We start from the raw sequence: 144,179 nt of genomic DNA on the forward strand, positions 1-144,179 counted from the left end.
CACAGTTTCCTGTCTGTTCCGCCACACTCTCACTTCCATGACAGATTGAAACCTTGGAGGCTATGAACTACAATAAATGTTTCTATCATACATTTGGTCACAGTAACACAAAGGTACCTCAAGGAAACATTAAAAATACTTTATGAGGTCAAATATGAGAAAATTCAAAAAATCAGATATTCTCATTTTACATAGCACATTGGTTTTATTGAGTGAAAAGGGAAATTATAGTAGATATTTATATGAGGGAGTTTAGGCTTATGAACATTTGAGAAAATATTAAAATAATTATGTTTCAATAAGCAAAATAAGCAAATATGTAGAAGACCCACAGTGTTGGTGAAAAGTGACAGAAAACTAAGAAATCCTTACATTTGTGTAGTTCTAAATAAAATGCAGGGGAAAATCCAGCTCTCAACCCATCCTGGGAGAGTATGATTTCCAGGTGATGTAAGGATGAGACCCCAGTATGGGCAGGAGTGAGAAAGGGGATTATTTTATGGATTTGTTGACTTTTATTCTGCTTTCTCAATTCCATATCCCAAAAAGGTAGCAATGAGACCTCAAACCTTTACTAATGGAATCATTAATGTTCCCTTTACCTTCTCGGTCCTGTACAAAAATAAGACATCTCAGAGAAAAAAATAAATGAAGAGACAAACATCCAAACAACAAAAAAGCAGTTAGTCCTTCAATATTTAACAAATTAAAGAAATTTCATTGACCCCCCCCACACAAAACAAAATAAATAAACAAACAAAACCAAGACATCCAAAACACAACCAAAATATGAAAAGCTCAAACATAAATAATAACTGCAAAATGAAAGTGAGAAAAAGGATGAATCTGGGTTTTGGAGGAAAATGGTGATTCATGGAAAAGGAAAAATGGAAAGTGGGGAAACAATGGAGGGAGGGAGAACAGGTACAGAACTAAAGACTCAGCTTCAAAGAAAGTCAGGAACATTTTAAAGGACATTACAACAGAGACATTGAGAAGAGAGCATTAAAAATAAAGAATGAATGTGAAGTTTTAAAATTCTGCCCAAACCAAACTGAGAAAAACCCAAATAAATAAATAAGAGAACTGAAAAGCTCAGCAGAACAACAATAACAACAAAAAGACAGAAAAAAAATAGGAGCCAACAATGACCAAGAACAGAATCACTGCCAGAAGCTTCAGAATGAGTCACAGTCCAGAAAGAGAAGCAGAGATAACAGAGGAAGGTGGTCACAAATGTAGCTTAGGGGGAACATTAATCAAGTACTGGACATTTAAATAAAAACATGCATATCAAACACCAAGACATTCATGGGTACAAGCACGTTCATCTGTGCATGTCTAATTTGCCTTTCTTCATTTTGACTCTCCTAACAAAGTCATAATTAATTTCATAGCCACTAATTATAGACAATATATTAGAGACCATGGTCTTCTCTGCATCAATACAATAGGTAAGGTGTTGAATATAACATAAATAACTTTGCACCAAAATAAATCAAGAGCTGGTGGTGGCATCTCTATGATTTCCTCATCTGAAAAGTTGATTCTGAGTTTACTTCTCCTGGGTGCCACTTGTCACACTGAGGGATTAGGCAAGTATCATTAGCCAGATTATGTCAAAGTATTCAAAACAAAGGAAGAAAGAGAGCATGAAGAACAACAACAATGTTCTTCTGACTTATTTAATGATCTCTTGAGATTAAATAGGCATAGCTCAAGCACATTTCCATTTCGGAAAGTGTGTCTATGCAACTCCATTAATCTTACTCCTACCCAGTCAAATCATATAGCCAAGAATGAAAGAATTCCAGGATTTTATATTTTAAATCATTAATCATTTGATGATGAATTTGTTGATACTAATTTTTTACACATGTGTGTGTAATACTGTTACTCATAATCTTCCCCCACACAAAACAAAACAAACAGCAAACAAAAATGAGAGAGAAAAATAAAGCTTAGTGGGAAAGAAGAAAGTGAAGAAAAGAGAGAGTAAGATGAAGTATTTTGGAAAATAATAAAGGAAATAAAAATATAGGATTCTGTTATGGATGGGACTTGAGGCTAATATCCTTTACAGATGTGGAGGTTGAGGTTCAAGGGTCATTTGCACTGGTAGGGATAATGGAGAATCCACCACACACAGACCAGATGCAGGAAATCCTGTTGGTCAGCTCCCAGCCTCTGAATTCATAGCGACAAAATGATCTGTTTCTGTATCTGGCTTTATTTTTCTGAACACAATTTAATTTCTCTGTACCCACACAGTTTTTAATTCTCAATTGTTTTAAAAATTGATATGAATTCATCAGTATTTGTAAGGGACTGACACTACTTTTTTGCAAGAACCATATTCTGACTAAAATTGGGCAAACAATATTGTGGGAGCCCACAAACTGTGGTTTGACTCAAGGTCAAAGAGTCAGAGTTTATGTTGCTTTCCAAGGCTGCATAGTAGGGTGCAAAGGTAACACATCTTATACTTCAAGGCCTAATTACAAGATGCTTTGGCATGGGGCATGGCTATCAGGTGTTTTGAAGGGTCTACACTTGGTTGTACATTGTGCTTTGATCTTCAAAGGGGGAGGTCTTTTGCCTCTCCCCTTGCTAGTATATAAAATGCCCATTAGAAATAACCTTGAGGCTGCTGGAAGTCGACCCAGGTCCCTCCTGAAGCTATCCTCTGTTTCTGTCTTTTTCTACACCTATATATTTCTATCTTTCACTTCTCAGTTCTTCACTCCTCCCTTCGAGGGACCCTTCGACAATGTTGCTGAACCCCAACATCGAGCCTGACACAATATATCATTGTAGTCTGTATAAAGTTTCCTATGATATTTTCCATCAAAAGTGTGCTTGATCACCATCAGAGAATGTTGAAAGCTTTCGCTGAAAAGGCTTGAGATGACAGATGTGCTAATCATACAAATTGAATCATTCTATGGGTATAACCAAGCAGAGCACTCTACCCCATAAGTAATAGGTTTTCTGTAATACAATAATAGGTTTCTCTGCTGATACAGTAGGCCAGATCAAGCCAAATTAAAGAATAAAAATAAACAGGTTTATTTGAGCAAAGCAACTCCTGGTTAAATCCTCCAGACCCACAGATTGGGCCAGAGAAGTCACAAGGCTGAACTAAAGCAGGGAGCTTATATACCCTCTAGATGAGGGGTGATGACATGTCTTCCACAAGCTGGGTTTGTGTCCAAGTATTGTCAAAAACTAATTACTTTACGGGGAACTTGGGCTGCTGGCAACTTCAGGGGAAGAGCTGCTGCTGTCTCCAAGAATTTGAAACTGGCTTTTTGATGCCTTGTCTTTGATGGAGATTCTCTGAGAGGGTAAGGTTTGGAGAAAGAGGAATGGGGCTTTCCAGATTAAGCAGGAGTGAGCTGGAGTTTCAAACCGAACAATAAGAAGTACAATTATTATATGTTAAATAAAAAATAAGAAAGTTAGTTGAGGTAGCACAAGTCTATCATTCTAGGACTGACAGCTAAGGTAAGAGATTCATGAGCTCCACCCCAGCCTGGGCTTCATGGTAAAACCACATTAAAACAATGAAATGATATACATTAAAATTTCAAAAAGGATTATCAATAACAGTATAAGTATTTTAAATCTGTTCCATTTTGGAATTCTCTAGTTACAAACCTCTTACTTTTACATATAGATTAAAAATGGATTTCATTTTATTTTGAAGAAATAATGGACCATCCCTAAAAGAAAACACGTTCTCTATCCCTCTCTTCCTGTCCTGATCACAATTTCTGATCATGTTTCTAATTGGAGAAATCCTATATGGGGAAACCCACAACACTAATTCCCTAAACTCAAACTGACATTGTTTCCCAATGGAAATTGTTTGGAACATAGGAAAGATAATTCAACTAAGAAATGGTCTGTTCAAACTTACTGTCCCTCAAGTCATAATGAACTCATATTTTAAATGTAAACTGGGTAGTGAAGGGTGGTGTTTGCCCTTGTTACCTATGCATTTACTGCTGGGTCTCCCCACTCAAAAGGAAAGAACGACAATAGTGGTTAAGACCACAAACTGATACAAGTTCAAATGGCATGTACAGCATTACACTTCTGTTTCACTCAGCTTGGATGTGGTCACTGGTCCTTAAGTCAGAGCTGCTGTGGTCATCCTACTGAAATCCTAAGGATACACATCCTTTTGTGGAGGGAAAAGTAAGGCTTGAAGGTGGTCGCAAACCATCCTGCGATCACCAGGCATCCCTTCTTTTCCTTGCAAGGTTATATAAGCAGGAAACAGTGAACCTAGGACTCTTGCAGAGTGTAGTTGCCCACTATTGCATGCCCATAGAACTCTGGTGCTGCTGCGTTCTTTCAGTCATGCCCATGTCAATAAACCCAATTAAGTCATCATCACTTCTCCAAAGCTCAGAGGGAGTCCTTTAAGGGATGTGTCAGTGGCATGCGATATGGAGTGAGTAGACATTTCTGCTTACTTCTCCTATCACACAGTGTCATCTTATATGGGTAAAAAAGTGATAAGTAACTTCATTACATTTTAAATTCATAGTACATAAGATATATGACACTTAAACATTCCTCATTTTCAAAATATTGTTTGTCATTTTCTTTCTCACATTTTATACTTACTAGTAAGGAAGCAGTTTAGGCAGTCTATAGAATACATACTAATAGAAAGAATGAGAAATTTTAAGAATCTAAAAAATGAAAAACCTCTATTCTACACTCTAACATATATTAACATTAATCATTTAAAATCTAGTTTTTCTTCTTTATTCTCTGTCATTCAATGTAAGAACCATATAGATAAGATGAAGGTGATTGGTAGTTTTATTAGAGCCTCTGGAAGGGATAAATCCAAATAATAGTCTCACAATGGTTATGTCTTCTCCATTATTTATCTGTCTAACTACATGAATTTCATGTAGTGCCTGTTAGGTCTCAAAACCTGGAGCAAAGGCTAACTGAGCTGCCTATTTAACATATCAAATCAGATCCAGCTGCCAGGTTCTCCCTGCACCCCTCAGTACCTACCTGTTACAAAGTATGGATAGCATACCCTATGGCATATCCCCTACCATAAACTTCTCCAACTCAGGGGCTGGGCTGCCCTTCCCCCAGCTGCCCTTTCTTATATAAGCCACCATTTTGGCTTTTCATTCCATATGGTCTACCCTTTACCCTCCTGGCCTCTTGGTCTCCTGTTCTCCTGGCTTTCCCCTCCCTTTTCCCTCACCCCTAAGATGGCCCAGTTCAGCATGTCAACTCTGGACTCTCCCAGATATCTCTGCCTCTACCTATACTCTTCCTTTTATCTACAAGAAACTTTCTCCTACACCATACTTGAGAAATCATGTCCTATCTTTTTTATTTATTATTATTCAGTGCCTAGTGTTAAGTCCAAATACAGCCGGCTGTGCCATATCACATCCTGCAGCCTGCGACAATCATAGAACCCTATATTCTAAAGCTGATTTATTCTAAAGTCAGGGAATATGAGAACACTTGGAAAATTCAGGAGACATAGGGGAAGGAGCATGAGTCCCTTTAAGTTACTGAGGCCTGAATGGTATTTTTAATAGAGTCAATTCTGAGTTCCAAAGCACCATGCATGCCCATCTCTGTAAGGCTCTTTGTACATGTTAGTGTCTGCTGAAGTGGCATCACACTCAAGAGACGTGTAGTTGTTGTTGAGTCAGAAGAAGAGCATTACATGACAAGTCTTCCTTCCTTGCTATAACATCCCTTGCAGGTACTAAGAAATGAATGTTTGAAAGTAAATTAGCAGCCGGGCGGTGGTGGTACATGCCTTTAATCCCAGCACTCGGGAGGTAGAGCCAGGCAGATCTCTGTGACTTCGAGGCCAGCCTGGTCTACAGAGTGAGTTCCAGGACAGACACCAAAACTACACAGAGAAACCCTGTCTCAAAAAACCAAAGGAAGGAAGGAAGGAAGGAAGGAAGGAAGGAAGGAAGGAAGGAAGGAAGGAAGGAAGGAAGGAAGGAAGGAAGGAAGAAAATTAGCAAATACAGAGTGTATCCCATGTGTTGGTCTTTGATAACTAATTTAAACAAGCCATTTACTACCTAGGAAAGAAAGCTTGGGTATTGTTCCCTTCATTGGTTCTGCAATGACTCCACTTATTCATAATCCATCTGAGGCTTGAATGTCAACTCAAGGAGGTTCTTCAGACTTGGCTTCCACTAACTTTCATGCTGTTATGCTTCTCTTTTGATATTCGTATGCATGTGTGCTTAAGTATACAGCTGATGTTTTAATTTATCAAGGGTTTTGCAGTCCTTAGAAAGGACTGACCGTTTTCAGACTGACAGTGACTAGCCACTTCACTGTTAAAGGCATAAATAAGAATGGCTCTCGAGGTCACTCATAATTGGATGGAGTTGACACTTATGATTCATGCATGCTGAAGTCTTCAGGATCCAGTACTCTCACTTTTGAACTTCATTGCAGGGAAAAACCACTCAAACTAACCATATGGTGTCCTTAACTCAAGCACGTTCCCTCAGTGTCTGTCCTAATTTAACAGACACTTCAAAGATACATGCCTCTCATTTTATCTATAGGAAAACCCAATGGAATTGCTTCAGAAGTGTGCTCAGACACACCAAAGACTGTGATTATGTCTTAGTTTTAATCAAAGATATTCAACTATGCACGTTTAAATTCTAATGATATCACATCATGTAAAACAAAAACTACAGACTCTGACCCATTATTGTTCACAACTCCATGATTCTCTAATGTATGTACAATCTGAGTGAAGGAAATGCTGAAAAATAAAAGTTGTGAAATTATAAAAATGTGACTCTGATATCAGATATGTTGAGATGTCAGGATGTTTAGATGAAAGACTTTTTTTTTTTACACCAAGTACAATATAATCATTTAAGGTGAAAACACAAGTAGAGGGAAGAATGTGCTCAATGCCTTATAATGTTATTGATGAAATATTGATTTTATAATGGTAGGTTAAAGACAATAATAGCTGACAGTTACAGAAAGTAAATTACAGTACTCTAGTGCTCTAGTTATTTCACATTTTAAGGTTCTGCTTCATTATGATATTCAATTTTCACTTTCAATAAAAAATAAGGTAATTTTATCTATTTTATATGTAATGTTAAAGACAAATAATTATTAATTTTACAGACTATGAATACATTTTGAAATCCATTTTCACTGCAAAGTAAACAGCGAACCTCATATCATGGCCTGGTTCAGTGAAGCTGCTTAGGAGTCCTATCTCAGGAAGCAAGGGCAGTATCCTGTGTTCAAGAGATGCACTGGAATACTGAAGACATCTAAATGATTGTGTGCTGGCTGCTGCACTAGTGAGAGCTTAGGCTTTTTACGGGCAACAACAGAAGTTCAGACCCCACAGTAGGACTTCAATGAGCTGGAGTTCCTGCCTCTCTCCTTCTTCAGCTCATACATGCTCACAGGGTTTATCAGATTTGGCAGGTGGATTTTAAAGGGAGCATAGAAAATATATTGCTCTGTAGGTAGTAAGTAGAATCCTTTCTTTTCCTGGGTTTTCTTAAACTAATCTTCAGCATGTCAGTAAATTGATTCTTATTCTCTTCAAATGTATAATATACCCATGATATAGCAATGAGGCTTGGGAATAAATTAGTATTCTTCATTCCTTATCTTCTTCATAATATGTTGAATTAAGGTTTTTAAATTCCTATCAATGAAATGATAACCTACTGGTTTTCATTAGGAACTCTTTATACTAATGCTGCTGAAAGATTTTGAAACTTAATTTACTCAAAGTCATATACTAAGGCACACAATACAGATAATACAGTTATATTTTTTATTTTTTATTTTTTATATTTTTATTTTTTTGGTTTTTCGAGACAGGGTTTCTCTGCATAGCTTTGCACTTTTCCTGGAGCTCACTTGGTAGCCCAGGCTGGCCTCAAACTCACAGAGATCCGCCTGGCTCTGCCTCCCGAGTGCTGGGATTAAAGGCGTGTACCACCACCGCCCGGCGATAATACAGTTTTTTAAAAGCAAAACCTCCATTTATGTTAAATACTATTTGATTTCAGTTTATTACATAATAAACTCTTGAGGGTTGAAGAGTTCTTTCAACAGTTAAGAACACTTGTGGTCCTGGGAGGGTGCAGGAGTTCTGATCCACACACTCAGTTGGGTCAGCCACAACACCTGTGACTCCAGTGTCAGGGGAGGCAATGCTCTCTTCTGGCCTCTATGAGCACTGTTTGTATAAAGATTGGGGTGGGGGGAAATCTTTATAGTATTGTAAACAGTAACAATCATTATATCTACATGTTGGTTATATTTTCACAAAAGTTCTTATAAGACTTGGCAAATTTAAATTATGCTATAATATTTTCACAGATTTTTTTTCTTCAAAATAACTTGGAAATTATTTCTTGAGTTTGAAAAGACAAACTTTCAAAAGACAATAAAAGGAAAACAAAATGTCTGATTATATCAACCTTATATATCTCACACTGTTGAATCCCCCTAGATTATTTAAATGTGTTCAATAATAGAAAATGCTCAGTTAATCTTGTTTCTTTTAATATAGCTTTATGCTTCATTAAAATGCCTAATTTATTTCCACTTTTTCTTCTCATTGCTGAAAGAATGACTTGACCCATCACCTACTCTTGGCACCTACTGTGACTCATTAATTGAAAGCCACTCAACTCATATCATCAGGGTTGTCTGCAGGATGCTGGAATGATCAAAGTCCAGAGCTCATCAGAGGTGACTTGGAGTTTCCAAGTCACAAAATCATTATCTAGTCTGTCCAGACACTCAGGGATAAGACAGCTGTGCTGAGCACAGAGATGAGTGGGTCTTCAGTGACCATTGTCCTAATGCACATTCACTGCATGCCATCTGCTAGGATTTTTAAGCTACTTTTCATTTGTCTAGTGCCAAATCCCACATTTGTTTTTCAGTACTAGACAGAACCAAAGAGGATTTCTTGCAGGAATTTACAGAGAGAAAATTGGAAAAGAGAAATGAAGAAAGACCCTTTTGAATTAACCTATGGTCTGATCCCATGCTTCCCTTCACCAATCTTTGGAGGGAGGATTGGGAATGAGATTAGATAGGAAACCTGCACAAAGAAAAAAGAAAAGTTGGATTGTCTTTCTGGAGATGAAAAAAAATTATAAAGGAAAAGGAAGACTATCAGGGACAAGACATACAATCACAGCCATACATTAAGAGGTTCAACAGAATTAATTAAGAACAACAGCATGTGAGGCATGGAAGACTGTCAGTTCAGTATTGGCTCATTTACTCCTGAGCTCACCACCTCAGCCAAAGACTGAATTATCACTTGTTATTCATAGCACATGAGTTAACATCATCCTTAGGAAAACGTTAAGTTTAAAGTTTGTATTTAACTCTTCTTTGATTGTTTTTTTTTAAATACAGACACACTCTTTCCTTGTCTCTCTGTATCTGTCTCTCTTTCTCTGTCTCCCTCTCAACAAATCACACTTTTCAGAGATAATATTTTTAAAGCTAAAATACAACAATATTAAATATCATTTGTTTGTGCCTTAAATCTCTTAGTGTTGTGCTTATAACTTCAACTTTTGCTAAGTTGCATTGTGAGTAATAACATTCCCTAATACTCTCAGATTCAACAATTTTGTCAGCACATTTTTTACCTTGTTTGACATATTTATTTATCCATATATTTTTTTCTGTCATGTGCCATATTTTTCAAATTAATGTTGAGATATTCATTCACATTTGTTTGGCATTGAGTTCATACATCACCATTAAGGTTACTGTATAGCTCTGTTTCCCTTACTGAAACATTTCCTCCAAAAGGAAGGAGTGTTACAAGTTATGAGGACTCCCAAAGAATTTATATGAACCAGGAGCTGCTTCTGGGGATTATTATATTAGCAATAAACAGTTGCTATGGATGAGGAAACTCTTCAGTACAGCCACCTGCAAATTGCTCAGAGGGTTCCCAGAATACAGCTTATGTGAATTGTCACTGCTGAGGGTGATTCTGTTACTTAGTCCTCACTCATGTTAACAGAATTAACCCCCTTCTAGTTCATCAATCTGGGACTGACTGAAACTGATTCTTTTATGTGTTGTCAGCACCATAGTTGGAATGAAAAGATCCTCATATACCCAAGCAAAAATGTCACACAATGCAACACTAAATTCACATTTATAAGAGAAATATTCATAATAGCCTAATAACATTTTCTCTGTAAGCTTAACAAACATACAAAACTATTGACCTATGCCAGGGATTCAAATTTTCATCCACATCTACTTATGACAGTCAACTTAATATCAAGAGGCATTTCAAGACATTCTGAAACAAGAAAATGAAAAGATGTAGTGCTGAACTTAAATTCCTAAGCATTTTGTCCCCAAATTGATAGATCATCTTAATTACTTGATAACACTAGATCACTCCTACCTATCCAACTGTAAAAGGATCAATAACAGTCACACTCTGCATCCCAGAAACTTGAAAAATGTAATGTGGTGTTAATGTGTAACGTGGCTGAGTGTGACTTACCATCTGCATTCGATTTTTATCTCCAAAATAAACAACTTAAGTCAGAAAATTGTCATTATTTTTCCTTTGTGTTTGCAATAGACCATGAGAAGTTTATGAGACACTCAGAAAAGTAGATATTGGAGTGGTAAGAAGAGAAGGCTTGTTAATGATGGCTATAAGTCGACTGGCAAAGAGACCCTGTAAAAGAAATATCTAAAAAGCATCTATTTAGTATTGGAAAGGAAAAATAAAGCACAAACTAGTTAAGGACCACAACAATACATGCATATAAAGCCAAACAAATAAAAAAGTGAAAATCCCCACAGTGAAATAGCTCACATGAAATCAGACCAGATATGGAAGAATTATGACAACAGAGAAAAGACAGGCACCTGTTATTGCATGAGACTGATGATTGGGAGTAATACCACAAATAAAGGCATCTTAACAGAGACAGGAGTTAAGGAAAGCCCCTCTTTGACACCATCTTCACAGGGTGATGGAGATGCTACCTGCCTAAAGGCAGCACTTCCTAGAGCAATGCCATCAGAGGCAGTGCCATATTTGTAGCACTGTGACTGTGATGAATAGATGCCAGCAAAATACTCCAGTGCAGTAAATTTTGTAAAATAGTGAGCAGAAAATAAAAAAATCAGCAACAAAGAAGGGTTATACTTGTCCAGAGTTGTTACAACACACATGGAAAACATCCAATATAACAGTCACAGGACAACAGGAGGAGAAATGCGGGGGCCCAGAGAGGTTTCCTAGTAAAATCTTGCTTTACCCAGCAGGGTTGCATTAGGGGATAGCTTGACCACATGCATGGTTACCAGGTGTTTGGAAGGGTCTGCACTTGGCTTTGCTGTGGGGAGGTCTTTTGCCTACCTTTTGGCATTCCTATAAAAAGCCCTTTTGGAGAGACCAGCCCCCAGCTTCCATCCTGCCCCCAGAATTCCCTCCTGTACCAGAGGTGAGTGTCCAGGCTCAGTCTAGAACCCATCCCTGGGCACCAGCCACTCACCTGCCAACTTGGCCCCAGGTTCTGGCCACTGGACAGGTTCCCTTCTAGCCCTACCGATAAGGCTCCCCTTCTCCAAGACCCCTGGCAGACCCTGCAATCTCCACGCCCTGCCCCCACACCCATCTGCCTGAGACCTCAGCCACTTCCTGAGACTTAGACTGAGACATCAGCCACTTCCTGAGACTTAGACACTGGCCTCCAGTTCCCATCCTGCCCGGAATTCCCTTCTGGACCAGAGCTCCCATCCTGCCCCCGAGTTCCCATTTGGACAAGAGAGCTCCCATCTGGACAAGAGAGAGAGACTTCCTGAATCTGTTAGCTCTGTCTGAACCAAGTGCACTGATAAGACCAAGAATGAACCACAAGGAGATGGGCAGATGTCAAGGCAGAAGTACATACAACAAAATGAAGAGCAATACAGCATCACCAGAACCTAGCCCTTCTCTAACATCTAGACTTGAACATCAAAAATTAGAAGAAGCAGAAGAAAACAGCCTTATGAATAACATCATGAAGAATGTAGAGGCTTATAGAGAGGAAAAGACAAAAAAATGGGAAGAATGCTATAAAAAACTATAGGAAAGGACAAATAAAGTAGAAGAAAACAATAAAGTCCTGGAAGAAAACAATAAAGCACTGAAAGAAAATCATGAAAAAGCAATGAAACAAATGAAGGAAACAGTCCGAGACCTGAAAAGGGAAATAGAAAAAATGTAGAAGACACAAACAGAGGGAATGCTGGAAATAGAAAATCTGACTAAACGATTGGGAACTTCAGATGCAAGTATAATCAACAGAATGTAAGAGATGGAAGAGAGAATCTGTGGCGTTGAAGATACTGTAGAAGAAATAGATTCATCAGTCAATGAAAACACTAAAGCCAACAAAGTCATGAACCAAAATGTCCAAGAAATTTGGGACACTATTAAAAGACCAAACCTATGAATAATAGGGATAGAAGAAGGAGAAGAATACCAGCTCAAAGGCATAGAAAATATATTCAACAAGATCATAGAAGAAAACTTTCCCAACTTAAGGAAGGAAATGCCTATGAAGATGCAAGAAGCCTATAGAACACCAAACAGACTAGACCCCCCAAAAAGTCCCCTTGCCACATAATAATTAAACAACTAAACATACAGAATAAAAAAAGAATATTAAGAGCAGCTAAGGAAAAAGGCCAAGTGACTTATAAAGGCAAACCCATCAGAATAACACCCGATTTCTCAATGGAGAATTTGAAAGCCAGAAGGATCTGGACAGATGTAATGCGGACACTAAGAGACCATGGATGCCAGCCTAGACTAATATACCCAGCAAAACTTTCAATCATCATAGATGGAGTGAACAAGACATTCCAAGAAAAAGCCAGATTTAAACAATACTTATCCACATACCCAGCCCTACAGAAAGCACTAGAAGGAAAATTCCAACCTAAGGAAGTCAGATACACCCTCAAAAACACAGGCAATAGATAAAACCACAACAGTAAACCCCAAAGAAGAGAAGTACACACACACTACCACCAAAAAATAACAGGAATGAACAATCACTGGTCATTAATATCCCTTAATATCAATGGACTTAATTCACCTATAAAAAGACATAGGCTTACAGAATGGATATGAAAGCAGGACCCAATTTCCTGATGCATACAAGAAACACATCTCAAATTCAAATTCAAAGATAGACACTACCTAAGAATAAAAGGCTGGAAAAAGACATTCCAATCAAACAGTCTTAAGAAACAAGCGGGTGTAGCCATCCTGATATCCAGCAAAATAGATTTTAAACTAAAATCTATCAAAAGAGAAAAGAAAGGCATTACATCCTCATCACAGGAAAGATCCACCAAGATGAAGTTTCAATTCTGAACATGTATGCCCCAAACACAAGTGCACCCACATATGTAAAAGAAACATTACTAAAACTTAAACCACATATAAAAACCCACACATTAATGGTGGGAGACTTCAACACCCCACTTTTACCACTGGACAGATCTCCCAAATTGAAACTTAACAGAGAAGTAAAGGACTTGACTGATGTCATGACTCAGATATCTACAGAACATTCCATCCTAACAAAAAAGAATATACCTTCTTCTCAGCACCCCATGGAACCTTCTCTAAAATCGATCACATACTTGGCCACAAAGCAAATCTCAGCAGATACCAAACAATTGGAATAACCTCCTGTGTTCTATAAGACCACCATGGTTTAAAGTTAGATTTCAACAACAACAAAAACTACAGAAAACCTACAATCTCATGGAAACTGAATAATGCTCAACTGAATCACCAATGGGTTAAGGAAGAAATAAAGAAAGAAATTACAGACTTCCTAGAGATCAATGAAAATGAAGATACCACATACCCAAACTTATGGGACACTATGAAAACAGTGCTAAGAGGGAAATTCATAGCACTAAATGCCCACATAAAGAAATTGGAGAAATCTCACACTAGTGACTTAATAGCACACCTGAAAGCTCTAGAACAAAAAGAAGCAAAGTCTCCAAGGAAGACTAGACGCCAGGAAATTATCAAAGTGAGAGCTGAAATCAATAAAATAGAAACAAAGAGAACAATACAAAAAATTAATGAAACCAAGATTTGGTTCTTTGAGAAAATCAACAAGATAGACAAGCCCTTATCCAAACTAACCAAAAGACAGACAGAGAGCATCCAAATCAACAAAATCAGAAATGAAAATTGGGACATAACAACAGACATTGAGGAAATTCAGAGAATCATCAGGTCATATTTCAAAAACCTCTACTCCACAAAACTGGAAAACCTAAAAGAAATGGATAATTTTCTGGATAGCTACCACTTACATAAGTTAAATCAAGACAAGATAAACTATTTAAATAGTCCAATAACCCCTAAGGAAATAGAAACAGTCATTAAAAGTCTCCCCCAAGATCCAGCTATACCACTCTTGGACATATAACCCAAGGAATGCTCAATCATACCACAACAGCACTTGCTCAGCTATGTTCATATCAGCATTGTTTGTAATAGCCAGAACCTGGAAGGCCTTCAACTGAAGAATGGATAAATAAAATGTGGTACATATACACAATTGAGTACTACTCAGCAGAGAAAAACAATGACATCATGAGGTTTGCAGGCAAATGGATGGATCTAGAAAAAAACATCCTGAGTGAAGTAACCCAGACTCAGAAAGACAAACATGGTATGTACTCACTCATAGGAGGATACTAGATGTGGAACAAGGATGACTGAACTGCTACTCACATCATCAGGAAGGCTACCTGGAAAACAGAACCCCAAGAAAGACACAGGGATAGCCCAATGACAGAGAAATGGATGAAATCTACATGAACAGTCTGGACGTGAGTGGGGGTAATGAAGGGCGAGGGTCGAGGGCAAGAGAGCTTGGAGGAGCAGGAGATCCCAGCTGGATCAAGAACAGAGAGGGAGAACAAGGAATAGGAGACCATGGTAAGTGAAGACCACATGAGAATAGGAAGAAGCAAAGTGCTGGAGAGGCCTACAGAAATCCACAAAGATACCCCCACAATAGACAGCTGGCAATGGTCAAGAGACAGCCAGAACTGACCTACTCTGGTGATGGGATGGCCAAACACCCTAATTGTCGTGCTAGAAACCCCATCCAATGACTGAGGGAACTGGATGCAGAGATCCACGGCTAGGCCCTGGGTGGAGCTCTGGGAGTCCAATTAGCGAGAAAGAGGAGGGTTTATATGAGCAAGAATTGTTGAGACTAAGGTTGGATAAAGCACAGGGACAAAGAGCCAAACAAATGGAAACACATGGGGGCTGAGGGGCCCCCAACTGGATCAGGCCCTCTGAATAGATGAGACAGTTGATTGGCTTGATCTGTTTGGGAGGCATCTAGGCAGTGGCACCAGGTCCTGGGCTCATTTCATGAGTTGGCTGTTTGAAACTTGGGGCTTATGCAGGGACGCTTGGCTCAGTCTGGGAAGAGGGGACTGGACCTGCCTGGACTGAGTCTATCAGGTTGATCTCAGTCCTAGGGGAGGCATTGCCCTGGAGGAGGTGGGAATGTGGGGTGGGCTGGGGGGAAGGGGGCGCTGGAGGGGGGAGAACAAGGGAATCTGTGGCTGATATATAGAACTGAATTGTATTGTAAAATAAAATTAAATTAAATTTTAAAAAAAGCCCTTTTGAAGAGACAGAAGGGGCTGGTGGATATTGATCTAGGTCCTCCCAAAGCTATCCTGAGTTTCTGTCTGCCATCTCTCCCTTCTATCTTTCTGTCTAAATATTTCTTATCCCTTGCTCCATAAGAGTACCCTGGGAAAAAGTGGCAGCCAGCCTCCCATGGAGAAACTAGTGTCATGAGGATCAGGTGTGAAGCATGTTGTTAGGACAGAAAGTCCCAGCTAGGCACTATCAGCTTCTCTGTTACATTACTGAGGGCATTGCAGAATCACTGGGATTTGACTCCTCTGAAGTCCTTGATCTGCTACTCTGTGTTAATATATAACAACAACAATTTTACATGATAACAAAAGCAAAATGCAAACCATGCAGCCATTCTGGATACAGCCTTCTCTATCATACACATGTATGTATGATATATATATGTGTGTGTGTGTGTGTGTGTGTGTGTGTGTATTATATACATATATGTATATATGATATATATGATAGCTACAAAGATTATATATTATACTATACAAACATATATATGTGTGTTGTATATTATATACATATATGTATATATGATATATATGATAGATACAAAGACTATATATTATACTATACAAACATTTATTTGTATAAATGCTGAATAGAATTTAAATCTCATCTCTACTCACTGTCACTAGATTTAGAACTATACTCTTTACCTCATTAAATTTCTGTGTCTAAATGCTATTTTCAAAATGATGCATATATAGCTTGTCAGTTTATAAGCTCATTTTTCATCTACAGCACCATCATCGAGCCCATTATGATATTTGATGTTTACTTGTGCTTGTTGTATTTTCTAAATGCATGTTATTGTCATTATTTGATTATTTTCTTCTCACACTGTTTCTTTTACCCAACAGTCCTGATTAATGGCATTGTGTGCACAGGTACTGAGAATAAGCCTGCATCCATGACAAGTGCTTTTAGTGAGCTTCTTAGTGTTGGCATAATCTCACTGTAGCCATTATGGTCTGCAAGGTCAAACTAGAGGACAGTTCTGTCTTGCTCGAAAGGGAAAGTGGAGTTCAGAGAGTTAGGAAACTTGCTAGAATTCAAACGCCAATCACAACAGAAGTAAAACTCATGTCCAAAGTTGACTTTATGCCTGTTTTATGCATAAAAGGAAGAAGCACCAGGTGACAGAGGGTCCTTCCAAGGGAAGACTGTCCTGTTTGTGGACTGTGGTGGGCCCTTGACTTCTGTTTATTCTAGATGTCACAGGCGCCCTCATGGTTTTGCATGAGCTTCAGGTAAGTAAGGAAACTCAAGTTAATAGCAAGCTCAACTTCAGCTTTTTCTTTGTAAGCTAAGTTATATAAAATTGTTTATAAAATGGAGTTTCTTGTCCAAAAAATGCATTCCCAATCAAATAATTCTAAAAGAATAAAAACTAAATAACTGAATACTGTCATTGCTGAAAAAAATAAAAATACAGCGTCATAGTGCCAAAGTATGTTACTTCATCTTGATATCTCTGTTATGTACTCATCGTATATCTATCACCCATTTTTCTGTTAATCTATTTATCTATCATTCATCAATCTACTATCTACTTAGCTATCAGTATTTTCATCATCTTTATCATCTATCTATCAACCTATCTATATCTATCATTTACCTCTATGAATTTATTATCTTTCAGTTGTCATCTATCTAGGTATTTGTCTATATATCATGCATTTATCATCTTTCTATCTATCATTTATCTCTATGTATCATCTAACTGTATATATATTGCATATATTTCAATCTGTCATCTATCATCTATCTGTATCTATATCTATTTATCTATCATCTATCTATCCATCCACCTATCAATCATGTATCTAGTCATAACCTATCTACCTATACCATATATTCTCTATTTAGCCCCTCTATTTATCATCTATCTAGCTATAAGCTATTAATCTGTTATCTATAACTTATCTATCTATCTATCTGTCTGTCTGTCTGTCTATCTATCTGTCTGTCTATCTATCTATCTATCTATCTATCTATCTATCTATCTATCTATCTATGTATCATCTGCCATCTATGTATATATTCACTAACACATACCACCACACAGTATATTATATTTAAGGTCATTTTGTCAGGGAGAAAGGTACAGCAAAGTAGGCTGTTCCTTGCTACAGAATCACACACAAGTGCTACACATCATATCCTGTGGATTTACCACTAAACAAATAGAACAAGAAAGCAGTGAAGTGAAATCTATTTTATAGATTCATTTATCACTCAAAGGACCGGTTTGTAAGCTTGTACATCAATTACATAGTTCCACCCTAAGTTCTAAGTGTCTCATAGAGGAAGACCAAAATTTACATGTGGAGCTAAGATGACAGCAGATTTTTTTTTCTGTAAGTTGGTCATTTTCTTCTTAGAAGATATACAATGAAGGAGACAGGCAGGGGAGGGGACATTTTAGCTTATCATATCAGTTTCAACATGTGGGTCAGGACTGCTTTGGGATAGAGTGACTTTCACAGTGGTCACCTAAGATCAGGGAAAAAAACAGATATTTACACTATGATTCATAACAGTAACAAAATTACAGTTATAAAGTAGCAACAAATATAATTTTATGGTTGGGGGCCACCACAACCTGAGACACTGCATTAAGGGTTTGCAGCATTAGGAAGGTTGAGAACCACTGGTTTAGTGGCTTCTACAGAAATACAGACTCCTACTCTTCCCTTTATCAAAACAAAAAAGGTATAAAACATTATCCAATTAAATGATTCTATCATATTACCCAAAGACACTATTAGAAATTAGAATGTTTTCAAATACTGAAAATTGGAAGAGTGATTTTTACTGTTTCCAATTAATTTTACCAAAGACAATTTAATTAATGATGGAAAACAAATCTCTAAATTAATATTTTAGCCTAGAACAAAGGCACATAAAAGATATTTTCATAATTTTCTCATTAGGAATTTATGATTTTTATTTCTCAGCACTAAGTACAAACTAAAATGCCCACATGTATAAATACATGTAATGGATAACTCACTGAGTATAGGCTAGATTTATCTAGTTCAAAGTTTCAAATGAACCTAGATCAAAGTGGATTTTTTTTTAAGTTGCAATTTTTTTTATTTCCTCTTCATCAGCTGCTTGTCATGGGACAGAAAGATATTTGGATGCCATTGAATGAACACAAGACACTGTGACTTTGATTAAGCCAGTAGGCCATTTAGACTACATGAAATTGTACTTCACACAAATGTGATCTGATTAAAAAACAAATGTATACACAAAAGGGTGTATCAAGAATAAGGACAAAGAAATACAGTGTCTGTTAGAGGTAGAGTAATTAAAAAGAAAGAAAGCCCTTTTTTCTGTTGTTTCTTGTGTTTTATTAACTATAGAAAGGAAGTAGAATAACCCTAGTCCTCTACCAACAGATAAATGGATAATGTGTATAGATAAAAACAGATGCACTTGTGGGTACAGCATAACATGCAAAAAAAAGAATAGAAAAAGCTAAATGTAAGGGGATGAGTAATAACTGAATGCACATATCTGGCATGAGATATGAAAAAGGATATAAACCTAATTGTTTCTCTAGTTCTAATTTTGTTAGATTTTGTTTTGTTTTTTGGGTGGTGGTGCTGGTGTTGTCAAATAAGTACCTAAATATATTCAGCACTAAATGAAAAAAAATATATAATATGAAGCTTTACAGATTTCATTTTGAATGCCCATTCTTAGTGTTTATTAAGTTGTATAGACTTTGGGTATGGTTAATTTTAGTATGTGGTGTTTTTATTTATTTTTTAAGTTTTTGTAATAATAAAGTTTAATTTACAAAAAGAAAATCAGATTGTAAAGATGCAGGAAAATCTTGGAATCATGGTGTGAAGCTCCATAGTGCTGACCACATAACTGACAATAGAGAAGGGTCTGCCATGTAAAAACAATTCTTACAGACTTGAGAAGCAGGAGGCTCCAACACAAGTGCCCCCGAGAGCTGGCAACTCTTATTTACAAAGGAAGAATGAGAAGGGTTCCATGGAGGTTGCCATAGCCATGATGAACAACTGGGAAGGAGCATCTAAGACTTAAGAGGACTATGACAAAGCATCTACTTATTTCAATTATAAACACTAAGTCCCAATTTCACAGTAGCACTTGATAAAGAGAGCAGCCACAGAGCCAGGATCATCAGAAATCACCTGTTATAAGTCAACAAGTTGAGGAAATGATTGAAGAAGGCTAGCTGGTTGTGAAGTGCAGGATGGAATCCCCATGTTTCTAATAGCAGTCCTAAAGGTAGATGCCCAGGGCAGAACAGAAGAAAGATCACCAACTCTGAGGATGGCCGAGATGTGTACATAAGATAATTTGAGATTTAATTTGTAGGATAAAGGCTTTAGGGCTTGCTGGTGTGATGATGAGGCATCAAACCTTAGAGGCACTTGAGTCACTTGAGATTGAATACCTATAGGATCTCCAGAGCTTCACAAGAGATGGTGCTTGCACATTGACTGGAAGCATGAAGTGACTATGTTAACTTATTAAAGGTAACACAGTTTTCTAGAAAAGAAAAGGAAACAATTCCTTTAAGAAGAACTTCATTAGGAGAGTTTTAGTATCATGTTCACAGGCAGCCATGATGGGATCCTGAGGAGGCAGTGAATAGCTCAGTTCTGTTTGGTCCCCAGGAAAGAGAAGGAGTTAGTTGTTCTCATAGGTTGCAGGGAACAGTGAGATGGTTTTCTTGCTGGTGACCTAGCTTAAGTGCTAGAATCTAGGAAGACACTGATAAGGGCTATCTATATCTCAGGGCCACTTTGGATCTGGGCAGTAGGAAGATGGGCAATACTGCATCCACAAGGGTTGGAGGGATTCAACTCATTTTTAAAGCCTTTCAAAGTCACAAGATACATGGTTTATCAGCTCTCTAAGGAGAGCTGCAGAAAGTCATCCTCTGACTTCTGGAAAAAGAACAGACAGCAAGAGAGTTGTTACCTAATGGTATTCCAACAGAAAGGACATGTGAACTAGAGGTTTCAAGCAAAGAAGAAGAGGGAATAGGATTGAGGTCAGAACAATGTAGGTCAATTTGCAATGTCTCAGAAAGTGCAAAATCCATCCACTTTTCTGTTACTACAGTATACATGTCCATGAAGCCGTCAAAAGTTTTTTTTTTCAATTAATATCATTTATTTTACATCCCAACTGCAGTTCCCCCTACCCTCTCTTCTCCTGTCCCCTCTTCCTGACTCCAATCCACTCCTCCTCTGTGATGTTCAGAAGTGGGCAGGTGTCCCATGGGTATCAACAAAGCATTGCAAATCAAGTCAGGGTAGGACTAAGCTCCTCACTTTGTATTAAGGCTGGGTGAGGCAGCCCAGTATGAGGAATAGGTTCCCAAAAGCCAGCTCAAGCATTGGGTACAGCCCCTGATCCCACTGCTAGGAGTCTTACAAATAAACCAGGCTACACAACTGTCTACAATAGCTACACAACTGTCACACATATATAGGGGGCCTAGGTTTGTCCCATGTAGGCTTCCTAGCTGTTGGTCCAGAGTCTGTGAGCACCTATGAGCCCAGGTTAGTTATTTCTGTGGGTTCCCTTGTGATGACCTTAACACTCCATCCCACCCCCTGCACCTCATACAATTCTTTCTTCCCTTCAGCGGGGCTCCAGGAGGTCAGCCCTGTGTTTGGCAGTGGATCTCTGCATCTGCTTCCAACATTTCCTGGATGAAACACTCTCTGATAACAATTAGGGTAGTCACCAATCTGATTTCAGGAGATACTCAGTTCAGGCACTTTCTCCACTGTTGCTAGGAGTCTTAGATGGGGCCATCTTTGTAGATTTCTGGGAGTTTACCTGGCACTGGGTTTCCTCGTGACCCTCTGAAATGGACACCCCATCAAACATCTCTTTTATTATTCTTGCCCTCCCTCCCACCTCCAAACTGCCCAACATGACCCCTCATGTTCCCATCTCCTCTGCCCCTAGTTTTGAAGTTTAAAAATCCTCGTGACATGAGAGAGCTGCCTGTGGGCTGCACCACCACCACCACCACTGCCAGCCACTGGAGAAAATAAATTTCTTCTATTTTCTCTTCCCAGGAAGATTCATATGTCCCTCTTTGAGCCCTCCTTCTTACCTTGTCTCTCTGGGGTTGTAGATTGCAGTATGGGTATACTTTACAGCTAATTTCTACTTATGAGTGAATAAATACAAAGTTTGTCTCTCTGAGTCTGTGTTACCTTACTCAAGATTATTTTTTCTAGTTCCACACATTTGCCTGAAAATTTTATGATGTCATTTTTTATTTAGCTGTGTAATAAGTCCATTATGTAAATGTACCACATTTTCTTTATCCATTCTTTGTTTGAGAGGCATATTGGTTGTTTCCAGGTTCTAGCTATTACAAATAATGCTGCTATGAAGAGAGTTGAGCAAGTATCCTTGTGGTATGATTGGGCATCCTTTGGTTATATGATCAAGATTGATATAGCTGAGTCTTGAAGTAGATTGATTCCCAATTTTCTGAGAAACTGCCATATTGATTTCCAAAGTAGCTATACAAGTTTGCACTCCCACCGGGAGTGGAGGAGTGTTCCCCCTACTCCACATCCTCTCCAACATAAGCTGTCACTTGTGTTTTTGATTTTAACCATTCTAACAGGAGTAAGATGGTATATCAGAGACATTTACATTTTTATTTCCCTGGTGGCTAAGGATCTTGAACAATTAAGTGTATCTTAGTCATTTGAAATTCTGTTGAGAATTCTGTTTATATCAATACCCCATTTTTTTAAAATTGGATTATTTGGTATTTTGATGCCTAATTTCTTGAGATCTTTATATACTTTGGAGCTCAGCCCTCTGTCAGATGTGGGGTTAGTGAAGATCTTTTCCCATTCTGTAGGCTGCCATTTTGTCCTATTGACAGTGTCCTTTGCCTTACAGAATCTTGTCATTTTCATGAAGTCCTATTTATTAGTTGTCAGTCTCAGTGTCTGTACTACTGATGTTATATGCAGGAAGTTGTCTCCTCTGCCACTGCACTCAGCAAAGATACTTCCCACTTTCTCTTCTATCAGGTTCAGTGTAACTGAATTTATGCTGAGGTCTTTGATTCACTTGGACTAGAACTTTTTTAAAAAAGATTTATTTATTTATTATGTATACAACATATATGACCAGAAGAGGGCACCAGGTCAAATTACAGATGGTTGTGAGCCATCATGTGGTTGCTGGGAATTGAACTCAAGACCTCTGGAAGAACAATCAGTGTTCTTAACCTCTGAGCCATCTCTCCAGCTCTGGACTAGAACTTTTGTGCAATGTGACAGATAAGTTCTATTTACATTCTTCCACATGATGGCATTTAGTTATGCCAGAATCATTTGTTGAAGACACTTTCTATTTTCCATTGTATAATTTTGGCTTCTTTCTCAAAAATCAGGTGTTCACAGGTGTGTGGATTTATGTTAGGGTCTTTAATTTGATTCCATTGATCCACCTGTCTGTATTTGTGTCAACATCATGTTTTTTTAAATATGATAGTTCTATAGGAGAGCTTGAAATAAAGGATGGTTATACCTCCAAAAGCTCCTTTATTGTTTTACTTATCCTAGGTTTTTGTTTCTCTATGTGAATTTGAGTATTGTTCCTTCATGTTCTGTGAAGATTTCTGTTTGAATTTTGACAGGGATTGCATTGAACCTTCAGACTACTTTTGATAAGATGGCCACTTTTACTATGTTAATCTTAGTGATTCATGAGCCTGGGAGATCTTTCTATTTTTTGATATCATCTCCAACTTCTTTCTTCAAAAACTTATAGTTTTTATCATACATGTCTTTCATTTGTTAGTTAGGTTTACCCCAAGTTATTTTTTTATTGCATGTGGATATTATAAAGGGTATTTTTCCCATGATTTCTTTCTCAGCCCATTTATCAGATGTATATAGGAGGGATACTGTTTTTTTTAATTAATCTTGTACTCAGTCATATTTTTGACTGGTAGTATTTTTTATGATTAGCTTTATTAACAGGATAATATGTTCATGAACACACACCTTTTTACAATAGATTCACTATTTCCAATGTTTGATTTGAAACAACAAATAGTTGAACACGAGAGAAGAAATGAGATTTTCTTTCTATGTAACTGGCTAAATTATTTTGAAGAGTAAAAGTTAATATTGGTATTTAAAAACCTAAATTTTCAAGGTTTCTGTCAATTCAACCATAAATCTCTTCCTCAGACCACAGGACTGCCCATTAGTCTTTCCTGTCGGAGAGCAATTAATCTCTTGAACCACTTTTCTTCAGCTTCAGCTTTTTCAATAAATAAATTTGGATGATCCAGAGAATTGTCATCTTGGTACTTGATGGCCGTGGGGATGCTGTCAGGGTCTATTTCCTTTTTGATGCTGGGTGGGTCAGAGGCTATTGATGCTGGTCCTGATGCTGGAGTCACATGCTTCACTTCACTTGGTTCTACTGACTTTTTGACTTCTTTACTTGATCTGAATGTCTGCTGAACAAAAGAATCGCTTTCAATGGCTTCAATTTCTTTAACTCTTTTTACTTGTTCCACCAAGGTGGCTTGGTCTTCCTCTTTTCTTCTCTTTGCTTCTTCTTCATTTCTTTCTTTGGCTTTTAGTGCTTCATCAGCTTTTGCAGCAGCTTCAAGAACCAATTGTAGTCTGGCTTTGGCCTGCTCACTGGTAGTATTTTAGGGGTCACTTATATGTACTATCATATCATCTGCAAATAGCAAAATATTGACTTCTTCCTATCTAATTTATATCCACTTTATCTGCTTTTCTTGTATTACTGCTCTAGATAAAACTTCGAGTACTATATTGAATAGATGTGAAGAGAGTGGACAGCCTTGTCTTTTTCCTGATTTTAGTGGAATTAGGCAGCTCAGCTGGCAGGCCAATGACTCACCTGTTCTTTTCACTGGTGTGGATTAATGGAGTCTTCTAGAGTTGAGGGGAAGGGCTGGCCACAGAGAGTATGATGAAGTGGGTAGGGGTGAGTGGTGGAGTGGGTCTTTGGGATAGAACCCAGTGGGTGGCTGTGGTGGTGGTGGTGGTGCAGCCCACAGGCAGCTCTCTCATGTCACAAGGATTTTTAAACTTCAAAACTGTCATTTGGCTGTATGGTCAATATATCTGTTCATAAATATTAAAATGAGAATAACTAATATTTTGTTTGTTTGGATAAGAACTTCTGTATTTCAGAGTGACAAAGTGAGCAATACAGGATGATACAGAATTTATATTCTGTTTGCCTTCACATCTGCATGCTGAGATTACAAGCATGAACCACTGAACAGGATTTATGCATTGTTGCAAATGGAGGCCAGGACTTTTTTTGTGCATGTTAACCTAGTTATCTACCAACAAAGCTACAGTACCAATTCTTCTTATATTTAAATAAGAACATGTTTTGAAAGCATGTGTCATAATAGAACTGAGAAAATTGCAACACCATGGACAGAAAGTTATGCTGAGTCTTCTAGTAAGGAACTGTGCTCATAAATTAAAAAAAAAAGAAAGAAAGAGCCAAAGAGATGAAGACACCAAGAAGGAAGAAGTAGATGGAATTTCTTCTCATGCACCTACTGGGTCTAGGCTTATGTGGTGATTAATGTATTATCTGATACAGTCAAGCAGAGTGTGACATTACAGATCCATTAATCTCTTATAAGAAAATCATGACCTCAAACAGATGTTCTTTAACCTTCCAGGACCTAAAATTCAGGGAAGGTGATAAATATCCTACCTCTAAAGTGAAGTGAGGAATTGTGGTTAATGTTGCATACTGATTGCCTTGGGCTGAGAATGTGTGAACACATTCTCAGATACTATAATATGGCTTTACAATTGAAAAGAATCATCTTCTTTAACAATGAAAAATGAATGCATTACCAAGAAGCCTTTCAAGTTTCAGGTTGAACAACCCCTTCAATGACCTGAGGCCTCTATTCACACTGTGAGCTATTTTCCTGAGCACTGTAATATGATAAGAGACCAGAGGCTGAAGCACTGGGCCAGGCAGCTTTGCTTTGCAGTGTTGCATGATATTTTGGTTGTGTTCTGACAAATAAAGCTTGCTTGGAGTTAGAGAGGACAGGGCCAGCCACTGGCTGACCAAGATTAATCATAGAGGTTTGAAAGACTGTAGAGAGAAGAGAGTCATAAGGAGGGGCAGAGAGGGATCTTGGCCCTTATGGATGGAGGAACCAGAGATGTAGGAAGTGACTTTGACTACTCTGCTGTTTCTCTGATCTTTCAGGTCTGTACACCAATATCTGATTCCTGACTTTTTTTGATAAGATTAACTAAATTAATGCTTCACCTGAAGTCCAACTTAGGGCATGAATTCACTAGGTAGCTCCTTCCCCATGGCTTTGCAGCCACCAACACCAGCTGGAGTTGCACATGGGAACTGTACCCAGTGAACGCATTGTGCTTCTGGGTGGCTTTTCCTTTTCTTCCTCAAGCGCTCTGAGTGAGTCTGGAATTTTCCTGTTGTAGCCTCTCTACAGCAAACTCCACAAGCCCCAAACTCCACAGGTACCTGGGCTCCAAACTCTGCTAAAGTTAGTCCCTCACCACTCGCCACCTCTGCCTTCAGGCAGGTCTGTGCTTTCACTTCCTTCCTACACATGCTGTTTTTCCACATTTCCTGTGTCTGCCTTTCAGATGACTAGCTCTTTGGCTCCTTTTCCCCTATGGGTTGTGGGCTTCCCCTGAACACCCTCATTGGGCCTCTAACATGCTATCAGTGGCAGCTGTCCTCAGCCAGGCTGTGCACTGCCTGTGTTCTCTGCCCAGATGTGCTATACAGGGACAGAAAGCCTCACACTTCACTGTCATTGTCAGCAGAGTTGGTGAAACAACTGGGACTTCTTAAGGGGGGGATTATATTTAAGAAAGGAGAGAGAAGAGGTTGAAGAGGTTAAAAATGGGAATCATTATGATGGACTGAGTTAGGGCTCTTTATAGTTCTTCAATGGATGGTTTGAAAATGCAACAATTAGATGAAGGGATAACCAGCCTAGACAGGATTGACACAATGCCAATTATCAATTTGGTAATTCTTATTTTATCCCTAAAAATTGTTTGATATCAATGTCAAATATGAAAAATTGACAGATAAGATAAAATCCTCAGAAAGACAGACTAGTGGAACTAAGAAAAATATTCACATGCAGACAGAGATGTTTATAGCAGAAGTTATCACACCAGGGCATTATGAAACTGAAGGGGTGAAGCCCAAGGTTATTAGAAAACCAACTTTAATTTATCCAGTTATCATTCAAGAATGACAACTAGATGACAGGTATCCCCAAGGCTATTGCTATTCATGAGTCAAATGGGAACCTATAGAAATGTTAGATTTGAAGAGATTTAAGGAAGCAATAGTCTCATATGGCATGCATTCACCTTTTGTGAAGCAGATGTTAGATTTATGGTCCACTTGGAACACAATTATAGCACAAGACTGAAAAGATTTAGTTATAGCAATATTGAAATATGGTCCTCAGCTACAGTGGAACACTTGGTGGGGAGATAAAGCTAGGGTCATTGAACAACAAGGTAGGGTAAGAGGTTATAAGATTTTCTAAGATCAAATCCTTGGTGAGGGCCGTTAGGCTGATGTGGAAAGACAGGTTACATTTGATGATCACACATTGTTCCTATGCCACACATCAGCTTTGAATGCTTGGGACAAAATTCAAAAATCATGAAAGATATCTGAGCCATTTACTAAGAGGCCCAAAAGAAGCCTTCATTGATTTTTTGCAAAGATTGACTTCAGCTGTAAATAGAATGATACCAGATCCAGATGTTAGATGAAGATTAATTGAATTTTTGGCTTTGGTCTTTTGAAAATGATAATCCACAATGCAAAAGGGTAATTGGGCCTTTAAAGGTAAGATCAGCACCCATGAAGTATTGGATCAAACATACAGTAAATATTGTCTCCCATAACCATGTTTATGCTTAGAACGGAGAGGCTTGAAGAAAAATCAAAATGTCACATTTCAATAATGGTAAACAAGGTCATTTAAAAAGGGATTGTAGGCAGGGCATTCCTAGAAACAATATTTTTTTTCTAGAGATAACCTAAATCGAAAGCTCCAGCCTTCTGGAATATGCAGAAGGTTTGGCAAAGGCTGACATTGGACCAATGAATGCAGATCAACAAGGGGCACAAAAGGTAACCCTTTACCATTGGGAAACAGCTTTGGAGTCTCTCACAGGCTCCCATGTGAAATTTTGTTCAATCATTCCCTATCACAATGGGGAAAACCCCTCCTCATAGCAATTAAAAGGCTTAATGCCTATTGTAAAAAAATACATACTTCTCTGGATGGTAGAAAAGCATTAGAAGAGAAAATAAAAATATCAGGAGAAACCATAAAGTGAATATGTTGGAACACTTTCATAAATTATCAAAGACAAAAGCTCAAGGTCCAAATAAATGACATTGTAATTGAAGGTTTTTTTAAACATAGGAACAGATATAACAGTAATTGCACACAAATCCTGGCATCAAAATTGGCCTCTTCAAAAGGTAAATATTCAGCTTTTAAGGATTAGAACTTTATCTCAGGCGAAACAAAGATGAATGGGTTGAATGTATAGGCCCAGAAGGACAGAGAGGAAAATTAAAGCCATATCTGGCTAATATAGCAATGAACTAATCAGGGCATGATTTGTTACAGCAATGGAATACCCAGATTAACATTCCTCCAGTCTCAGAAACAAACCATAAACTAATGTATATTTCTGGGAAAAACTATTAAAAGGTATTATAAAGAGCAGCCACTGACCACTTTGGTTGTACAAAAACAAGGCACAAGAGCTGCTGATTTTTCAAACGTACCAACAGCCCTCCATACCTTTAAAATGATTGACTGACAAACCTGTGTGGTTGAGATGATGGCCTTTGATATCAAAAAATTTACAGACCTTAGAAAAATTGGTATAGGGGCAGCTAAATGCTCAACTTATTGAGGAATCAAATAGTCATTAAAATTCTCCTGTATTTGTTATTAAAAAGAAATCTGGAAAATGGAGAATGTTGACAGATCTAAGAGCTACTATTAAGATGATACAACCAATGGGCTTTTGCAGCCTGGAATTCTCGTGCCTTCTCTATTACCTAACCAATGGTTTATTATATTTATTTATTTAAAAGACTGTTTCTTCACTATACTTTTACAAGAAAAGATTAGGGAAAAATTGACTTCACAGGGACTACATATAATTCTCAGCCTGTGAAGAAATATCAATGGAAGTTTCTCCCACAAGGAATGTTAAACAGACTCATCCTGTGCCAGTATTTTGGAGGACAGCCATGGGAAATGATTCATGAAGTTTGCTCAAACTAAAATTTACCATTATATGGACAATATCTTACTAGCTGATTCAAATGTAGATACTTTAGAGAAAATTTTGAAGCAATAAAGAAAAATATTGCCTTGCTCCTAAAAGCATACAAGGGGAGATTCTATTAATTACATAGGATATAAAATAGTTTTATAAAAAATTTGACACCAAAAGGTATAAATCAGGAGAGACCAATTTCAGACTCCTAATGACTTTCCAAAAATTGCTGGGAGACATTAACTGGCTATGGCCCACAATTAGATTAACAACTCAAGATCTGAGTAATTTGTTTCTAAACTTAGAAGGTGACAAGGACGTGAAGAGTCCAAAAAAAATTATCAGCTGAGGCTAAGAAAGTATTGGCTTTGGTAGAAAAAAAATTAAGGAATGTACATGTAGATCATTTAGTTCCAGACCTTGATTGATTCTGCTTATCTTGCCTTCTACATGTACTCCTATTGGAATTCTAATGCAGAGAGAAGATAATATTTTAGAATGGATATTTTTGCCACACAGAGTAAAAAATTAAAGATTTATACAAGAAATATTTCTCAGTTTATTCTAAAAGGAAAGTTGGGACCTCATCAATTAGCAGGAAAAGACACAGAAGAAATTGTAGTACCTTTTACTAATGTTGAAATTTCCTCTGTATGAGCAGAAAATTAACATTGGCAAAGAGCTTGGAGTAATTTTTTGAGAGACTAGCAATAAGTGAACAACCATTTCTGGAGCCCCAACATTCTATACTGATAGAAACAAATCAGGAAAGTCAGGTTATAAGTCAGGAAATTTAAGTAAAGTGACTCAAAGTCCTTATGATTCTGTTCAAAAGTTAGAATTACATGCTATCCTGATGAAATTACTAGATTTTCCAGAACCTCTTAAGATACCTACTGACTCTCAATATGCAGAAAGAGTTTATTGAAACTGTTGAACTTATTCCAGATGATTCAGAATTGACACTGTTATTTGTGCAATTACAAGAAATAATCAGAAATAGAAATCATCCCTTATATAAAACATATCAGATCCCATATGGGTCTACCAGGCCCTCTAGCACAAGGTAATAATGAAATTGATCAACTTATTGGTAGAAAATATGCTAGAAGCCTCAGAATTTCATTAGAAACATCATGTCAGTAGCAAGGGTTTGAAAAAAGATTTTTCTATCTATTGACAAGAAGTCAAGGAAATTGTTAGGAAATGCCCTACTTATTCTTTGAATAACCAAACTTCACTACCTGCAGGAAGTAACCCAAATGGTACTCAAAAAAAATGAAATTTGGCAAATGGGTATGTTTTATTTTGCAGTTGGAAAATGTGTACACCACACCATAGATACATATTCAGGTTTTCAAAGGGCAACTGCTTTGAGTTCTGAAAAGGCCGATTCTGTACAGACACATCTATTAGAAGTTATGGCCATCATGGGAATATTTGTACAAATTAAGACGGACAAAGATCTAGTATATGTCTCCAGTAAAATGAAACATTTTTTGTGTATTACATTGTAAAAGGTATTAGAAGTATATTACACAATTCTGTAGGGCAAGCAGTTATAAAAAGTTCTAAAAGGTATGCTTAATAAACAGAAAGGGATAATAAAGACTCCCAGAAATGGATTGTACAATGCTTTATTAACTTTAAATTTTCTAAATGCTAATGGGAAAAGAACAAGAGCTGCAGAGAGACATTGGATAATAGAAAACAACTGGTGAATTAAATCAACCTGTATACTTTAAAGATATGTTGACCTCAGAATGAAAACCAGGACATGTGTTATGTTTGGGAAGAGGTTTTGCTTTTGTTTCCATGGGAGAAAAAAAAGGCCATGGATGCCCTCAAAATTGATAAAGATTAGATTAGAACAAGAGAGACCTCTTGATTAGAAAGGGTGATAATTCATCAGTGTGACCATTTGATCTAAACTAACTTATAAGACTTACAAATGCTTTTCATTTGATCAAATATAACTTGTCAAAAGGGAATATCCCCAAATTTAGGGAGGGGGCAGGGTTTTGCTTTTGTCTTTTCAGGAGAATGAAGACATCTAACTAAGGAAAGTAAAGACCACTGGACAAATGAGACATCTAAAGAAAAAGAACAAATCATCCAGAAAATGTCCCAAGAGGGAGTAAATTATCCTATTGGTATATCAAAAATTTCATAAATCTTCCCAAATGTTTGTTTCTGCTCTTCTCTACAGATGTATATTTGAAATGTTCTTTTTGTAATCCCAGTTCAATTAGAAATTAAAAGCAGCATTGAACTGGAGTGTGGCTCTCTTCTTCTTTAAACCCAAGCATGCTTGTTAAAAGAAAATCTAAAATCTCTATCTCACATCAGAAGATCAAGCTGATATGGAACAGAAGAAATACCAATATTAAGGGACTATTCTATTGCCAGTAATCTCATAATTGTTTAGTTTTATTTTGATTCTTTAAAACATTTCTTAAGGTATAAATACTATTTCAAAATTTATAAGATTAACATATATAGTTAAACTTTTTGTCATGATATTAATAATATGTCATATATAATAATCATAATCATTACTAATTCTAGTAAAAGGCTTCATTTAGCATCTTGTACATGATTTCAGGTTTGAGTCTGTATCAGGTAACTAGAAATTAAGTTTTTATACTGTAGAAGCACATAACAAATTATGGTCCTTTAACCTCTTTGAGATTTGCTGCATATGACATCTAAAATGTTTAGGTTTTCTTCAGGGAACCATAACAATCCCTAATAGCAACCTATGAAGTCTCTAAAAGGAGGATGGGGCCCTATAACAACATTTCCACCTAGATTGTAGTAATGCCATGAAGCTGAAAAACACTACTCAAATATTGGCTTTGGACTATGAACTGCTCAGGACAATTTCAAGATGGATAACTGAGATGATCCAGCCTCACAGACTACTCTAGCCAGGACTTGAGACAAGCCCTGCACTTTCTCATTACACAGAGACAGGACAATAAATGATACTGATAGTTCTCAACTTGGGATTTTAAAGTTTCCTAAGTAGATGACTGTAGATGTAACCAATCGTATTATTAAAATAAGAAACACAGAGCCAAGGTAAAAGAGAAAAGCCGAGAGGTCAGAGCTCAGAGATAAAATCTTACCTCCTGCAGTGCTCCTAGCTTCCCCGAGAGAGGGAGGTACTTCCTGTGTCCCTGTTTAAATAATCTTTCTGTTCTGCCTTCTCATTGGTTGTAAACCCAACCACATGACTGCCTCATCACTGCCTGTAAGTACCGCCCTCCAGGTCTTAAAGGCGTATGTCTCCAATACTGGCTGTATCCCTGAACACACAGAAATCTACCTAGCTCTTCTAACCACCACGCTCTTACTATGGCTCTAATAGCTCTGACCCCAGGGCAACTTTATTTATTAACATAAAATTAAAATAACATTTCAGTACAAATAAAATATCACCACATTTCCCCTTTTCTATTTTAATAAAAAGAAAAAAGGCAAAAGGTTATAACTAACAAAAGAAAAACTATATACAAAAGTACAATAACTATATACAATATATACAAGTAACAAATACCTAAACGATGTCTAGTCCATTTGTATTTGACAAATCAGAGAAAATAATTCCCTTATCTATCCTATTTTAGTAAGTCCAAAATGTATCTAATTCACTTTCTATCCTAATTAATCTTCAACTATAACTAACTAATCTTCAACTCCCTCAGAGACCCAAGAAGGAAATAATATTAGCTAACAAAAATAAAAACAGGAAGTGCACAAAAGCAACTTCCAAAAATTTTGTGAGTTGACAGAAACAGCCAGCTGCCTGGACAGTCACCTGAGGTTTCTCTGCAGTGTTGGGGCATCATCTTCAGCCTATAGGCTTATGGTATCTGACAGACTCATTTGTGAAGTAGGTTGTACACAAGGTCAACAGTTCAACCTCCATTTGGGTGAGAGCAGTCCATGTACCAGAAACACCTGAATTCCACTAGTGTCATGTCATGATTCAGGATTTTAAATTCTGGAAATTGTTGATGGTTTTTGAATTCAGCTGTCCATTCTTCTTGGCTGTGTATATATGGCTTCATCTAAGCATGCCCTTCTCCACATCCCTCTATTAAATGCCAGTCTACTATTGAGAGGCGTGAGCTTTCAGTTGCTGTTCCATTGCACAACAGAAGCCATCGGCCCACTGCCTGTTCAGCTGCCTTCAAAGAAAAGGGCACTGTACCTTTTCCAGATTGTGAAGGCCACTTCAGGGATGGTGCCATATTGTCCTGGCCTCAGAAGATGCCGTCTGATAAAGCCATAACCACACTTGTTTTGGCAGGAATTGGTAGTCCTTTGTTTCGTGTTCTATCTGTCCATTTTTTTCTGTTGATTTGAGGATACTTTGTTGTCCAGTGGCTAACTTTTGCCACAATGAAAATTAACTCCATATGCAGTTTCTTCAATGCCCATATTTTCTCTGAAGTAGATTGGTACTGCCAGGAGCCGACATGTCTCAAAAAAGAAAAATTTCTAAGTTATTAAAACATTTTAAATGCCATATTCTGTAGATCTCTGAAGGGTTTGAAGATGACCTGTCTAAAATACATCTGCTCAATTTTTAAAACATATCTAATATGACTACAATTTCTATTGTAATGTCTAACTACTAACTTTCATTTCTTTATATCCTAATAGTTGGTAATAATGTAAAGTATTTAAAACTAGTAATTGTCTTTTTCTTTTCTTTCTTTTTTTTTGTTGTTTTTTTTTTTAAACAAAAACCTTAAATCTAATCTCCTTTGCTTAGCCTTTTTCCTAACCCTTGACAACTTGTAACCTACCCCCCTAAATAATGAAAATTATCCCAGACCCAAAACCCATTAAAAGAACCAAAAAACCACCCGCCCCACACCACTTCTTTGGCAATGTGGGTGTCATATTCTTAAAATTGCTTCCTGCTGGGTATGGGCGAAGTTATCTTTATCCTGAAAGAAAATTTTTTTAGGTTAATTGTCAAATTCTAGGAAAGATAACTATATCCTTCCTTATTATCCAGTCTATGTATAAAGCCAAAGTTCAGGGTTTATCTCAAGTCCTTATTCAAGTAGTCTTTGAGACTGGATCATCTCAGCTAGTCATCTCAAAATTGCTCTGAGCACCTTGTAGTTCAAAGCTGATCTGTAGATGATGTTTGTCAGTTTAGTGATATTATTATTGTCCACGTGGAATTGTTGTTGTTGTTGTTGTTGTGGGGCCCCATCTTCTTTCCGGAGACTTCAGTTGATGTTAGGCCTGGCCGTGATTTCCTGCAGAAAACTGATAAGAGACTCGAACACAAAGACATATATATGCAGCTAATTGAAGCCTTTTTTCTAGAATTAGATAGTACTCTATATGACCATTCATATCTTAACAAAGTTTAAAATGTATATATATATTAATCTTGTAAATTTTGATATAAAATTTATACTTTAAGAAAAGTTTAAAGAATCAGAATAGAATCAAAGAGTTGAGATTAGTAATAGAATAGTCCCTTAATTAATTTGGCTTTTGTCCTGTCCCATAGCAGAAAATGGCTCTTTTATTCTGTCATGATACAGGGAGTTTGTATTTTCATTTTAACAACATGCTTGAGTTTAAAGAAGGAGAGAGCCATTCTCCAACTCCAAAGTCAGCTTTAAATTTTAATTGAACTGGGACTATTAGAAAACCAATAGTGTTAAATCTTTAGAGAAAAGCAAAACAAACATTTAAGAAGACATAAAATTTTTTAGATAATATATACCCATATGCCATATACTCCCATATACTCTGTTTCCTGGGATAGATGATTTGTCCCTTTTCTTCAGTTGTCTCATTTGTCTTGTGTCCTTCAGATTCCTTAACCTTCATTCTCCTAAAAGACAAAAACAAAAACCTTCCCCCAAGACTAATTTTGGGGATGTTCCTTTTTGGCAAGTTATTATCTGATTAAATGAAAAGACATGTGCTATAGGTACAAGTTAGTTTAAATTGGATGTTCATGCTGGTTGATGAACTATCACCTCCTCTAATTAAGAGGTTTCTCTTGTTCAAATCGAACCTTTATCAATTTTGATGGTATCCAAAGCTTATCTTCTCCTGTAGAAACAAAAGCAAAACCTCGTCCCCAACGTAATACATACCCTGGTTTCCATTCTGAGGTCAGCACATCCTTAAAGTATATAGGCTGATTTAATTCTGTAGTTTTTTCTATTACCCAATGTCTCTCTGCAGCTGTTGTTCCTTTCTCATTGGCATTCAGAAAATTCAAAGTTAATAGAGCATTATGCAGTCTATTTCTGGGGGTTTTTGTTACTCCTTTCTGTTTATTTAGCATATCCTTTAGAGTTCTGTTTGACCTTTCTATAACTGCTTGACCTGTAGGATTATGTGGTATACCTGTAATATGCTTTATATTGTAATAAGCAAAAAACTGTTTCATTTTAACAGAGACATATGATGGAGCATTGTCAGTTTTGATTTGTGCAGGTATACCCATAATGGCCATAACTTCTAGCAAATGAGTGATTACAGAATCAGCTTTTTCAGAACTCAGAGCAGTTGCCCATTGAAATCCTGAATAAGTATCGATAGTGTGGTGTACATATTTCAGTTTTCCAAATTCTGCAAAGTGAAACACATCCATCTGCCAGATTTCATTTCTCTGAGTACCCTTTGGGTTACATCCTGCTGGTAATGGCGTTTGATTATAGAAGGAACAAGTAGGACATTTCTTTACTATTTCTTTGGCTTGTTGCCAGGTTATGGAAAAATCCTTTTTTAAACCTTTACTATTGACATGATGTTTTTTATGAAATTCTGAGGCCTCCAGCACATTTCCTATCAATAATTTATCAATCTCATCATTGCCTTGTGCTAGAGGGCCTGGCAGACCAGTATGAGATCGGATGTGAGTTATATATAAAGGATGACTCCTTTTCCTGATTGTATCTTGTAATTGAATAAATAGTGAAGTTAATTCTGAAGCATCAGGGATAAATTCTGCAGTCTCAATATGTAATACCACTCTTTCAGCATACTGAGAGTCAGTTACTATGTTGAGAGGTTCTGAAAAATCCATTAATACCAACAGAATAGCATACAATTCTGATTTTTGCACTGAATTATAAGGACTTTGTACCACTTTACTTAAATTTTCTGATTTATAACCTGCCTTTCCTTGTTTGTTGGCATCTGTATAAAATGTACGAACTCCAGATATGGGTTTTTGCCGTACAATTCGAGGCAAGATCCAATCAGCTCTCTTTATAAAATCAATTCTGTTGCTTTTGGGATATTTGTTGTTAATTTCTCCCAAAAAATTACTGCAAGCTCTTTGCCAAGGTTCACTTTCTGTCCATAATTTTTCAATGTCCTCCTTAGTTAAAGGTACGACAATTTCTGCTGGGTCTATTCCTGCTAATTGACGAAGTCTCAATTTTCCTTTCCAAATCAAGTCAGAGATTTTTTCCCCATAAGTTTTTAATTTTTTATTTGGTTTATTTGGTAAAAATATCCATTCCAATATAATATCTTCCCTCTGCATTAATATTCCAGTAGGGGAATGCCTAGAAGGTAAAATAACCAAAATGCAATCCAGCTTTGGATCAATAAGATCCACGTGCCCTTCATGTACTTTCTTTTCTACCAAGGCCAATTCTTTCTCAGCTTCAGGTGATAATTCTCTTGGACTATTTAAGTCCTTGTCACCTTCTAAGGTTTTGAACAAATTAGTCAGTTCATCATTTTTTACCCCAACAATAGTTCGTAGATGAGAAATATCTCCAAATAATCTTTGAAAGTCATTAAGAGTCTGTAGTCTATCTCTCCTAATTTGCACCTTTTGGGGTCTAATTTTTTGTAGCTCTATTTTATATCCTAAATAATTAATAGAATCTCCTCTTTGTATTTTTTCAGGAGCAATTTGTAATCCCCAGCAAGGCAAAATTTTCTTTACTTCTTCAAACATTCTTTCTAAAGTATCTGCATTTGAGTCAGCTAGTAAAATATCATCCATATAATGATAAATTATAGATTTAGGAAATTTTTTACGTATCACTTCCAATGGCTGTTGTACAAAATATTGGCACAGAGTTGGGCTATTTAACATTCCCTGTGGGAGGACCCTCCATTGAAATCTTTTAACCGGTTGAGAATTATTATAAGTAGGCACTGTGAAAGCAAATCTTTCTCTGTCTTTTTCTTGTAAGGGTATTGAAAAGAAACAGTCTTTTAAATCAATAACTATGAGAGGCCATCCTTTTGGTAACAGAGTAGGCAAAGGAATTCCAGATTGTAGAGAGCCCATCGGCTGAATTACTTTGTTAATTGCTCTAAGGTCTGTTACCATTCTCCATTTACCAGATTTCTTTTTAATAACAAATACAGGAGAATTCCAAGGGCTGGTTGACTGTTCAATATGCTGAGCATTTAACTGTTCTTCTACCAGCTCTTCTAAAGCCTGGAGTTTCTCTGTTGTTAAAGGCCATTGCTGAACCCATACAGGCTTGTCTGTTAACCATTTTAAAGGTAGAGCTGTTGGTATTTTTGGAAGATTATCAGTTGTTGTGCCCTGTTCTTGTATAATATGGATGGCTGGTGACCACTCAAAATAATGCCTTCTAATATTTCTCTCAGAAACATGTGCTAGTTTATGATTTGTTTCTGAGATTGGAGGGATTTTAATCTGAGTATTCCATTGTTGCAACAAGTCTCGACCCCACAGGTTCATAGCTATGTTAGCGACATATGGTTTTAATTTTCCTCTCTGTCCTTCTGGACCTATACATTCCAGCCATCTTGCACTCTGTTTCACTCCAGATAATGTCCCAATTCCTAACAGTTGAACGTTTACCTCCTGAAGAGGCCAAGCTGGATGCCAAAATTCTGGTGCAATTATGGTAATGTCCGCACCTGTGTCTACCAGACCAGACAACAAAACACCATTTATTTTTATCGTTAATTTTGGTCTCTGTTCATTAATAGAAGTTTGCCAAAAAATTTTCTTTATGTTTTCTCCTGAATTTTCTATTCTCTCTGTTTCATCATCCTGACCAGCATGATTTATTCCAATAGTCATTTGGTTATTTAATCGCTCAGAGCAGGGATTTCCTCTACAGCTGCAGGAAAGGTTTGAACTGGTTTTGCTATGGGGGCCTGCATGAGGCCCCTCCGGGAGTTTCCCGAAAACTGAGGCAAAGGATTACCCTGTCTGTCCTTTGTTGATCTACATTCGTTGGTCCAGTGTTTTCCCTTACCACACCTTCTGCATACTCCAGAAGGAAGGGGCATTCTGTTGCCATTGTTCCTTGAAGAAACATTGCTTCTAGGAATGACTTGTTTACAGTCCCTTTTAAAATGTCCTTGCTTTCCACACCCAAAACATCTAACACTCCTCAAACCTTTTGAAATTACTTCTCCTACCCACGTATCATGCTCATCAACCTCAACATTAATTGTTTCTCTAATCCAATCTTCCAAAGGTGCAGATCTTGCCCTTAACGGCCTGATTATTCTTTTGCATGCTGCATTCGCATTCTCAAATGCCAAAGCTTCAATTATTGCCTTACTAGCTTCTGATCCTGAGACCATTCTGTTTACTGCTGAAGCCAGTCTTTCTAAAAAATCTGTGAAAGATTCTTTTGGGCCTTGCATAACCTTTGTGAATGACTCAGGTTTTTTTCCTGGTTCATCAACTCTGTCCCATGCATTCAAGGCTGCCATTCGACATAAAATTACGGTTTGAACATCATATAAACATTGTGTTTGTATTGAAGCATATTGGCCTTCTCCAATAAGCTGATCCTGACAAACTTGTATTCCTTTATCCCTCCATTGTGTTTCTACGTTTCTAGCTTCCTCCTTAAACCACGTTAGAAACTGAAGTCTCTGGCTGGGTTCTAGAACAGCTTGTGCAAGGTCCCGCCAGTCCTGTGGTATAATCCTATTATATGTTGACCAAGAGTTTAACATTTGCTTTACATATGGGGAATGCATGCCATAAGATACTATTGCCTCCTTAAACCTTTTAAAATCCATCAGTTCAATTGGAGCCCAGATATTTTGTGTAGCCATTTGATCAGGCATCTGCTGTACGGTTACAGGATAAATTAAGGATGACTGTGTGAAAACAGGCTTTCTTTCTGTAACCTTATGATCCAAACATGAACCAACTTCACTGTTAAAATTAACAGGTTTTTCTAAAGCTGTTATCCTGGCACTTAAATCGACTATCTTTTTAAATAGTAAAATGAGAATAAGCATGGTGATTAACTGCATAATTCCCATAATACTAATCTTTTCATATAGTTGTTCCATTGTCAGACTGCCTAAAATTTCAAACAAAACCCAATTTTCTTCCAATGTACACAGGAAACCCATTTTTTTTTTAAATGTGGAAAAAATTTGTCTTTTAAATAGTTTCCTTTATGACTTACCAAATCTGCGTAGAACAGTAGAAATCCGAGCGAATTTCAAAACAGCCACCTAGAGTCCTAGGTGTAAATCCAGAGAGAGAGAGAGAGAGAGAGAGAGAGAGAGAGAGAGAGAGAGAGAGAAACAGAGAGACAGAGAGAAAGCAAGAGAGAAAGCAAAAGCAAAAGCGAAAGCGAAAGTGAAAGTGAAAGTGAAAGTGAAGGGGTAGCCAGCTAAAGCTTAAAGCCAGCCACTTGTTCCCTCTTGAGCCGAGTCAAGGCTTGGCTTTACAGCCAGGGGCCCTGTGTAGCAGGGCAGGCCTGAGCTGTTTGTAGCACTGGCTTTAAGCAAGCAGCTCACAGTCCAGCCTGAGCCCAGACCTGGGCCGGGAGCCGGCTGCTCCGGCTAGGGAGCCAGCCCCAAGCAGTTTTTAATGGATTCTTGTCACGTTGGGCGCCAGATGTAGATGTAACCAATCGTATTATTAAAATAAGAAACACAGAGCCAAGGTAAAAGAGAAAAGCCGAGAGGTCAGAGCTCAGAGATAAAATCTTACCTCCTGCAGTGCTCCTAGCTTCCCCGAGAGAGGGAGGTACTTCCTGTGTCCCTGTTTAAATAATCTTTCTGTTCTGCCTTCTCATTGGTTGTAAACCCAACCACATGACTGCCTCATCACTGCCTGTAAGTACCGCCCTCCAGGTCTTAAAGGCGTATGTCTCCAATACTGGCTGTATCCCTGAACACACAGAAATCTACCTAGCTCTTCTAACCACCACGCTCTTACTATGGCTCTAATAGCTCTGACCCCAGGGCAACTTTATTTATTAACATAAAATTAAAATAACATTTCAGTACAAATAAAATATCACCACAGATGACAATAAACTGCCTTCTAATATTTCATTAAACTATTTATTTTCAGCTATGCTTATCAGTTTTTGTTGTCTTAGCTCTATATATCTTTCTTCCCTGTGATTCACAAAGATGTGGTGTCATCTACTCACTAACACACATGCAAATATGTGTTAATATATTATACATTCTCAGTTATTGGAAAGGTTTAAAATGGCAAGTTTCTGTAGCTATGAAGCAATTCTTTTGATGGTTTAAGACAGTGTCTCTTAAAGCCCAAGACTGTTCCAAATTTACTATCTAGATGATGGCCTTGAACTTCTCATCCTGCTTCCTCTCCCTCCCAAGTTCTGGGCTTGTATTAGGTACTACTACACCTAATTCTTTCTGCAAAAAGTGACCTTTACAGCTGAAAGAATGAGTGACATTTGGAAATTAAAATTATCAGAATTATAGGTACAGACTCTAGGAGGGAGTTAGTGTACATATGTAAGCCCTAACTTACAGGACTCCTTTGAAAAACACTGTTAACATAGGAAGAGTCTATGCTGATGAATCTGTATAAAGGTCCCCAGCTTCCCTGGAAACTTTTACCATATACTTCCCTTCATTCCCAGGCATCTTCACTTCTGTTAGAAGTCCTTGGTATCAGAATAATTCCAAATATGGAATGCCAACTTGCTGCCAACTTACAAAACTCTTATAAGACAGGGCCTCTTTCTTCTGCCCCAGTGATTCTAATCCTGCAGTATTATACCTACTCCAGACCCCAATTTCTTTGACATTGTCTCATCTACTGTGGGTGTTATTCTTTTACCCACCAGGCTTAATCTACTGTTTTGGTTTCTTTTTAAATAAAACAAAAGAGAAATTTTGAAATTTTAGTGAAAAAGGAGGAATGAGTGAAGGAAAGAACATTTTTAGGCTCAGTATGAATGTTCAGCTAGTCAGCACAAAACCATGTAGAAAGAAGTAAATTAAGGTAAAAGGGTGGTGTGTATCTATTTAGAATGGATATTATTGTTTGTCTCTGGTAATCATGAGACTTGCCTGAGAAAAAACAGTTCCACCATTTGAGCCAAATTAGAAGCAAGCTGTAATTAAATACTGACCAAATAGACTTTGGTAGGACCGCTCTCTGGAATTCCCAGCTGTATGGCCTCCAGGCATGTTTTGCAGGAGCTTATAAGGACAAACCAATACTGCTACTGTATTTTCTCATGAGGCATTGTTATTTTCCAAGAACTACATTTCTCAGCATTCCAGGAAGTTACCTGATCCTTAGATGGGTGGGTCTTACAGATTAACTTTGGGTCTTACACCTCCCCTAGCACATAAGTGCATAAGCAAAGTACTGTTTCACTTTTTAGTACAAGCATTTTTAGTTACTCACTGATGAATTCATCAGATGCACATTTTCCATGTCACAGAAAAAGTAGTCTTCTGTGGGATAATGCTTTTGTACACTTGTTTAAAAAAACACTGATTGGCCAGTAGCCAGGCAGGAAGTATAGGTGGGATAAGCAGACAAAGAGAATTCTGGGAAGAGAAAGGCTGAGTCAGGAGACACCAGCCAGCTGTCCAGGGAGCAGCATGTAATGGCACACAGGCAAAGCCATGGAACATGTGACAACATATAGATTAACAGAAATGGGCTGAGTTTAAGTGTAAGAGCTAGTCAGTCGTAAGCCTGAGCTAATGGCCAAGCAGTTTTAATTAATATAAGCCTCTGTGTGTTTACTTGGGTCTGAGTGGCTGCAGATCAGGTGGGACACAAGAAAACGTTTAGCTACAGTAGTCTATTTGATTTGGCATGATGAGTTCAATTAGCTTACTTTTCAGTTTAGTTTATATCTCAACAATTGATGAGAACATTAGAAACATGTATTACTTGTACCTGCCTCATCCTCCCACCATTATACAATCATTTATCATGCCATGGGAATAATTTCAGGCTGGCCATGGGAAAAAAATACTGTTTTCTTCATATGCTGGTTATTTCAATATAAGTTGTCATAATGCAATGTAATACACTTTTGCTGTTTGGATATAAAGGGCTATTTTTATCTACTTAGTTTTGGTTGTTGAAGGTATGTTTTTCAAATTCATTTTGAATCCTCAATCTTTTTTGCTGTAGCTGCCCAAGTGTTGGGATTACAGGTGTAAACCATCATGCCCATCTAGGAGGCCCTATTAAAAATAGAGTAACAAATTACTGAGATGCTTAGCACCTTTACTACAACTGTTGATTCTCTTTCTGTTTTCAGAACACAGGAGCAGTCCTGTAGTTTTGAGGCACAAGGACATTGAGGAGATGGCTGTGATGGCAATCTGTATGACTGCCATCATGTGGAAGCTTGATTGTAGCTGTAGAATCCAATCTTACTACTATGCTTCTTGGCAGGGTTTTATATCTTATTGGCTTATAGCTGCATTCTTCAGTGACCTGAATACAGACATTCAGATTATCATGGCTTTTCCAATTACACTTTTCTGTTTCTACAGGGAAGGAAGACTGAGGCACAATGTGTTTCATAACCTGACATCACTTTTCCATATGCTATTAGATACACAGAACTTTAGTACAGCGTAGGAGGGGACTACATAACAAATACTAGACATTCTGGCAACTGGTTCCACCTTGTGCACTCTGGTCTATGATGACAGATATCCCTATCACATGCAGTATAATTTCATTCCATGCAAGTGCCTAAGTGTGACTTAGATCATGGAGGGAGGGTTTGATTTGTTTTGTTTTTCCTTATAGTTGGAGTAGATACAGTCCATCTTGGTGTGGGAGATGTTGAGAGAGTTAGCCACATTGTATCTGATCTTGAAGCAGAGAGAGATGAATGCTGATTTCAGCTCACTTTCTCTTTCTTATTCTGTCCAAGACACCACAGCCCTTCATATGATGCCATCTAAATTCAGAATGGGTTTTCTGTACTCAGTTAATCTTTTTCAGAATGGGTTTTCTGTACTCAGTTAATCTTTTCTGGAAACATACTGGGAGAAATACCTAAAGGTATGTTTCCATGGTGATTTTAAATCTAGTAAAGTTGACAATTGACATTAATCATTATAGAAGATGCTGAGTGGTTAAAAAAAAAGAAGAGAAGAAATCTAGTATGGTGGGTCCTGACTTTTATTCCAATACTCAGAAGCCTGAAGCAGGTAGGACCATAGTCTTGAGACTATTCTGGCAGGATAGGGAGACTGTGTCTCAAAAGAAATGCTAGTAATGCCAAAAGGGGGATTAAAAGGAGAAAGCAGTGTTTTGTTGTTAAAGGTATGTGTCTGTTGAAAGGTCTTGATGATTTAGATGCTGGTTTCAGATGTTGAATTCCTTTGAAGATGGACCAGCATGTGTTTATGGAAATGGAATATCATATGAAAGTGATACTGAATGGCTTCCTCAACTTCTCCCAGTCAGGGCCTATTGACTTCATCTTCAGACACCTTTTTCCATCTTCAGGTTTAGCTTCATGTGCAGCCATGATTGGTTGTTTCTCTTTCATATATTTTTCTATTTCTTATTTTATTCTCTCAGTCAATATCCAACTATTTCCCTATGTTAAAAACAAAACATCGAACTCTTTAAAAGACTCCTATCCTGCCACCATCACATGACTTTGAACTTTGTACCATCACTGGTCTGGGATTTGGCCTTGGATCCCAGTAGGAAGTACATTCCTCAACACTCCTTCACAAATCAGTTCAATAGTACTATGAGGCCAGCTGCTCTTTCTAATCACAAACGCACATGATGACTTCATTGTGTGTTGACATTTCCATCATCTGAACTGTGTGTCTCTACTTATAGCATTACCCCCTGAGTTCCACATCAGCCTGCAGCTGTATGCTTTCCAGAAACAGCCTGTTCTGCACAGCTGCTCTGAAAATTAATCTGTCTGTGGCAATGGCAAACATGACTTGCTCAGGGCAATGTCAGCATAGGCTTTTGTTTTTTAATTTTTGTCCAAGCTGAATGAAAGAATAGAGAGTTTCAGTGACAGATTCTTCAAACAAGTAGTTATACATGCACTTTAAGATCCAAGTGCATTGTAATTTTCATTTTTACCCTTTATGAAGGACCAATGAAGTTATTAATTGAATTTCTGATATATTGCCTAAATATGTTAGGGAAATCATTGTTGGTTAATGATGATGAAGGACAGAGTTACTTTTCTCATCGCTATGAAAATGTGCATGGCAAAAGCAACATGGGAGGGAGGGTTACTTTGGGCTCATAGTTTGAGTGTATAAATGTAGTATGGAGAAGAGAGAGGTCACCATGGAAGAAGCTTGAAGCAGCTGGTCACTTGCACCCACAGTCACCACAGACAAATCTGAAGCCCCTGGTCACATCCATCCACAGTCTGGAAGCAGACAGAGATGAATTCTGGTGCTCAACTTTCTTTCACCTTTTTATTTAGTCTTCATCACATGAAATAAGACCATACACATTTAGAGTAGATCACCTCACCTCAATTAAACTAATCTAGCTTTATGTACTTTCCCAGTGGCTTGTCTCTTACCTTATTCTAAATCCTTTCAAGTAGAAAATCAATATTAATTATCAGAAATACTGACCAGAATACAATTTTCAGATGCTGCATTACAAAATGCAATGAATTTATTGGTCATTTCAAAGTAAACCTAAGAAGCTAAAAAGATTTTAAGTTTTGTTGTCTTTGTACAGAAAAAAGCCTTAAACTTGGGTGTTCAGGAAAAAAAAGTGGTGCTTTTTTAAAGTATGCAAATCTGTTCTCCATGCAGATACTATGATGATGGCCACACATTTTTAGTCTGTGAGCAGAAGAAGGAGGTGTTTGACAATGACAGACCATTTCTCCTGCACTGACTTAAATAAAGACAGAAGTTCTCCTAATGAACTGTTATAATTCCTCTGCCTTTACACAGAATGTATCCAACTGTCTACTCTCCCTCATTCTGTTCTTGCACTTTTCATTTTGGTCATGTATTTTAATGGCTCCATATGGCTTATTAAATCATAACATGAACTCTGATACATCAAAACAAATTCCCTCTGCACTCTGGAGCACAGATTTGGATTCCACGCTGTTATTTCACATGGTGGGGCCATGCATCACCAAACTCTATCAAGCAGATGATTGATGGAGGTTTTGGGCCTTCATGGAGTCACAAGTCTCTGAAAAAGCAGATAGGAAATGAATGTGGAGGACATGAGCTCCATCTTCCTGGAAGGGAAACTCCAGAGAAGAAGCAGCTGGAGGACTTACTTCAGTGCAGCAAGCAGAAGACAGAACTTCTGACTGTGTTGTTTATACAAGAGTGGAACTTATTCTTTCACAAAAAGTTTAGCATTTGCATTGGAATTGTAATGACATTTCTAAAACACAGGGAAATAAATCTACTATCTCAAAGGAAAGATGTTATATAAACTGTTACTTATTGTATAGTTACGTATTTTGTTGTTGAAAAACATATGACAAAGGAATTCTGTCCCCATAAAGTTCTCAGCTTGGTGTATTATTGGAACTAGTGACCCCCTTTTAAGCTCACATTTCCTGCTTCTCTCAAACAGCCACTGGTACTGAGTGCATCTGATCTCTCAGTAGAAGTACAGTGCCAGTCTCTTGTCTCTTTTGACACTGGTCTGAAAAATTTCCATTCCACTACTTACAAATTCTCAAGCCTGTGAGGGATTTACCACAACTGGAGAAGAATGAGTGTCAGTGTTCAATGTAGCTGTGGCTAGCATTTCCATCTCCACCAGCCCTTCACTATAACAAACACATCAAATGTGGTGATATAGTGTCTACCCTAATAAAGCTTGCCTGAGGATTGGAGAAAAGAGCCAGCCACTAGATCAGACATAGAGGCCAGACAGTGGTGGCATACATCCTTAATCTTGTCACTTGGGAGGCAGAGATCCCTCTAGATCTCTGTGAGTTCAAGGCCACACTAGAAATGGAGCCAGGCAGTGGTGGCAAATACCTTTAATTCCAGTCCTGAGAAGCACACACATCTTTAATCCCAGGAAGTAGTGGCAAGGTGGAGAAAGGAATATAAGGCATGAGGAAACAGGAACTAAAGCAGTTTAGTGGAGACCCTTTCAGGTGAGGACTCAGAGGCTTTCAGTCTGAGGATTCATGGCAACAGGATAGGCTGAGGATTGGCGAGGTGAGGTTGGTGTGGCTTGCTCTGCTTCTCTGATCTTTCTGCTTTCTCCCCAATATTTGTTGTTTGTTTGTTTGTTTGTTTGTTTTATTAAAAAACCATCTAGATTTGAACAACAGTCAAAGAAAGAAATAACACCAGATAATCTATGGCTGTAATGACGAGAAAAGAACATCAGAAGAGGTGAGTGCAAAAGCAATGATGTTTTTATTATATATTAAGATGCTATGTAATGTCTGGAGAGATGGCCCAAAAGTTAATAGCTTTTCTTTTCATTTCTTTTCTTTGTTTTTATTTTCCAACTGCTGTTTCCCCTCCCTCTTCTCCGCCCAGTTCCATCCCCCTCATGTCCTCTCTACCCCTACCCACTCCTCCTCCATTTCTATTGAGAAAAGGGCAAACCTTTTCTCATGGATATCAACAAAACTCGCATATCAAATTGAGTGAGTCTAGGCACCTCCCCTTGTATTAAAGCTAGACAAGGTAATCCAATATGAGGAAAAGAGTCCCAAAAGTAGGCAAAGGGGTCATAAGCAGACCCTGCTCCCACTGTTAGGAATGCCACAAGAAGACTAAGCTACACACTGTAACATATATGCAGAAAGTCGAGGGCAGTCTTATGCAGGTAGGCTCACTGGTTGTTGGTTCAGTCTCTGTGAGCCTCATCTGAGCCCAGGATTGTTGATTTTTTTTTATTGTGTCCTTGACCCCACTGGCTCCTACCATTCTTCCTCCCCCTCTTCTGCAGGATTCACTGGGCTCTGCCTAATGTTTGGTTGTGGGTATTTGCATCTGTTTCCATCAGTTGTTGAATGAAGCCTCTCTGATTACAACTGAGCCAGGCACCAATCTATGAATATACCAGAATATCATTAAGAATCATTTCACTGACTTTTTTTTTTGCCAGTCATGATTGGTTCTATCCTAGGCCTCTGGGCTATCCAGCTTCTGAGTCCTGGCACTCCAGACTCCCTCTAATAGTAAGGCTCCCCAGCAGGACTAATCATTGGTTGGCCACTCCTATAATTTTGAACCACCTTTAAGCCAGCACATTTTATAGGTAGGATAAATTGTAGGTAGAAGATATTGTGGCTGGGTAGGTGTCCAAATGCTTCCTAAAATCATGCAAAAACTAGAATAGAAAGAAGTAAAAGCAAGTAGATAGTGGAATTTATACCTCCTATCATGAAAATTAGTAGCACCTTCTGTAGACGCAAAGACATAATAAGCAAGAGGTAAGAAAATTACCCAAACTCACCAATTTAATAAATGCTTGAATTGAGATGTTATGTGTCAATCAATTTAAATCCACAAATCATGTTCTTAACTGCATGAAACATGATCTTCTTTATTTTATTTCCCAGATTACACCAATTACCTTCTGGGGCACTAGGAAGTGACAGTTCTCAAGATCTTCATTAGAAGCCTATAGATGGTCATTGTGCTGAGCTAGAAAAGCAGGATAACCAGAATCATCTCCAAAGGTCTTCTCAGAAGCCGAGATAGCTTAGAGGTTAAGAGGGCTTTCTGCTCTTGCAGAGGATCTAAGGTCAGTTCCCAGCACTCACATCAGGGGGCTCACTACTGAGCCATCTCTCCAGTCCAGGACTGGACATAGCTTAAGAGCAGGGTTAACTTCATAATTAAAAAGGTCATTGAAGGAAAACGTGAAGCAATATCTAGAAGGAGAGGGGGTTAGGGAGGGAAGGATAAACAAAGAGAAAGAGATAGATAGATGGTAAATAGATAGATAGCTGATAAATAAATGATAGGTTTATTCATAGATGCATAGATAGATAGTTATGGAGGGAGCACTTTTAGGATCTGAAAGGTCTGTCAATGGGCAATGGTCCAGCAGTCACTTCACAACCATTAAAATCAGATCATTTTACAGAATGAACCCATGACCTATGCTGTGGACAAAGGTGGATATAAAGTATTTTGCTCCTTTTGTAACATTTACTTTCACAATGTCTCTTGACAACATTGTTTTATAAAGTGGGATTTTCCACATGTAAGACAGTTACCCCAAGCTGTCTTTGAAAGCTAAGATATACTGTTCACATTTGTGGAAGTGCTTACTAGCTAGATTAAAGCCAAACTAGAAAATCAAGCTGTTTTAGATTCAAGAAAGGTAAAATGAATACCATTTCTATAGCTATACTCTAAATTTATATTTAAATTTTTGAAAAGTGAAATCAGGACTATGGATGGATTAGCTAGAAGTCAAGGAAACAATCCACGCACTGTTGCTGAGATGGGGAGATTGCTCTCAGCAGGAGAGCCTGGTGTGCAAGATCTCTTCCACAGAGCCACCTTTCCAGTTAGAAACCTCAAGAATGAATTTAGTTATTTCAATCTTGGATTTGTCCCCCCAGGGAACATTTGATCAGATAGCAATTATTCCTGAGTTGGGGAATTTTCTTAGGCAACAACTCCACTCATGAATTTGACTCTGAGATTCCCTATATTCTGTTCACTTCTGGAATCCTTTTCCAGGTACCTCAGAAGCTTTCCTGCTTTCAAAAACAGCATTAAGACCAGTTCCAAGGGCTGGAGTGAAGATCAGTAGCAGAGCAGCTGTCTAGTATGGATGAAGGCTCAACCTCAGTGATGCAAAAACAAACAATAAATAATGTAGAAAAACATTCTGGAGACATTTGAGTTCAAATGAGGTCAGTTAGGTAATTAATTATTTCTTCACTGTTAATTGATTCTACGTTTTTTAATTTTATCTTTAAAAGCATTGTAAAATATACATATTTCATACACTCAATTTAACAAAACTATGAAATTCAATGAATTTCTATACGATTAGAGGAGCCATTAGGAATAGAAGCTATGGTGCTTGATGCTGGATTTTACATTTCCACTATTAAATATATTTTCCTGCACTTATTAGCCTCCATAAGTGAAAAGTCCATGACAGAGTTAAGACTAGAAAAATAACTTGTCTTTACATCCTCTTTCATAACCCATGTCCATTACCTGCATTCAGTCCTTCCTTGTCATCTGAAATTTACATCTTTTTCTTTTTTCTTTTCTTTTCTTTTCCTTTCTTTTTTCTTTTCTTTTCTTTTCTTTTCTTTTCTTTTCTTTTCCTTTCTTTCTTTCTTTCTTTCTTTCTTTCTTTCTTTCTTTCTTTCTTTCTTCCCTTCTTTCTTTCTCCCTTTCTTTTTGTTGAGACAGGTTTTCTTTGTGTAGCTTTGGAGCCTGTCCTGAACTCATTCTGTAGACTAAGCGGGCCTTGAACTCACAGAGATTCACCTACTTCTGCCTCTGGAGTGCTGGGATTAGAGGCATGCACTACCACACCCCAGCTAAAATTTATACTTTCTTATTCTCTGTCTGCATGTTATACTTACCTCATGTACATTTATTCACATATGTCTTAGCTAGCTTTTCTATTCCTGTGAAGAGATACCATGGCCATGGTAACTCATAATACAAATACAAAAAAAAAAAAAAAACATTTAATTATGGTGGCTCACTTACAGTTTCAGAGGTTCAGCCCATTATCATCATGCTGAGCTACATGGCGGCATGCAGGTAGATGTGGTGCTGGAGCTGAGAGTGCTACATCTTGCAGACAACAGGGAGTTAACTGACACACTCAGTGGTATCTTGAGCATAAGAAACCTCAAGGTCCACCCCCACAGTGACACACTTCCTCCATTAAGGCCATACAAGTTCCAGCAGAGCCACACCCCCTAATAGTGCCACTCCCTATGAGATTATAGGGGCCAATTACATTCAAACTACCATAACATTTATGCATATATTATTGACCAGGTTCTGAATATGAGGGAGACCATGTGTTTTGTTTTCCTTTCCTTCTGAGATTGTATGATCTCAATATTTTATATTCTCAGTCCATTTTCCCACAAATGTTGGATTACATTTTATTTTAGAGATGTATAATGTTCCAACAAACATAGGCATTTTTCTGTTAGAGGGGAGAAGCGTGGTTGGAATGTATTGTATTTTCTTCACTTTTTCTGTTTTCCGTTTACAGTATTGATAATGTTGCTTTTTGCCTGTGAACTTTGTTGTCTTCAATCGTATATAGAATTATGGACTTTTATAGGCCTCCTGTATCGTGGAAATCATCACAGGTGCAACTGGCTGCTAAAGGTCCTAATCTCATAGTTTGGGTTGTGAACACAGAAGTAGGTCCCAGAGAGGCTGATAAACTATTCATGGTGGTTCAGTTGTGTGTGAAACTTGCAGACCATTTTGGTGCTGGCTAAGGAGCCTAGAGAGCTCCTCAAACTTTGGACACCAATCCTTACCTGATATATAGTTTGCAAGTACTTTCTTCTATTGATTTTCTCAAAATATATTTCAGATGTTGCAATTTATAGGTAAGAAATACAGGGCTTTAGTGATGTCTGCATTTAAGCATCCTAGGAAGAAGGTAACTTCCTAGGGAATGGACTTTCAAGCATTGGGCTTGGAAAGTGAAAGTATTGACTTTTACTAAATTAAGATCATGTTTGGATCTGTTTTGTGCCAGATAATATAATATAATATAGTATAATTTTTTTTCTGTTGTAAAGGGTTATTAAGTTTAGTCAGTAATATAATCTAAACAGTATCTGTTATCTGGTGGTATATTATTGGGTTATGAAATTAAGTCTCTCAGTTTCTAAAATGCTCATTATTTCCACATTATGAAAAAGCACAGATTGAGTACAACTTAAATTCATGATAACATCATGGTATTAAATGATACTTGAAAAATGTCAAAGCTAATTATTTTAAAAACTGTCTAACCGAGAGGTCCAATTATGGTAGCCTAAAATTAAAAGTTTGCTTTCAGATATTACTTCTTTGATTATCATAAATTGTGGGGTTTACTCTGTGTGTGTGTCCTGCAGTTTATAAACACATATATATTAGATATTAAACATGGATTTGAGCTGTGACGCTAAAAGCATTTTCATGATAAGAATTGTTGGAGTGGAATATTTATCCCTTCTGGCTAAAGTGCTTCCAAGTTTAGCTGTCTAGCACGTGACCTCTAACTCATGGGTTTCTGTTCACATCAATATTCTGGAAGGCTTGACACTGGGCAGTGCGAGGTCAGGCATTGCTAAGAGCTGAATCATACAGTAAACAGGCTTCATCATTTACCTCCAGCATCAGAAACCTCAATGGTACTCTTAACTTTAGTTAAGAGAGTTTCAACCAGTTATACAAACAAAACCACATAGAAATCATTATTCTGATATTGCCCCAAACTGTCCATCTCTATCATGTTTACTTAGAATAAATTAATAATGAATAATTAGTTTGACACAGTCTCTTATTTTGAAGAAAAAAATTAAAATAGTACCTGTATTAAAAGGCTACCTTTATGGCTCAGTAGTTATGTGTGCAATGTCAAGACAACTAAGCATATACAGTGTCAAAAGATTAGGCAATTGTAAATGTAGGAGGTGGTAATGTGTAGTTACCATGGTCATTAGAGAACAGTTGTCTCCATATAGTTGGGACACAAGCAACCTGTTTTTATTTCCATACCCTTAAATCTGCTGAAATACCCTATACCACTTTAACCTCTAATAGATCACTCATACAGCAAATTCTGTTAATGTCTGAGAAAGTCATATGCAAATGAGTCTTCAGTGATGACTTCTTGTAATTTTAATACAATTTCTACCATTATCACTGTCATTGTTGACCCATTGTTTTAGATGGAGTTTAATAGAAAGTGTCTTCCCCAGGAGGCTATATTTTTTCTTTTCAACTCTTCACTTGGGTTGTATAGAGCAATGCTGGTTGTTCAAGTGCTGGTGTTTCAGGTTTGAATTTGCGTGTTTTTTTTTTCAATGCTGAGTATTAAATACAAATAGGGCTTTGTGAATGCTAAGCAATCCCTCAAGCAAAGCATCTACATACATTCAATCATTCAATTGGTGTGTATGCAACACACACACACACACACACACACACACACACACACACAGAGAGAGAGAGAGAGAGAGAGAGAGAGAGAGAGAGAGATACACACACACAAGCAAGAAAAGGATTTTAGTTAAACTTTTTTAAAAAGTAGTATATAGTACTTAAAAAAAAGACGTGAGTAAGTTAAACTGATAACAGTATTGTGTTACAGTGTAAGATTGTTCTTGTCTGGTATATTAGTGCACACCTGTAATCCCAACACTTGGACTACAGAGGCAGGGGCATCTTAATTTCTAGGACGTGCTTATCTACAAGGGAAATGGAGGTCAGACTGGAGACATGAGATCCTGTTTCCAAAAAGTTGAAAGACACAAAAACTGCCCCCAAAAACAAAAAGAAGGGGATCAAGTAGGATTGTTCTTAAGATGAAGAGTATCAAACTGAGCCCAGAGAACACATTGTACTATGAAATTTTCAATGACAAAAGCCTGGTATGTTGACATCCTGGAATTTTCCTATGAGAAACCACTTTTAAAATCAGAACTTACTTTATAGATGCTGCAAGCCACAGGAAAATATAATGAAATTCACCTACTATCACAAAGGGTGCCACTTGGAAAAGTCAAGGACTTTTCTGAAGGTTAAGCCATGGCTTAAGAAGTCTTGGTGATATTTTAGCTTTTGTGTATATATTAGCCAATTCCTGCAATGATTTCCATGTATGCTAGGTATGCTTCCAAGAGCTCATAACAGTGTATTTTATCTGAAATACCTATCAAGCTTTCAAGGTCAAATGATCTCCTGATTAAGGCAAATTAAGCTCAGACCCTCCTTTCTCATAGAGCCTTAGGAGTATTTATGCTAACATTATAGACTCATAACATTTTACCTAACTACTTCCAGTAATGTACATTGAGCACATAAATTCCATTTTTGATATATTATCTGATCTTAGCTCCCAGCTGACCTCCTCCTTTACCACTCCCTTTTCGGTTTGTTATAGAAAGCCTGATGGTCACTGCCTGAGGAAAATTCTTTTCTGCCTTTATGACCCTGTAATAATTCAAGCCTGGTGACCTTGCTTTGGCTAGAGCACTACTATTGCATGGGTGTCTAATTATAAACCTGATAGACTTGGATAGGATTTTTGAGGATTTGGACTAGAGAAAATTTTGACTGGGGAACTAGATGGAGAACTAGAAAAAAGAGATGGAAGATGAGGAAGAGCCAGATGGGGAAGAACAAGGTGCATAAAAATGAGATGAGAAAGACCAAGATGGGGCAGAACTAAGATGAGAGAATTAAGATAGAATTTAGAGGGAACAGCAGATAAATGTAGAGAGAAATTAGGCAAGAAAGAAGCTAGGCATTAAAACAGAATTGAAGCTGTGTAGATAGAATTTTATCTCAGCGGAATAAAGTATATGAATTAAGAGCTCAGTATACTTAGATTCTTTTCCCCAAAATAATTCTCGCTATTTGTAGCTTCTCTTCTGGGGCCCTGGAAAGAAACATAAAGAAAAATGGGCTACAAATTCCTTCTTATAATTTTTTCTGTAAGGGTCATAAAATTATCATGAGGACACAGGTCCCTAACCTTTAATATCAATATGTGTAGTTGGAGTTTTCCTGTGCCCCACCTGGTCCCACAGCTTCTCAGACCCAAGTAAACACACAGAGGCTTGTATTAATGATGAACTCTATAGCTATAAGCTCCAGCTTATTACTGACTAGCTTTTACACTTAAATTAGTCCATAATTTACCACGTGGCTTGGTACCTTTCCTCAGTTCTGCCTTGACATCTTGCTTCCTCTGCGTCTGGCTGCTGACTCCTTACTCAGCCCTTCCTATTCTCAGAATTGTCCTGGTCTGCTTGCCCCACCTATACTTCCTGTCTGGCTACTGGCCAATCAGCATTTTATTAAATGCCACACCAACTCCAGTGTCGTCCGTGTGACATGAACAATTATGTCAATAATAGTGGACGGGAGATACGTGTCCCACGGGACTAAGCTCCCTGGAGGTCCCTGGCAGAGTGCCCGTGTTATGCCTCCTTCTCGAAGGAGACGTGCTTCACAGATCATGAGCTCTCTGGGCTATGGGTTCTGTATAACTGCTTTTCTGATAATGTTCTAATTAATCTGTAAAACACAGCCAAAATTAATGAATGCTTGTGTTGTGAACTATGGAGGAAAGGGGAAGCTGGACATGGACCTTATTTAGATATAGCAGAATGAACAATGCTTAAAGACCTCAAGCCTCAAGCCGCTAGATAATAGAAAGTATAATAGTTCAGGCACTTCTAGAGAATGAACACTTACCCACTAGGAATCCTTTAGGAATCCCAACTAAAGTGATTTATGGCAGAAAACATTATCTCATAGGAGGCAGATGGTGGGACCCTCTACTGAGGAAGTTCAGCATGGAAAACTTAAGGACTACAGCAGAATCCCTTCCCCTTACAGGTGTAAAAGTACAAGAGTCCATATTCCAGCAGGTTAAAAGGTTTTATATTAGAAGAGATATATGGTAAAGAACTGAAGAAAGACTTAGGGAGGATCTGCAGCATCCAAATTGGCTAAATGGGTCATGAGAACCAGAAAAGTAAAAATGAATAATAAACTAGCGAACGGCTGAGATAAAGATGAAGGACACAGATGCAAGAAGCCTACACAAGTCTAGGAACTGTACTAAGTTAAAAAAACACAGACTGCTCTTTGGGTCATAAAGTTCTTGTGAGTGAAGGGATATGTCTAGTGCTGATTAATAATTATATGCTTACTGTTTTTAAAGATGATGTAATTGAATTATTGCCAAGCTCTTGTTGTTCCTTATATGATTTGATAGTTTTCTTTTCTGTATATAAACTACTGATTTGCAGAAGTAAAATTGCAGCAGATTCAAACCACTTCTGAGTGTACTGTCTGTCTGTCAGTCGCCGAATCCTTGCCTTCCTGACTACCCAAGCTCTGGTCCCCCTATGGTCGTGGTAGCCCCGATAGGCCAGTCCGTGGCAATTAAACAAGTGGACAAAAGCATTATTACACAGCATTTCCCCTTTTCTGTCTAATCAAAGAGGAAGGTTTTAACTTGAACATAGTAAAATTACATATAACAAACAGTTATCAAGCAAGAATTATAGTTGTAATATATAGTCTATTTGCATTTGGCAAAATTAAAGAAAATATCTTATCATCTATCCTATATTTGTGAGTCTAAAGTTTCATATGTAATTCATCTTTTATCATAATCAAGAAAAAGTTACAACTATCTAGTCTTCAACTACATCAAAGACCCCAGGATATAATATTACCTAAGTAAACAAGAAGTTCATTGTAAGCAACTTCCAAAAATCTAGAATGACAGAGACAGCTGGCTACTTGGACAGTTACCCAAAGTTCAGAGACAGCTGGCTACTTGGACAGTTACCCAAAGTTCCTATGCAATGTTGGGACATCCTTCTTCAGCCTATAGGCCTAGAGTCTCTCAGTTGCTTCTCTCTGTGTCCTGTAGAATGTCTGGCAGTCTCTTCTGTGAAGTATGAACCCGACCATTTCCTCTTGCAAAGTTCAGTGGTCACCTTCCTATGGGTCCTGCATGTGCAGTTGACACAACATTTTGTCAAGCAGTCCAGGCAAGAACAGTTTCTTGCCCAAATGGCTATTTTTGCCAAGAAGAAGATAAACTCCATATGGAGTGTCTTTTGTGCTCATCATCTTCCTTGAAATAATTGGTGCTGCCAGGGGCAGATGTGTTTCATTGTCCAGAAAAGTCTAAGTTTTTAAAACATTTTAAATGCCATATTCTGTAGTCTTTAAAGTGTTTAAAGATTAGCTACCTAATTGAATTATTTCTATGTACACCTAGAAAACTTAACTAACATGACTACAAGTTTGACTATCATTGAAGACTAATTATTAATCTGTATTTCTTAATTATCCATTACAACTTAAATAAGGTATATAAACATAATACCTTAAATGAGAGTAGAAGTATATATACAGTATGACAAAATTAACTTTAAATTTGTATCAATAAACTAAAATCCATAGCAATTTAAAACACTTCAAACAAGTTGTTACTCTTTAAAAGTCGATTCAATAATCTACCCTTTCATCCTATCATATCTATATCATATCCCCCTTTCTTCTTTTAGAAAGAGAATGACTATCAATAACAATTTATAACCAACAACCTAAATGGACTAGACATTGTTGATGTATTTATTTCTTGTATATATTGTATAGTTATTGTGCTTATTCTATATAGTTTTTCTGATATTAGTTATAACTTTTTTAAATTAAAAAATTTGTTAGTCAAAAAATGAGAAATGTGGTGATATTTTATTTGTACTTTAATAAATAAAGCATGCCTGGAGATCAGAGAAAAAAAGGCCAGCCATTATAAGTAAACAAAGAATTCAGGTATTGGTAGCACACGCCCTTAATACTATCACTTAGCAGGCAGGATTTCTGTGTGTTCAAAGCCACACTGGAAACAGAGCCAGGTGTGGTGGCACATCCCTTAATTCCAACACTAGTTAACCATGGAAGTCTGGAGGTCTGTACAGACAGACAGGAAGTGACAGAGTTGTGTAGGAAGAAGAAGTGAAGTAGCTGAACAGAGAACAAATCAGATGGCAGAACAGCAAGGTATATAGACCTGGGTAGACAGGAAGTAAATAGCATTTGGAAGCTGCCAAGTTGGTGAGGTTAGGTTGGCTGGTGGCTTTCCCTGTTTCCCTAATCTCTCTAAGGCTTTCACACTTACATTTGGCTCCATGTTTTTTATTTAATAAGACCATTTAGAAATTCATCTACAAATACGGAATTATTACATGTGTGACATTTGGAGTAAATGTGAGTAGGAAATGGGTCTCACATTTGAAGATGCCTTGGTCACTTGTTTTTAAAGTGTTTGTTCTTTATGTTCCTTAGAATTTTTATATTTAAAATTTTCATAAATGATGTTATATGAAGTTATCCTTCTGGGTGATATGTTAATATAAAAACAAATTCTTCACTGTTGTCAGCCTCTGTGGCTGACTGCTGACTATAATCAGGGATCATAATGTATTGCAATTGTTAATACTGTCAACTATTCAGGAAATAGAAACACCCAAGAGACATGCCTGGAAAGGATTGTCTAGATTAGGATGATTGAGGTGAAAATACATTCCAGGCAAAGTGGGTACCACCATCCCATGGGGCCAGGGTCCTGAATGGAATAAAAGGAGAAAGTGAGATGAGCACCAGCATTCCTTGCTCTTTTCTTACTGACTTTGGATGCGATATCAGCTCCTTGAGCACATGCTGCCAGGAATTCCCTGCCATAATAAATCACAGTACCTCCAACAGTGAGCCCAAACAAACTCGTCTCCATGAAGCTGTTGTGTCAGTGTATTTTATCACAGCCACTGGAAAGTAACTAAGTTAGAGGCTGAAAAGGAACAGTTTAGGAAACACTGGCTGTCCTGGTAGCCAGTGTCAAACTGAAGGGATTTAATGCCTTGGCAAGTCTGTTCTAGTGAGTCAGGCCAGGATCTTAGTTTCCTCCTATTCACTGTTCATTCACTTAACTCATGAAAGAAAGGGGATGGATACAACATACCTTTACAGTGTCTGTTCATTCCAGAAGCTCTTGGAAAGCATCACTTCTTCCTGTTATCTAAGACTCCAACACAGTGCCCTATTTCTCCAAATTTCTCAATAAGATGAAAAGCACTTTATTTAATGAGCCAAAAAATCATCTATTTTCACTAGTTTGGTGATTTAACACTCAGAAACACATGACTGGGTTTTAGACATATATATCCATTTCTTATTAAACTCATTAAACCTCACAGCCGGTGAGAACCTGGGCTGTAGAGACAGAACATTTCAGTTGTAGGATGAGTTTTATCATTCCCTACCTATGGTTATTTGGTAAACTTAGATAAAAGATTTACTAAAATCCAACATTGATTTCTGACTTTAAAAACATCACCACCTTGAGAACAAATAGAATTCCTTCAAATTGGCATTTTCAAAACTGCCTAATGAATACACATTAGAAAAAGACTATCATTGCCTCCAAATCATATTTGAGGAATATGATCTCCAAATGACAGTTGAGGAAGGTGGTCCACTCTAACAACATATCCTGAATATTATCATAATGTAGGCCTGTATGTAAGAGTAAATCTACAAAATTATAGAAAAGTCATTATAGAATATTGCTAGAATTCTGTAGTGCACATGCATTCCACATAGAGAAAGGAAAAGCTCTAAGATAATTTGTTTTAAGAAATGGAAAATGAATTGGAGGGAGGAAAGGGAAGAGGGAGATGAAAGTAGATTATAATTACATAAAATATTACTAAAAAATTAATGCATTTATTTTCATAAAGGTGTACCTCTAAGGAAACAAATCGCTAAGGCAGAAATGGGAGAAATCTTCACATATGCATTCAAAATTTTGTCTGCTTTCTTCTAATAAATAATAATAATAATAAATACAATAATAATTAAAATCTGTCTTGAACTAACACTGGAGATGGAATCTATGTGAGTGGCCAGTAACCACAATGATTTCATAATCATCAGAAGAAAACAAAGCATCTGTTCACATGGCTCAATTGGAGAAAAGAAGAGTTGACTTCAAAATTTAGAAGTGAGTAGGGAAGAGGTGATGCAACCAAACATGCTGGCTAAGTTTTCCTGCTGTCTATTTTCCTTATAAGAAGTTTTAAGGGGATAGAGACTCCTGTGCATGTATAAATCATCCAAGGCTATTTGCACGGCCCAGTAGGAGAATGATGTCATTTCTAGAGAGTCTGTAAAATACTGACTGGGGAATTATCTATGCTGTAACTCAGCCACATTCTGGGTGACCTATTCAAGGAAAATAGAACTTTATATTCATAGTACATACTGTATACAGATGTTGATACTTTACACATAATAGCTCCCCAATAACCCAGGCATCCCTCAGTAGGAGATTGGTTGAATGACAGTTTCTAAATGTTTGTAAAATGAGTAGCAAACACTCATCAGAAAAAATGATAAACTGGTGTATTTCAGGCAATTTCAAATGCAAGACTACTATTGTATTAAATAATATATTTATAGAGTTTGATAGACTATAAATAAAAATATATAACAAATATTGCAAAGTGTTAAAGTGAGTATAAATCAAACAAGGGTTAGGAGGAAACACATTAATAAATCTTAGTGTATCATTACATATTGAAAATTTAAAACCAATGCACAATTTTTCAAATGTAAGAGATCAAGAGGGACAGTTCATTTACAGCTAAGTAGTCAATGAGAACCCAGAGCCAATGCATATAGACAGGGTGTATGGTCATCAAAACAGAGGACAACAGGCTGGGCGGCAGTGGCACATGCCTTTCATCCCAGCATTCAAGTGGTTGTACCATCTCTTAATATTTTACAGACTGACTTCTAGGCTTTCCTTGTTTCCAAGGTTCTACAGGAAACATTTTAGGTCTTAACCACAATAGGGTTGTGAAACAGTAAGCCTGATGACATCTCATGGTATGGTTTTCCTCTTTCCTTGTGGGTTCCTCATACACTCTCATGCTGTTGACATCAGCATTAGCTATTGCATATTCCACCACATCAAAAAGACCCCATAGCCAGGAATGATGGTGAATGCCATTAATCCCAGTACACAGGAGGCAGAGCCAAGTGAATCTCTGAGTTCATGGCCAGGACAGGCATCAAAACTACACAGAGAAACCCTGTCTCAAAAAAAAAAAAAAAAAACAAAACCAACAACAACAACAACAACAAAAAGACTCCATAGACTCAAGTGAAACTGGTCCATACCTTTACACCTTCTGAGCTGTGATACATATAATTTAAAGACACAGCCCCAATATCAGCTTTTTCCCCAAACTGCATCAGGCTGTTCATGTGCCTTTTCCTCAGAGAAGCCTGCATAAAGCTCTCTTGTTCTGTGTAATATTTACTCAGTTCATCTTCTTGTTTCATTCATTCATGTATTTTATGGTCTGTCTTTTTTGAAGACAATAGGTTTTTCATGAGTAAATATTTCAATTTGTCTTTTGATTTTGTGTCCCCAGAACCTAGGTTCATCCCTCACATAGATGCAATAATCAGCAACCATTTGTTATTTGAGAATATTGTGCTTAGCTCAGGTGGTGGGTGTTGTCATTTTGATTGCTACAAATTCAGTCTTGTTTGGACATCCCTTTCTAATGCAGCTTAACCAAGATATCCATTTTCTGGGAAGAATGCAGTCAGGGGGAAAGCATGCTGCTCCAGATATGATGAAGGGGAGAAACCAAAGTGTCTGAAGCAGAAGAAAGAGAAAGAGATTTCATGACAAACCCAGATGTTCAGAGTGTTACAGGAAGCATGAGACAGAGACATTATCCAGGTGTTGAGAACATACAGTGAGGGGACAAGTGTACCCTGTATTTCATCATTCACAGATTTTAATCCTAGGCTTTACTATTGGGTTTACAGATACAGAAGTTAAAAAATATGTGCACATTATATTTGGCTGACTTTGATATCAGGTTTTATATCCTTCTTAGCAACTCTGGGATGTGTTTGATATGGGATATTGTGTCCCCCAATATATTGTGCACCCTAATAAACTTATCTGGGGTCAGAGAACAAAACAGCCACTAGATATAGAGGTCAGAAAATGGTGGCACACACACTTTTAATCTTGTCCCTTGGGATGCAGAGATCGATCCGGATTTCTGTGAGTTCAAGGCCACACTGGAAACAGCCAGGCATGGTGACTCACACTTTTAATTCCAGGAAGTGATGGCAGGAAGCATAAAGGTATATAAGGCATGAGGACCAGGAACTAGAGGCTTTTAAGCTTTTAGGCTTTTAGTAGCAGTTCAGCTGAGATCCATTTGGATGAGGACTCAGAAGCTTTCAGTCTGAGGATTTGTGGAAACAGGATCAGATGAAGAGTTGTCAAGGTGAAGTTTGCTTATATATTGTTCTGCTTCTCTGATCTTTCCGAATTCACTCCAATAGTTGGTGTGGGGCATTTACCCATCAACCCCACAGCTCCCCAGAGTGTTATTGAGTGTGAGAAGCAGGAAATATTAGATAGAAGGATTTATTGTGGAGAATCTTGTGGAGATAAACAGATAGAAAATAAAGGATAGCCTCGAGAGGGCCTGGAACCTATTCCAATGGGTCCCGACTGTCTCTGCCCCAGGGTTTTTATAGAGACACCCAGGGGTGGAGCAAAAGACACCCCCCGCCCCCACACAGCCAAGTGCAGACCATCTCAGACACCTGCACTCAGGCCCGTGGTTCTGATCATCCTCTATATGAACCTGCTGGGTAAAGCCACGAGGAACCCGAGAATGGGCTCCCATAAGCTGGCACTGAGTTTTTTTTTTGTTGTTGTTGTTTTGTTTTTTATTAGTAAGACCCTTTAAGATTCACATTACAGTTTGAGTTTGTACTTAGGGAAGAGCAACAAGAAGGCTATGTAGTGAGAAGAAATCGGGCTGTTTTAACCACGGTAAAGGTGATAAGTGACAGAGTTTCAAATAACTTTATCAGAACAGAAACAGATGCCAGGAGACCAACTACAACAGGCAAAATTAGGACAGTGATGAGCTTCTATGCTTTTAGGGGTAAAATGAATTTATAGTTGATTTGCTTGAGATACCCAATAGAGATGGAATACGACATGTTAGTTTTGGCTGCATCTATTATTTCAACTCTCAAAAATAATGCTGTTTTAAACTCGTGAGCTGTTTTCACTCATCAAAACAGGGGCTTCTGTCATGAATTGCGCCAGAGACTCCAACACAATATAATATTTTCAGACGTAATACTCAGGAAAACATCCAGTGGCATTTCCTAAAAAAACAATGACACCAGGTGGTTTTATAGAATATGAAATACAGTGGAAATCTGAGGGAAATATCCTTGATTGATTTATTTTATAAGGAAACTTACTGACTTGGGATTATACAGAATCATAAACCCCTGAAGCTTCATTATGTGTCTCTGCCTAGCTCCTGGAATGTTCTCCTTCCACATAGTTACAGTTTGTGGTTTAATCATACAGCACCTAGTACCTGCCATCATCAGTATCCATTTAAATACATTTTATTAATTTATCCTTAATAGACGTAAGTAAAAATCAACATCTTTGCTTTCCTATTACTTTCTTCTGCCTCTCCAAGTTTATCATGTGACCTTTTTTCCTTTCCTAATGTAGATCCTCAGTGGGAGTATTCAGATGTGAATTTATGAGCTCTGGTGCATCACAGATTTACAGAGAATTGATACAGAGGATACACATAAATTCTATATGTCATCTTTTAAAGTTGTGTGATATCAGATGCTCCTCCCTTCTTCTGACTCTCTAAATTATTTTGAAATATATAGAACATCTCCTTAGATTAATTTAATTTTTGACCCTGTCATAATTTTTAGAGATTTACCTATAGCAGCTTATTCAGAATTATTTAGATGCATCTAAAAGGCAGTACTGAAGGATCGGGAACTGGCCTTGATACTAATGGATACAGACCCAAGATAGATATAAGTAAAATAGATAAAATTACAGATGGTATCTCAGCAGGGATAAAACAATAAAAGACTCTTAAATTGCTAAAAGAAAATACAATGCATTTTCATTGTGATACATAATAACAGTGTTTGCAGTTGATGCAAACTTGGTAGATAGCCTTTGGTGTAGTTCACAAGATTGACATGAAAGATACAGATGGTGGCACATGCCTTTAATCCCAGCACCCAGGAGGCAGAGCCAGGCAGGTCTCTGTGAGTTTGAGGCCAGCCTGGTCTACAGAGCGGGATCCAGGACAGGCAACAAAACTACACAGAGAAACCCTGTCTCAAAGAGAAAAAATAATCAAACACAAGGAAGCCATCAAACTTCAACAAAGACTAAAATTAGAGGAAAGCAACCACTCCAGGTTCCAATATTAGAATCTCATTTGGTCTCCCCTATTTAAGAGAAGAAACTTGAGCCTAATTACATTAATTATAAAGTGGTGATTGACAGGCTCCAAGGAGCTGACTACACACAGATTACCTGTTTGCACTCATCTCACTCCACTGAACCCCTGGGTTTGGTGTCTGATTTTCACAACTGATCTGGTGATATTTTATTTGTACTAAAATGTGATTTTATTTGTATGTTAATAAATGAAGTTGCCTGGGGGTCAGAGCTAAGAACAAACCATAGCAGAGCCGGGTGTTGGTGGTGCAAGCCTTTAATCCCAGCTCTTAGGAGGCAGAGCTAAGCGGATCTCTGTGTGGTCAAGAATACAGCCAGCATGGAGACACACACCTTTAATCTCAATACTAACCATTGAAGACCTGGAGGTCTGTACAGACAGGCAGTGACAAGGAGGTCATTTGGTTGGGTTTACAACCAATGAGAAGGCAGAACAGAAAGTCTATATAAAGACAAACACACAGGAAGTAGGTCTCTTGGCTGGAGAGGATAGCTGAAGCAGGAAGGGTAAGGCTCTTAGCTCTGACCTCTTGGACTTTCATCTTTACATTGGCTCTTTGTTTCTTATTTAATAAGATGGTTACTTCTACACTGATCTCTCTGTGAGAGGTGTTCAGTTAGTAGACACCAGGCACATGAACACCCTGAGACACAAGAGAACACATAGAACATCTACATGTGTGCCATCTCTTCGCCATCACAACCCCCTTCTCGACAGAATGTGAGACCATGATTCGATGTTTCTTTAGCTGGCACCCTCTCATTCCTTCTGTGTTTCCTATCTGCCTCCAGCTTCACCAACCCAGGAGGCCATCTTGAGCTTTGCTACTGATCTTGCTGAATTTGGTTGGCCTTTCCCTAAACCTATTGAGACCTTCTCCATGCTTCTCTGACAAAATAAATGACAACAACAACTTGAGTGAAGGGTTTACTTGTTCACAGTTTAAGAAAAGACTGAGTCCTTATGGCATGGAAGGCATTTCAGGAGTGTGAGGTGGCTAGTCCTGCCAGGCGTGTACATAAAAGTCCTGTCAGGCCTGTTGTGGAATATTAACTATATAAATATTTGCTACATGTGTTTATGCTACATTGGCTTAAAGATATAAAGATGTGTTGCTTTGCCTGCCTAAGCCACTTGATGAAAGCCCAATAGCTAGGCAGTAGGCAGATAGGCACAGCTGGAGGGCAGACAGAATAAGTAGTAGGAGGAATCTAGGCTAGAAAGAGAATGGGAGAAAAAGAAAGAAAATAAGGGGGGAAAAGAGGGAGAAGCTTGGGGGCAGACAGACATGGAGGGAAGCAGGACAGACAGAGTGAAATAAAAGTAAAAAGCCTGAGGCAAAATGTAGATGAAAAGAATCAGGTTAATTTTTTTTTAAGTAAAAAAAAAAAAATGCTTGCAAGAAATGAGCCGAAGCTAAGGCTGAGCATTCTTAAATCTCCATGTCATGATTTGGGGGCTTGTGGTCCTAGAAAGACTGCTATACAGGCCTCTGCCTGAGAAGAGAGCCAGTAAGTGCAGACTCACAATTTTTGGCTGAAACAGTAGTCAGTTCAGGTACAGCCAGTGGCAGTAGAAAAACAAGAGAGTGTGTTAGGGTAAATGTTACTAATAAGAGGAGATGGCAAGTCATGCCCTCATCATAGACATGGATCAATGGCATTAATAAAAGCTGCTGCGTTGATTCAAAAATAAGGAGGATAAGTAAATCTTTAAAAGTTAGAAGAATAAAAACATATTTTTTACAAGTAAAGAGAATAGAAGATAGTTTTAATCCTGAAAATGCCCTAGAGCCAAGTCAGCCTCATACTGCCTGGCTGGCTCATTTGGCTATGGCATTCTATCTCAGAGATCTGGAAGCCCAGTGACAAACAAGGAACACAGGTTCCACTGGTGCTGGAACAAAGGCTTTCAGGTCGCTATGTGTGCATTTGGCCGTGTGAGCAACCCTTCTTGTTGCAGCCATGGCCCACATTCAGCCTCCCCACCTCCATTACACTATATGCCTCTGATGACATTATCAGCAAGCAAGAAAAACAGCACAGAGTCTCCTTCCCTTTCCAGGAAGAGGTCATGAGAGAAAGTTTGGTGTTTATTTGTCTGAACACCTGTTTAACAGCTTTTTGGGCATCAGTAAACAGATGAATCACTTTGCCTACTTGGCCAGCAGCAGTGTGTTTGGAAGTCAATGTCTGTGGCCCTTCTAAGAACCCAATTCTGTTTGTTGTAAAGTGGCTAAATTAAAACTCCTCATTTTGACACCATGTCACATATAGTGGCATGTGCCATATTTAATGTCACAGATGAAAGCCTTGGAATCCATGGGATAAAACTTATTATTTACAAGGTCTGTAGAGGCCTCACATTGAGATATGTTTTTACAAAATATTTAATTCCATATTTTTTGGAAAGTTACAATAATTCCCATTATTTCAGCTCTGTGCAATAATCCCCATTATTTCAGCTCTGTGCATTGAAGGCTATATTCACATCTTTTCCCTGGCTGTAATGTTTTTCATCAGCATGCTAATACTTAGCATGCAAACATTAGAAATACTTGGGGAACTGAGACAGACTCTTCCATTTCAGTGGAGAGATGGCAACTGAGAGTTGCAAAGGGATGGAACGAATTCCACCAAAGTTCATCAGGAATATGAATAATAAGCACAAACCAGGGGGTGAGACTTACAGCAACCAGTGGACTTTTCTATGGAATTACAAGAAAGTAAGTCTTGCTGAGGGAGGGAGTTTTTCACTTTGGATAGTGAATGTGTGATGGGAGGTAAAGATGGAAGCCACATACTAACCAGAGAAGAAAACCAAGACAGAGATGGGGAGAACACAGGTCTTGATGGGAAATTTGGGGATTATGAGTTGGGTCTGTTACAAAAGAAATTTTCCTAACAAAAAGTGCTAAGTGAAAAGCTAACAAAGTGATGGGCTCTTTGTCTGCCAACCTAAGGGTCTGGGAAGTGTGATCCTCATGGAACGGAGTGACAGGGCACTTTGTGGACCAACCTAAGGACCTGGACATAGTAATAAAAACAAATTTTTGGAGATCACATAGGAGATGTTTTTTACTTTGTTTACCCAGTGTCTGCTCTCCATTCTGTCTTTGTTCTACTTAATGATGTAACCCTCCAGAGACACAAAACTTTCTGCATTTTATTCAACATGGTTCAGGTTGAAGGGATGTATTTTACTTAGTGTCTTATCCCAGTGTGTTTATGAAGTAAGATATATGCAGTGATACAACCTGATTCAGCAGAGACCGAATGAGGTGAGACATTTGTCAATGACTCAAGTCTTTCCACTGAGATTCTGCAGAAAGTATCCCAGCACAGAGCACACAATAGGGCTATGGAGTAATGACTGGATTTGCCATGCTGAGATTCAGAAATGTGCCCTAACTTCCATTTTGTGTTGGGTGTGCATGATGTCAGCCTTCACAAGCCACTACAACCACATCTGCCTTTGTATAATTACATGTGTCTTGTATAGAATCTTCATCACCTATATGGAAGGGGAGCAGATGAATGGAAGAAAGAGAGGTGCAAAAGCAATTGCAAGCACATTGCTAAGAATTTGTGAACAGGGCCCAAATGAAATCTGTTCTGAGATTGGAGGAGGGAAATCTTACATGTGATTTTTTTCCTCTAGAGTTATTGGAAAGGCACAAAAAATATGACAATGAGGTTGTCATGTGTTTCTAGAAAGGAATGTTGAACAGATAGGACAGACAGCTTTTAAAATCAGATAATAGAATTACCTCAGAAAACAAAAATATAGAATGGAGATTTGTGTAATAAAAAGCACTATTTATAGTAATAACCATGGTGGTTCTAGAGGCAGCTTATTATTTTATCTTTTCATATATAACATAATTTGATTAAAATTTTGAAAGTATGCTTACTAAGATCCTCACTGATACTTTCCCCAATTTTTAAATTATGTACCAATTTTTCATATGACTCATTTTTTCCGAGATCATAAATAAATTATCATTTTAATAAAGGGATTAACTTAAAATTTTTAAGTAAGATATTTGCTTAGTTAATCTATTTATATCTTTAAGATATATCAGAATCAGTCTCCTCATTCCTGTAAAATAGTCTTCCCTAATATCTTACCCTTCCCTCTACTGATGGAATTATGGAGCTACTTTTCATACAAAAATTATTGAATGACTATCCATTATCTTTATTGCAACATTTGTGAGAGCAGAAATATTTGTACCTTTTATTCACTGAGCCACAGTAACTACAAGGACCATCAAGGGGCACAGTAAACACTCAGTATTCATAGAATTAGTGGATCAGCTGGGTGTCCTTTATTTACTGAATTGTTGGTCTCATGCACTAACACTGCCTGTCTGCACAGCCCAGCTGGATCCCTCTATACTGACTTCAATGCAAGAGCTGAGCAAGCCTGGGTGCTCAATGGCTCCTCTGGCCAGCTGATAAAGAATAGAAACTTGTGCTTTTGTTGACTTCTGTTACATTGTGATATCTTACTACAGTGTGTGAAATTCACTTTTCAAGTGAATGAATGAATGATTGAACAAAACCTTTTGTTAAAATGGTTAAAATTCATAACTCATGTTAGTAACTTCAGTGCTTTAACCCTGGGACAAAGGCCATTAGTAAAGACACAAGAAAAGTCAAATAAAAGCTGACCAGTTTAAAGTGGAATTTATGATTCTGTTGACAGTGTAAAACCAGGCATTTAAGCTACAATTTATCATTCTTTGTAGACATAACCAACTGTAGAAGTCACAGGAGAAGGGTAGAAGGGTGGAAAAGACACTTTATAATATGCCTTTACTGGACAGAAGTGAGGCACTCAAGAGAAACTTTCCCCAGCTAAGGCTGCCAGAAACACAGTGATGTGTGCAGTAACCACACTCCAGCTCCTTGATGTACTCTACACTGTGCAAAGGAAGTGGTATATGACACTGACAGCTGCCTCAGTTTCCACACCAACAGTTAAGAATCAGCGTCTTCAGGTGGGAGGTTCTCTATGATAATGCAAAGCTTCAGTGGAAAGCATATAGGATGTGACACAGTACAGGGTGCATGTGTGCCACACAGGACTACAGACACACCTTTACTGGCATCCACATGGATAAAAGGAGTTCAGAAAGAGGTAGACTTTTAGGATTATATTCACACTTAATCTCTTTTTGGTTTGTTTGTTAGTTTTTGTTTTGTCTTTTATATATGGTCTTACTCTGTAGCCCTGACATGTCTGGTACTTTTTCTAATGACCACAGTGGCCTTTTGCTCACAAAAAACCATCCTGTTTGGGCTTCCTGAGTACTGGAGTTGCAGGAGTGAGTCACTAGGCCTAGTGTGTTCACAGTTACTCTTGAGAAGATTATATACTCACAAACAGCTTGATTCAGTAAAAAGAAAAAATAACATCACTCTACATTTCTGGTTTTGAAATGAATGAGATGCTGGAAAAGAAAATAGTCTAGATGCTGAACCAGAGCCAAGTTAACTCCTGTGGTGATTTAAGTGAGAATGGCCGCTATAGGCTCATAGGTTAGAATACTCCATCCTCGGTTGGTGGAACTGTTTGTGAAGGATCAGGAGGTGTGGCCTTATTGCAGGAGGTGTCTCATTGGGGGCTAACTTCGAGGTTTGAAAATACTCTAGATATTCCCAGTTTCTTCTCCAACTCTGCAGTCTGCTTGAGGACCAAGATATAATCTCTCAGACGTTTCTGTTGCCATGCTTCTGCTCTGCCATCATTGACTATAAACTTCTGAAACCATAAGCTCTACTGAATGCTTCCTTTTATAAATTTCCTTGTTCATGGTGTTTGTTACAGGAACTGAAAAGAAACTAACACAGACACTCAGAACTCTAAGACTTCTGAGAGCAAAACCTAGTATAAAGTAGGCATTTGTTGATTTAAACTTCCCAGTTAGTGGTGATTTGTTACAGGAGCCTTTTTAAGTAAAAAAATTCCCATGATAATGATAGGAAGCCTCAGACGGTGGCCACTGCCCCAGGAAACTTTACATTTCTATTTCAGGGGAAAACATTGTATACTGGCATTAGTAAAATAAAGTACCACAGACAGGGTAGTGCACAAAATCCTTGATCCTGAAGTCCCCAAGACCAAGATAACAGCTGATATCCTCTCTGGTAAAGGCCAATCTCTCTTTCTGAGGTGGGTCCTGGAACACTTGCATTCCTAAAGGAGAGTAATGAGAGAAAAGAAAAGCCACTCCCACGACCCCAGCTTATATTTGGACCATGATCTGTGGATTCCCAATTGGAAGCAACACTGTTACACTGGTTATTAAGTTTTAATTTGTGGACTTATGAGGGAGAATAACATTTAAACATAACAAAGAAAGAGGAACTATATTAGAAATATAGTAAATGTGTAAATTAAATTGTTTATTTGAAAAAAATATAAGATAAGGAACTTTTGCATGGGGCAGGGCAGACAGATGACATGGTGGAAAGGCTCATTTCTATCCTCTGAAAGAGAAGCTGCCATGTCAACACTGGGCATTGGGAAACAAACAAAAAGACTGTAAGATGGAGAAAAGAAGCATACATTTGGGAATGGGATACTGCTATTTGGAAACTTTGATAAAGCTCTTCTGTTTCTTCAGTGAAACATGGCAAGCCAGTTTAGGAAGACAGGCTGCCTGGCTATCATCCCAGCTATTGCAGTGAACCATGGAGAAGTAGTGGTTTGACACATCGCAGCAGTGGAAACTGTGAATCCTGGCCTTTCAGATCTTCCTATGTAAGGGCACCTGGCTTCCAGCCCATCTACAAGGCCAACAGGGGAATCCTGGCCCTCATTGCTCCTGGTCATCGTCCACAACTTGCCCTGTGTTGGCCCTGTAGGACATGAGCATTTCTGCCACACCTGAGCAGGCATTTCTCCCTCAGCCAAGGAGATCAGGAAAGCTAGGTTCCCATTATCACTTCATAGCAGCAAACAATGCCCCAGACACCAGCTGTGGATAAGAGGGAGCCAATGAATTTCCCTGGCAGTAAGAGGACCCCCAGCTCTGTGCGGATGGTGTCAGGGAAGACAGAGGTATGAATAATAGAGGCAATCTTGTCTCATGATATTCAAAATGTTCAGGTTTCAGCTGACATTTATTGTTAAAGTAGAAAATTGAAAACCAAGAGAAAAAGTGGCAGATGCCAATACTAAGATGGAGGAGTGAGGGATGAGTTCACAAATGAGTTTACCTTTAACACAGATCCTTTTTGATATTCTCTCCATGCAGTTTTCTGTGCACACTGCTGGGCAATGTTAGGTACCAGGGTAAATGAGGAAAAGAAAGGTGTCTGACATAAGAAACACAGAAAAAATTATTCTGGGAGATAGACATGAACAGATGATAACACTAATGATGGTAACACATTGTATCAAATCCTCTATAACACCAGATTTTATAGGGTGACAGATTTATACTGTAGGAACAAAAAAAAACATATTCATAAAGCACACAAACATTTTGCAAATGTCCTGGGGTGACATAGAACAGTTATGCATGTGATGGGGACAATCAGCACAAGGCATTTGAGACACAGTAAGAAGTACACTATAGATGATACCAAATATCCACAGATGGTTTAAGAGACCAAGATTCAAGTCAAGGTTATATCCTAAGGTCCTCACCTAGATCCCTCCACATTTTAGTATTCACTCCACAGGTTGATATTTCTCCCAAGCCAATCATAGTGTAATCACTCTCTGAAAACTATTGTATATTTTGTGTATTTTAAAGAAATTGCACAAGGCACAAGAGAGGGTGCGGGGCGTTTACCCACCAACCCCACAGTTCCCCAGAATTTTCTTGAGTGTGAGCAGCAGGAAATATTACTAGAAGAATTTAGATTGTGGAGATAAACAGATAGAAAATACAGGATAGCCTCAAGAGAGCCTGGAACCCATACCAAAGAGCCCTGAGTCTCTCTGCCCTGGGGTATTTATAGAGACGCCAAGGCATGGAGCAAAAGACCTCCCCCCAGCACAGCCAAGTGCAGACCCTCTCAGACACCTGCACTGAGGCCTGTGGTCCTAATCATCCTCTCTACGTGGACCTGCTGGGTAAAGCCACAAGGACACAAGAGGGTTTTAATTTGAGTAAGATGAATACATCGTTTTACAATAATATGAGGAACTAACAGAAATGAAAAGCCAGGGGATACAAAAAAGGCAAATATAAAACTGTCAGACTAGAGGATGTGGGTGAGGCCAAGATGTTCTGTATAAATGAGGAAACTCACCAATCACACTATGAAGAACCCTTGATTCTCTGCTGGACTCTATCCTGGATCAAGGGAAGGTTTTACATGTTCACTTACATTATTGAAGAAGGTCAGAAAAAGAGATGAAGAAAGAAGTATAAAATGCCAGCAGATTTGCAAATGCCCAGAATTGAGAAAATACACCTAATATTGAGACCCATCTGCTTCTAATATATATTCCTGTGCAGAAGCTTCTTTTTTCAAATTCAATGCATAAATTTAGGAATAATTCTCCATTAAAAATTAAAGCAATAAAGAAGAATGTGCCTTTGAACTACTTTTGAAATGCCCCCATCTGTCTGTCTGTCTGTCTTTCCTGTGATAGGCTCTTCTTTATACACAGCCATGACTTTCCTGGAACTCACTATATAAACCAGACTGGCCTCCAACTCAAGCCTGGCTTTGAACTTAATCTTTTTTTTCTTTGTCCTACCCACCCTAGCAATAAATATTTAAACATGTTATCAGGATTTCTTCAAGTCATTTCTTAACATAATGTTATTTGATAAAAGTAGTCTTAGAGAGTTTATATCACTTTTTTTTTGGTCTTTAAAATTATTTTTCTGATATTACATTTTAAAGATGGCACTTCACTTACTTTTACAATGCTCTCTATACTTGTTCTTATAAATTAACAAGTATGTGCATTCAACTTAATGTCTGTAATAATAATAATATATTGTGTTTATAAAGAGCAGTGTAGGGAATTTGCCTAGTATTGTTGGACATAAAAAATTTTAAATTATTTTTAGTGTGTGTTTTCTCTCTCTGTGTGTGTGTCTTCATTTATATCCACACAAGTAAAGGTGTCCTCACAGGTCAGAAGGAGATACTGGGTGTCCTAGATCTTGAGTTACAGGTGTTTGGGAGCTGCCTGATGTGGCTTCTGAGAACCAAACTCTGCCTTCTACAAGAACAACAAAAATTCTTGACTGAATTTTATTTAAATGTTCCTCTTTTTTATCACAATGCAATGATGCTTGCAAATATGTCTTTTATGCAAATGTATTTTGAGGAGCCTATTTTGGAGATTAAAGTACATATTGAGGGCATAGGCATTATATTTCACTTTGTGTCTGTGCTAAGAAATATGAGCCTCTTCTTTTGGGCTTCCATGGGTTTACCATGTAATGTCTGATATAATCTGAAAATCTTTAAATGTTTTAATTTCAGTAATTTGAGATACCTATTCAACAAATGCTTTCTCTTATCCTGCAGTTTTCCTCCTCTTCTTTCCTCTGTATCACTTATTATGTGGGTATTTTACAATTCCATTACCAACCTCCTTTTCATTTTCTTAAGATCTTTGATACAGAGAGAAGTTGGGAATAAATCGTCCCCAGCTATACCACTCTTGGGCATATACCCAAGTAATGGTCAATCATACCATAAGAACACATGCTCAGCTATGTACACCTGAAAGTTTTTCTATGTCCCACACAGTCCGCAGCTACTTAGACCCAAGTATACACACAGAGGCTTATATTAATTAAAACTGCTTGGCCATTAGCTCAGGCCTACCGCTGATTAGCCTTTACATTTAAACTCAACCCATTTCTGTGAATCTATATGTTGCCACATGTTCCGTGGCTTTACCTGTGTGCCATTACATGCTGCTCCCTGGACAGCTGGCTGGTGTCTCCTGAGTCAGCCTTTCTCTTCCCAGAATTCTCTTTGTCTGCTTATCCCGCCTATACCTCCTGCCTGGCCACTGGCCAATCAGCCTTTCATTTATCAACCAATCAGAGCAATGCATTCACAGCATTTAGAACATCCCACTGGAGCTATGTTCATAGCAGCATTATTAGTAATAGCCAGAACCTGGAAATAACCTAGATACCCTTCAACTGAAGAATTAATTAAGAAAATGTGGTACATATACACAATGGAGTATTACTCAGCAGAGAAAAACAATGACATCATGAAATTTGCAGACAAATGGATGGAACTATAAAATGTCATCCTCAGTGAGATAATCCAGACTCAGAAGGACAAACATGGTATGTACTCACTCATAAGTGGATACTAGATGTAAAGCAAAGGATAACCAGACTACAACCCACAGCTTCAGAGAAGCTAGCAAACCCAAAGAGAGAAGCATGGATTGTCCTAGGAAGGGGAAATAGATGAGATCTACAAGAGCAAGCTGGGGATGGGGAGCAATAGAGGATAGAGGGTGGGAGATGAGAACATAAGGGAACAAAATGGTCAAGCTGGAACAGGGATCGAGTGGGAGAGCAATGAAAGAGATACCATGATAGAGGGAGACATCATGGGGATAGAGAGAAAATGGGTGCTAGGGAAGTTCCCAGGAATTCCCAAGGATGACCCCAACTTGGACTACTAGAAATAGTGGAGAGGGTGTCTGAATTGAGCTGGCTTTCCCCAGAGATCAGACCAGTGAATACCCTAGCTGTCATCATAGAGCCTTTCTCCAGTAACAGATGGAAGCATATACAGAGATCCACAGCCAAACACCAAGCCAAGATCCAAGAGTCCATTCAAAGAGAGAGAAGAGGGATGCTATGAGCAAGGACATCAAGATCATGATGGGGAAATCTGCAGAGATGACCAAACCAAACTAGTGGGAAGTCATGAAATTTGGATCAACAGCTGAGAAGCCTGTGTGGGGTTGAACTAGGCCTTCTGCATAGCAAGACAGTTGTGTAGCTGAATCTGCACTTATTATCATTAATAATAGTTATTATTACTGGAGGGAGGCACTGACTCAGTTTGGTTTTTATTTGATTTTTGTAAATATTAATGATGTTGAATTTTTCACATGCCCTTTGTCCGCCATATATTCTCTTTTTCCCTTGTACTGTTATATATTAATCATACAAATAGAGTTTATTATTAAATTTTACACATATGCCTTACATATATTGGCACATTCATTCACTCTTTCTTATTCTCCATATCTTTGGAGAAATATCAGTTGAGGTTAATTTTCAACTTAAAACAGATTACTTATGTTTCTACTGTGTACCTACTAAAATTATTTGTATAATCTGGATATTAGTCCCTTGTCAGATGCATAGTTGGAAAATACTTTTTCCCATTCTGTAGGTTGTCTTATCACTCTGCTGAGTCTTTCTTTTGCTACACGGATTTTAGTTCAACTTAATCCTAGTTTGAAAATAAAGTCAGCTTTTGTTGCCTGTGCTAAGTGTTTGGGGCTTAAGTGGAATGTCCCTCAGAATGGCATACAAGTCTTCTCCCAGAAGTTCCCTATTTCATGTATTATGTTTAAGTATTTACAAAGTGTTTTATAAGCTGTGGTGATTTTTTTATTTTATTTCTTAAATAAATTTATTTTTTTATTTGTTTGATACAGGGTCCCTCTATAGAGCGCTGGTTGTCCTGAACTCTCTGTGTAGACCAAGTTGGTCTCAAACTCAGAGTTCCACTTGTCTCTGCCCCATGAGTGCTGCAATTAAAGAAGTCTGCCACCATGCCTATTTTCTTTTCATAAGTGGTAAGAAGTAGGACTCAAAGTAGTTTGTAATTCTGCATGTGGATATACAATTTTCCAACACTGTTCTAAAAAACAGGCATTCTAAAGTGTATGCTCTTTGTAACTTTGTCAAAACTAAGTTGGACGTTTTTGCAAGGATTCACTCCCAAACTCTATTCTGTTTTACTGGTCTGTCTTCATTTGTGCCTGTTTTTCTCTTTTAATGTCAATACTATGCTGTTTGATTAATTTCTTGTAATATTAAGAAAAGTTATAGTGCAAGTTTTAATCAGCGCACTGTGCAACAGTGACTTTGTGATATTTATGCAATAAGATGTAATGGATAATCCTTTAAGAAAGGGAATATGCAGAAAAATTAATAAAACCCAGGGCTTTAAAGTGCCTGTACACATCAAAAGTGGTGAATTGTTTATTTTACTGTGGTTGAGTAAACAGGTAAGAAAAACTGCTCTATACAACAGTTTCAAGTATGTTCTGGACAAACAGTCAAAAGGGCTTCACTTTAAACAATGGGCTCCAATACAGTGTACAGAATAATTGTCAGCAATTAGCATAGCCAAGTGCTCATTTCATTTTTGTTTTTGCAGTTGAGACCAGGGTAAGGCCCTGTCACAGTAAGAGTAGTGTAGAGTATAGTCCAAGAAAAGACAGGAGGGATCTGTATGCATTCCAGAAGATGTTTGCTCTGTGACTAGTGACATCAGTGTCTCAGATGCCCAACATATATGATGACAGCACATATTTCTCTAGCTGTAGTAAACATCAATTGAGATAACAGATGGATGCACTTAAAGAACAATTAATAGAATGTCTGAAGACAATGGTCTCAGCAATAAGGTTGCTAGCTTTCTTTGGTCCTGTCTTATATCTAACAACAGCACAGAACTCATATTTCTTATTGTTCTGCTGAGAATCATTGCTTTGTAACAATCAACCCTGATTCAGAAAGTACAGACTGTAAGTAACAGATTCTCTATTGACAAATTGAGAAGACAGACAGATTAGATCTCAGCACTATATCTGCTCTTTAGAATCTGCATTAATTTGGTCTTGTAAACTTAGTTTTTCAAATCAGTTTTATCTATAAAATCTATACAGTTGATCCCTGAATCTCAAACAGTAAGAATGTGACTAAAAACAAAAATTCGACAAGCATTCCATTAACGCTGGCATCTCCCCTTACTTTTGATATCTTTGATATATTGTAGAGACTACATATATAAATATATGTTTGTAAACCTCTACAAGCATACATGTAGGATTACAACTTTCTAAATATATTACAAACTAGAACTTCTCTGCAGTTATTTAACATCTTACCAGTCAGAGCCCCTAAACTAAAGTGTGTAAAGAAGATGGAGATAAATTCAAAGCATGTGACGAATTCAAATGCAAAACTGCCACATGGAATACCTATGTGCAATTTTCATAGACTGACCAACACAATATGCCAGCACTAGAGAAGGTTGTGAAGTACAGAAAGGAACTTCCTTGACGTCTGAGAAACCTGGAAGACCCACAGAAGGTAGAGAGGTTAGATTTCCAGAAGCCAAATGTTTATGCTGCTCACAGCAATATTTGTAATGAGATGATTGCAGCTTCCCTGTGGTGTCCAAATCAGAGGCAGGAAATGTTCCTTCATGTGTGTCTAATATATTCAAGCTTCATAAAAGTAAATGACTTAAAGCTCTCCTGTTTTAATTACTTCTATTCATCCTGGGTCACTTGTGATCCATGCTCTAAGTGGGTACTTAAAGGACAGAATAAAGTCAATGAGTTCTTGTTCTTCATGAATAATCTCTTTAATCCCAGGTCAGTCCTTTAATAAAAGTGGACTCGTATCTGCTCCAAAATTGATTGAAGGCAAGTTGCTGTTGAATTCTTCAGGATGGAAGTTATGCATGAGCAGAGCTGTGGGCTACACATGTCTGCAATAAAAGCATGCATAGTAAATCACTCAAGATATAATATGATCCTATGATCCAAGTGATATGAAGATTGGGATCTGAGCGTGATGTCTGAAGTCAATGAAAAAATATGCAGTTCTAGGCACATTTCAGACCAATAATGTACTGGGAAAAAGTATTATATGGTGATTAAATAAAAAATGGATAGTACAAAAAAACCAGCTTTCTCACCTTCTAACCTAGAAACTTGACTTAACCCTGCTAAGGCTTAGTACACTAATCTATAAATTATTGTGACCTTTAATAATAATAGCATTCACAAACGCTACTGAAGTTGTATGATGAGATGATGTTTCAGTTGTATTGGGTAAACATAGTATACTATGAATCAGGAAGTATGTCTAAAGATGAAGCTACACAAAGTAATTGTGTTCCCTAAACTTATAATTCTAATAGTTAATACAGAAATTCATTAACAGATTATTCCAAATTGATATGGAAAATTTAATTTTGATAAGTACCATTATGTTACACACAACTAACTCATTTTAATGCATGCTCTTTACTGGAGACTTCTTTTACCTGGAACAAAACAAGTAACAGCAAACCAGACAATGGTGTCTTTGATTGAGTAATTGACTATAACTCAGTGTTAAATCATATATCTGGATATGGAAGTTACTTAAAATCACTGAGCACAGTGCCAAATTGTCGGTTATAATGCAAGAGTATTTAAAGTTCTGAGAGTTTATTTAATAAGAATCTATGGAATATTAATTAGAAATCATTATATAACAATGAAATTAGAAATAAAATTTTAAAACACACTTTAACTCATTTGTGGTAGTCTGTGAAGTTAACACACTTGAATAATAATTGTGACAGTAATTTACTATATTATCATAGGAAAATTGTCTAATGTCTCAAGGGTATTAATTTAAAAGCAATATTTAAACAAATTAAATGGCTTGTCTAGAATCCTTAAGTATGTGTTTCTGTAATGTCTTAGGTAGCAAAACAATTTGAAATATTTTGCAAAGCTTTCATTTTTCTAATTAGAATCAACAATTTAATCTGATCAAAGTGGATGAGATATGGATCAAACCTCCAAAAAGTCATCAAGCCTTCAGGTTCTTCACTTACTCAGGTTTGCTATTGTCCTAACAGAATAAGAAAACTTCTATCCCAATATTCTTGTAAATGAAGAGTTGATTAACTGGCAATTCTTACAATTCCCCTGAGAGTAAACACTGCAATGTCTCAAACTGTCCTTCTGATGATACATGGGTTGCACAACTCCTGCTTGCTTTGTTTCTTCGTTAAAATATCAAAATGAGCTCATCCTTGGCAGGGGAACTTCATGTCCACCGCTATCAACAAAGAATCTGAGATTCAAATTCATCATGAACTTGATCCTGGAACTTGAAGTAAAGAAACTCAGTTCCTCATATAAATAGATAAATACCCAATTAGCTCATTTCAATCACTCTAAAAGGATCATAGCAAACAATTCCAGGATGATATTGAAATGTGCCTTAAATGTGTTCTTAAAGCTGTAATTTAAGCAACAAAATCATAATCGTGTATAATTGTGTTACAAAATTCTCTATTCTGTTCTTAAAATTCCAAATGTCCTATGTCCTAATAACAATCAACCAAGTTCCCAGTAAAATGTGAAAAGAAAGAAATTGTGTCTTTAGCCTTCTAATGTTGTTAGGATTATAATATGGGAAATGATAACATAGCAGGGTTGAGTAGCAAATATCTCTTACAAGATTGGAAATATAATATTCAGAGAAAGATAACATTTAGGATAAAGAACATAATTGGCAGAGTACACAATAGGGCTTCAAAAATTAAAGCTTTCTTTTGATAAGTGGCCCATCAGTGCTGAATATCCTAAATGCCCTACTTGATGTGAGACTATATGCCCTGTCTTATGGTATCTTGTATCTTGTAGGCCATGTTCAGTGGTTATTCCTTGGAGACCTGCTCTTTTTTCCCAGGGAAATGGAGGAATAACTGATATGGAGGAGAGGAGAGGTTTGGGGAGGAACTGGAGGAGTAAAGTGACCATGAAATTGACCTTAATTCAAGTTGGATAATTAATGTAAAATAAACCAAATGTCCCTGACATGAAATGAACAATAACAGAGGAAGAGATATCCATGGCATCATGGATTCCCTGAGCTGGATCTCCATACTCTCTTTCCAAACTTTGCTTTCCCAATTCCTCTATGACCCAGACTTACATTGCACACCTTTAACTCATTTTAAATGTATGTCACAGCTTGAGTTTGATGTCTTCATTTGTAGACCTGGAAAGTCTGATGTGGAGAGTTTTTTCATTCCTCATTTTGATCTAATTTCCTAATGTTCTCAACAGTTCTAGAGTTCTAGCAGTGCATGGTTATCTCTTGGCTTAAGACAACTCCCCTTAAACCCATTTGTGAGCTTAATTGTGGTCTGAACTCTCTTCTTGGTCACTTTGTCAATCCCAGCAAGCTGCATTCTTGACTCTATAAACCAGAGCCCTCATAAGTCACTGTGATGTACTGCCACTCACCAGCCTGAGCTTCGAACAGCACCAGAAGAGCTGATAAATAAATGTCTTGAAAGAGGGATGACTTAACTTGAGTTTGGTGAGAGCTACTGGCAAGCTAGAACCAGCAAATCTTTAGTCACAAAAAGCGGTACATTTTTTAATTGTCTCACAAACTGATTTAAGAAAAGGAGGCAGTCATCCAAAAAAGCAGAATCAATGTAAAAATCAACAATAAGAGCCATTGAAAGGTCACTTAAGCATCAAAATAAGATCTGTCTTTAATCTGTGATGATCATAATGGTAAATTACACAGTACTTCAACTTCCTTTTTTTAAAAAAAAAGAAAAGAAAAACAACATTTTGAATGATGCATAATTGCAGGACATGTACATACAGCCTATCAGCTACAATGTTATTTGTTGCAAATGATATGAACATCAAATCTAAAACAGTTAAACAATAGAGGGATTTGTAACTTCCTGAGGCAGTCACCAACTTTGCAATCCCAATCCACACAAACCAGGATATTCCAATTTTTCACTAGATTAGGAGGCAACAGACAAGTTAAGTTCTGATGGCAGTGAACTATTGATTATGTACTAAAAGTCACGGGCAGGTTTATGTTTACCCAGATATTTTGGTTAAGTAGAGCAAGTTTCTTGGATTTCAGCATAGAATCAGTTCCTATATTGTCTCATGTGCAAACAAACACAAGCTCTGAGTACAATGAGTCATTTCTGAAACATCATCCAGGCTTGGGGACTTTGTTGGAACCCTTAAACCTGTGCTGTTTGTTAGCTTTGTAGATGGTATAGGGGCCCCTGTCAACTGGGGTGTGAGGAAAGGATAATCTCATAGAAAGCCAAGTCCTCAGCCCGAGAGGCCTTTGTCATTGTGTGATCAGGTTCATGAACTGAACTTCACCACACTGTGTAGGATCCACTTGGAGCATCTCTAAAACATTTGACCAAGTAATATTAAGATGAAAATTACTTTTATATGTTTTCCTTGTATAGTTTTGAAAACATACTGAAAGTGATAGAATCCAATAATCTAAAAAAATTTTTAGATGAAAATATAAAAATTTCACTAACTTTTTAGAAACCCATTAAACCCCAAGTGGAGAATTTTATCACTAGAATCTGAACTTCTTGTGGTTTGTAGATTCTTGGGAGTTGATATTGAGACATTTAGGAATAGGGAAAGCCAGGTGCAAGTCACCCCAGGGCTGGAATTTTCTGAGGTGAAAGGAAATGCCACAGAAAACAAATGAAACCAATGTTGTAACTCAGGGAGCTATTTTTTCCTCCCCCCTTACTTTATCTTTTTTTTTTGTCATGTCTCTCACACACTTGTTCTATCTTTCTCTATTCTCTCCTTTCTCTTCCTCCTCTTTTCCTGCCCTTCCTCCTTCCCCCTCCTTTTTCTTCACCTTCCATAAGCCAATTTGCTAGCCTACTGAAATTTATGCTCCTTGAGATATATTTTTATTTTATACCTCCAGATTGCTAAGAAACACAAGGAGGTGTTCTTCATTGGGTGAGGTGAATAACTTGAAAATTGGGATAGCTGATGCTTGTTGCTTCTAGAAAACAAACTCCCATGGGTACAATTTATCATTTCCTTTGTAGATGCCCCTTAGTGCACACATCCTTAGCAATTCTGAACTGTAAGCACAGCTCAGTAGTGCAACAGTTTCAAAGTATGCAGTAGGCCATGAGTCTGACCCTTAGAACTGCAAAAAGGGTACAACTTGATCATAAAAAACAGTGGCATAAATAAATTTATCCTGTAAACTATTTGTGAAAGTGTCCAGTTGCATTTTCCTAACCTGTGTTCATTCAATCACCTACACTGTTCATTTAATCTACACTAAAATCTGTCCAAGCCTATAGTCTGCACTATATTACATTTCTCAGAGACACTACTTTTTAAACCAAATAAATGCTATTCAACATTGCATGCTTATTAAAATGTGCTACACAACTCAAGTTTATTTTCTGTTAATATTCTTTGATTAAAAGCAGTAATATCAAGTAAATTTGTGGGTATATTAATGTTTATAACTGCACCAAACTCTGAATTCTGAAATTCATTTATTAGGTTTATGTGAAGTTGTTAAATTAGAAAATTAAACATCATCCAAATAGAAGTGAATACTCTTCAAGAACAACCATTAATTGGATGTTATTGAACAGGCATAACAGGATTTAATTCTGAAGTTGCTTGGTTTCTCTGAAAGGAACCCCCCAAATGGCGTCATCACTGGTCCAAATGGCACTCAGGACAAATTGCATTTTCCCCCTCATATCCTGCCTCAGTTTCCTTTTCTATGATTTCTACATTCTTGAATCTATAACCTGAATTGAAATACTCACAAATAAACTCTGGTTATGGTCAGGTATGTGAGAATCCAGCAGGAAATCTGCACTTAATGGGATCAGGAGAGTAAGTACAGATGTTATTCTTTGATTTGTTAGCTAAGTAAACTGTTTTCTTATGGCCAACTTCCTAAATAAATGTTTAAGGATTTTATTCTTTTGAAACAAAAAAGAACTATAAGAAAAGATGTCATAATTATAGTATTTAAAACTAGTAAGGGGCTAAACCAATAGCTCAGTGTTTGATTGCATACCACTCTTACTGAGTGCTTGAGTACCCACACAGGTAATACAGCTCACAACAGTCTATGACTCCAAGTCCAGGGAATCCAATTCCTTCTTCTGCTCTCCCTGACACTGAGTTCATATGTACACAGCATTCATAGACAAACACAGACACACAAATTCATGACTGGTCCAGCCTGAGTCCCATGCCATGAAATTGAGCCTACCCTGACAATGCATGGAACACCAGGACCCGGAGGCTGGATGGCACAGAAGCCTAGGATAGAACCAAACATGACTGGAAAAATGTCAATATAATGATGCTTAATGATATTCTGCTATACTCATAGATTGGTGCCTAGTGCAATAGTCAATAGAGAGGTTTCATCTAGCAACTGTTAGAAACAGATGTAGAGATCCACAGTCAAACATTAGGCCAAGCTCAAGGAATCCTGATGGAGAGAGTTTAGAAGGATTATAGGAGACAGAGGAGTCAAGGACATCACAAGAAAACCCACAGACTCGGCTCACCTGGGTTCATCAGAGCTTACAGAGACTGGACAGACAACCAGGGAGCCTGCATGGGACTGACCTAGGCACTCTGCATGTATGTTACAGTTGTACAACTTGGTCTTCTTGTGGGGCTCCTAAAAGTGGGAGCAGAGGCTGTCTCTGATTCTTTTGCTGGCTTTGGAAACCATGTTCCTCATCCTGGTCCTGGATTGCTTTGCTCAGCCTTAATACTAGGAGAGGTGCTTAGTCTTAGGACAACTTGATATGCCATGTTTTGTTGATGTCCATGGGAGGCCTGCTCTTTTCAGAATGGAAACAAAGGAGGAGTGAAGGTGCAGGGAGGCGGAGGGGAGGGGGGGGAGGGACTGGGAGGAGAGTAGGGAGGGGAACTGTGGTCAAGATGTAAATTAAAATAATTAGTTAATTAATCAAAAGTAATCCTAAAAGTGGAAATATAAATAAACAACTGAGCATTGTCTATATGTTTGTGTTACTGCCAGAAAGTTTAATGTGGAGAGAGAGATGGAGAGAGATATAGATAGAGGGTGTGTGTGTGTGTGTGTGTGTGTGTGTGTGTGTGTGTGTGTGTGTAAAACAACAAATACCAAGCCGGGCGGTGGTGGCGCACGCCTTTAATCCCAGCACTCGGGAGGCAGAGGCAGGCAGATCTCTGTGAGTTCGAGGCCAGCCTGGGCTACTAAGTGAGTTCCAGGAAAGGCGCAAAGCTACACAGAGAAACCCCATCTCGAAAAAACCAAAAAAAAAAAAAAAAAAAAAAGAAAAAGAAAAAAATACTGGAGATAATACTTCTAAAACCAAAGTAAAGTAGCATTTGTGGTCCAGGTGTGGGGTGAATCCAAAATTGAGGAAGAGAGAAAAGCATTCTCTGGGAGATCTTTAGGGACCCAGTTGTTATCCAAGCTTGATTGACGGTTTCTCCTGAAAAATAAGTGATCTCACACAGTTCATAGTCATCAGAAAATGCCACCATGAGAACAGTTAAGACAAATTCACCCTCTTGAACCCAGCAGCTCCAAGTCAGAGAACACACTGAACCAATTGCAACTGTGCTATTTATGATTTCCTGCTTCTTTTCTGGTGAAATACTGGCAGAATGCTACCTTTGTTCCAGTACTTTTAGAAAACCCTGAGCACAGATTGTCAGTCAAGTTGGTGATCTCAGATGGAGGCTTTATTCAGGGCTGCAACTGCAATGAGAACCTCTTCTAATTCTCTAGTTTCCATCAGTGTGTGCCTGCATGACTCTGTGTGTGTGTGTGTGTGTGTGTGTGTGTGTGTGTATCTGTATATGTCCCCTTGTGTGTGCATTCATTTTTGTGTTTGTGTATGTCTATCTGTGTGTGTCTGAGATTATGTTTATCTGTATGTATTGTGTTCATGTCTTTGTGCATATCTGAGAGTATGTGTGTGTGTGTACATTCATTGCTGCGTTTGTACATGTCTGTGTGTGTGTCCATGAGTGTGTCTATTTGTATGTGTGTGTGCATATCTGTGAGTATCTGTCTTTGTGTGTGTGCATGCATTTTTGTATTTGTGTGTGAGTGTTTACCTCTATGTATGTGTGTGTGCATATGTGTCTCTGTATCTATTTGTGTATGTATGTTAGTTTCAGTGTCTTGTGTGAGTGTGAGTGTCCTTGTGTGCATATGTGTGAGTTTGTGTACATATGTCTGTGTGAGCATGTGAGTGTTTGTGTGTGTGTGTGAGTGTACATATATGTGTGTGTCTGTGTATGCACATGTATGTGAGTATATGTTAATGTGTATGTTTCTGTCAATATGTGTGCATCTGTGAGTGTGTGAAGGTGATCATAATTTAAGAACATCATAAAATTTACTTTCTCAGAAATGAAATTATAACATTTAAAGTGTTATTATAATTCAGAAGTATTATTTTGACTGGTTAGATGAGTTTCACCTGTGATACTAAGTACTAGAGCAGAGTTCTCAAATACTGTCCCTAATCTCAGCAAGGGGTGGTTAATATGGTAAGAACCTAACTTCTTTATCTTCAGGAATAGGTGAGTAATCCTCTTTGTTGCAAATTTCCATTGGCTGTGCTGGACTAGGTGCTATGGTAAATGATGCGGTTGGGGAGCAGATGCTGATTTATGCAGGCCTGTAATGTCACAAGAAATAAAAGCACAGCTACACTTCAGAAGGAATTGAAAGTGTCACTCTACAACTCTGTGCTCTCAGGTATTCACCAACACTCCTTTTCCATAAATAATAGGCTTTCACTACTGGGGAGGTAAACTGTTTTCTCAAAAACAGTAAAACAGGTTTATATGTGTTCATTTATGTACAGCTAAGCCAGACTCTCTGGGAGATGAGATTACTACACACATTCAATGAGCATCTCAGTTAGCAGAGGGAGACAGAGAAATCAATGATTAATTCCTTTTTGAGTCAGTTAAATACTCCAAATCATGGCAACAGATTTAAGTGTTGGAGCCCGCCTGTGCATGGGATGCTGGAGGATGACAAGGTGTAAGATGTGCTGCTGAAAGCACTTGCTCTAGTATGCCCTCCTTGATTTTAAGTCTTGGTTTCTCAATTTGTGCAAATGGGTAAGCTATGTTCTTTAATGGATCAAATATTCTAGTTAGGAATTAGACAAAAAATACACAATGAAGAAAAATAATGAAGCTTTTTCAAAAGAGGACTAATAAAAAGCATGAGCAATGTCAAAGCTGGGAGGCAGCATTGATCAGAAGGGCAGATCCAGCACCTGAAGGTGTTTGTGGGAAATGTGACAGTGGATCACTGGGGTAAGCATGCATCTGGAGGGAGCAGAGAGTGCTGCAACAGCTACTGTGGAGTGATCTTCACTTTTCTGAAACAATTTAAAAATATTTTCTTTTATTCTGTGTTACTTTTATCTGTAGTTACTCTTTTAAAAGGCATAAAATACTGACTTTTCTTATAGTCCATGGTATATCCGTATGTTTCTTCTAATTACTATTTTTAATTAATTAGTTATTTAGTTAATTTTTGAGACACACTCTCATAGTTGAGACTGTATGCTGGGAGCCATCCCCAGCAGTGGATGGGTCCTGCAGAGGGTGTAAGGAGTCGGCAAGAGAAGGAAGTGAGCCAGGCCACGGTGGTCGGGAGAATCTTGTAGCCTGACTGACTAGCAGCCAGAGTGTTTATTTATACAGAATTTAGATAGCAGGGATACATTCATAATGTTCCAAAACATAGATCATATCATTTTTGTTTTTGGACATGTGTTTCACTTCCTTTTGCTCATCTTTTAGTCATCATTAATAAACTATGACAAAATAGAGTTATCATTTCCAAACATTTTCCCCCAAGTTTTGACATCATTAATAAACAGGGTTATCATTCTTACTCATAAACCCCATAACCCAGTTTTTGAGAATCTAGAGGCATATGACAACCTGTGTTCAGACTGGTTGTTTTGGTTGCTTTAAGGACACTAGGCCAAAACAAAGCCTTCAACCACCCTGGGCATTTTGCCATGTCTCAAGCAATGTATTACTAACTCTTAGTGGTCAGAGTGCCCAGGAAAAATTCTCAGGCTAAAGCTGCGGCAGTTATTATTCAAATTCTGGCACAATATAATCAATGTTCACATTTATATTTTATGGAATTGGTTTATATGTCTAATCCTGGCATTCTGTTGTTCCTTGGTCATGTAACATTATAGTGGCTCTACATGAGCTAACTTCTAAGAGAGGGAGGTCCTAACACCTCATACTTTCATTGTCTTTCCACTCCATACTTTACTTATCAGTATGTCTCTATGTAGGGCAGAGTTGTATGCCACATAACTGTCTGAGTGTACAGTGGGAAGAGGCTTGTAATCTGAAATGTAGACAATTCCTTTAGCCCACAGAATCTTGTTGACCTTTTTGAATTTGCTTTGTTTTGGATATCTTATTCCAGTGTAAGTACAAGGACAAATGTTTCAAGAATGTCTCATAGCCTCATAAAGAGACCTCTGGCTTCTTCTTTATGTGTCACAACCTCCAAGGTGTAAGGAAGACCTTCAAGTAGATTAGGATATCTCCCTCAAAGTGTGTGTGTGTGTGGGGGGGATAGTATGTTCAGGACTTTCCTAAGTAAGCTTAGAAGCAGCATTCCTGGAGAAGGGAGAAGGCATAAGTGATTCATAAGGAATATTTCATCAACCCAATATCCTCAAATTATAAAAATATTAAAAGTGCCCCAAGTATGTAACAGGTATAGATGAAAACCAAAGGTGGCATGGCAGCCATCATGTGTCAAACAGCTATGCTGGCTTTGTAACTTCTGCCATTGCATTCATATATGGCTGTGCCATCTGCATAGAACCCTACAGTGGCCCATAGTGACCTTGAACTCCTGATGGTCTTGCCTCCCACTTCTACAGTGTTTGGATTGTAGGCATGCAGACATGCCTTGTTTATGGGAACCCAGTGTGTTCAGCATGCCAGGAAAGCACTCGACTACCTAAGCTAAATCCACCTCACTCAAGTACTGTCATTTTTGAAACTTTAAAATTTTAATGTATTTTATCTAGGTATATTTTTCTTATATGTATATTTAATTCTCAGAGTCTTATGAATGTGAAATATTAAGTCTTCCCCTTTATTTCTTTGATTTTCTTAGTAAAATAGTCTTCAAATATTTTGCCTTTTTCTTCCTATTTGAGATGAAATATTTGAAATTAGACAATGACTTTTTAGAAATGCTCCATTAGATAAACTTGGCTTATTTATCCTTCATTCTTCTTGATGCTAACATTAGTCCCAAGTGATAAATATTTAAAGACATTTTCTTCCTCTTTAATATCCCTTTCTCCTAAGTGTCATATCCTTCAGGAAGGCTGAGGGAAACTTTAGCCTTAGTACAGTTAATGCTTCTCATAGGCAGGGGTAACAGCAAATGCATCTTTAAGAGATCCCTCCTAAAACTTGGGAAACCTGGCTCAGCTTAGACTGTGATCAACCTCAGTCTCGTTCATAAAGGGAAAGGATTGAGAGATGGATATTGGGTGACCTGCTACCTTGATCTATCTTTCCTGAAACTCTGGAAGACTAAAAGCAGTGATGAAGTAGGAAGTTTTTCTCATGCATGAATTCAGCAATACTCTGTGTCCTCATAAGTAAAAGGATTCTGAACTAGGAGTTGAAGTGTGTGAATAACACATTCTTTCTACTATTGAATTAAATTGACCTGGGTCATTCAACCAGACTTACCCACAAAATAAGCAGTACATTTTGCTTTTGGATTTCAGTGATTTAAATTTACCACTCCACTCATCTACAGATAAAATTTGTGCAGGTTTGGCCTACTTTAGATGATAGAATTTTGTAGTTGAAATTTTCCTGTGGCCCTCCTGGCCCATGTTCAGGACAAATCTCTCTCACCTGCTAGTCCTGCAGCCGCCTGGACCCAAGTAAACACACAGAGATTTATACTAATTAACACTGCTCAGCCATTAGCTCAGGGCAACCACTGACTAGCTCTTACATTTAAAGTAACCCATAATTCTTATTTATGTTTACCATGTGGCTTGGTACCTTTTCTCAGTTCTACCTTTACATCTTGCTTCCTCTGTGTCTGGCTTGAGACTACTGACTCTTCCCAGAATTCTATTCTCTGCTTGTCCTGCCTATACTTCCTGCCTGTCTACTGGCTAATCAGCATTTTATTTATTAGCCAATCAGAGCAACACATTCACAGCATACAGAGTGATATCCACAGCAACTTCCCCTTTTCTTTCTTTTTTTTTTTATCAAAAAGGAAGGTTTTAACTTTAACATAGTAAAATTACATATAACAAAACAATTATCAAGCAAGAATTATAATATCCAGTCTATTTGTATTTGGCAAAATTAAAGAAGATATCCTATCTATCCTATATTTGTGAGTCTAAAGTTTTAGATATAACTTATCTTTTATCATAACTAAGAAAATTATAACTATCTAGCCTTCAACTACATCAAAGACCTCAGAAGGATATAATATTACCTAAGTAAATAGGAAGTGCACTATAAGCAACTTCCAAAAATCTCGAATGACAGAGACAACTGGCTGCCTGGACAGTCATCCAAAGTTCCTCTGTAATGTTGGGGCATCCATCTTCAGCCATAGAGGCCTGGAGTCTCTCAATCTCTTTTTTCTGTGTCCTGTGGAATGTCTGGCAGTTTCCTCTGTGAAACAGGAACCTGAAGGACCATTTTGCCAAGCAAAGTTTAGTGGTCACTTTCCTATGGGTCCTGCATGTCCAGTTGATACATCATTTTGTCAAGCAGTCCAGGAAAGAACAGTTTCTTGCCCAAATGGTTATTTTTGTTAAGAAGAAGATAAATTCCTTCTGGAGTGTCTTTGATGCCCATCTTTTTCTTTGAAGTAAATTGGCGCTGCCAGGAGCAGACATGTCTCACTGTACAGAAAGTCTAAATTTTTAAAACATTTTAAATGCCATATTCTGTAGGTCTTTGAAGTGATTGAAGATTACCTACCTAATTGAATTATATCTATGTATACCTAGAAAATTTAACATGACTATAACTTTGGCTATCATAGAAGACTAATTATTAATTTGTATTTTTTAATTATCCATTACAATCTAAATGTTACATAAATAATAATACCTCAAACAAGAGTAGAAATATATTTATAAATAAATATATAAATATGTGTATTTATATATATACAGTATAACAAAATTAAGTTTAAACTTATATCAATCAACTAAAATCCATAGCAATGTAAAACATTTTTAAACAAGTTGTTACTCTTTAAAAGTAGGTTCATTAATCTACCCTTTCATCCTATCATATCTATACTATCCCCTTTTCTTCTTTAGAAAGAGATTGCATTGATAATCAAACAGCTTTAAATAAAAATATTGCTTTTCCTCTGTCCCACACCAGAGGGCTCTTCTGATATGGGACAGAACAATCTCTCAACCTTTTAGCAATATATTTGGGTTTAGAGGAATGAGCCAATTCCATCTTCAAAGCCAGCTTGGTATATTTGGGAATTTGGGCATAACTTCTCATACTACTTCCTAATGGATGAGGGTGCTGTATTCTTATTGGGACACAAAGAAAATTTTATGATTATGGAGTAGTACATGAGGCTGTATTTCTCTGAGTCAGTTGCCTTGAAACTGTTCTAGATGTTGGGTATCTGGGCCATGGTGTCATCAGAAACCTTTCAGGGGGTCTTGGCTGGTCTAACCTGATGTATCTTAATCTGGAACAAACCCATAGCCTCTTGCTTCCTGTGGAAACAAAAGCAGAGCCTTCTTTCCAAAGCAACATATCCTTAGATCCAAATTTTGAAGACAAGATACCTTTAAAATATATATATTGGTTTAACTCATCTGCCTTTACAATCAAATGTCTTTATGCAGTTAAAAATCCCAAGACAATGTAATCCAGACTCTCTGTGTAATATCCATCTTTATGTGGCTTATGTTTTATATTACCTTTACTGTTTCTTTAAAGACTTTATTTTTTAAAATATTTTTATATAACTGTATATATTTCTTTTTGTCTCTCTTTTAAGCCTACATACATTTTTACACACATTGTAAACTATTCTATCTGAATCTGTCTTATTTTGTGTAACCATTGCTTTAAACTGCAGTATTACTAGGACTGAAATGGCAGCTGTGGCTGCTGGCTCCACCCACCTCAGCTTTCCAACATGGCCAAACAAAGTTTACAGCCAGCTTTGGGGGAACCATGCACACCATGCGACTCTAGGAAGTAGTGAGCCTATGTGTTGCTGGAGGGCTTCTCTCCAGGTTCCACCAAGCCCCGCAGTCCCACAATCCACATATAAAATAATCACTCAGACGCTTATATTACTTATAAACTGTATGGCCATGGCAGGCTTTTTGTTAACTGTTTTTTATATTAAATTAACCCATTTCTATAAATCTATACCTTGCCACATGGCTGGTGGCTTACCGGCGTCTTTACATGTTGCTTGTCCTGGTGGTGGCTGCAGTGTCTCTCCCCGCTTCTTCCTGTTTCCCCAATTCTCTTTTCTCCTTGTCCCGCCTATACTTTCTGCCTGGTCACTGGCCATTAGTGTTTTATTTATATAGAGTGATATCCACAGCACCTATGCCTCTATCAAAGCAGCATGTAGCCCAGAAACTTTTTTCTGTACTAACTAAAGTTATATCCACCACACAGCATACTACATGACTTGGAATCTGCCATGCTGCAGATCAAGCCCACATGTTACAGTATCTCGCCTCCCACAGAAGACATGAAGCAGGAAACTGGTTTTGGCTCCATTTAGAATTGTTTATGTATTCTCAGGTTTCAAGTGGAAATTTGAGCCATTGGGTGCCATTTGTAGTTGAAGTATTCCTGGTCCCACCCAGCTCCCAAGGTCCACACCAAGTAAACACACAGAGGCTTATATTAATTAAAACTGGTCATTTGCTCAGGCTTATTATTGACTAGCTCTTACACTTAAACTAACCCATCATTCTTATTTATGCTTAGCCATGTGGCTTGGTACCTTTGCTCAGTTCTGCCTTTACATCTTGCTTCCTCTGTGTTTGGCTTGAGACTTCTGACTCTTCCCAGAATTCCATTCTCTGCTTGTCCTGCCTATACTTCCTGCTTGGCTACTGGCCAATCAGCATTTTATTTATTAACCATTCAGAGCAACACATTCACAACATACAGAGCGATATCCACAGCAGAATTTAGTTTTGGATATACTGAGTGCTACAAATTCAAATTTGATGTTCAATACTGTATTCATGATATTCAAATAAGCATTTCATACTACTGTGTGTATTTCTTGATTTATAATACTATTAATAAAATATAAAATTAATTATGAACATGGATTTTATAGGATGAATTCAACACACTTGTTTATTCTTAAAAGCAAACTGGAAAGCTGGGATTTTTGCTTATGTGGAACATTGTTCCTCTGTCCAGCTTGTTTTACTCTAATTGTGACTTAGCCTTATACTTTACCTCAGTTGTCTCCTCATCAAGGCCGGGCTGCCATGTCAGAGTCAACATGCCGTACCCAATTCCATGTGGCCCCCATGCCATAGTATGGAGTATTGAAATCCCCTACAATCAAAATTCCTAAAGTCTAAAACCAACATTTCTTTTAGATAGACCCGCAGTATGTATCTAGTGCTATCCTCAAACTTCCTAAAGAGCTCAAGTAGGCTATACCTCCTAATCTCTCCACCTCAGACTCAACATGTTGAATTTTAACTCTTAGAAGGAGTTTTTAAATTTATTTTAAAAGAGTATATAGTAGACAAGCCTAAAAGTCATGACAACATTGGGAATCACATTCATATAGTCAAGTAAGGAACATACATGCACATTTTGTAAGCATGAACGATTGTATTAATGACATATTAATGACAACCCATCACACAAGTATGACAACTACCAACAGGCAAACCATATCCATGATGAAATTAGGTGAGAGAGAGAGAGAGAGAGAAAAGAGAGAGAGAGAGAGAGAGAGAGAGAGAGAGAGAGAGAGAGAGAGAGAGAGAGAGAGTAATCTTCGGCTTGTGGTTGCATTGAACTCTTTTTATGTTTTTAAGATTGATTTTATTTTATTGTTGATTAGGTATATAAGGGTGTTGTTCTCTGTGTGGGTTTGGGCATGTCAATGAAAGTGCACAAGACCAGAGATACTGGATTCTTTGGAGCTAGAGTCACAGAGAGTTGTGATTATCTCAAAGTAGGTTCTGGGAATCTGGGTCCTCTGCAAGAGAAGTACCCATTCCTAACTTCTGAGTCATCTCTCTCTAGCCTTGTAACTGATCTTCTGGATGACTGTGATAGACAGTCTAAGTGCTGGGAAAGGATCTCTCAGGAATTGCTGTGGGTTACTTTGACTACATAGCATTCAGAAAACAAATATCTCAGCAAAATAGACTGTTCACAAATGACAGTGCACAGAAGGCTGTCCCCTCCTTTCTTAAGAGGATTTTGGTGTTTCCTTTTGTATAGAAAACCTTTGTAGCCAAGTGGCAGTGGCGCAGGCCTTTAATCCCAGCATTTGGGAGGTAGAGCCAGGCAGATCTCTGTGAGTGTGAGGCTAGCCTGGTCTACAGAGTGAGATCAAGGATAGGCACCAAAACTACACAGAGAAACCCTGTCTCAAAAAAAAAAAAAAAAAAAAAAAAAAAAAAAAAAAAAAAAACAAACCAAAGGATTCTGGCAATGCATTTAAGAAGTCAGGATTTAAATGTGTGTGTGTGTGTGTGTGTGTGTGTGTGTGTGTGTGTGTGTGTGTGTGTGTGTGTGTGAAGTTATTCATAATCTGATGTACAGAAATCCTGCCAGTAGACCATGAGAAAAGAGAACCCAGTGTAAGTTAAGTGCTCCAGAAGTTAACAGTAATATAAGAAAATAAAGGGAAAACAAAGAGTCTCTAGTAAAGCAAAATATATTCTAGGGATTCTAACATGAGTTGCAATAAAAGTATGAGATAGTAGCATAATACTTGAGAAAGGAGAAGCCTATAACTGTGTTTCTTAAACTACAAAAATTGCTAGTGCTGTCTGAAGAGACATTGCAACATTTTACCTAACACATATCTGTGGCCTTATTAAACCTGAGCTATTTTTTTTATTTTATAGTTATAAAAATATAATAGGAAATATAGCTAATAAGTTAATATACAATAAAATGGAATTATGAGATAGACTCAAACCTTAAGAAGTCAAGAATTGAATGGAAAACTGAAAACACAGAACAAAATCTAAAACAAATATTATTCAAAAACTTTAAAATATAAGTATAGTTGGTAAAGTGAACACATTAGAAACCATAAAAAATCAATTAAACCCAATTTTAAGGTGATCAGTTTAAATGTCAAAATTTGAAAATTGTATATATCAAGATTAAGAACACAACAAAAGACTCCGGAAAGTTAGGACAACAAAACTGTTATAAATATCAATTTCACAGTGATTCTGACAAGATAGTGAAAAGATAACCAAATTGAAGAAATTTGAGTAAAAAAGAAACACATGGAAAGAGGTGTGGCCATCAGAATCATTTTGTAATCCCCCATACAGAAATATGTTTATGTCTTTTATAGGAAACTAGGAATTGCTGTTGACCTCCATGGACAGAGAAGAACTGATTTTGCCAGAAGTCAAGTATATATAAAGACAAGATATTTTGAGCATGAGTCTTCACTGTCCTCAAGGGTTAGTACCTGAAGCCTGAGATGAAATGAAGACATTTACTCATCTTCATGATGCCAGTGCCCTGACACTAAATTCATTATTGGACACCATGCAGATGTTTCTCTTCTTACCTATGGCTTTCATAACTTACTTGACCAGCCTAGTAACTCATAGAGACTTCCAGATTTTTCCAACTCCTTCTATTACTGAGTATCCTCCACAGATCTTTTTCTAGGTATCATGATTTAAGTCTGACTAAGGTCAAACACCTCCTTCCTACAAATGTCACTTGCCCAAGGGCATGGAAGAATATAGGCCCAAGTTTGAACTCCAGAACCCACATTATATAAAAACTGAGTATGGTAGCACACATTTTCAGTCCTGGAGCTGGGGAGGCAGAAATAGGAGGATCTGGAGAGCTTGATGGCCTGCAAGTCTAGCTGAATTAGTGAGCCCAAGACCCAGAGAGGCACTATTTCAGAGAAACAAAGTGGAGAGTTCCTGAGGAACAAGCTTAAGGTTGTCTTGTAGCCACTATACATAGTAGACAAAGACACAGGAAGATGTTCTCTATCCCTCTGTCTCTATGTCTCTCTCTCTCTGTCTCTCTTATGTGTGTGTGTACGTGTGTGTGTGTGTGTGTGTGTGTGTGTGAGAGAGAGAGAGAGAGAGAGAGAGAGAGAGAGAGAGAGAGAGAGAGAGAGAGAGAGAGAATCAAGTATCCAAGCACTACATAGAGAAGCTAAAGTTACCGTAACTAACTGTGGGGTTTAGGGACAAATTTCCTCATAATATAAATACTGTTACTTGTATTTTCATAGTGTTAATTCATTTGTGAAAAATGATTAATTATGGAGCTGAAAAGATAGCCCTTATTCCTTTGCTGCAAGACCTGAGTTCAGTTTCTTGTACTTATATGGCATGTACACAACCATTTTAAATCCAGTTCCAAGAGATCCATCACTCTTCTGACTTATATGAACACTGCAAATATATGCACAAAGACATATATATATATATATATATATATATATATATATATAGGAAAATTAAGTGACCCATTGGTAGGCATTATTTCCATTTCTTACTAGTTGTGGTAGGATTATCCTTTGTATGACTGTGTATAGTAATTTTGCCAATGTACTCTGTAAAACTTAAAAATTTAAGATATTTTTCCCTATGAAAGAGTCCATTTTTGTGATGAATCCAATTATTTTATTTCTCCCTGCTTTTGCTGATCTAGAAAAATGTTAGTTTTATATCCTCTCATTCATTGTATATGTATATGTGTGGCCCATGAGCTATTTTTCATCTAAGAGTTCAAAGATTCCTGTAAACATGGTCCCATTATCTGCCTATCCGATCATCTTTTTATCATCTCCTTTTATAATCTTTCTGATTTGAGCAAATAATTGAAGCTAGGTGACTTGAATGACTTTTCCAAGGTCAATATCCAAGCTATGAAGACAATGGAGACAAGATAATGACTGTATTGCAGTTCCTGAAAATGTCAAGATCTTCTTTGGATGCTGTTAGTGTCACTGAGCTCTTGTATGATGGTTGAGATGCCCTCCCACAACAAACCATAAAAATTCTTTTCAGTTTATGACATTTTACAGTTTTGTCACATGCATTTTTTGTGATCTCAAATCAATGTTTCTGCCATAACTTGGAAAAATAAGGATCTAGGGTTAAACTAAAAGACAACAGTAATTTAGAGAATAATGATTCTGGATGAGCACTTTCCATGTCAAAACTACTTTTGCTCAGGAAGTCACATCTATGGGATGAATACTTGAATTTTATAGATGAATCACTTTCATAGCTTATCCAAGATCACACTACTAAAGCACAGAAAGCTGGGTTCTTTCTCTTTTAAATGTGGTCTCACTATACTCTACAGGCTGACTTCAAAACTGTGTTCCTCTTACCTCAGCTTGTCATGTAGCTGGAATAATAGATTTCCAACCCTGTGCCTGATTCTGAGCGGAGAATTTTAACTATGCTTATCTAATGAGGAAGTTAAACATGGATTTCTGCTCAGTAAAGTCCATGTGTCTGGGGAGAAAAAATTCAGTCCTGATGCTTCCCATTGCCATGGACTGTGGCTGGGACACCCTTGCCTATCCCTTCATTTGAGCCTAGCATGTTAAGTTAACCATACCTTCTCCTGAAGTAACTGTGTAGGGTGTACCCATCATCCTGTATATTTCTAATGCTTTCACTCCCACTGCCAACAGGCCACAAAACAGCTTCCCAACTGCACTGGGTATGCACTATTCTGTCTGGGGCACTAAAGTAACTAATTTCCCACATGTTCCTTGATACCTTCACCAGGCACATCAAATCAACACTATTGATTAAGAAGCCATCAGAGGGCAGCACTGCCATGTCCAGTAACTCTAGAACAGATCACAGAGGGAAGGAGAACAAAAGGAGTCAGTGGAGAGCTCAAGAGGATGATGGAGAAGCAGCAGTGAGAATCAAGAGAATATAGAGGGAGTTAAATAGCACACTATGTAATTATTTGTGAAAAATATTTGGAGAATAAAAATCAAGCTATTGAAAAGTTTGTTAAAGAAAAAATAAATGTAAATAATTTATTGTTAAAAATGTATATAAAAACACAAGATGTAAAAACCTAAGATGTAAAGTGAGTACAGCAAAGAAGAAGCTGTCCAATGAGCACATATATCATTTGGAGAGATTTCAGATAATTAACCTATCACTGACCCTCATGGATTTAGAACAGAAACGTTAACGGTAACCCAAAAATATCACAAGGAAAATATATAACAAATGTCAAAGCAGAAAAAAATGAAAAGACTTAGAAGGTAAACAAGGTTAACTAACAAGCTTTCATCTAGAGGCATCAAAAATGGTTAGTTAAAGCAAAGAAGACTTAAATACCACATAACTAGAACATGCTGTTAAAATTCTAGTTACTTTTTTGTTGTTGTAATTAATCACTTTGACCAAAAAATTACTTGTAGCTTTACACTTCTAGGTCAGTCAGGGAAATCAGGGCAAGAACTCAGGGCATGATGTTCAGATAGCTTTCCTGTACAGCCCAAGATCACCTTCCTAGGGCGAGAACCTTGCACAGAGGACAGAGGCTAGATCCTTCCTACATCAGCAGTGAGGGTAATTCCTTACAAATGAAGCTACAGGCCAATCTAATCTAGGTGATTCAATTGAGGTTGACTCTTTGTAGGTGACTCTAGGTTGTGTCAAATTGACGGTTGCAGAGATGTGGTAGCTGCCCTCAGCCCCTACCCAGGGCTCCTTAAGAGAAAGGCTTGCAGGAGGGAGGGAAAAGTGAAAGATTTCTGTTATAATAATAATTTCACACACATGGGCAAATGCTCTCCATACTATGTGCTCTTTATTGTGTTCTTTGTTTCTCCCATCTTTATTCTTCTCTATATCTTTTTTTTTTACTTTGAAAAATGTTTATTGTTTAGCACCAAGATTCAAACCTATTTTAAGATAGCATTTTTACCTGAAGTGATTATTTGCTAAATTAATTTCAAATTTCTATTTGTTACACAAGAATAGATGGCAGAGGCCATGTCTCAGTAGGAAAAGATGCCATTTAGCCAGATAAATCTGATGACCCAAGTCCTATCCCCAGATCCAGCATAAAAAGCCATGGGTGGAGGGGTGCACATCTACAATCCCAGCACTCCTATGGTGGAATGGCAGGGAGAGACAGGCAAATTTTCTGGAAACTCCTGAGCCAGCTGGCCATACATACACAGTGCAGCAGAAACAAGAGACACATCCTGCCTCAACAAAGTGGAAGGTGAGAGCCAGCTCCCAAAAGTTATCTTCTGACATAAATATATGCGCAATGGTATATGGGACCACACTTAACATACATACATCACACAAACAAATAAAATAAATCTTAAATTAAAAAATTAAATATAAGATTATTTTCGCAAGTTCTTTGTCCACAGAGATTCCAGACCAGAAGGGCAGGAATGCTGGTGTGCATATATACTTTTTTTGATTGCAAGTCCAGTCCCACTTCATTCTTGTATCACCTTTACATCTCTGTCCTTTGAAAAATAACATTCTTTATCCATTTGTGTACAAATGTAATTTATCTTAAAATGGATATCATATGTTATCAAAAATCATGTTTATTCTATTACATATCTATTCTACTATCCATTACAAATTTCCAAGCATATATATATATATATATATATATATATATATATATATATATCCATTCATTAACTACTTGTTAGTAATAAAAAAAAAATCTACAAAGCAAACTCTCAGGTTCAAGTATTCTGATGAGAGTCACACTTGGTAAAACTTGTTCATCTAATTGATGATTGACAACAGCTGCAGATTGTAAAATGTTCTGGCTCATCTCTTAAAGGGATAGCCATAATAGTATAAGAGAAGAAATTAAACCAATGAGAGATTTAAGGAAAAGACAAGGAATACATATACTATTTTATGTGATTAATAATATCTGGACATGGTTAATCAGTTAACAGTCTTTTTCTGTTAATCACCTGAATCTCAGGACCTATACATAGTCTACTAAACCTAAAATCTTCCATTAAAAACTGCTGTAGAAACAAATACAAAGTGTTACTGGTCTTTTGAATCAGAGTGGGGAGGCACCAGTGGAGGAAGCATAGGGCAACATAGGTGCTATTGATCTCTTGAAGGACTAAGAAAGGCCAGACACCTGCACTATCACTTCTAGATTGTGATATTTCTTTTGAAGGATTCTTATCCAACAAGGCCAGGTACCTGCAATTCTGCTCTGTGAAAGTTCCACAAAGACATTTCATTTAGCCAATTTGGCTTGTCAATGGCTAAGGATAGAGAACAAGACCTCTAAGTGTCTACAGTCCATATGGAACAATAGACCTAGTTATAAAGCATGTTCTAGTATATTTCTAGTCATCAAAATTACACAGTTAAATGAGAAACCATCTTCTTGACCATCCACAATTATGTGTACCCATAAGATTGAGATGTAATCATGAGATTATATGTACACATTACATGGAAATGCATGGTGAATTGGGAGATATCATAGCTATTCTTAAAAAAGAAATGCAGTTCCTAGGGAAGAAATGAAGTGGTACATGAGAGAAATATAAACAAGGAGCAACTGGTCATTTATAGTCAGTAACCTCATGGCCTTGCCAGGTGGGGCTTCCCATCAGAGAATCTGGTGGGTCGACCTGCTGAAAACTAGTTGTCACCTGCTGTATTCACCCATGGCCTCTTGCTACCAGCAGCTCTCAGCAGACAGTAAAATTAGTTAACACAATAGTGGGTATTTTTTTTGAGACAGGGTTTCTCTGTGTAGCTTTGAGTCTTTTCCTGGAACTCACTCTGTAGCCCAGGCTGGCCTTGAACTCTCAAAGATTTGTCTGCCTCTGCTTCCCAAGTGCTGGGATTAAAGGCATGTGCCACCACTGCCCAGCTAATAGTGGGTATTTTTTTAGAAACTATAGGCCACCAAATTATAAAATCTAGATAAAAGAGATACATGTCAGAGGACATGCACAATATCAAAATTGAACCATAATCACAAATTGTTGAAAGGTACATATGTGCATTTGGATGATCACAATGTACATAAAACATACCTATACACATATATTTATATGTACATATGCACCTATAAGTAGCCTAAGCTTTTTAAATGTCTATTCATGTATGCATACTTAAGTACTTCAGTTATACTTCTTTTTTTTTTTTTTTATTTTTCGAGACAGGGTTTCTCTGTGTAGCTTTGCGCCTTTCCTGGGACTCACTTGGTAGCCCAGGCTGGCCTCGAACTCACAGAGATCCGTCTGGCTCTGCCTCCCGAGTGCTGGGATTAAAGGCGTGCGCCACCACCGCCCGGCTCCAGTTATACTTCTTACTCATGAAGAGATTATATTGAGTTCAATAATACTCTTGTTTACATGTGAGATATTGTGCACATGTTTTATAACTTAATTATGAACATAAGACTGTACATGGATAACAGCTTCTCTCACTGAAACTTGTATTTGGTGAGTGATTTGCGGTTTTATCTTGAGATCCCTGCTTGGAGTTTGGTAGTATGTATCAAAATATTGGCAGGAAATCTGACTTGAGGAAACATCATGCACTGCATGTAACTTCATAATGTTTTAGGTTTTTGATCTGAGATATTACTGTGGAAAAGCACAATGAACTGAAGTATGACATGATTTTACTTTTGAGTTTCACAGAGAAAAGCAATCAACCCTGAGATAACTTCACAAACTCTTCTAGCAATGAGAAAAGCAATCAGATGTCTCGGGTTAATATTCATTTTACTGTGAATTCAACAATGTAAACTCTCTCACTAAAACTGCCTCTCAATGCAAACATAGACAGTACAGTAAAATACACAGGAAAGCCAGGCGGTGGTAGCACATGCCTTTAATCCCAGCACTCAGGAGGCAGAGGCAGGCGGATCTCTGAGAGTTTGAGGCCAGCCTGGGCTATAAAATGAGTTCCAGGACAGGCTCCAAAACTACACAGAGAAACCCTGTCTTAAAAAATCATCAACAACAACAAAAAAAGCCACACACAGGAAAATAAGTTCTAAGATGCTGGTATAATAATTTCAAAATTTTATTCAATACAAACTGTTTTCTAGGAAGCTTAGGTTATAAAATGTGCTAATTATATAGCTCTGTTATTATGGCAGACACAGTGCTGACACTTGGCTTTCTCTGTGTTTGACAAACATTAATTTAATTAAGAACTGTCAGGAGATTAGTCTCAACCTCCAAATGTTTGCTTGGATTAGACAGAACTGTGTCTTAAATCACTTACAGAGAATAAGAATAAGACAGCAATTTGTCACTGGCAGAAATGTGATACACAGAAAAAGGAGGGAAAGGATTATGGTGGGAAATCCCAGGACACTGGAGATCTTTCTCTTTTCTTCCCTCTCTCTCCAAACTTCCTTGCCACCCCTCCTCCTTCCCTCTCTCCTGACTTATCTTAAGTTACTTACTGGCTCCATAAACATGATTTCTCCTCTATTTAATCAAGTGTTCACCATGCCCTATGACTTGACATTTACAGTCTCAAACATGACAGTTGAACAGATTTATTTTCCCTTCTTAACAGTTGAATAGAAAATTTATTCTTAATTTGAGTTTAGAAACTTGGCATTCTTCTTGATGATTTTTCTCTCTTGCAAAGTTTAGAACATTCATCTTGTCACGAAATGGCAGAGTGTGGGCTTCTCTCTGGCTTTGAAGTGCATCCTCAGTACTCATGAAGGACATGGGACATGGAAGTTAGACCCAATAAATACACTCAAGAAACAGGAGCAGATAATGGTAACATGCAGTGAGATGTAAGAATAAGAGTGTGCTGTCAATTTTAAAAACTATGTGTTAAAGGACCAGAAACTACAGAAGATGATCAACTTCTAGGAGGGAAACTGGCCAAGTCCAAAAGGAGTTGGTATGATCACAAAGGTGATTTCTCAGGGAGAGGCTCATCTGTAGTACTCCAGGCATACTGATTGCTGTGATTTCCCCAAATGTCAGAAATTCAACTGCATAGTTTCAGGTTAATAGGGGCTTCATTCTTGCTCTTCCTTAAAAATAAAACAATAACAAACAAACAAACTTAAAAAATAAGATTCAAAGTTTGGACTACAAGTAATGCTAAAGTTCAAAGGTCAAAAGAAAAGAAGCAATCAATAAAGTGAATTAAGGAAGATTCTTGTGAGATCCTTTGTTATTACTAAACATTTCTAAGGAAGAGATGGAGTTTAAGTATGCCCTGAGTCTAATTAATAATACAGTAGTGGGGTAAATCACTCCACAACTTTACGACCAGTTTCTCCTCTAAAAATGAGAAGGAAGTGTTTGTGTGTGTGTGTGTGTGTGTGTGTGTGTGTGTGTGTGTGTGTGTGTGTGTGTGTGTGTGTCTGCGTGCTCACACACGCGTCTTCTGTGGTGAGTGAAAAATAGATAGGTTTTATCTGAACAGGAAGGAAAACAGTGCGATTCCCTGTGACTCATGTGTTCTCTTTAGAAAGCACAGTAATTAAAAAGGTTGATATTGCCCACAGTTCCAGGCACTGGACAGCTTGTCATACATTGGATAGGATAGGGCAGGCTGCTATGGGTAATGAGAGAATGCCTGCATTTTTAATAGAATACATTAGGCAAATTATGCCAATTTAGCTACAATAGGAAATGATCCCAAGGCAGAATGCTGAAGCAGAGTTCTAAAGTTGCAACAGTGAACTCTAACTTCCATTTGCTCCTTGTCTTCTACATCTTGACTATCTTTTATTTCTTTCCTACTTTGGGATTCCATTGTAGTTTATTGTTCCAATGTCTTAGTTTGAATTCTCTTTACCTACCTCTTCTCCTCTACCTCCTTGCCCTTCTCTCCTCTTCTTCATCCTTCTCTTCCCTCAGGTCACCTCATGATTGGATGTATTTTCTTTCTTTGTTTCTTCTCAGATCTTGGGGACTGTTGAGGGCCAAGTTCTGTGAACTGATATATTTTTATGAATTTTGACAATTATTACATAAAAATATTTTTAGCAATTCCCTCTCTTTCATTCTCTTGAGTTTCCACGTACATAGATATAAAAACCTTTATTGTTTTCATGGAGAACACAAATTATATTTTCAACTTGAACTACTTATTCTTGTTTGTTTGGGTGCATATGATGTTTGTACATGTGTGTGTATGGGAGATATATGTGGTGTGTGTGTGTTATATATATGGGAGTGTGGGTGGTAGTGTTTATGTGTTTTTACCTTTCACTGTTCTAAAGATTAAACCCTGGTCTTCATGACTGCTTTGCAAGCTGTCTAACACTAAGACAGGCTCTCAGCTCATCTCTGTGTTTCAATTGACCTATAATTTATTAACACAGCTCCTAGTAATAAGATTTTTTCATCACTATTTTCTCACACATTCCTTTAAGTATTTAATTGTTTTGTTTCAGATACCCTACTACTTGAGGAATTTTTAGTCAGCAAAGACATTCCTCTGTTGTTACTTGGCACCAAAGATGATACAGGAAAATCCAAGGATATCACTTAAAAGAATATCTGCTCATAATTCAAATTTATGCTTTGAAAAACATAAAAATCATAGTATCACCAACTATAGGACTCCATGGTGCTTTTCTCAAATCTAAGAGCTCTAAATGAAATATTTCATTTCCTCATAATGTTTTGACCCATCCGTTTACTTTTCATTAATACTTCCCAGCTTTAGTTTATTGTTTGAAAATGAGGTAACTGAGGTAAACCTAGGATTCAAATGAGGGACAGTGCAACACAAAATAGGAAGGAAAACTGACTTCCAGGTGGGCATAGCTACAACTCTTGTGCTTATTTTTATTAAACCTAGCTTTGTCTAATGTGAATGAACTAATTAAATCTCTCTCCCCTTCCCTCCCCTCACCTGCCCTCCTCTGCTCATTCTCTTACCCATATCTAACGTTTGTTCAGCCAGCTCTTAATTTGTATTTGCATTCTTTGCTTGGCCTTTTAGAAGTCATTATTTATCTCTGCTAAGTTGAGAATTCATTTTGAATTTTAAATTGTAAGCTCACTGAATTTACCGTTCTGTTATCTAGGATCAGCTTGATTTTTTTTTCTTTATTTTTTTTAATTCATTTTACACTGCAACCACAGATCCGCATCCCATCCCTCCTCCCACTTCCCCCAGCCTCCCCTACCCACCCCTATGCCCTCCTCCAAAAGGATAAGGCCTCTCATGGGGAGTCAGCAAAGCCTGGTGCATTCATTTGAGGCAAGACCAAGTAACCCCCACCCCACCACCACATCAAGGTTTACCAAGGCATCCTACCATAGGTAATGGGCTCCAGAAAACCAGCTCATGCACTATGAATAGATTCTGGTCCCACCACCAGGGGCCCCTCAAACAAACCAAGCTACGCAGCTGTCTCCCATACATAGAGGGCCTGGTCCAGTCCCATGCAGGTTCCATAGCTGTCGTTCTGAAGTTCATGAGTTCCTATGAGCTTGATTCATTTGTCTCTATGTTTCCCCATCATGGTCTTGATGCCCCTTGCTCATAATCCCTCATCTCTCTCTTCAACTGGACTCCCGGAGCTCAGCCTGGTGCTTGGCTGTGGATCTCTGCATTGGCTTAATTCAGTTACTGGATGAAGGCTCTATGATGACAGGTTATTCACCAATCTGACTATCAAGGTATGTAGATGTAACCAATCGTCTTATTAAAATAAGAAACACAGAGCCAATGTAAAAGAGAAAGCCGAGAGGTCAGAGCTCAGAGATAAAATCTTACCTCCTGCAGTGCTCCTAGCTTCCCTGAGAGAGAGCTACTTCCTGTTTGTCTGTGTTTAAAAAGTCTTTCTGTTCTGCCTTCTCATTGGTTGTAAACCCAACCACATGACTGCCTCATCACTGCCTGTAAGTACCGCCCTCCAGGTCTTAAAGGCATATGTTTCCAATACTGGCTGTATCCCTGAACACACAGAAATCTACCTAGCTCTTCTAACCATCACGCTCTTGCTATGGCTCTAATAGCTCTGACCCCAGGGCAACTTTATTTATTAACATAAAATTAAAATCACATTTCAGTACAAATAAAATATCACCATATTTCCCCTTTTCTATTTTAATAAAAAGAAAAAAGGCAAAAGGTTATAACTAACAAAAGAAAAACTACATACAAAAGTACAATAACTATATATAATATATACAAGTAACAAATACCTAAATAATGTCTAGTCCATTTGTATTTGACAAATCAGAGAAAATAATTCCCTTATCTATCCTATTTTAGTAAGTCCAAAATGTATCTAATTCACTTTCTATCCTAATTAATCTTCAACTATAACTAACTAATCTTCAACTCCCTCAGAGACCCAAGAAGGAAATAATATTAGCTAACAAAAATAAAAACAGGAAGTGCACAAAAGCAACTTCCAAAAATTTTGTGAGTTCACAGAAACAGCCAGCTGCCTGGACAGTCACCTGAGGTTTCTCCGCAGTGTTGGGGCATCATCTTCAGCCTATAGGCTTATCGTATCTGACAGACTCATTTGTGAAGTAGGTTGTACACAAGGTCAACAATTCAACCTCACATTGGGTGAGAGCAGTCCATGTACCAGAAACACCTGAATTCCACTAGTGTCCTGTCATGATTCAGGATTTTAAATTCTGGAAATTGTTGACGGTTTTTGAATTCAGCTGTCCATTCTTCTTGGCTGTGTATATATGGCTTCATCTCAGCATCCCCTTCTTCTCCACATCCCTCTATTAAATGCCAGTCAACTATCGAGAGGCATGAGCTTTCAGCTGCTGTTCCATTGCACAACAGAAGCCATCGGCCCACTGCCTGTTCAGCTGTCTTCGAAGAAAAGGACACTGTACCTTTTCCGGATTGTGAAGGCCACTTCAGGGATGGTGCCATGTTGTCCTGGCCTCAGAAGATGCCTTTTGATAAAGCCATAACCACACTTGTTTTGGCAGGAATCGATAGTCCTTTGTTTCGTGTTTGTCTGTCCATTTTTTCTCAAAATCTCTGCAGCCGTGCTGAATTCCAACGGGAAGTGGTTGTTTGATTCTTGGTTTGGATTACTCTATTAAAAAAAGACAGAAGAAAAATACCTATAGGTGTTGGATTATTTGCAGCAGGCACAGAAGGGGATAAAAGTCCAACTGAACCAGATAGCCATTTAGACACAGCAGAGATGGATGTTAAGACTAGAGACATACTTGTTTTTACTGTTATTTTGGGATGGTTAAGCTAGACAGAAACAGTTTGTTTTCTCTCTCTCCTTTGGGTATTGTCTCCCCTTCCCTTTTTTGTAGCCTGTTTGGATTCATTCAGGAGCTTGGTCAGAACTCGGTAGCACCAGCATCTCCTACTTGGGAAGAGTGAGCCATCTACTGGTCAGGAGGCCCTTCAGACACGCTGCTTCTTCCAATATTATAATAATGAAAATTTAAAAAAAATCTAGTCAACAATACAGGAATGGTTAAATAAACTGAGCTGTATCCATTAAATGGAATATTATATGGCTGCTAAGGTAGGCCAGTTCAGGTACCTTCTCCACCATTGCTAGTAGTCTAATCTGTGTTTGTCCTTGTAGATTCCTGGGAATTTCCCTAGCACCAAGTTTCTCCCTTACCCCATTATGTCTCCCTCTATCAAGATATCTCTTTCATTGTTCTCCTACTACATCTCCCCCCAGCTTGACCACCCTGTTCCCTCATGTTCTCATCCCTCATCCCCTCTGCTGCCATACCAACATTTGTCCCCCTTTTTACTAAGGAGATCTCATCTATATCCACTTCCCAGGACAATCCATGCATCCCCCCTAGGGTCCTCCTTGTTAGCTAGCTTCTCTGGGGCTGTGGATTGTAGCCTGATTATCCTCTGCTTTACATCTACTATCCACTTATGAGTGAGTACATAACATGTTTATCTTTCTGAGTTTGGATTGTCTCACTCAGGATGATATTTTCTAGTTCCATCCATTTACCTGCAAATTTTATGACATCATTTTTTGTTTTGTTTTGTTTTTTTGTTTGTTTATTTTTTTACCGCTGAATAATAATCCATTGTATATATGTACCACATTTTCTTTACTTGTTCTTCAGTTAAGGAGCATCTAGGTTGTTTCTATGTTCTGGCTACTATGAATAATGTTGTTATGAACATAGTGCTGGCATAACTGGATATCAACATGTAGATGATTACAAATAGATCCTTATCGAATGCCATGCACACAACGCAAGTCCAAGTGGATCAAAGACCTCAACATAAATCCAGTTACACTGAATCTGATAGAAGGGAAAGTAGGAAGTACCCTAGAGTGCATTGGCACAAGAGACCACTTCCTAAATATAACACCAGTAACACAGACACTGAGAGCAACAATTAATAAATGGGACCTTCCGAAATTAAGAAGCTTCTGTAAGGCAAAGGACGTGGTAAATAAAACAAAACGACAGCCTACAGAATGGGAAAAGATCTTCACCAACCCCACAGAGGGCTGATTTCTAAAATATATAAAGAACTCAAGAAACTAGACATCAAAATACCAAACAATCCAATTAAAAGGGGGGCTACAGATCTAAACAGAGAATTCTCAGTGGAAGAATCTCAAATGACTGAAAGACATTTAAGGAATTGCTCAACATCCCTAGTAATCAGGGAAATGCAAATCAAAATGACTCTGAGATACCATCTTACACCTGTCACAATGGCTAAGTTCAAAAACACTGTGGACTGCTTATGTTGGAATGGATGTGGAGTAAGGGGAACACTCCTACACTGTTGGTGGGAGTGCAAACTTGTACAGCCACTTTGGTGGTTTCTCAGAAAATTTGGAATCAGTCTACCTCAAGACCCAATGATACCACTCTTGGGCATATATCTGAGGGATTCTCAATCATACCACAAGGACAGTTGAACAGCTTGATTTTGACTGCTTCATTGAAGTTGTCAAGAGGAAGTGGCATCCTTCAGGACTGAGGCCCATATGATGTATTCTAATATACTAGTATTCCATGTAGGCCAGTTCCCACAAGAAGCCTATGTGTGGAATAGTATTAATCCAGTTAAATCAAGGAAGAAAAATAAGGTTAAGGGCATGATTTTTCTTAAATACAAAAACTGAGTTAGAGATAAGCCTATTTCCTGCCTTGAGCCATGCTTACAATCATCTTGGGTCTTTTTCTTCCTTCCCTCTTTCACTCATTTGTCTATTTTCCCATGCTGTGCACTTTGTTTTTCTTTTTCTCTTTTTCTGTGTTGAAGACTAGAGGAGAAAAATTCAGCCAAAGACTTGGATTTCAAATAATTCACAGGCCCCTTCTTTGCTAATGACAATTGTATTTAAAAATCTGGCATTCACTAAAGATTTTCAAGTAAGAAATAAGTGAACTATATAGACTTCTGCTTAACATAAAGATGAACAGTTTCCCTTTCTTATTTTTCTAATTGTAATAAGACATAACCACAAATATTCTTTCACAGCACATCTGTATTTTAGAACACTCAGAAGTTAGTTTATGTTGGGACTATTTGATCTGATATCTGCATCTTGTGGTTCCAAGATTATTATGATATATGATATATTTTGGGTTTAGGTAATGAGTGAAAAAATGGAGGGATATATATATATATATATATATATATATATGTGTGTGTGTGTAAACACTTTCTGTCTGATAAACAATTTAAAATTGCTTTTATAAAATAATTGACAGTAGAGAAATTAGAAGCTGCAAAATTATTGCATGCCAGCAGGTCAACTGGACAATCTGGAAGAATATTTACTTTTCCAATGAATCATGGAGAATTAACTTCCTGAGTGAATCTATGAAAAATAAGTGGTCTGGCTAAAATAAGAAATGATTGCTGTAAAATGAATTAATAGAGCAGTTAATTTGGTTATTTGCTGAGGGATTCTTTTGAGGTATCAAATATTAGCATTGCAGTGAAATTTCTGTTTTGAAGTCCTAATATTTCTTATAGATGGAAATTAATGGGATGTAATTATGCAAAAGAAGTTGAATTATATATTAAATCAAGAGAAATTAATATTTCTTTTGTAGAACAGTTCCCTAATGCCATGAATAAATGATACATAACTTTAAAATGAAATTAAAAGTTAATGATTTGTGTGCTATTTCCTCACTTGGCTGGGTTTTACTTCAAAGAGCTAGTTTTAATTATTTTCAGGCTCTTGGGTAGTTTTGAAGTTATTGTTTATCTCAAACAGTTCTTCTGCCTCAATGAGAATCTTCTCGGCCCTTTTAGTGCCTTATGGAAACTTCCCAAGTTGTCTTCACTCATTTTAGAACAAGAGTTCTCATTATGTTGTTTCTCCAGTTTGCTTTTGATTTATTTAGACATACCTAGGTCTGCAGTTTCTATGCCTCATCTCTGGGTGGATAAGAATTTTCCCAGGAAACTTTTCATGGTTACTATATTCAGAAAAAAAAAAATGTCAGTTAAAGTTCAGTGATTTCATATGGTTGCATTGGCAAGGACATGTAGAGAGTCAGGTTTATCTGTGGCTTGATATAATGTCAGCTGCTCAATTCCTCATATTCCTCCAAGTAGAGCATCAGAAATGTCTATAGGCACCATTACATTAAAAGATATGCTTATAGGATTTTACATTTGTAAATTATAATTATATTATCCCTACCTTCCCTTTCCTCACTCCAACCCTTTCCACCTTATTCACTCTCAAATTAGTAGGCTCTTTTTCTTCTATTGTTGTAATATATTCATAAATACATAAACACAACTTCTTTAGTCCATGTAATGTCAACTTCATATATATGAGCTCTGGGCTGATGTAATTTTGAGTCTCTACCCTGTGGATGGACATTTCTCCAGCTCTTAGCAGTTCCAAGCTGCCTGTAGTTCTTTGTCTAAGGTGGAGTGTAGATGTAACCAACCGTCTTATTAAAATAAGAAACATAGAACCAATGTAAAAGAGAAAGCCGAGAGGTCAGAGCTCAGAGCTAAAATCTTACCTCCTGCAGTGCTCCTAGCTTCCCCGAAAGAAGCTACTTCCTGTGTGTCTGTCTTTAAATAGTCTTTCTGTTCTGCCTTCTCATTGGTTGTAAACCCAAACACATGACTGCCTCGTCATTGCCTGTAAGTACTGCCCCCAAGTCTTAAAGCTGTTTGTCTCCATTGCTGGCTGTATACCTGAACACACAGAAATCTACCTAGCTCTTCTACCAAGTCCTGGGATTAAAGGCGTGCGCCACCGCTGCTGTCACCATCGCCACCGCCGCCACTGCCACCGCCGCTGCCACCACCACCACCACGCTCTTGCTATGGCTCTAATAGCTCTGACCCCAGGGCAACTTTATTTATTAACATACAATTAAAATCACATTTCAGCACAAATAAAATACCACCATAGTGGAGCCCAGTGAGCTCATGGATTAAATTTTAAACAGTAAAAGTCTTCTGCCATGCCTTAATTTGAATACTTCATCCTACTCTTCCTTAATTCTTCCTTGGCCCATTTATTCAGGTAATTATTGTAATTACACTTATTTTATTCATGAAGGAAGTGAAAGTTCAGAAAGGACTATTCACTAAGAATATAGCAGCTACCAATAGTGGTGTGATTAGCACAGCTGCTGGGAACCCTGGCTGTGTTCCCATACTGGAAATGATGTCTTGTAGGGAGCAGGGATTATATTTTCTCCACAGAATGTAGGACAAGTTAATTAATACCCTTCAAATTCAGCATTTGTGTGTTCATATAGCCTCTTAACACTTACCAGTTGTTGTTTCCTTCTTGTGGGAAGACAGGTAGTCTAGCCTCATCATCCAGCTATCCCAGCAGCTAAAGAGGCAGGGTTACAAGAGTGAAAATATCCCACTGGCTGGGTCATTTTCTTTATCTTAGGAAATGTCTCTGTGAAGCAAGGCTAACATTTCATAGACCAAAAGACTTCTAAGCTCATCCCTACAATGCACTTGGTTTGCTAATTCTCAGTTTTTACATTTATGAAAAGCAGTCCAGTCATTGAGAATGGTGCAGTTTAGGGCAGCATTGTCCCTGGTTTCTAAATCAGAAAACCCAAAGCAGATTCTGTTGTCTGTGAGGCTGTAAGATTAATTTTCATCTCCATTGACTCGTTCATCAAAAAAATAGCCTTAAAATGAATATACAGTAGATACTTTTTATTTACTTCTTACAATACTATGCAAATAGTCTTTAATGTAGACACATGGCATAGTGACAGCTAAGGTATGTTGTACTAATTTAGGTAATCAAAGCTCCACATTAAACTTACAATTAGATAGCTAGAGAATCTCATTAAGAATATATAACTCTTTTGCAAAATTGAAACAAAACAACCAAAAGTGACAATAGTAATATGGAAAGTTAAATATGATAAACTGCTGATGAATAATTCAATGTTCACTGGTGCTGGCAGATCAAAAGATTATAATGAGTTTCCCTCATTTGATTTCATGCCAAATTATGTCTTGGCCTATATTTTTTTGATAAATGATTGCTAGCAATATGATTAGCTGTAACAAATATTAAAGCTGCCCTTAAGTAAAATGTAAATGGTTTTCATATTCTCTTCATCTCATAAGGGCGGGTCTCTCTAAATTATAATTGAACTAGACAGAGATTTCTAGGTTCCAAGGGAGTAGAAAAGGAAGACTAAGTTGAGGCTGTATGTTACCATGGTGTTCCATGGAGTGTGGGCGTGAAAGCAGCTGCATCTGTGACAACCAAGTCCATGTGGACATCCTTCAGATTTGAGCCTATGGGGAAAGAAAGAACATGAAGAAGACTAACTCCACTCTCAGGAAGTCTTCTGGAGCTTACTCGTGGCCATCTAACTTCAGTATTCCTCTTCTGAGTCTGACTTAAAAAGTGATCAAGTCTTGAGGTCACCTCCTTTTAGGGTTCCTAGGATAAATAGCAGCATAAGTTTGTGACTGCCACCTTTCAGGGTTTAAACAGCCAAAAAAAAAAAAAATGGACTTCTTACTAGATTTCCAGTGTTATTTTTTTCTGTTCACTACTTCTTCATCCTCACAGAATTAGTACTTTTACTTTTAGAAAATGTTAATTTTTTAAAAAAAAATATTTTTATTTTATAATTAATTTAATTTTATATATCAGCCACGGATTCCCCTGTCCTCCCTCCTCCCATTCCCCAGCCTTCCTCCCAAATCTACCCCCCATTCACACCTTCTCCAAGGCAAGGTCTCTCCTGGGGAATCAGCCCATCCTAGATTCAGATGAGGCAGGTCCAGTCCCCTTCTCCCTACACCAACGCTGAGCAAAGTGTCTCAACATAGCCCCTAGGTTCCAAAAAGCCAGCTCATGCACCAAGGACAGGTCCCAGTTCTGCTGCCTGGGAGTCTCCTGAACACTTCACGCTAATCAACTGTCTCACTTATCCAGAGGGCCTGGTCCAGTTCCATGGAAAGCCGGACAATGCACTCATTTATGTAAAGTCTTTGTTGTAGATATTTTCTGTTACAGGATGAGTTATTTAATCCATTCATGCCATGGCTTTTTCAACTCTTAAGCAAGGATAAAGATAACCACTTATGCCATGCAAAAGGTGGTGTGAATCCCTGTACTTACCAACTTCCTTATTAATTCCTGACAGTCTGTTAAATGGTCTTTATCACAAACATACTTAAGTTTCATGTCAACTAAGGATACAGCAAGTCATGTTGTTTTTCATGTTTACCTACATCTCAAAAATACAAGAAATGTATGGAGAAAGAAGAAAGTTGATATTTCCTAGTTAAATTAGTCATTTAGAAAAAATATACTAATTCCCATTTTCCATTATAGAAGTGGTGGGGAGATGTTCATGAACACAAACTCAATAAATACTTCTTTAATTTACACAAACATATTAAAATAAGAACTCATTTTAGTTTTAATTTATTCCACAGGTGTTGGAAACATTTGTAGTCTGTTCTATCCAAAAGCCTCAATTTCTGAGATGCACATTAAGATTCTGTTTATAAAGTCTTACCTACTCTAGTTCTCCATGAAATGATCCATGTTACCTAAAGAAGAAATGACTTGGAATACCTTTCCAAAGAGAAGAAAGGGAGCCAGACACTCTCATGGCAGCAGAAATTAAGTTTCTACCTCACAAGGAGTTGATCAAAAAGGATGCAGACAGAGCCACAAAAGAATAAAATGTATATATAAACTTCCCATATTTGTGTAGAAACTTTATAGTGAGATAAATACATACACACACACACATACACACACACACACATGTACGTGTGTGTGTGTGTATGTGTGTGTAATATATATTTTATTTAATTATTTAAATCAAATGGAATTCTAACATACTTTAATCACAGCAAGGAGAATGGGGAATTAAGTTGGGGCAAGGTAACATAAAGACAGTTTCTCAAGGGATTGTCACACTTTGTCTTCAGCTATTTTTTTTTATCATTTAGTCCAAATAATGAAGATCATTGGTATCTGAAAGCACCAAGTGAAATTTCTGCAATATAAACTCAAGCAAATTGCATTCAACTGTGCTTCTCAGCCCCAGAATTATTTGGAGGTTTCTAACAAAGGAATTCTGACTACAATGCTTAAGCATGGTTGTCAACTTAACTGGATCTTGGATCCATTAATAGACATCTCTAGGTAGGTCTGTGAGGGCATTTCCAGCAAGAACAGGGAGCACTTTTCCATGAAAGATCTGATGTAAAGAACTCTGAGGGGAAAACATTTTCTTTTTGCCTGCCTTCCTTTTCTGTTTGTTGGTAAGTACACCTACTCTGTTGCTGCTTATGTGTCTGCCATCCTTTCTTGGCAGCAGAACCCAACTTCACAGGGTGGTGGTTTTCTAAACTGCCAAGAATGGTGGTGCAACAGGAATCCCGCATCCTCTAGACTGAACTAGAAATGTACCCAGCCTGGTGGACTGTCAGCTATTCTGTTCTCAGTCTCCCCAGTGTGCAGACAGCCATCTTTGTAACTACCCAGTGTACATCATATGTAACAATCTAGTAAATCCCTTTCATAATATAGATCCATTCTCTCAGCTTTGTTCCTCTAGAGGACCTTAAATAATTTACCAACCCAGTAACCTGAAAATAAAGGCAGAGAGGAAAACAATCATTCATAGATATGATCAGAGCTAAACTTGGAAGGCTATAAAACACCAGTAATACAATCTTGAAATAAGAGACTTTATGAAGACTGTCTTCTTTATGAAAAGTACTGGAAACAGGTTGGATAGGTGCCAAATAAATGCTAAACTTAGCCAGACAGATGAAAGTACAAAATTCTTGCATAGATCCTTCACAGACACATAACAAATGGCACACAGACACACATACACACACACACACACACACACACACACACAGACACACACATACACACACACACTACAGTTGCTAAACATGCAGCTGTAATTATCATCTCTCTCAGTTTTTACTTCTATGTTAAAGTTGTATGTCCTATTTTAGTAACTTTCTTTGCTACAAAATCTGTGTTTATCTGAAATCGATATAGCTTGATTATATATATATATATATATAAAATCATACTCTATTTAATCTATTTACATCATTAAACATAAAGTGATTTTTTGTAAGCAAACTGCAGTTCTGTGAGTCATTTTAATGAAACTTTTATTTAATGACTTCATTTTTTATAACAGACTTAAGCTCCTTGAAGCCTCTAGTGGAAAAGGTAGCAATTTCCCTTTCTTCAAGCATGACTTCCCTGATACCATCCTCTCTTGCCAGAGTGCTGCACTTAGTCAGATCTGGGAAGCCATATTGAACATTTTTACCACCAAAGCCCATCACTGGCTTAGCATCCACCTTGGTTTGCATGGATTTCCTTTGACTATAGAACCAGCATAGCAGATTGGCTACCTGATCAGCAAAAGACGATTTTGAATAACATAGCTGCTGCATTCTGTGCAGAATTAACAACAGCTCCCACCAAAATTAACTGGGTGGTAATAGTGCTGTCAGTAAATAAAAGATGCAAAGGAACAAAGTAATCCAAGTCCAATCCACTAAGCTACATCTGAGATGCAGCTACCTTTGGATACAGCAGTTTCTCATGAGTCTTATTGAGTTTGTCCAACACAGACATTAATTTTTTCAACAGGGAATGTATTTGCTATGCACTGCTTCTATGTTACACTATCTGACATCAGTTATTCCTAATACAACATGTGCAAGTCTCTTGGTTTTAAATGCCATTTCCATTCACTGGGGCTGGTGATTAGAAATTGTGCACTATCTCACACTTGGTTTGAGACTTTCATTTCCCAACTTTCCCCAAAAGAGTACTGTTGGGTATAGAATGCTTTTAAATGGTTTCCTTTAAATGGCTGACCAAAAGGATGAGGAAATGTGGATTAAGAACAGCAGTGGGCTTTATTATATTTCTTGACTTTTTAAAAATACTTTAGCTGCCGTTGTTCAGTATAGCTGTCTTTAATTGTTCCAGCACCTTCTCTCCTTGCCTCTCTTAGTGGCACTGACAGGCTCTTCTGAATGCAACCTCTTCTAGGGTATACTTTTGTCACACAGCCTGAGCCATCTACCAAAAGCAATGGCAGCATGCTGTGGGAGGCCTTTTGTGTGTATCTCTCTCTCTTCACTGAAGGTAAGCATGATGGGAATGAGCTTCTAAATGCTATAAATATGTTGGTCTGACAGGGCTGTTGTTATGAGCAAAGGTAATGAAACGGTCTTTTGAAAAGTTGAAATGGAATAATAGGAGATCTAGAAAAGAGAATTCACAGGATGTGAATGGTCAGTCTTTTGGGAGAGTGACATGCTACCTTCAGAAGGTCCTTGCTAACAGAAAACACTTCATGCAGGGTCCAACTCTGCCACTTTTCAATGTTTAATGATCTCAAAAGGCCCTTAGCATTTCCCCTGTGAAATTTGAAATCTGATTTCCAACATGATCCTTTGTTTCTAGAATTTACTTCTTGCATAGATAAATTTGATAGAAAGCTATCATGAAATTAACACTCACAGCATAAAATACTCCTTACAAGGCATGGAGTGTTCATGTTTTCTGACAGCAGGTCCTTGGGGACTGTGACTTTCTCTCCTAGTGACTGCTGGTTTTGAGGTGACAGTGGTGTTCTTTCTCACTATTGGTCCTGAGTCCCACCCAATCTTCAAAGAACTGTGTGGGTAGACTTCCTAAGATTGACCTGCTTCCCAGTATTCTAATGAGTGTCTTTGCAGTCCTCCTGACCCTGTCCCAAAAAAGAACAAGTCTGCAGCTTGTCCTTGTTGGGGATAGGGTCAGGAGGACTGCAAGTCTGTCCCATTGCTTTCCAAAATGAACATAACTTCCCAGCCTAAACAATTAGACACCCTTTTTTCTGTGCTTTCTCATGTGTTCCATTGCTTCAAATATATGTTTTAATTGCTTTGCTAAGATTTGGTTTATCTTATGTGTGGTAATGTTTTCCCCAAATGTATGTCTGTGCACCTAGTATGTTCATTGCCCACCTTGACTTAAAGAGGGTGTAGCATGTCCTGGAACTAGAGTTACAGAAAGTTGTAACGCACCACACGAGGGTTGTGAATCAAATTCTGGTTATCCGCAAAGGCAGCAAGTTTTCTTAACCACTGAGCTATCTCTCCCGTCTTGATGGTAAACTGTATTTGCATTAATTTACCTTTTTCATTTGTATGTAAATAAATCTAATTTTAGTATTGCTTCCCAGCTTCTGACTTTAAGAAATAATTAATTTTCCCCATCTATTCATTATTCACTCTTCATATCTCATTTCATCACTCCCTCTAATATATATTCTATTCTCATTTGTAAATAGTGTGTTATACAGTTGGCCTGTTGCTTTATACCATGCATTTTCCTGAAGTGAATGTATTTTGAAGTCAAAGAGTACTGAGCAAGTCTTGAATACATACCAAAGAAGTCTTTAGTGATTCAATCACTTCCTAACTAATTGATTAAACTTACCCTTCATTTTAATTACACATTTCTTACCTTTGTCTTTAAGTTAGCAAGTTGAACAGAAGTGCAGCCTAGGAACAGAAGGGGAGAGAAAAGCATCTTGCATAAAGTTGAGCCTTCAACAAGATGGTTGCTGAAGCTGAAAGGGTCATAATTCAGCTTCAGATATATTTTCTAAAGGTATGGCTAGTGTTCTGAATCAGCAATGAGCTAAGCCTTTTAAGAATACGAGTTCCTTCTGAGCTCTTTACTGTTACACAGTAGAAATGATTTAGAGTCTCCACCCCAAAGCAGGAGGGATGCTCAGTCAACTCACATACATTGCAAAGACCAGCTGGGCTCCTAAGAGACAAGGGGAAGTTGATTCTCTGCTGGCATATTCAGTGATACAGTGGCGCATAAAGGATGGTTATTGTGCAAATCTCTAAACATCTTAGAATAAAAACCCAGAGCCAGATATTGGGGTAAACACTGAAAGATCAGGGAGACAAGGAAACAAACCACTGCCATGTCTTACTTCTAGGACTCCCCTAGAAAAGCCTTTAGTTCTTGTCTCCTCACACCTTATATACCTTTCTCTGCCTAGCCATTAAGGGTGTGTGCTTCCTAAGTACTGGGATTAAAGGTGTGTGTCACCACTGCCTGGCTCTGTTTCTCTCCTAGACTGAATCAATCTCATGTAGTCCATGGCGGCTTTGAACTCACAGAGATCCAGATAGATCTCTGCCTTCTGAGTGTTAGGTTTAAAGGTGTGTGCCCCACTGCCTGACCTCTAATTTTATTAGGGTGCACAATGTATCACCACAGATGATCACTTCAAATCACAGCATATCACTTCAACCAGCAGGTCACCTTGTTTTCTTAACAGTTTTGCCCCCTTCTGTATGGGGGCCCATCTCATTTTCAGGCCACTTGGATTATTAGGAAACCCTGGTATAATCTCCATTTGTTAAATCTTTTGAAATTCTCACTTAATGTTTAAGTTTGCCTTCAGTGCTTTGAGTTATCAAGAGCTGACTGGCCCCATAAGTCCTTTGCAGTTCTCCCTAAGGAGCAAGGAGCTCTGTGTTAGCTAATTACGGCATTGTGATTACCTCTCATTCCAACTTAAGTTAGAATGTGTTCCCATTCCTCTATATTTGAAAATATAAAACTTGTGAGGCTTTTACGACAGGTGAAGATGCTGTAGGATATTTGTCAAAAACTTTTATTAGTCTTTTGTTCTTACTCATTTTCTGAGTTTAGCTCTTTATAATATTCCGCTGTTTGGCTCCTGGTGACATTGCAGCTAACGGAAGCTGACCTGCTGAGTATTTTTAAATTATCAAGTTTATTTTCCACACTGCGTTATGAGAACTGAACCTTGAATGTTTCCTGAAGGCTGGGGGGTGGGGTTTCCATTGCTCATGGTATTTATTCATTTTAAATTTATGCTATTATTAGCTTCATGATCACAAACAACTTCATCAGTTAGCCTGAAGTGCTTGTGCTTGAACATGTGACCCAAATGATAAAAGTGGTTTCTGCAAACTGCTCTGTGGGTGAGGGCACACATGTGTGGTGGAAGGTGATGTTTGGACAGAAAGTAAACTCAAAGCAAAAGTCAATGCAAATAATGACAACATTATACCACTGGCTTGTCAATATGCCATGTCAGTTACTGTATAGTACATGCTCCATCTGAGTCTGATTTCGTCCATTGACATGCTCTCCCCAGTACTGTACTCTATCATGCTCCCTCATCATAATAAAACTGCTCTGAGCTATTGGTACTTTGATAAACACATTAATTCTTAGCATTCTGAAACTTTACCCATCAAAATGATTGAAGAATAAATGAGACATGACTTGCACATGACTTCATTTATTCTACAGGAATGGAATCTCAGCTAGATGAGTTCATTATGCAGCATTCTCTTGTCTGTTCAGTCTCCACATTTTTAGTTGTCTAGGTCTTATCTCTACATAGACTCTGGGGGCTGTCCTGTTGCCTACACATATGCTTTTCATCTACAATACCGTCCTGACTTCACACATGACATGACATTATCCTTGACATCTTAGATGAGAGCTTGTCCTATCAGAAGCCGGTGTTTGTCCTCAGGTGGGGCTAGGTGCTTTTCCTTTGTATTTACTATGAGGATCATGTTCTTCTTCCATCACAGCATTTAATCCTCTATCCAGAATGCATTGCCTAGCTTTCTGCTTTTCATTACTTAGAATAAGAATTCCATTCTCCAGTTTCTAGGACATGGATTCCAAATGAAGGAGTAAATAAGATTAACATACTGTAATTTTGTGCTTAACAGATCATGTACTCAATACCTCCTGACTTTCTGTTGGTTAATTTTTCTTTTAGATCAAAGAACATTGAGAGAGAAGCTCTGACATGGATCAAAATTACACAAAGTTAGAAATTGATTAGTGTGCATATAACACCTAAATCCTTACCTGTCTTGGCACCAGACAGTGTGTACAATGATTTAATCTTTCCTCTTTCTTCATCAAGTCTCACCAGCCAGGGGCCTTTACAGTTTACTGAGCTACTGTTCTCTCACATGTGTGACATGTCCTCTCACTGGGATCAAAATATTTGGTCCCATACGAATCCTTGCCACTCAGATTTGATTCTGTACATAGCAGTTAAATTCAAATTCCACAGAGGTTTAGAATTTCCTCTATTATTAGTTAAATAGACATGCATTCCCAAGTGCTTTATGTCCCAGTACTTTCTTACTTCACTGCTTTTTTGATCAAGGATTTTTTTCAGTGTTTAGCAAGTTAAAAACATTTTATCAGTCCCATGGTTTTCATAGGTGTGTCATTACCTAGTAATATACTATGGGGGATGCATTCTCAAACCTCCCTCTCTGGCAATAAACTTCCTTCAACTATACAGTGTCAAAAAGGTAACTCTGGTCAAAGTCATATTTTCTTTGGATAAGCTGGTATTTGTTCTACTGTTTCATAATAGTAAGATTTTTTATTATAAAAATATGTACAAAAAGTCCATGTATGTGGGCAGTTTATGTCAGGTGTTTTTACCTTCCTACTGTGTGGTCTACAAGAGCCAACAGCCAGGCTGGTGTGTTTGGATCATAGCACACTGAAAGCTAGCAAGTTTTCTGTGTAAATTTAATAGCATTTCAGCATCTGCTTGTCCACATTTCAGGAATGAATAGAAGTAATAAGTATGTTGAGTGGTTTATACAGATATATGTAGGTCTGAAGGAATTTTAGTAAAATTATATATATTCAAATTATATAGATTTCAGATCCTAAATACAAAATACAAAAAATAGAATTTAAACATTTATTTATTTAATATTTATTTAATAAATAAATATTTATTTAATGTATGTGTGTTTATATGTATGTGTTGGGTATACCTTTTGAGATCAGAGGACAACTTTTGGGAATCAGTCTTCTCTTTCCATTATATTTTCCCCAGAGCTCAAACTAAGGTCATCAGGCTTGTCAGCAGGTACCTTTACCTGCTGCTCCTGATCCATCTTACTGACTCCAAAATAGATGTTTTTGAAATGTCTGAAATGTTATTAGATTATACTTTCATCATATTATGTTTGATAACAGTAAAGATGACCCACCCAGGCTCTTCATTATTCATTTATTCAGAAAATAAATATGTCCATAACTCTCTTCTGAACCCACAATAGAATATATCTATAAGCAATTCAAGGGGACTTTTAAGTAATGAAAAATGTTGTTATAGGTCATCCAAGTGGCTGAAAAAAATGAGGAAATGAGGGCTTATAGTAACTTAGTGATGGATGACTTTAGTTCAGTTTAGTTCATGATTTTACTACATGGTTGATCTGGTAGCACATCCCACAGATTCATGGGGAAACACACAAAACTAAAACACTAGCAGTTTCTGTTGAGAAGGTAGTAGGTAGATAAGTGTATCAAAAATCATCCCAACTCCAATTCCCTGAAATCTGAGAAAATGTGACTTATATGGAAAGCAAAGTTAGACCATGTGTCAAACTAAGGTTGGTTATCAGCTGACTGCACAGGAGGAGGCTATATGACTTGATGTGGGCAGATCCAGTGTGATCACAGGGTTCTTATTAGGAACAGATGGAGGCAGAGCCTTTCTTGTCGGAACCTGGATGTGTAATATTGAGAAATCTCAACATGACTGCACTGAGGAAGGAGAAGGAATAGAGAAGCAGGCAGCTTCAGGAAAGCAGAAAGCAGGGGCATAAAACTCCCCTTTAATATCTCTGAAAGAGAAACGGCCAATTTCATTGTAGACTTTCATGTATATGAGACCAGTGTTTGTTTGTTTTATCTAAAACACATAATAACATTAGATTTTATTAGATTGAACTACCAAGTTTCCAGTAATTTCCTGAAGTATAAAAAAGAAACAACAACAACAAGAACAAAACAAACAAAACCAAACATCTACCCTGCACATTTGATCTGTATGTCAGAAACCAATCATGTGGTTGTTATATTTCTGGTAGCAAGAATAAAGCCTGGGTCATAATATATTCATTAAGTATTTTTTACTTTAATTAATTCCTAGTATCTTTATATAATGACTGTAAGATACAAGATAAATAATAACTGAAACACTTTGTACTTTGTAAAGCATGTTTATACCCACTATCTGACCTTACATTATATAATGAAGCACACAGTTATATAATGAAGCACACAGTTATATAGTATTGTTTTTAACTTACAGATAAAGAAATTAAAGTTACAAGATGTGAGAGAAATTCAACTGTTTCACAAGATTGTAAAGGGAGAACCTTGTACACTCAGTCTTCTCTTTGAAATTTCAACTTTATAAGCTTCTACTTCTTAACTAATTAGTTCTGGTGTTTGCATTAAGAAGTGCATATTCAAGAATTTTTCATGAAACCATATACATGACACAAAGTTGATGAATTGAACTATCCTGTTATTTCCCAGACACCAATAGCAAATAAAAACATAGAAATAACTATCTAAGGAAATGATGTACAATCATTAGTAAAGGCAGATTCAACACATTTTTAAATGTCATTCCAACATAGTTTTAAAATGCCTCAGCTAAATCATACAAAAAAGTACTATTTCAAAGGAAAATCAGAAAGCTTAATTGATGTAGAAGATTGTTTCAACGTAGGTTTTCAGATAAGACATGGCTGAAGAATGACTCCATGTATAAACCCAATGAGTTCAGGGCTACCACTTGTCACAAAGATGGATCCAAAAGACAAAATCTAAATGAGCTAATGGATGGAGAAGCAGGTAACCATAATGATGGTGAGGTAATGAAAAAGAGATACAGAAGAGTAAGAGGATAAAGGATGTGTGATAATGGTGAGTGTGACAATCAATTTTCATTTCCTTTGTGAAGATTGATGGAGTAGAAAAAAAGTCTCACATCTCCCTATCAACGACTTGATAGAGAGGCTGGAAAAAAAATCCAAAGAAACCCCTAAGAAATGTTAGGTTAGTGTGCTTCCCAGTACAAGTCTGAGATCACTGTGTATATAGGGACCTAGTATATTAGAAAATGACACCAGTGAGGAGCTTTGAAATAGTGCATCATGGGAAATCAGATAACCAAAGTGTGAATGGGGATAGGTGTGATGGCTGGGGCAACAGCTATGAATTTCAGCAATCCATCTCTGGGGGAATGAGAGGAGTAGAAACTTTAGTGGGTAAAAGAAAAACAAGATTACATCTCCTTTTTGAGACTAGATTTAGCACCAATGAGGCTCCAAGAAAAATCTATAGATTGCACAATGAAATGAGAGCCATGGTGATCAAATACCATTGTGTTTTACTTTTAAAATTTTGTACACATCCCCTGAGATCTTAAGGTTCAGATTCCTTTTTTAGTTCTTTTTTTTAACTAAGAAAATTGTTTTCATTCATTTTCACAACAATCAAAGATCCCCCTCTTCCCTCCTCCTGCCCCCCGCCCCCCGCATTCCCCTCCCGACCTACCTCTTCTCTCCCCAACAAGAAGGCAAGGGCCTTCCATGGGGAGGCACATCCAGCAGAGGCAAGTCCAAGCCCTTCCTCCTGCCTCAGGGATGCACAAGGTGTCCCATCAAAAAAGCCCGCTCATACACCATACTGATCCTACTGCCAGGGGGGTCCCCAAGCAGATCAAGCTACATACCTGTTTTAGTTCTTTCTTATTTTATTTTTCATTTTACATACCATCCCCAGTTTCCCTCCCCTCCCCTTCTGCTCCCTCCACCTCCCCATCCCACCTCCTACCCACTCCTTGCAGAGAGTAAGGTAGATTCAGATTCTTAAATTTTAACTGGAGATAGTAATGTTTGATCTCAGGAGTTTTTGAGGCTAAGAACTCGGGGCCAAGACAAGGGTTTTTGTTTCCTTCACAGGGAGAGCTAGAGATGTATGTGGCCCTGGGGAAAAGCTGCGCTCCATTTGATACGGAAGCCCTGGAGAGTAGATCTGTGCTTTTTTACTATCAGCACATCTGGAAAGAAAGCCACAATCTACCACTGAGGTTTCCTCCAGTGACCAGCTGCCTTTAAAATTATGGCTTACAGGAGAAACCAAGTGGAACTGCCTTTATACTGTGGAGGATAAAGCCTACTCCCAATTAGAACTTCACACCAAATTCTAACTCTGTTTTTCACCTTTAGACATTTCATCAATAAATGTTATTGCCTTCCCTCCTCGAGACTTCCATCAGTAAGAACATACCTTTGAGCTAGTTTCCAGAGAGTTGAGGAGACCAGTAATCAAGGAGTCACTCAGGCTTTCTGAATGACAGTATGAGCGTCACAATACCTAACCTTGACCCCATGATAGATATTTGTAAGGAAAACTAAATAATATAAAATAAAGTCAGTGTAAAACCTCTCCACTGGATAATCATAGCAAGCGTTAGATAATATTTTTGTGATTATTTAAGGCCCACACAAAAGAGTGGAAAACATTGTGTTACCACTGTTAAAGTTACATTTATTGATAAAGTTTGTGTCACTGTTGTCTTGATTTTCAAAATGGATTCATTTCAGATTATAAGCAAAATCAACCATGCACACTATGAACCTGTCATAAAAGATAACATGGACATTGAGAGGTCTGGAGAGGTGGCTCAACTATTAAGGGTGAGGCTCACAACCAAAACAAGAGAGTCAGAAGCAGCTTTGGGTGTCGGATTTGGTGCTTTGCTCCAGGAGCATTTCTTTTCCTACCCAGACAGCTATGATTATTGAGTAGCGGCTCTCTGGTCATGAGTCACACAAGGTCATACTTCAATTAGGATATTTTGTGGATCTATACATGAGGGGTTTATTTTGCTTCATAAGGTTTTATTTATTGCTTGTTTGTTTTCCTTTCACATTTTTTTGGGGGGGAGACTAAACACTTTCAGCCTAGCTGCAGTCAATTAGTATAATAATTATCTTTTAATTAAATTTCCTAATCCAAATTTGTCCCTGAGAAGATTGATGTTTTATTTCATTAACAATGATGAAAAGCCAGTATAAACAAAATAAATAAGATTTGAAGATGTTTTTGACTTTTGCTTATTAAATATGCTGATGATGGAAGTGGACAAAAGGACTATTTGGATGGGAAAGAACAACTTCCTTTCCTTTGTTAAAGGTTTCAAGAAGGCTTAATTGAGTGGGTCTTTCCTGAAGGTTTAAAGGATGGCCTCAGTGTGTTGTGTATGACATGAATCACAATCTTACATGCAGTATTGTGAAGTGTGGATATATAACCAAGATGCAGTGGAGAGATCACTTGATGGTAAATTGTTAGGAGGAAATATCAGGAAAAAGGGCAACTCTTGTCAGACTAATACTGTATGTCTGTTATGACAATACCACACAGAACTGCCCTGTTAGCCGAATCCCTTGGGAAACACACATATGTCTTACCTCACACACTCAGGCCCTATAACCAAATCTTGGATGCATTGTATATTTTTCCCTCCTTACACCCTCAGAAACTGGCAACCACAGATCTCTTGAGTTCTTTCACTGTTGTGCCTTTTTGAAAATACCAATTTTAAATCATACATTATTTAATCTTTTTTAGATTGCTCTTTCACATATCTGTATCAGATTATCATTTTCATGGTTTGATACTTCCAAATTTTATTGATAATCAATATTCCATCTTGCACATAAATAATTTTCTATATCCACATACTTACTGGAGGTAATTTACATTGCTTGTGGTTTTGTCAATTATGAATAAACTTCTATATATAGTTCTTTGAATGCATACATTTTCAATTCATCTGAGAAGAAAATACCATCAGGCAACAGTTCTAGCTGATATGGAAAAATAATGCTTAAAATGGCCAAGCCCTATCAAAGTAGTTTCACCATGTTATAGTCCATCAACACTGGGTGTGGCTCTTCATCCTCCATCCTCAGCTGCATTTGGTGTCCTGCAGAATCTGCATCCATCTTCTGTAAAGGAATGCTCTTAAGCCAGCACAAATAGTCTCTGAGTTCTTTCCCCAGAACACACAATGCTGAACATCATTCCATGCAATAATTTCTCATCTGTGTGTATCCTTTCATGAAGTGCCTCTTCTAATCTTTTACCTATGTTTTAACTGAGGAAAATTACCCTTTATAGTTAATATTTAAGAACTAGAGAGATTGTTCATTGGTTAAGAGTATACACTATTCCTGCAGAGAATCTTAGTTCATTTCCCAGCACTCACATCAAGTGGCTCATAGCCAACTGTACTCCAGCTCCAGGGCATCAGACACTCTCTTCCAGACTCTACAGGTACCTGCAACCAAATTCACATATCCACACAGAGACACACAGACATATATATACTTAGATTTTTGAAGTAAGTCTTTAAAATTAATATGTGATATCTTAGAGAAGCCATAAGAAAGCAAGTCTCATGATGCACAAAAACTAAGATCTGATCATGAAGAGGACCCTAAACATTGACATGAAGTAATTTCCATTCATAGTTTGATGAAAGCTACAAAGTTCTGAGTTGTGATGCCCAATAAAGCAATGGGTATTATCACAGTGTATGCTCTGAAGAACTTCCTATTTGATCAGATGGAATTATCAATATATTTCTCAAGATAGGATAAGCCATTTATGTCTAATAAATATATTATTCATCTTGTTCTAAGAAAACTCCTAAGAACTCAATGTTAAAAATTGTTTTCCAGGTGGTGGCAGTGCATACCTTTAATCCCAGCACTAGAGAGGCAGATGCAGGTGAACCACTGAGTTTGGGACCAGCCTAGTCTATAAAGCAAGTTCCAGGAAAGCCAGGGCTATACAGGGAAACACTGTCTTGAAAAACCAAAAACAGTCTTTTTCTTATTATCATTTCTTTCAATAGTGAGGAACTAGAGAGTAGGGAGGGAGGGCAGAAAGAAATTATTTTTCCATGTGCTTAACATATATTTAACAATTATGGTGAGATCTGTTTTAGTTTCAAAAAACTGCCTGATGAGTAGACAAATATCAAGAAGAACTACTTTAATGTTGAGCCTGTCTGATTATATGCTAACATGTGCAGGAGGTTCACAAGAAAAATGATAAAATGTAAAATCAACAAATAAAACAGGACTAATGAGATAGAGAAAAATTAGAAAGCCATTGGATTAGACTAATTTCCCCAAAGAGTAGAAGCTTGCCCCAGACCTAGTGGAGGACCAGGCTCAAGAAAGTGGCAGTGACAGTGGAGATCCTGCCTTACAAAGACTCCTAAAACTAGAGGAAGAATAATGGCATAGGCTGTGAGGTAGAAATGTATTTTGCATATTTGAGAAAAATATGGAAAGCCAGCCTAGTCAGAGCAGCTGAGAGAAGTGAGCATTGAGGGCCAACCTCTCAAGTTGCTTAGCTTCTATTTCTTTTTCAAGAAAAACAAAGAAACAAACAAAAAAACATGTAAATTTCAGGTACAAAACAAAATCTCATTAAGCTTCAAGGAACTAAGCAATGAAAAGTTTCTAGTACCATATTCCCATAGGCAATTCAACATTAAAACAATGAGTGCTAAGCAGTAAAGTGAGCTTAGGAAACTCCAAACAAATTTTAACATTTCCCATGATGACTATTACAAAAGACAATAAAATATTACCTGGTATCTCTTTCCTATAGTCCTTCCTGTTAATATAACCTTGAATTTGTTGGAGAGTGTGAGGTCCCACTTTGCTATTTTAGAACATCTTGCAGCCAGTAATAACCTCATGACAGAGACAATACTAGTGAGACATAAGCAATATTCTAATAAGAAGTTGGGGAAATATCGGCTTCCCAGTGGAAAGGCAAGAAGCAGAGGCATTGCCCCACCCCAACTCCATCCCACCTTGAATGCTTTTGTGATGAGTAACTGAGCACCAGATGTCTTGAAACTGCTAATTCAAGCCTTCTTCTCTGACAGAATCACCATGCAGCTAAACACAGGAGAGAAACTGCAAATCTTCCCAAATTACAGTAGGAGAGAAATGCAGTTCTATGGCTTCAAGATTAACAGATACAACCTTAATTGCTACAACTAATTGTGTTTGTTAAATGAAATGCCAAATACAGCCTCATTTACTTCTTCTAAAGGGTATTTTGACACACATTGTTCTTGTTGCTAATACAATTGCTCTGAGCTCAATGAATAGGTAATAGGCACAGAAGGAAGCGATGTTTATTGGACTCTTATGGGGCCAGGCAAAACCCTGGTAATCATGTTAGCAATGTGCTGAGGCCAGTGTGGTTCCTATTCTCATTGTATAGAAGAGTTTTCTGAGATATAGGAGAATGTAAGCAGGAATCCATTGCCACATAACTGAAAAGAAGCAGAGGAGGGTTTGACCTGGGCTACAGAAACTGCCTGTAATCACTCTTTGGCCTGTGTCCTAGAACTAATGATATATTCAATGGTTCAACACAAAAACTGTAATTTTATGTATTAACTCTGAATCCTTCACAGTTACGTTCCCCAAGATTATATGTATAATATACACATTATATATATAATATTTATATATGTATATAAAATATACCACATATATTTACATGAGTACACATATATTACATGCATTCAAGTTCAATATGCATATATTTTATTATTATATTTTGAATGAATAGTTAATATTTATTAATAGTCTGTTGGAAAAATATCATAATATTATTGATAAAATAGTTCCTCTAGAATCACTGGAATGAAAAATAGCTAAGTGACAAAATTTGTATTCTTTTAGAATTGCAATTTAAGGAAAACAGTGACAGATTGTTAAGAGACCAAATTAAAGGACAACCTGCTAATTAAATTTATTGAACACAGTGTGTTTCTGTTTGTTTTGGAAACCAGGAGCTGTGAAAACATTTGGACACAGACTCTGCAGCTGTCAAATGCTGTTCTTGAGTGGGACGTTCCATTCACCATTATGGCAGAGCTCCAGTGTCCTGCTGATGAAAGAAATTCCCACCACCCTGCATTCCAGAATGCAAGCAGCTGCAGTCTGTTAGTTTAAGGCTGTGAGGATGCAGGGAACAGACTTTATAGTAAAAGGACTTGGAACATGTAAAGTAAGTAGCCACACTCCTTTGGTGACCACCACCTCAAATTTGATGTGCTGTTCTGTAATTTAGTTAAATGTTGATATTTCCTTAAATTGTCATCATGTCATGTCCCATGAGTGTGTAAATGCATATGATAATGATGTTCTTGTCTGCTGGGCTTCTTAGGAATTCTTCTGACTGTTTTGACATCATTGTTAAAGTATCAACACATCTTTCAACATTTTGTTGCTATATTAACAAATAAAGGCCAAATTCACATATTTAGACATGTTATATATTTACATATTTATCATGTAGATAATATATGCATATAGTATGAATAGTGGAGAATTTTATATATATGTATATATTCACACACATACATATATATATATATATATATTGAATTTGACTATTAAATGTAATTTTCTTACTGTCCAGATTAAACCATGAAATCATAGTGAAGGAAGAAAGAAATGGAAAGAAAGGTTCTTACCCAGATAAATTGAACAGACTTCTGTGGTGGTAATCTAATTGTACTGAAATGTGATTTTGATTGTATGTTAATAAATAAAGTTGTCCGGGGGTCAGAGCTATTAGAGCCATAGCAAGAGTGTGGCGGTGGTGGCACACGCCTTTAATCCCATAGATCTCTGTGTGTTCAGGAATACAGACAGCATTGGAGATATATACCTTTAAGACCTAGGGGGCTGTACATTCAGACAGTGACGAGGCAGTCACGTGTTTGGGTTTACAACCAATGAGAAGGCAGAACAAAATACTATAAATAGACGAACAGACAGGAAATAGCTCTCTTTCGGGAAGCTGGGACACCGCAGGCGGAAGGGTGAGATTTTAGCTCTGAGCTCTGACCTCTCGGCTTTCTCTTTTACATTGTTTCTGTGTTTCTTATTTAATAAGACGGTTGATTACATCAATAGACTTCACACAATGTGAGCATTTAAATCAATTTATTAATTATATGAGATACACACCCAATTTCTTTTAACTTGCTGACTCATTTTTCATTCTCTGGAAGACTTCTTTTGCAGCCTAGTAATATCTAAAATAGCATCCTCACTCAAATGGCTACGGTAGTGTGTACATGATAAATGTCATCACAGTATCTAGCATTTGAATACTTGGTCCCCAGTTGGTGGCTGTTTGGGAAGGATTAGGTGTGGCCTTGTTGGAGGAAGTATGCCATTGGTGGTTGAAGTTGAGGTTTCAAAAAGTTTTCTCCATTTTGAATTGATAATTTTTGCTTCCCGTTCGTGACTCAAGGTGTGAACTCTCAGCTGCTGTCCCACCTGCCTGCTACCTGTTAGTACTCCTGCTCTGACATCACATCCTTTAACCATCTGGACACACTATCCTCAGATATACCTTCCTTCTGTAAATTGCCTTGGTCATGCTGTTTTATCATAACATTATAAAAGTAACTCATGAAGCTACTCTCCCTTTGTCTATCTTCTCATTTCTCTCTGATGAACCTAAAGTGTTCTGTGTGGATTTGTTTTCATATTTATATCCTCCAAAAATGGACGTATCTCTTAGACTCTGTTGGATATTTAATACCTTGAGTGCCTCCTGGCCTTTTTAGGTGCTCGTAGGATGCTCAGTGACCTAACTAATGAGTGCACAATTCTGAATTCTTTGTGAACCGAATTACTGACCAATGGATGTCACAGCAAATGCATAATGGATGACTTAGCTACATTCTTGTGAACTGTGGGCACCACAGGACATGACTAGCTTCACCATAGAATTCCATTTCTTTCTTCCTTCACTATGATTTCATGGTTTAATCTGGACAGTAAGAAAATTACATTTAATAGTCAAATTCAATGCTTTTATAATTATTTGACAAGCAATGTCTACATTGAAGTAAGTGTATACTGGTTATTATGTTTGATCAAAACATAATGTGACTTCTGGGGGACCATATAATTACAATACAGAATTTTTTAAAATTTAATCTCAAGGACTGGAGAAATAGATGAATAAAGCTGATTAATATTTATATATGTTTTAATCTTTTGATTATTATATTCCACTAAATTATATCCAGTTTGCTAAATACAAAGAGAAAATAGAAAAAGTAATTAGCAAAATGACTTATCTCACTCCTGGAGCAAGAGATTTGAAAATTACAGGGACTTGCCTGCTCACTTGGTACTGAACACTTGACTGGAGAGCTAGTGAATTTTAATAAGAAAAATAGAACTTATCATTATGTGATTTTTCCAGGAGAAATATTAACAAATATCTTCTTACTCCAGATAGGGGGAAGAAGACAGATCAAAATATCTACCTTACACAATCAGTGAGTTTAGTAGTTTCTTTTAACAGGATCAGTAAGAGTTTACTTCGTGGATCATGGATGACTTAAATGCACCAGCATCAGTAAAACCCCCAAAACCTCACCATAGTATGGTTGATGACACAATAAAGCTGCATCCCTGGAGCTCGCCCCCACAGTGTTTAGGCAGGTCAAGAGGTCAGAGTCTTTCCTTCTCAGCAGTCCTTACCTTGGGAATGGGATACGTTAGGCTTATAAATTTCAAGAACTTCCTGAGACTTGTGAATTATTTTGTGGGACTTGTTAATTTTCTTGACTTATTGAGTCTTAATCACTTCCAAATGGAATCTTTAAATTCAGAGGGCATTATACACCTACCCACTAAAGGGTTTTATGTGTCCAAAGAGACTTTTTGCTCTCATCAAGTGGCCATCACTTTATAGCTAAAAGAACAGGAAATAAGTCTGATCATGAGCCTCGTGTAATTTCTATCCCTGGAAGAGTTTTTTTTACTATCTATGATGGTGGTCCTTTCATAAGTTATGCTTATAAATTTTGCTGGACTTCTACTTTTATTTCAAGTGAGTCTTGTTATAATAGTTTGCTTATTTTATAAACTATTACATTGGTTTTCATATTATTTCAGATATGGCAACTGAGCATAAAATAATTTTCTTTGAAATATGGAACCAAACATTCATATATTATACTTAATTTAAATTTCAATGATCAATACCAAACTTATCTATAAGTATATTAAAAATGACATGGTTTAACATGATTACTTAGTTATTTTTAATTGTTTAGATAAGGTTAAGCATATATCATGGCTGTCCTAGAACTCTCTATGTAGTCAGGCTGTATTGGAATTTCTGATCGTCCTGTATCAGCTTTGAAACTGCTTGGTCATAGGCAATACCGCTACGTATAGGCAGTTTATTTGATTGGTTCATGCCCATACCTACCAATCTAACTATTCAATTTAGATTGATGTTATCTCTATTGTGGTGTTTAAGCAACTTACTTATGGAAATAAGCATTTAAAAGCATTTTATAATAATGCTATTTACTTTGAAGAGAGGTCTGAATAGTTAAGAACACTGGTTATTCTTACAGAGGACTCAGAGTTTGATTTTAGCTCCTGCATGGTGGCTCACAACCATCTGTTACCCTTGTTTCAGGAGATCCAATGCCTCTGTTAGCTTCCATGACACCAGGCACATACATTGTGAATAAACATATGTGCAGCCACAACACCCAAACATAGATAAAATAAATTACTTTTATGTTTTATATCAAAAAAATCAAAGAGTGAGGTGAAAAGCTTCTGGCATGGATACCTTTTATAAATTATTATTTAAGATGTTTAATTCATTTTACGTATCAACCACAGATCCCCCTCTCATACCGCCTCTCGCTCACCCCCTGCCTTCCCTCCTGGACCCACGCCCAATCCCCTTCTCTGAAAGGATAAGGTCTCCCATGGGGAGTCAGCAAAGCCTGGTACATTCAGTTGAGGCAGGTCCAAGCCCCTCTCCCCTGTATCAAGGCTGTGCAAGGTATCCCACCATAGGTAATGAGCTCCAAAAACCCAGTTCATGCACCAGGGACAGATCCTGAGTCCACTACCAGGGACCCCTCAAACAGACCAAGCTATACAACTGACTCCCATATGCAGAGGGCCTAGTCTGGTCCCATGGCATGGGTATCTTGACCCAACAGTTTGCAGACCACTCTTCATTCATAGAAATGAAACCTCTAACTACATATAACTTTTATTAAAATTGTGTTGTTGTTTTTATATTGGTAATTTTTTTAAATTTTATAATTAATTTAATTTTACATATCAGCCACAGATTCCCCTGTTCTCCCTTCCCACCCCCCACAATCCCCCAAATCCATCTCCCATTCCCAAGGCAAGGTCTCCCCTGGGCAGAGATCCCAGCCTGGTAGATTCAGCTGAGGCAGATCCAGTCCCCTCCTCCCTATACCAAGGCTGAGCAACGAACGTGTCACCTCATGCACCAAGGACAGATCCCGGATCCACTACCTGGGGGCCTCCCAAACAGATCAAGCTAGTCAACTGTCTCACTTATCCAGAGGGCCTGATCCAGTTGGGGGGCTCCTCAGCTATTGGTTCATAGTTCATGTGTTTTCATTCATTTGATTGTCTCACTAGATGCATAAAAGGCATTTGACAAAATCCAATCATGGTCTCAATATCTTTTGCTCATACAATCCCTCTTCTCTCTCACTGATTGGACTCCTTGAGCTCCACCTGGGGCTCCGCTGTGGATCTCTGCATTCACTTCTATCAGACACTGGATGAGAAAGAGTTCTATCATGACAGTTAGAGTGTTCAGCCATCTGATCACCAGAATAGGTCAGCTCAGGCATTCTCTCAACCATTGCCAGTAGTCTATTGTGGAGGTATCTTTGTGGATTTCTGGGGACCTCTCTAGCACTCTGCTTCTTCCTATTCCCATGGGGTCTTCATTTATCATGGTATCTCTTTCCTTGTTCTCCCACTCTGTTCTTGATCCAGCTGGGACCTCCCGATTCCCTAAGCTCTCTTTCCCTCGACCCTTGCCCTCCATTACTGCTCCTCACATCCAGTTTGCTCATGGAGATCTCATCTATTTCCCTGTCATTGGGCGATCCCTGTGCCTTTCTTAGGATCCTCTTTACTAAGTAGCCTCCCTGGAGTTGTGAGTTGCAGTCTGGTTATACTTTGCTTTACATCTAGTATCCACTTATGAGTGAGTACATACCATGTTTGTCTTTCTGAGTCTGGGTTACCTCACACAGGATGATTTTTTTTAATTCCATCCATTTACCAGCAAACCTCATGATGTCACTGTTTTTCTTTGCTGAGTAGTATTCCGTTATTTATATGTTCCACATTTTATTTATCCATTCTTCAGTTGAAGGGCATCTAGGTTGTTTCCAGGTTCTGGCTATTACAAATAATGCTGCTATGAACATAGTTGAACATGTGTCCTTGTGGTATGATTGAGCATTCCTTGGGTATATGCCCAAGAGTGGGTTTAATGATTTTTGTAAACAATAAAAGCAAATGTCATGTTAAGCTTAATAGTACTGTGCTACTTAAATATTGTCTTCTGACGTGTTTTCCGTATTGTTAGATTCAGTCCATATAGTTAAAACACTCAAGTATTAATTCAAAATGGATAGATCGTGTTTTGATGATTAACAGACACAACAACACAAGATTAACACAAAGTGTTTAGTGAAACAAGAGTAGTATATACTGCTCAGATGCACCAACACTCTTCTGTTCTAGACTGTGTCTGTCTGCACTACAGCCATGGGGGAAGGATGGTAATGGGAACAAACAAAAGACTTGCACACCAATAACAAATAGGGTCCAGCGAGGTTATCTTTCATGTTTTGGAGTTCTGAGCACAGAAGAAAACAATCTTTACAACAATGTGTTAACTATAGAATCTCCAAACCCTACAGCTATTAACATCAGGTAAATAATAGTGAGCTGTGGAAATCATGGGAATGTAAAGCAAGTTTTCAACTTACATAGAAACTTCCTAACTTATTGCCTCAATTCCTGTTGGGTTAGGATGTTGTGCAGACCATTCTAGGACACCAGCTACCCCAGGAACAGTTCAAAATCCCCAATATTATTTGAAGGTTCCTGTAACTACTAGAAAAATATTCAGATCGATCATGTGTGCTAATGTGGTGCATACAAGTCATTTTGTCTGAGAAATTTGAACTTAGGACACTTGAAATCAAATCCCTCTCTTAATGTTTTTTATTGTAAGTTTTTATTTAAATGATTGTATTGATAAATTGGAAAATATCTGTGTTGTTAGTTAAAGAGAAGATTCTCTGAAATAGATGGTAAGGATTTAGGAAGAAATGAGTAATTGAAAGGCAGAATACATACATCAGTAATTTTACAGGTGGTCCTCTAAAAATGACTAAGTTTTCTGCAAATAGAAGAGAAATCAGTTATGATTATTGAAGTTGAAAAGATTCTTGATAAAGGGCATACGTGATATGTTTGAAATTCCACAAGACTCATACCTGCTTTCTCACACTTTCATCTTGTATGTATATGTGTGTGTGTATGATATGTATTATGTGAATTTTATAAATATAATTATACATATAATATAAAATATATTAATGTATGAAATTCTTAAAAAGAAAAAATTTAGAAATGGGATAGTCTGTTGTTCTTCCATGGTTAAACAGAAACACATTTCCCTGTTATATGACACACACACACACACACACACACACACACACACACACACATATATATATATATATATATATATATATATATATATATATATACTAGATATAAAATATTTACTTGTAACCATTTTAGTTGATGTCTTACATAGTTTATGTTACAATTTTCCCACCTGTTATTTTATTGTGAGCAACAAATATTTTCTTATCAGATAAATTATGTAATTCAAGTCATTTGACATTAAAAATCAAATTACTGAAATTTTGTCATTAACAAATTTTTAAGGATGTTTCTCTCTGTATTAGGAGCATGCATATCTCTCTATTATCATATTTATTACCTAGCCAGAAGATAAATTTGGGGAGTAAATAAAAAAATAGAGGTATGAAGGGGATTAGATGGTGGTTAATAGAAAATTAAAGAGTTTATCTTTAACAAGAAGATGATACATTGAGGACTGTGAAAACAGGTACCTGTGATATGTTTGAAATTCTACAAGAGTCATGCCAGCTATGGAGAGAAGAATCTGCAGAATGAACACTGAAAAACAGAAAGCAAGGACACAAAGAGTGGAGATGAGGCTACAGCAATGCTGGGTTGGGGGACTTCTGAAAGCATTGTGGAATGGGATGGAGCTGTGGAGATAAAGGATTTGATTGGAAAGCAGTTCTCAAACCTTTAAGTGTCAAACTGAATTCTAATTGTAGAAAATTTTCAAATGCAACTTTGTACCTGAACTCTAAATAATTTATTTTATTAACCATCAATAAAATACTACATCCAGAGATTTCTAATTCAATCTTTACCTGAATATTTGCTCATTTTAGGATTAAATGTGTAAAATATGGAGATGATAAGTTCCATGCATGTACTGAACCTCTAATGAAGTATCCAATTTAAAGACAAAAATGACATAGAGTTAAATCTCATTAAATGTGTATGAAAGTGTCCATTTCAAGCTTCCTTACAGCAATGGTCAATGTGACTAAAGACTTATTTCTGCAACCACTTTAGCAATTTCACAGGTTTTTCAATGGAGAACTTGATGAAATCCCTGGAGCCTCTTTCCTGAAACATGAGACTGCAGGTACAATTGCAGATCCAGTGATCCAGTGTCAGAGATGCTGCATGAGTGACTGCTCCCTGTCTTTCTGTCTCTGTCTATCTGTCTTTCTCTCTTCGTGTGTGTGTGTGTGTGTGTGTGTGTGTGTGTGTGTGTATGTGTGTTTCTCTCCCTTTTTGTCCCTCTTTCTTCCCTTTCCTCCCTCCCTCCCTTCCTTTATTCCTCCCTCCCTCCCTCCCTCCCTCCTTCCCCTCACTTTTCTTGGTGTTTGATGGTATGGCCTCACTATAGCCCAGGGATATCTTGAAGTCATGAACTCATGAATGATAGAGATTGTCCTATCTCAGCATCCATCATACCTAAAAAAACAAGACTGCACCCAGTGCTCTGCAATTTTCTCTCATTTTATACATTATTGTGAAGATAAAGAAAGGGCAACTATTACTTCTCTATTGGTGAAATTATTAAGGCCACTCCATGTAGTTAAAAGGAAGATTTATTTAGTGGGTAACTTGCAAATTAAGGGATAAGTAGGTCGCAGGGTCTGGAGAAGGTGTATCGCAGTCCAGCGGTGTTCTCTGAAGCTCTGCTAGGTCCTCATCCACCATTCAGGGTCCTGGAACAAAGAGAGAGCTCACCCATCCAGATCAGGTATCCAGGTGCCTCCCCTGGCCCTGCCTCATATGTGTGACAGTTGCCAGAGTCTCAATGGGGGTTGGAACTTCCAGATCCAAGCTGGAATGGCTACCCACTACATCTCCCCCTTTTTGTCTAAATAAGAAGGTTCTAAACTAATACAAGACTATATACAAAGGAATGGTTATCAAATATTGTCCAGGAAGAATGAGGGATAATGACCTAGATAAGATGGAACTTCAAACAATATCAAGCAAGAAATACATACTAAAATCCAGAGAAGTATAGAGCATAGGTAAACGGCATGTTATAAAGATCATTCCAAAAAGTGTCCTATCCTAAAGAACCTGAATCTAGTACTTAATATGTTCTATCTACGATATTATATATACCAAGTTGTAACTATAACTGCTAGTCTTCAATTCCATCAAAGACCTGAGAAGGAACATAATGGTACCTGAGAAATGGTAGATGGATGCAAGCAACTTTTGGGAATCTTGCAAGAGTAGACCAAGACAGCTAGCAGCCTGGACAGTCACCTAATGTTTCTCAGCATTGTTGGTGCATTCAAATTGGCTTCAGGCCTAGAGTATCTGACAAACCATTTTCAGAAGCAGGAATTCTGAAAGACCATCTTACCCTGTCTTGGGAGAGTACAGTGGTCACTTTCTAAGCAGCTGTGAGACTGGCAGGTGAGAGAGATTTGTCCTGACTGTGGGCCAGGCAGGAAAACTCAAGCTACAAATGGTGTCCAATGTGTTGGCAAGAGTTTCTACCTAAAACCTGAGAAAAGATTCTAAAACAGACCTAAAAACACCTTCCTAATTATCTCTCTCAAATGAGCAGCAGCTTGCCTGTTTGAGCTACTTGTGGGTTCCTGGCATGTGTGCTCGACCTGCAGTATGGCAGGAATGAGGCCTCTGCAAGTGGCAGAGATGGCTTAAGCTGCGTGGTGGCTTTAGCCTTTGCTAGTACAGAACAAAAAAAAAAAAAAGAGGTTTCTGGGCTACACACTGCCTGTATAAAAGCATAGACCCACGATAGCTGCCAGAGCTGGTGGAAAACCTACTACCACCATGTTGGGAAGCTGAGGTGGGAGGAGCCAGCAGCCATAGCTCCGTTTCAGCTTACAAATGCTGCAGTTTAAAACAATAGATTCACAATAAGACAGATTCAGATGGAACAAGACTTTAAATGCTTTACAATGTGTATAAAAATGTACATAGGCTTGGAAGAGAGAGGAAAAGGAACATAGACAGTTATATAAAGAAATAGAAAGTTTTAAAAAAATAAAGTCTTTAAAGAGAAAGTAAAAGTAATGTAAAAAATAAGCCATGTAAAGATGGATATCACACAGAGAGTCTGGATTATATTGTCTTTGGGATTTTTAACTACAGAAAGACATTTGATTGTAAAGACTGCTCAGTTAAATAAATGTGTATATTTTAAAGGTATTTCAATTTTGAAATTTATGTCTAAGGATGTGTTACTTTGGAAAGGAGACTCTGCTTTTGTTCTCACAGAAAGCCAGAGGCTATTGATTTGTTCCAGATTAAGATACATCAGGTTTGACCAGCCAAGACCCCCTGAAAGGTCTCCGATGAAACCATGACCCAGATGATCCAACGTCCAGATCTGATTCAAGGCAACTGGCTCAGACAATACAGCCTCATGGACTATTCCATAATCCTAAAATTTTCTTTGTATCCCTATAAGATACAGTGCCCCCCTCCAGCAGGTAGTAGTAAGAGAAGCTACACCCAAATTCCCAAATTATATGTAATTTTACTTTGTTAAGGTTAAAACCTTCCTTTTTGAAAAAAAGGTGGGGGGAGTGCTGTGGGATGTTCTGTATGTCCTGTGGAAGCCTGTTCTTGGGTTCCTCGTGGCTTTACCCAGCAGGTCCACATAGAGGATGATTAGGACCACGGGCCTGAGTGCAGGTGTCTGAGATGGTCTGCACTTGTCTGTGCTGGGGGATGGTCTGTATGTCAAATTGCTCTGATTGGTTAATAAATAAAACCTGATTGGATGTGGCTAGGCAGGAAGTATAGGCAGGACTAACAGAGAGGAGAAATAAAAGAACAGGAAGACAGAAGGAGTCACTGCCTGCAGCAGCCACCAGGACAAGGAGGATGTAAAGTACCAGTAAGCCACAAGCCAAGTGGCAAGATATAAATTTATAGAAATGGGTTAATTTAAGATATAAGAACAGTTAGCAAGAAGCCTGCCACGGCCATACAGTTTGTAACCAAAATAAGTCTCTGTGTTTACTTGGTTGGGTCTGAGAGGCTGTGGGACTGGCGGGTGAAAGAGATTTGTCCTGACTGTGGGCCAGGCAGGAAAACTCAAGCTACACTTCTCTATCTCCTTATTCTATGTAATGCTTATGAAATTGAGGACAAATAGTCTAAGAACTGGGTAATAATCCATCTCACCATTGTAAAACTAGCATCAAAAACTGTGGGAGCATAGTTTGACTTCTCCTTCTATTTCTACATTGTTTTAAATAAGTTGTTGATACTAGTTGCAAAAACAGAGACCTGTGTGAAAAGGTAAGCCAATGTGGTCTTTGCTAACAAATGGAATTTTCACTATAAATGGTATCAGTAACTCCAACACCTACACAAACTGGAAAGAGACTAAAACCACAGCTTTCTATGAAATTACTAAGGCTGTGTTGCCAATATTTTAAATATAGGCGTGTCGTTCATATATATTTACACCACACAGAGAGAGAGAGAGAGAGAGAGAGAGAGAGAGAGAGCAAGAGAGAGACAGACAGACACACACACACACACACACACACACACACACACACAGAGAGAAAGAGAGACAGACAGGTAGACAGAGAGAGTTAGAGAGAGAGAGAGAGAGAGAGAGAGAGAGAGAGAGAGAGAGAGAGAGAGAGAGAGAGAGGAGGGAGGTATGATGACTCTGGATGTCTGGGAAGTGACATGAGTATGATGGCTGCTAAACAGTGTTGAATATTTGGATCCTGCGATCCTAATCTCATTAGAGCAGAGCACATGACAGAGTGGTGTAAAAGGTCACAATACAAAAGTAGTTGGATTAGAAGCTGAAATACTGCTCTTAAATGCATAAATCATGGGAAACATATGCCTAGCAAGGTGAGCTTGTATGCCTGCTGGGGAATTCTAAGAGGAAACATTTGCATGTTCTGAAGTGCTGGAGGCCATAAATTCAATGTTTGAACCATAATGTCTAGCACTGTCAGCTCCAGTTGGCTGCATCTAAAACATTGATTGAAATGTGACACTTTAAAGACATTTTCATATGTTCCTTTTCAAAACTGTGAGGCAAGAATAGGAAAATAATGTTTTCTGTATGTGTATTTATTATTAGTGGATATTCTACTCCTTTCAATGTGGTATCAGCTAAAATGTCTAATTCTTCCTCCCATAAAAATATGTTCTCATTATGCAAATGAAGAGGCTGAACCTCCAGAAGATTAAATTATTTTCTCCAAAGGACACAATAAATGGTCATTCCTGATATCTGAATAAAGTTTGTCTTGCCATCATGGTCTGTTCACTTAGTCTGAAATAATACCCTTTATGACCTGACTCCTCCACCCTGACCAACTTCAATTTATAATTTGCTCTTGGTATTTGTCTCTATAAAGCAGCCCTCACAACTTGAAAGCTGAGAGAATTGTGCATCTTGTTTTGTTCATAGAGCATTCAAGTCTTACCTATTATGTCATTTCCTATCCTCTGATTGAGTTACCCTTCTCTTCATTTTTCTATTTGGACATATAGTGACTTTATAAGTGTGTTACATCCAAAGGAAGAAGTAATTCCTATTATTTATGATTCTATCATATTATACATAACACTACTATAACCCAGTACTTGTAAACAATCTTGGACTTAATTTTCTATCAACAGTCAAAGTATGTTACCAGAATTAGTGTTACGATGCATCTTTCCCTCTCTGTTTTTCCAGAAAGTGACTGCGTTGCTAAATTAGTATTATAGATGGATTCCTCCCAGTACCCTGAGCTTTGCTTTGACCCAATTGTGATGAACTATTTGAGCCAATCAAAATTTTTATATAGTAGCTCATAGCAGAGGCAGGAAGAAGAAAACATACTGAGATGTTTGTTGCCTATGTGGGACCTAGTTAGGAGGGAACACACAGTAGAATATATCTAAGATGATGGTAGACCATGCTGAAGCAGTTTTCATATTGGTCCCCAAGGTCTAACTGTGGATAAGCATAGCTATATTGCTTTGAATCTGAATTTAAACAAACAAACTAACAAACAAATCTAAGTTCAATAAAGAAGACATGTCAAAAACTAAGCTCTGTACAGGGCTCTAAATAAATGGTTAAGATGTGAATTAAAAAACGTAAAACAAATATGAAAATAATTGAAAGCAAGATGATTATGAAATTAAAGTATTATTAACCATTGTTAATCTGGAAAAATAACCTGTCGTGTGGATATATAAATCGGCCATATCATTGCTTGATAAGAGAGACTATCAGGGTGAGGTCCACTGCTTGTCTAGGAAAATTGACAAAGGTAGAGATGTTGGGAAATGAAGAACTACCTCAGAGATTGTGCCATGAGGCTTAAGGAATGCAGCCACCTCCACTGCTTTCAAGTACAGGGTGACACAGTGGGTTAAGGAACAGAGCCATGCCAGCAACTTTCAAGAACAAAGTGATACTGGGTTTAGGAGCTAAGCCACCTCCACAGCACTCAAGTTCAGGGTGACACAGTGAGTTCTGATGTAGAACCTGCAGTAGGTAATACAAAAGATTAAGGAAAGATACTGGATGGAGGTATCTAGGAGAGGCAGACTTGTAGTATTAAAAACAGCCTTGTGTCAAAAGAGGCTCCATAAGAAGGACTCTAAGAACTCATGTAGACAGTGATGGGAAGTCATTGCTTAGTGATGAAGCTCCAGTGGATAGGCTGGCCTTGCTATGGCATGGTGGACCTGAAGACTTTATGTCAAAGCCAGTACTAAATACTACACTTCATGAGACTTAAAAGGTATGCTTGACCGGCTTTGCTTGATAACAGAGCATCTGTTTATAAGATAGATTACTGGATATGTTAAACCCACCTTTGACACACACTGCCAAAAAATGCAATTGTTTTAAACAAATGACAGGTTTTTGACATCATACCTTATCTTATAAGAACCTTTATTGAGATGCAGAACATGATTAATGCCTTTGCACTTTCTCACTGATTTATTCTATAGCCCATGGATCAAGGAATTATTTTCTATGCTTATGCCTTGGTATTTAATAAATACATTTTATAAGACGACAGTGTTGCCACAGTGATTCTGCAGAAAACTTGGAGTCAGTATGATTCATGGTAGGAGGTAAAGGGAATCCCCTCAGAAGACCTTGAAGGAAGATGACTCCAGTCTCCCCAAATGACTATAGGGGCTAAAAATATCTTTGGTGGTAGCAACTGTGGATGTTATAGGGATCACAAGATAACTAGAGGTAGGGGTGGGACTGTAACTCTTGTGGTCTGGTAAGTTTTAGTAGAGGAGGAATTGCTTCATTAATCCTTGATAAAAAAATCAAAGTGTGATGAGGAGCAGTATGTAGTCCTACTGAAGAGGTTCTGGAGACTATAAAAACAACAACAAAGGAGGGAGACACCCTATGATCTTAGTTATTAAAGCAGTGAAGGAATGCCAAAAAATTGAACCCACTTCCTAAAACATCCTGTGTGGGACAGAGCTATCAGAAACCACAGCATGCTAAAGGGAAATAGTCCTGGAGGGAAGACTTGGACAATGAAGCACACACAATTGCTTCTCTTTTTATTAAATTATCCAGACCTCCTCATCCTGCATTCCTCCTGATAAGACAGCAGCCTCACTCTGACCAATCCCCATTAATTAGCACTGAGGCCAGTCTTTTCTGATCCACTCTATTTGGCATTCCATGTGCATCATGCACTTTGATAGGCATCTTCTTTAGGTTAGGGAACTTTTCTTCTATGACTTTGTTGAAAACATTTTCTGGGCCTTAGACCTGAGTTTCTTCTCCGTCCTCTATTCCTGTTATTCTTAGATTTGGTCTTTTCATAGTGTCCCAGACTTCCTGGATGTTCTGTGCCTGGATTATTTTAGATTTAACTTTTTTTTGACTAGGGTGTCCATTTCTTCTATACTTTCTTCAATACCTGAGATGCTCTCTCCCAGCCACTTTTACTCTGTTCGTGAGGCTTGCCTTTGAGGATCCTGCTCAGGATTCTAATTTTTCATTTCCAGATTTCTCTCACTTGGGGTTTACTTTATTGATTCTATTTTCACTTTCAGGTCTTGAGTTTTTATATTCATTTCCTTCCACTGTTAATTTGTGTGTTTTCACAGATTTCTTTAATAGCTCTATCTGTTTCTCCTTTAAGGACCTCTATCATAGTCATATAGACTCTTTTCTGGTCTTTGTTTTGTGCTTCAGCTACGTTGCAATTCTCAGGGTTTACTATGGTAAGTTTGCTGGGCTTTGTGGAGACATATTTTCCTGGATATTATTGTTTGTGTTTTTAGGCTGAAATTGATGCATCTGAATTTGGAAAGAGTGTAATTCTCTGTGCCGATATATCTGGTTTTGTCTTTGTTAGGTAAGTGTTTTTTAACTTGGTTTCAGTTTCCTCTCTGGTTCTTAGGAGAGTGCATTGGCTGTGTGTTGTCTAATAGGAAGTGCTTTGAGGATTCTGGTAGATGCGAGCATGGGAGTTCCAGGTAAAATGTGTTTGCAGGGACTGCCAGCTGACAGGAATGAGGATGAGCTAGGAGATGGGTTATCTGAGGGGGTGCAATAGAGAGAGTAAAGAGAGATGTTCTTTCAGAATCTTTCTGCTCCCTGGGCAGACTGTGGACACACCACAGGAGGTTATCTGCTACAGAACTGGGGATGAGACTGGGTGATTGGTCTTGGAGAAGGGGAGGGAGAGGTGAAGCTCTGTGATTAGCCTACCTGTTCATTTGGCTAGAGTGGACTGAGGATCCTCAGGGAAAGTCTGATGGAATTTGGTTCCTTGGATAAAGCAAATGAATCCACGAAGGTAAGATAGAAGAGGAAGATCTGTATGAGCCACTAGAGACTGAGGCAGAGAGGAGAGGGAGGATACAGCAGGTAGTCTGCTACAGAGCTGGGGAATGGACTGGAGAATTGGACTTAGAGCAGCAAAGGGAGAGATGAAGATCTCTAGTTAGCTTTTGTGCTTCCCTGATCTGAGTGGCCTGCAGGTTCCCTGAGTTACAATATTTTAACATGCATTGAAAATCATAATTATCTCATGCATTATTTCATATCATTTATATTACTTTATATTTTGATGAAATTATTCCATATTAAAGCTTTTTGGTGGAACTTCTATCAAGTTGACGGAAATTTGGAAGGGTGGACAGGCTTCACAGAGCATGGTTTTCAGAGCTGATTTGAAATCCTGAGTTTAAGGACTAACTCCCTTCTCCAAAATCCATGAATATAAAACTGATTGACTTAGTGGTTGGGAACAGCCTAAAATGGAGACAGAAAATGCCCTGAAACTGTCTCTACCCAGAAGTTCAGGATGCTAGGATTATGTCATCCTCAATACTAGATTTAACTTTCTTTTTTAATAACAGCAAAAAAAAATAAATCTCGTAAAAAGTGTTAAGGAGCATAAAAAAAGATTTCAAAGAGAATGATGCACCAAGTTACTTAAGAAAGAACATTTCCAAATATAAACAATTTAAAGAACACCCATGTAGGAGTCCTGGAGTTCTTCCTTATCTAATTTCTGTGACAGAAGCAAATTAAGGGAGAAAAGGTTTATTTTAGCTCATGGTTACAAGTTACAGCCCACCATAGTGGGAT

At 37.8% G+C, this 144,179-nt stretch overlaps 1 protein-coding gene across 1 annotated transcript; it reads right to left on the reverse strand.

Moving 5' to 3' along the window:
- Positions 1–23,814: 23,814 nt before the first annotated feature.
- Positions 23,815–113,479, reverse strand: LOC102924715 (serine/Arginine-related protein 53-like). Its single transcript, XM_042272697.2, has 3 exons — positions 113,371–113,479; positions 111,280–111,361; positions 23,815–24,495 (listed from the first exon to the last, which is right to left on the reverse strand). Exons 1-3 carry the CDS (start codon positions 113,477–113,479, stop codon positions 24,030–24,032), a joined length of 657 nt encoding a protein of 218 aa, XP_042128631.2. The 3' UTR covers positions 23,815–24,029.
- Positions 113,480–144,179: the final 30,700 nt, after the last annotated feature.

The sequence above is a fragment of the Peromyscus maniculatus genome, chromosome 1 (assembly GCF_049852395.1).
Source record: "Peromyscus maniculatus bairdii isolate BWxNUB_F1_BW_parent chromosome 1, HU_Pman_BW_mat_3.1, whole genome shotgun sequence".
NCBI lineage: Eukaryota > Metazoa > Chordata > Mammalia > Rodentia > Cricetidae > Peromyscus > Peromyscus maniculatus.

Bases quoted from the DNA above. Each gene is read 5' to 3' on its own strand.
- LOC102924715 (XM_042272697.2), bottom strand. From the start codon at position 113,479: ATGCGGGATTCCTGTTGCACCACCATTCTTGGCAGTTTAGAAAACCAC. The intron at 111,362-113,370 runs GTAGGTGTACTT...CTTTCCCCATAG, and splicing joins GACACATAAGCAGCAACAGA to GCTCAAATCTGAAGGATGTC. The intron at 24,496-111,279 runs GTAACATACAGC...AAATACTACCAG, and splicing joins ACACTCCATGGAACACCATG to TGAGCAGGCCAAAGCCAGAC.